We start from the raw sequence: 117,739 nt of genomic DNA, 5'->3' as shown, positions 1-117,739 counted from the left end.
TACAAGCTTGTCCTCCCACAGAAGGGCCTCCCCTGCAGGCAAACTGCCCACCAAGGCTTGAAATCCAGCCTGTCTCGGTGAGAATGTAAAAGATGCAGGAAGCATCCAGTTCTGGCAGAGCTTCAGCCTGCACAAGTTCAGTGCCTTCGCCGTGACACAGCCAACCTTTTACGAGTCAAAAGAAATCATGCTTAAATTAACTCACATGTTAGAAGAAGTAAGATTACTAGGGGTGAAATCACTACCTGTACAGTTAATAAATATAATATTAACATTACTGATCACTGCTAGGAAGGCCAATAGCAGAAGACCTGGAAGCCCCAAATCCCATACCCCATTCCATCACAGACATCTTGAGCAAGACTCGGGCATTTTGCCATCTAAGGCTGATGACAAATTGCATTTAAGCACCCATCTGTATTTCTACAAATGCATGAAAAGAAATTTCATTGTGAACTGGATCTTAGATGGCTTTGATTCAATTATCATTCTGTAAAAAAAAAAAAGATAATAATAGATTAATAGCCTACCGCCACAGCCGATCTCAGAGGGATGCCAGGAACATAGTTAGAGGGAGAGTTGTTTGATACCATGGTCATTGTCTGGAGACCTGTCAGAGCACAATAACTAGCACCCTATTCTCTTTTAACATTTTATTTATTAGGTTTGAAACATTCAGTCATGCGTGCTATGCGATTCAAATAATATACAACATGAAGTTACTACACAGTTACAACAGACCAAAAGCAAACTAAGCAATGTGTTTATCATAAATGTTATCTACATATACCAAACATTTGTTAATCTTGCCTTGTTACAATTCTTCCTTCTTCTCCCAGATCATGAAAAATATGCGTTCCTTGCTCCAATTGTTAGAATGCAAGAGACAAATACAGATTTCTGTACACAAATGGAAGAGCTTACAGGAGGAGACTGAATTTTTCTCCGCTCCTTAACTACTGAAACACCACTAGCTACACAGTTAAAAAAAAAAAAAGAAAAAGGAAAAATTTACACTTTCTAACTGGAGCTGACTTGTGCCCTCAAGCAACCTGTTACAGTACATCCTTACTAGTACAGTACATGTAATACCAAAACAAGATTACACTTTTTTCACTGCATCTAATGGCTATTAGTGATCCCTCCCCGAGAAAATTCAGCTGTGGCTACTTCTTTTCTACTTTGTTCAAGTAGCTTCTTAGCTAGCTTTCTTCCTCTGATTTACATTACTTGTATGCAAATCATTATTCTGGCAGATACAAAATAAGCTTCCCACAGAAAAAGGTTTTATTTAACAGCAGCAACTCTCTGGACCAAGCCAATCATTCAGTCAACAAAGAAAATTGAAATTTTCCTGCCACTGCAAGTAAGCTGAGGGCGCCTTATTCTGCTGATTTCAAGGATGAAGGAAGAAAATGCCTGAAATCTGGTGTTTCTAGTCCCTCTAAACAAATTTTCATCCCTCAAGATCCAAATGTTTTAATATGAAATTTGGGGAATGTAAATGCACTGCCCCCTTCCAAGGAGCAGGGAGGGGAAAGTGTCTAGATGTATGTTCAGGATGCACTATTACATTGTATCAACAAATAATCTGTGAAGGGGAGTTTGTTTCTTTTTTTTTGCCTTTTAAAATCTCCCTGCCTTGTTGGTCTTCGGATCTTCTGCTTGGCAGCTTACTGGACTCTGGCTCCCACTCTGGTGCACATGTTTGCATATCCCCTTTTCCCTGTACCCTGGGGCGCTCCCACGGTGGTGAGGCTTACAAGCACAAGGTCCTTGTAGACTCTTACCTCCTCCCACAGAACTACGCATTCATCCATAATGCTTGCTCCCTCCCAAATCTACACCGTGCCATGCTGCCATGCTGGGCCTCACTTCTGATCTGCGCTGACATGTCTGGCCTCTTCCATCCAACAGTAGCTGGTCACCCTCTTGCAGCAACAGGATTCATCTTTGTGGATGCTTTGTAAAGCTCTTGGTGCTCTGCAGCATGATGCAGCCAACAAAAAGGGATCCCTCAGAAGAATTCACTTCCCTCTGAAGCACCAGACCATTTTTACAGCTTAAGCCCCCGCTTTGATTTGTAAAACTGTAAAATCTCCTTTACAGATGAAAAAAGAGAACAAAGACATTCAAAATCTGAAATGGTAGCTTGGCTTCCACTGCCAGTTTTGGAAAAGGAGTGTAACTGAAGCTGCAAGCTAAGGGGAAAGGATCACAGCTCAGAATGGAAACCTGTGACACTGATATGCCTGCAGCCAGAGAAGCACATTGAGGGCAGGGAGGAGGGAAAGATGAGCAGAGAGCAAGCCACTCATTAACCTGGCTATACCACGTCGTTTTCTTGAGGCTCCAGATCCGCGAGAGATGTGCAGTCTCTCTTCTCTTCTTGAAGACACAGACTTTGGCTCTCTTGTTTCCAGTAGGTTTTCCCATCAGCTCCTAATTGCACTGCTCCACTGGCCACCAGTTGCAGGGCAATGGGAAAAGCCCGACACTCAGCTTCTTTAACCCTTTCTGACAGTGTCTCCTCGGTGTCATCTGCCTTCACAGACACTGGCTCCTGGTGGATCACTGCTTTCGGACTAGATTCCTCCTAAAATGGGGATATTGGCAGTCTTTCAGAAGAGGCTGGTGAACAGTCTCAGGAAGGTTATGGATGATGAGGACGGGGCACAGAAAGTCTCACGAGAGATCTTGGTGAACACATCTGTAGTTGTGTGCAAGAGGCTTAAAGTACATCTGGAGAGGCTTATGACCTCCATTAGGGTGTACATTACATTAGGGGGTACAGAGGGGAGAGGGACATGGGCTAGAAGATTCAGAGGGCAGTTTGCTGAGGATAGGAGAAACTGAAGGAAAAAACATGATATGAAGGAAGAAGACAGGACCTCAAGAAACCACAAATGCAATGTGACCTCCACATCTTCCTGTTTTCACTGGTAACAATCCCAAGATTTCCACACATTCCTGTTACCTCTTCCTGCCTTCAGAAAGAAAAGAAAAAGCAAATTCCTTTTCATAGCTTAATGTTAGGCAAGAGGGTACTTACCAGGACAAAATGCACAGTGCAGCCTGTGACTTTGAATCCACTTTGCAGGGCTTGCTGGTGGGCATTTCCATCCTTGATTGGTGGGAAAAGGGATGGGGAAGCATTCAAAATTTTCCCTGGGCATCAGTGTAAGAGGAGAAAAAAAATTTAAAAAATAAAATCAATTTGAACTGAATTTCCTTTAAAAATAAAAGTGAGATGTCATCACCAGTTCAAAACAACAGCATTGAGCACCACTCAGGAGTTTAAATGGTCTCAACTGCAGTCAGAATGTAAAGAATATGTTCAGATTCAGGTTAAAAAGCAACAAATGTACATGGTGTTACGATCGTTAAGGAAATCTGAGGAAGCACTGCTCTGAGCTGAGGAAATACTGCTCTTCCAGGAACACAGGTGATGGTGTGCAGGCTTTGGCAGTAGCCAGGCAAGCATCTTTCAGTTAAGGCCAAGGAGCTCATTTGCTTTTGCATCTGTGGATGGACAGACAGCGTCATAAGTCTCTCCCCTCCCAGGTGACCAGCCCTCGTGCTGCAGATGAGGGGCTTGGAAGTGGACTTCACACTGCAGCCTCTTGCAGAGCCACTGAAGAGATGGAAGTGATTTTCATAGGAAACATCATTCCCAAAGGAGCCTGTCCAAGTGCTATCTACATAGTGAGTGAGTAACTTCCAAGCCAGGCCTCAGGAGCTGGCACTTGGCGCCCACAGCCATGAGGAAAGAGGAGTGTGTGTTCCCCCCTCCACTGGCCTGGAGCATATCTGAGGAAGTATCTGCCCCACAGCAGAGCCACACTCACTTAGGGGGCTGTAACAGCTGTATTTCCAGCACACAGCACAGAGTAGTGCTACGCTGTGCAGCCCTCAGGGCAGCGCAGGAAGAAGATGAACTGAGAAATCAGTCTCTCTCCAATGTTTTTCTGAGTGACTACCGCAGGGAGTAAGTTCAGCACAACTCCCCAGCAGAGCTCCTTGAGAAACGAAACCGTTACACTACCTGTCCCCTACTGCAGACAGAACCAAACTCCTGCCTGCTCCACAGGCATTTCTCCTTCCCAGCAGGAAGGCAGGCAGACCAACCCCATGACCCTGATTTTCCCCCTCTGTTACTCATTATGCCAGCACAAGGTGTTTCTCTGCCAATGCAGTCAGAATCCCAGCGCAGTCCTGCTGGCTGGAACAAATGAAGATATAGGGCAGCCCCACTGGTTTACGTGCAAACCTCAGTGTCAGCAAAGCTGCGAGAGATTTAACCAAAAGCCAAAGAACTAACTATGACTGTGCAATTCTGGTGAGACCAAGCACTCGCATTTAATTTTCTCTTTTACAGTTACAATTTCTTACCCTTCCATTTTCTGAGAAAAGGGCTAGACAAAATTCTCATAAATCCTGAAAGACATATTAGTTCAACAGCAAATTCTTCAAGAACTTGGTCAATCGTGCTGTCAAATTCAGAGCGACTCCCATATAACTTATGATCAATCACCTAAAAAATTAAAATACATCAAAAGCCATATCAAGGAAATAATTTCATGTCAATGAGAGCAGCTGCTTGGGCAACAAAGAGAAAGGAAAACAGGTTTAATTCCAGGACACTCAAGGACTTGAAAAGTTATAAATTTGTACATTATTCAGGACATTTGTGATCTTTCACATTCATACAAACATTCCTGGGAACACCCCAATCCCTTGCTAGCTAACACTGGCTGTTTCACATGGGATGCTTTCTAGGATGTGTAGAAAATCAGCCCAAAGAGAAGCAAACCCTGTAAAGAGAAACATGTAGGTAATGTGGTGTAGAGGGAAATAAGGGTGAACACATCAGAAGATACTGACCTCTTACTCCAGAACATCTAGCCAAAGACTAAAGTAAAAATAGTAATAACTCATTGACAACATCACCACTAGTTAGTCTATAGTTGTTTACTAAAAATCACAAGCTTATCTAAAAGGACACCAAACTGGCCAGACATTCTGTGTAAGGGGAGGAAGTCAAGCCTTCTACTCCATCTCTCAGCCCCAGCTCCCAAGGTAAGTGTTGATTCCTGACTCTGTTCATGAGAACATTCAAAATAGGGGCTAACAAAGCAGTTGTGCTCTTGACTATGAAAATGTGAATGAATTTTGATGTAACTTTTTTTCCAGAGATATGTCTTTATATTGCCAGAAAAAAAGTAACATGAATCCAACTCAACCATTGAGGAAGCTTGCTGAAAACTTTTTAATGCATAGAGAACATCTAACAGCATTTATTTCCATCTGTGCATAGCTGTAAAAACACGGTAACTGCTCAAAATCATTAAATCTTAGAAGCAGGAGTTCCTGGTGGGCTGTGTTTGAAATACCAAGTTGTTGAATGTTTTCAAAAGCCACATTCCACACTTTGTCAAATATGATGACATGATGTTACTCTCTTTTTAAATCTTTGTTTTATGAAACAAGCCAGTGAAAATTTCGATAGCGTAGTGCTACTTTACTGACCACAGGTAGGAGAAGAGACAGTACGGTGGCAGTGAAAATGACTGAACACAACATGAGACAAAGATCTTTCTAAGAAAGGAGGAGCCAAGGAGAAAACATGCTTATGTGTTTCACAGAGCCTGAAGTCTTACTGATTTCTGTTAAAGCTGGAAGCTGCATGGGCTACGGTCTCAGACTCAAATCATCAAAGCACTGGCAAAAGTAGAATGTAAGCATAATGATTTCAGTGAAACTTAAGACCATCTCTAAATGTAGGTGCATGCTTATTTTAAGTCCCTTCCTAACTCTGGAATGTAGCATTCACTGAAGGGATGGGACAGACACTTACAGCACTGTGTTAAGTCCATACAGCTTTCAGCTCTGTCTCTATTGATAACTTTGACAGCTTTGTGCTGCATCCACAGAAAAGTTTTAAACAAAAGTGAAACACAAATTCTTACCAAGCATTTCATAAAGACCTACAAATTCAGTAGCTGTGCGCTGGTCATAAAAAGGAAAAGAAATGGGTGTCTTTACCCTGGTGGGAATTCCAGCCCGGGCTGCATTTCGTAGTTCTTCCACACCAGACTTGTTGGAGATGACAAGGACAACTTGAGCACAACTGCCTGGCTCTTTTGCATAACTGATGAGCGCAGCAAGGTTTGTGCCTCAAATTAAGAGAAAGCAAACATTCATGAAATAGATGAACTATGTCACTGAGAATTGGCTATCAGTCCTGTTTATCTACCAAAAATCTTGTTTTCATCAACTGCACAAATAGAAGAGGATTAAGGAATCTGTGCACTAACAAAACTCATTTGTTAAGCAGTACAACACACCTTCTTGACTTCCAGTCAAAATGCAACCTTGGTTTTAGAAGGCTCCATAGACTCTGCTGAAAAAAAAAGGCAAGGTGGATGCACTTGTATCAGGGCTGAATTCAGTCTCTCCTTTGTAAGGACATTTCTTTGTGTGATGATGAATGAAAGCTCACCTGTTCCAGAGATGAGAACAGCTACTTTAACTTTGCTCTTTCTGGGCTGGTGTTGACTCTCAACAACAGTGCTATTCAGCAGGTGCTGGGGGCTGCTCAATTGCAGAGCGTCCTGAAGATTCTCAACTTCGATACGAGAACCTCGTCCAAATATGTGAGGAAAGTGTTAAAATACCTTAGATTTTACTTTTCCAGCTAAATTTACTTTGTATAGTTTATTAATCATAAGTTTCAGTTAAGAGAATACCTACCAGCACTGAATTTATGCTAGCGGTAACTGAACTATAAAAACGTGTACTACTTGAACAAAACAACTCACATCAGTTGTGTTGATCTCTTTTGTGTTACTCACTCGCAGCATTGTTTACAAAGGCCTAGGTATGGCATGGTCTTTTCAAGGATTACCCTGATCTTTGATACCTGTCTTCTTCTTTCTCTCATGTTGCAAAATTACACTAAAAATGATGTTGACAGAACTGAGGTTGCATTTCGACTGCCCAAACTTCTCCCCAAGCTGTTTGGTTTCCAGAGGGATTTTGGTTCAAGTCTGTATGTCAAGCAATGGACATACCAGAATGAAGACTTAGCATCACATATGACTGTACACAGCCATAACCTATCCTCAATCTTTACAAAGGATCCTTGTGAGTTGGGAAGGGGTTGGAAAGGAGGTGGGTTGATTACTATGATTGTGGTAAAATATAATCAACTAAATAACATTTGATTCCTTACAGAGAATCATCAGACGGATTTACTCAAGTCTCAAGCAGGTACCTAGGTAAGACACTATTCAAGTACTGTCTCTCTGAAAACAAGTCATTCACTTCTCACCATTCGCTTCTCACTGTATTTAATAATGAAATCTAGATGTGAAGGTGTCAGGTAACCTCCAGCCTAATGAAATGACAGAAAAAATATATGAACTACAGAAATTTTGCACGGAGTCTCCTCAGCGCCTACAAAACTGAGGATAACTGGTACCTCTGAGGAGATGCTCAGTTCTTCACAGAATCACACTCTAAAACAATTTACCCTGTATCAACTTAAAAATTAAATAGCGTATCCTAAAGTGGAAACCCCACTGAAGTGAGACAGATGAACCTATTACACCTTGAATCAAACCATACTCTGTTTAATTTAAAAAAAAATAAAATTAAACATTCATTTCCCATGAGGACACCTGCTAACCTGTGTGACAAGGGGCAACAACTTTCCCAATCAGCCAAGCTTCCTCATGTCTCTGTATGTCCTTGAGAACATGCCGAGCCAGGTCCTTCTGCACAACTAAGACTGCACCAATCCCACAATTAAATGTCTGAGCCATCTCCTCCTCAGAGAGGTTTCCCTCTTTGTAAAGCCAGCAGAAGATTTCAGGAATCTTCCAACTGAGAGCATCTGAAAACAATTGAAATTTGTATATAGTCAGCACAAATGTTTGCTACCCATCTTTTATTATATATGACAGTGGTATATTACAAGGGTTGATCGATACTAATTCTTGATATTTTAAGAATACTGTCCAAGGAAGACACTGACCCAATTTCCAGTGAAGTTTATAGGTGCTGCTTAACTAGAGGTTTCTAGCCATAATTTGTGTGAGCCAAGTCTTCTCCAGGCTTTCTAATGAGAACATGCAGGAAATGATGGCGAATTAAAATGCATCCATCCCTCACCAGCCAGAAAGTCAAAGCTACACATGACTTACATCTCTTCTGTAAGAGCTAAAGGAGCCATGGGAAAAATAATTTTCTGGCTTTTTTGGACTACTTAAGCTGATCCTTTTTTTCTTTTTCAAAGATTCAATAATTAGTAGAAGAGTGTATAATTAGGTGTATTGATGGGCAGACTGGAACAGGGCTGAGTGTTCTACATACAGATGGGAAGCACTGATAGGCTTTCGCAGTGACCCTACTCACACCAGCATGGCCTTAGGTTGTCTGTGAGAAGCTCGGTGCTGCAGGCTTGCCAACTTGATTTTACTTTAGAAAACTAACAATCTCTTGGGCTTGTTATCTTGTCTGTGGTTCCAGGCACTGGCAAGCAAGCTAGGCACCACCTTAGTAAACTGGGTTTATTCTTTTCCTTTCTAATTTCATTCCAGAGAAATACGGACATACGGACACCTTCTCTCCTCCCCCCCCAATATCTTTGGACTCACACAAATATGGTTTTCCTTAATATTTTGGACTTTTGAATACTTTTCCCAATTTCAACTTCAAGAGAAAAAATTCTACCTTGCTTGCAGATGTCAAATGCTAATATATTGTGGAGTTGACCACCTACCATAAAACTGCATCAAATGTGTGTGTGTGTACGTACATGTACTGTGGAGCAAATAATGCAAATTAATTCTCACAACAAGCTTCACTGTTTGGTCAAAATGTTTAGTACGGAAAGGCGTCTCACAGAACATACAATCTCCTCAAACAGTTTTTGTCATAGAGATGAGCTGCCTTCAAACTCTCCTTAAATTGCCCTTCTTTAGTGAGAGTGTGCTTATCAGCTGATGCATACTTGAAATAGGAATGCTTTTGGTAGGCTCTGTGGAAAAGCATTGACTTCAGGTCATTCAGTCTGCAACTATGTAGACACATAAATTTGTGATCATCTCTATAACTTGAAGCTGAAAAGTCAAGTCCATGCCCCACATAAATTTTGTCAAACAGAAACAGTCATCTTTAATGCTTACCTAGGACAGCGCTGACATGTTCTGGCAGGATTCTGGAGACGCCTTCCAGCAAACCCTCCTCAGCAATGAAGGCAAAAGCTTTCACATGCCCTGAGCGAAGGACAGGCAGCAAAGATGGACTGTATATTTTTGCTGGGGTCAGCAATATATCTCCTGCAAACAAAAGTGCCAATTCAATCAATTTGTTTCAAAGGTCATTAGGTGTTTAGTGGGAATGCTTCTCTGAACAGGTTCCCTTCTGCTCTGAGGCAGGCAGCCTTGGGAAGTAGCAAAAAGTGCTGGCCCACTCTTCCAAAACTGTGGAAGCAAGCCCACATACCCACCCAAAGACTGACAAACCCTAACCCATACTGAAAGAAACAACCCTTGGCAGCACCTAGTTGTGAAAATGTCTGAACAGAATTCATTTGCAGGTTTGCTTTTGAAAAGAAAGATATTGTACCTAGAGTTTTGTCACCACAACTACCAGGTGCTGGTGAGGAGTAGTGTAAGGAGGACATTAAGAGAATCTTCCTTATGATGCTAAAGCCACGACCATGAATCCCAGAAGAGGCCAGTCCAATAAGCACATCCTCCTCATCAGCTCTCTGCAGTCCCAGAAGCATTTGCCCTCGCTCCACTGTGCCAACCACAAAGCCAGCCAGGTCATACTCTCCAGAGGAATACATGCCAATCACCTCAGCCATCTCCCTGCCTATGAGAAGAGAGAAAGCAGTCAGCATTAGCTGTAAACATTTTTTATTGTTAACTTTAAACCTATAGCAGCCCCTAAAATAAGCAACGTATTCAGGACAGCTGCAGAGACATCCAGCCTAAACAGTACATTCAGTTATATTTTAAAAATCCTTGTTGGTTCTTACCTCACCTCAAGACTTAAACAAAACAAAATTTCATGAAGTTACTGAAATATGAATATTTTTTATTTCATTTCATGCTACTTATCTGGCACCTCCCTGCTATGACTGAGTATCATAGAGAGAATGAAAACATATTAACACTTCAAGAATGTGAGGCATCCAGTTTTGCTCTCCTTTGTACAAGGATAAATAAGCAAGAATCAGGATCCAAATGCATGAATAGTAAAAAGCATCCCTCTGTGCTGACCCATTTTACAGATAAAGAAGAATTTAGGCCCAAATGTTTGACTGTTTTTTCCACCAAACAGAAACCAACTGCTCTACTACCACATACTCCTTCTGCCTACAAAGTCTATTTCACTAGTAAATGTTTCAACATCTGAACCTTCAAATCTCAAAGGAGAGGAGCATTCATACCCAGGAAAGCACATCCTGCATTTCTGCAAGCTTCAGCTATTCCTTCTTTGATTGTTTCAGTCACTTCAACATCAAGTTTGCCACAGGCAAAATAATTGAGGAAGAAGAGAGGCTCTGCTCCTTGAGCCAGGATGGCATTGAGACACATGGCAACCAGGTCCTGACCTATGGTGTCATGTCTCCTACATACTTGTGCAACCTGCAAAACATGGTGGGAACCAGCAGTGGTGATGAGAAATATGCAAAACTCAGATATGAATCAGTCAAATAAGCAGAAATCTTCTTTTGCCTGAAAAGAACATACATGCAGAAGATACCCTGGTGCATCATCTAGTTTTAATCAAGAGAAAACAGCTTATTTTCTTGCAGAGAAAAGAAAAATCTGTTTTGTTCTTTGAAATGTTAATTCCAATTCTAGCTCCAGCTACCCAGAAATTGTCATTTTGGGTTGTTTGATTGTTTGCTTTTTGGAATATTATGTCAAATCCAGATTAAGAGGTGTCTAAAAGCAATTACAAATTCCCAGGATATTCAACCTACAGAACATCCTGGCAATTTCCCAAAATAAGATTGGGTTGCTCAAACATCACTGTGCATTCTGCTTCACTTTTGCCCATAGATTTCACTGGGCTACACAGCAAAACTGAAACTATTTATTAAGTAGCTTTCTTCTTCTTCTCCAAGTCTACAGGGAAAGAGATTCTTCACTCCCACCCTCCCCAAGGAGTCTTTTGATCCCAGCTATCTCATGTCACAGACAACAATGTGGGCCTGGTCTGTAGGCTCTGTTGAAAGACAGGTCATTCACAAAGCAATAATCTTTCCCTCAGGAAGGCTGCTATTTGGTTTCAAAAATAGTTATTAAGGTGTTTGCATTCTACAAGTAAAGAAACCTGATTCAGACATCATGGCTTCTATAAAGTGGCGACATTTATATGACTTCATAACAAGCAGAGGTTTCCACACTGTCAGGGACACACCAGAGCAGTTCCGTTTGTGCCAGCTGTTGATGTATATGCACAGCACCAGCTCATGCAGTGCAATTCATCTCTGTCAGTTACCACTTTTAGGGTCTGAAATAGGACAAAGATTGCATATATATGGGTAAATTTTTTAACTTTAACTACCTTTTACTGTCACAGCTCTATCAATCTAGTTATACCAGTGTAGAAAAGCTCAGTACAGAAAGACAGGCAAGAGAAAAATGCAGATAAATACTATCACTGGCTTCAAAATGGTAACAGATCAGCACCTAAACAAAGCCTGAGTTTGGATTACAAGCCTGATTTCTTTCACCAGCTGGTGGATTTAGAAGTGCTATGGAAACCAGTCATCCCTTGTCCTTTGTTGCATTATAACATCTCCCTCCCACTGATCTAGTAACAATTCATATAGGCATCGGCCAACTTTTTTTGGCCAAGGAAGAGTCTTGGGAACAGTCTGTGTAAACACAGTTGGGAATGCCTCTCTGCCAAGCAGTTGGAACAAAGACTCACAAGAGCCAGCACCAATCACTTTTTCATGCTCAGAGGTGTCCAAGAATGTAAGACAGCAAGAGACCTTCTGGATTATATTGCTTGGTCCCCTGCTGTTGCAGGAAGCCAAACCATATCATCAACCCATTACTAAAAGTATAAACACCAACTTGAAACAAGTTAAGTTCCTGTGCCTGACCAGTGAAAGGCAGCTTCAGGCCTCCAACTCCTCTGACGGCTGAAAGCCTTCTTCTGATTATATATATATATTTTTTTTTTCCTGGCTCAACTTATCCTATGTGTTCTTGTGTAATTAGCATTCATTACCTATTGGTTTATCTTTCCCCTTAATGTTTATCTCCTCCAACCGTCTTTTCCCTAGTGCCGTGACAAGAGTAATCATGCTATCTCTCTGCATACAATTTATTAAGCTAAGTCTGACAGTTATCATTTCAACACTCCCCTGTACTCCTCTGAACTGATCTTCCTCAAAGCCAATGGACCCTCTATTTCGTAGCAGAAATTCTGGTTCTTAGTTCCTCAAGTTGCTCAGCTAAATGTTTTGGTTTATTATCATTTCATCAAAGAATATCCAGACCCTCCACATTCTTAATAACATATGCTCAGGCCTTGCTCAAATGATCATCTACAAAGTTTGAATGACCGTTGCAGTGGACTTGAGATGTATTTGTAATGCTCAGAAGGGTGCAGATGGTGCAATTGGCTGTGGCATTTAAAACAGTCTTGGGAGATAACATAAGCTTTGCTACAGTCGAGTTGCAAGTTACCTGCAGTTTCGGTCCAAGGCCTTTAGTTTGAGATACCAAGATAGGATCATCATAACCAGATGCTTTCAAGTCAAAGAAACCAGGAAAGCCTTCTACTTCTGAATGACTGCCTGCCAAGTACAAATATGTCAAGGATCATTTTTAAGGGAAATAAAAACACCCAAAACACTCATCAAGGCAAGCACTGCAAATTATCATCTCTTGGACAAGACAGCACTGTGTCTACTGACAGAAACATGCACACCTTTATGAAGCACAGACCCCAAAGTCACATATTTCATGGTGTTGCAAATAGATCTTTATTATTCTGTATTTGTGACCTATGGATTGTGTATCACAAAGGTTAAACATTTTACCAAACTATAAACAGCTCACCTTTTTTCTTTATGTAGCTAATTTTTTTTAAGGGGAAAAAATCAATAAGCAATTTTTCTCAGTAGATTACTGCTAGGAGTAAAGAACATAGTCTGAAGAGCAAATAACAAGTTCTGTGATTGTTAGCCACACCCTAATAACTGTTTGGATGTTGTACTCATATATACAGCTGGTAGGATCACTTCTGCCCAGTGACACACCAAACCATTCCATTAATCCAGGAGTTATTCTGTTCACTAGACTAACCTTGAAAAAGTGCAATCATCCCCATGTTAAGCCAACTGTTTTTTAATTAAGCAAAATAGGAGTGATGAGAAAGAAATTAGACTTTTCTTTATTCGTGGTGACCCCAGCCCAGCTTCTCAAGATCAATTTCAATGCTAAGAATGCATTGCTCACCTCCTGGGGAAAAAAAAAAAGTTGTGTTGCATTCAATATACGGAGGAAATGCAAGGGTTATTCCCAGTCTTACCTGATCTGGTACCACTTACAATTGATGTTTCCGGCTGATGAAATAAAACATCACTGGATACGGCTTCCATTCGTCTCTCTTTGTATATTAGACCCCTGTGGAGAGTAAAGGACATGCTAGCAGCAGTAGTGACATTTTCTGTATAGACCATCATTTGTCACACAAATGGGAACAATAGACATAAAACTTTGAACTAGCATCTATTTCTCCTAGTGCCTTTGCTTACATACAGAGACTGTTTGAGAAGTCGTATACCCCGATGGCCAATGTCCTTCCTGTAAATGGCACCCTTGAAATGTATGGCTGCTACACCTCTGTTGGCTTCTCCCAGTGCTTTCATCAGGTCCTCCTTAACAGCAGTAATGGAGAGGACTCTGCCACCACTTGTCACCACTCTGCCGTCCTTCAGTGTTGTGCCAGCATGGAACACCTCCAGTCCTAACTCTTTGGCTTGCAACAGTCCTACAAAAGCAAAAGGAACTCTGAGTATTTTAAATCACATACTAAGTCAGCAAAGCAGTGAAGATTGAAGTCCTTTCTTCAGGCAAGGGAGAACAACAATAAAGCTTCCCACCTTACTTTTCTTCCAAGAAATAGCATTACTACTGAAAGGTATCCCACTCCACTGGCCCTAAGGCTCCCTTCTGAGACATCCAGTAAGGACAGAGATCACACAGGAACAGAAATAAGCGATCCAGGAGCCACAACAGGACATATAACTAGCCTGTGCCAGGGTAAAACTCTGCCGAATATTGTAATTGTGAATGATTTGTCAGGGGCTTTCCTGTATGAAATCACAATCCGTAGCAGTTTACTGCTTGGATTCTCCTCTCTCTATATTAAACCTTTAATGTTAAAGTTACATCAGCATTTCCCTAGCTATTCTGCTGTGCCTACTCCACACAATTCCCTACCACACCTGGAATCAATGGTCTACAAACAGTTGTAGGTGGCTGTCCAATTGCTTAAACAAATTATATATTTTGTTCTTTTAATTTGTTTCCATGTATGTTCCTGTTAGAGGATGGCAAAATTGCTCAGGGTTTTTTTTTTTTAAGACTCATATTTTGAGGAGAAGATGAGGGTAGAGGAGGAACTGCTGCCATCGCTTGGAAAAAGTGAAACAAAACAGTTTTCCCCTTGCTGTCAGCTAGACAGTTTTTATAAACAAGTAAAAGGGACCTTTATGCTTGCTGAAGGTACACTGTTTTATGTTGCCACAGCACTGTCCTGACAAGGTCAAAGCTGAGCCTCAGCTGGCCTTGCTGTAATGGAAACCTAACTCCTTCCCATCATGTTTTAGCAAATACTCCAGAATAAAATGATTGTTAAAGCCATTAAAATGTGGGAATCAATGTGGAAAATAGGAAAAAATCTAACACAATCCACACAACTCCAGGGGTTGGAGTATAATAATAAAAAGAAAAAAAGAATGAATTGAATTTTGTTGTTTTGTCTGTCTCTTTTGTGATTAACAAGCAGGATGGTCATACAACCTCACTCCCAAAGGTATGAATACCAACTTGAAAAAAGTTAAGTTCCCGAGTCTGACTAGTGGAAGGCAGCTCATTAGCAGAGGGATTAATTCAGTTACGTAGTTTGGATTTTTACAGTTACAGAAATGCAGAGTTTTGCAGAATATCACTGACAAAACAAAATAAATACAGTAAGTCAACTGGAAGAGGAGGGTGGGAAAGGAGAACGTGACAGCAGAAATCTCAACATGGGAAAAAGCAATAGAACATGACCTCCTTCCTGGCTGATGTAGGGTAACTAGAGTTCTGAAAAAAATAAGGTGGCTTTGATATAAGATGAGTTGTCTGGGTTGCTTTACAAAAAGCATAGTGTTGGACTGACAAGGCAGTAGCTGAGAGGGAATTAATTAGTTCTGCAACAGTTCCCTCTGTTTGTAAACATTTTTTTAAATTTTAATCTTAATATTAAACCACAAGAATTTTAACACAGAAAATGAGTATTGACCGAAAGCCCACATGCCCAGCTTCCCAAAAACCCTTTGAGCCCTATGAAGAAGAGGTACTTATTAGTATCACACAGTAATGACCTAGCTGGCCAGTGCCAGCCAGGAAGGAACCAAGCTGATGGCGGAGGCATGAACTGCTGCTATTTCAAAGGCCACAGGTCCTCAAGTCTCACCCTTATCACCTGGTCGGGTGTTAGCTAAGATAACACAATCTCCTGCCAAGGGAGCAAAGCTAGGAAAAGGCAGCCATGTGCTGACAACACTGTAGTCCATCTTTCCAGCACAGTGTGTGGAAGTACTCCACGTGGACACACCAGAGTTGCTCCAGGAGAACATAATTCCCCATCATTTCTTATCTCAGCAACCAGCTACAGACAGAGCTTCATATAATGATGTAACATTAAACACTTGGCACCTGTGCTACTTTGGAGAGGCATACATTCTCGTTAAAAAGATCTTACTGAACAGCTATCCCTTCCACAAGGGCAAGAAGTGATGGATGGAGGCAGACTCTGATAAAGTGTGAGGGATGGGATGGAGGAAAGCTGTACAGATCTCTGGGAGAAGAGGTAAATGCAAACTTGCTGAATTACTACACTGAAATTAAACAACCTCCTGCAGTTACCTGTTACCTCCATGCCTTTGTCACAGTCTCCTGGGTATCCTGGACTTGCCATGACCACGCACACAGCGGTACTATTTTCTGACCAGGCTGGCATGAAGCTGCAGAGTTTGCCATCAATTGTTGCTTGAATCACTTCATAAAAATCATTTTTAAGCAGTGGAAGAATTACCTGCAGAAAATTTTCGTAGTGGTAGAAGTTAGTTTTTCATTTTGCTGACTTGTTGAAATTCAACATAAGGAAAATTCAAGTAATCTGTAAAATCTGTACCTGCCAAACTGAAAATACTGTATTTCCCTATACCAGTAGAATTGGAAACTATAGGTGAGCATTAATTTGCAGCATCTTTTTGCAACAGTCATAAATTTACAAACATGAGATGTGAGATTATGTAGAAGGAACATGAATTTAGGCATCTTCCATTCTGCTTCTATCCAGAAAAATAAAATCTGAGGAACAGCTCTTTACCTTACGTTCTTTAACTAACAATTCACAGAAGCTGACAAGCTAAAATTTTAAGCTACCTCATACAGTGTCTAAGACATTCTTATTGAGATCTGCATATTCAGGGTAAGGAAGACATAAATCCAAATACATCTCATGCATTTCCCTAAAAGTAACAGTCAGAGGTAAAAGAATAAAGCATATTTAAGTTTCCAGTACCTTTCACTCACCTGGCACTGAGGGTCACCAAACTGACATTTAAAGTTTAAAATTTTCACACCATCTTTGGTAAGCATTAAACCTGTTTGCAGCACACCTGAGCAGAAAGAACACAGCTAAGAAAACGAATTTAAATGTTTATTTTTCAAGAACCCCTTTAAATGCAACACAGTATTTTGGAATGTGCGATGCATTTCTGCAAACTGTAAGGAATTAGGAACAGGGATTCTGCAGGCAGTTATACACAAGTCATACTAATTCCTCAGTAACCAACAAAGTGGCTAGCAACAACCTGAGGAACATTGCATCACATTTTAGAGTGACTACAATGGAAAGCAGCCCCTCTGCATCAGAAAGTCAAGTTCCACCTTCTGCTACAGCCCTCTAATTGCAGGCATTTGGAGATGAGAAGGAATTGACAGGTTGAGAAAAACAGTTCCCATAAAACTCCATTATGCAGGTCTCATGACTCTTACCATTAAGTGCACTATTGATATGCATAAATATAGGTGTATAACTCTGTATGTCAGGCAAAAATGTCAAAATTCACTACTACTACTAACAAACAAAACCAAACAGAAACTTATTGAAGTTGGTATTCTGTCATTTCTACTGCAACACACTTATGTGCATGTGGTGATCTAAGGCAGGCCTTTCATTGTATAATCAGAAAATCAATCTCCAGAGAATAACAAGTGTTAAATTTTAAACCTCCAAAAGCATCAGGTCCTCCAGCACCACTCTGAAAATGCTCAACTCCTCCTAAATTCTTACTGCAGGTTTGGTCATTGTAAAAAAAATTACCAAATAGGAGAGAATACATTGCAGGCTGGAACCCAAGTCTTTACATATACGTGATCTTGACAGTCTTCAGTAACAAGAGCAGCTATTGGTGTTAAGTGACAGCTGTATCACCTTCCTTTATCAAAACAGCCTTAAGACAAAGGTCTTAAGAAAACTCACATTGCTGTATATAGGAGTGAACAGTACAACAGAATGTAAGTATATATTATACCTTGAAATACAAAGAGTCTGGTTGCAACTGTTTTAATAAAAAATATTTAATAAAAAATACAGTATGTTTTATGGAGAAAAGATGAAAGTTCTTCTCTCCAAAGGAAGAGCTATAAACCAAAACAGGGACACTTAATACTGTGTGAAAAGTTAACTACTTTTTTTTTTTTTTAAATAAGTATTATTTGGAATTCAAAAGCAATCTCTAACAATGAAACTAATCTTGATATGACTTTACCTCGTTTTTCAGTTGAATGCTTACTTACCTACATATGCTGTTCCTTCTTGTCTCATACTATCAACAACATGTTGAAGGACAGCATCATTGATTTTCTCCAGAAGAACTTCTGGAACCTGACGATCAACATCAAACTGATTGAGACAGTAATGACATTTGCTGGACTAACTCATAGGACCTGAAAGGACTGGGGTAAGTAAATGCTGCACCCATGTTTTCTGCTCTCCCACCCCCAACCAGCGCACTCCTTCTATTTGGGTGCTGCTGCCTGAAGGACAGATAGTCTGATCCTCTGATTCCCAAGACTTTTTGTTTGGTTCTTTCTTTAGAAGGCCAATTTTAAGGAGGTTTGAGACACTGGCAACCTGGGCTGTACACAGTAAGATCATTTACATACTTACAGAAAAACACACTAATAATGTACTTGAGCTGCATCTTTAGAACAATGCAGTCAGCTTTAAGGATCAACAAGAAACCCAAGGTTATGTTCAAGACACAAAGACTCCAGGCATGCAGGGAATTTTGCAGGGACATTTCAAGTGATGCTCACAGGAGCAGAGAAACACCAACTTGAGGAATAATAGAAAAGGTAAAAGAGAGACCATTCCTCAGAACACTGGTGCATTAAATCCTAAAGAATGACTACTGAAGTTTGAGCCCTGTATTGCACTTATACAAGTAAAGCATCAATCAATTCCAGAAGAAATCTGGCCTATGTGACAGAAAAAAGACCGGGCCCTAAAGGAGATATATTAACCACAGACGTGATCAGCCTTATTGCGGGCTGAGGAGGAGGATTGCTATACCTGAGGAACCGGGCAATAGGCTCCCATCCCTCCAGTGTTTGGACCCTGGTCGCCATCCAATAATCGTTTGTGGGCCTGGGCTGGGGGCATTGAGGCAACAGTGACACCATCCGTGAAGCACAAGCACTGTTAAGAAACGCACGCAACACAGAACGAGTGACAATGTCCTGTCCTAAGGGAAGTTAACACTTCTGGTCACAGGCTGAGGCTCAGTTCTGCCAGGAAAATTTATGAATCAAAGACAGAAAGCAATAGGATTCACTTATCCTGCTGCAAGCCCACTTACTTGAAGGATTCATTAAGCTTTCTTTCTCATTTTTAAATAATCAAGAGAAATGGTGGCTGTCATGACAATTAATTTCTGATGAATTAGATCATGACCTATCCGTCACGTGGACATATGCTTACCTTAAGGCATGTGAATAGTCTTCATTGACTTGACAGAATTATTCATACGTTTCAGGTTAAACTTGTGTGATTGCAGATCAGGGGCCTGAATGAGTGTGAGGTATTCTCAATGCAGGACAAACCTTGCACAAAGAACTCATTTTCAGTTTTCATGTGGCATATAATATGCATGCTTAAGTTTTATCCTGCCACTGAGTAATCCATTGTAAAGAAAGTGATAAAATAAGCACTAAATATTAGCACAAAATTATTGATGTAACAAGAATTACCAAGACAAAGTCCATACAAACACATTTTAGGTCACCTTAGGGAAAAAAGATAATTTTCCACCTAAAAAGATCACCGTAATTGCAATTTTATGGCTAATGTAGAAGAAAATTCTACTGACAACATACATTGATTAGTATGTCATCAAATTGCTGAGATTGCATATTTATTTACATAAGGGCAAATAAATCAAAAAACTATTTGAAACAATAAACCTGTGTGTTTATGCATAGAGCATAGCAATAATGCCAAAGAATAAAAGCACATAACCACACCATCAATCACATACAGAAAGTTCTTCCCCTTGAAGAAGTTCTTCAATAACAACCATTTCTCCAAACATGCTGTCCTGTACAAAAAAAAAAAAAAAAATTCCAGTTAGCAAACATGACATCTACTGGCTAAATCCTCTCTTTATTTTCTTTTAACAGAAAAAACAATGCATATGAAAATTACTGGCTTGCTTGAATTCTGTTATGTTGAGCAATGCCAATAGAATCTCATTCGGAGATAAGGAAGACACATTGAAATGCACCTTATCAGATCCAGGATGACAATGAAAAATGAAAAAGTGGGAGGGGCAAGGCAGCAAGACTCAGTGCTGGAACAAGAGTTCTGTCACAAACTCTACAAATCCCTGCTGGCTGTCCTCTGTCTGGGGCAAACACAAGGAATTTGATGATGATACCCAGAGAAATTCCTTACTCAAATGGGCAAGTTTCTCCTGAAAATACTTGCTTCCTGTGGCTAAAATTACAAACTCACAGGCTATAGAACATCAAGAATTGGATTCTCACTGATTAATTAAAGATTTACCCACCTGCATAATCTCTTGGACAGCTCTGCAGGCTTCCTCTTTGCTGGCCGCAATAGTCACTTCTTTTCTAGCAGCAGGGCCCCTTGCCCGTACAACTCGTGCAGGAAAGTCTGTGCTTTAAATGAAAGCAAAAGTGAGATTCAGGCATCCCTACTGCACCCAGTGAAATTATCATTTTTAAGCTGAATGCCTCCCATATTCTTCTTTTTTTTCTGAACGGTTGAAGAATAACACTTCAGAAAAATACAGTCCTTGCTAGCCTGCTAGCCCATCCTGTCATGGAGGTGAACGGGGTCTTACAGCCTTCAGCACAGGACTGTGAACCAGAAATCCATGAATTCTGTTGTTGGTTCTGACACCATCTCAATGTACATCCTTGGAAAAGTCATTGAATTTTGCATTGAAGTGTATGAACCTCATGAAGTTCAACAAGGCCAAATGCAAGTTCCTGCACATGGGCTGGGGCAATCCCAAGCACAAATACAGGCTAGGCCGAGAATGGATCAAGAGCAGGACTGAGGAGAAGGACTTGGGGGTGTTGGTTGATAAGTTCAACATGACCTGGCAATGTGTGCTCGCAGCCCAGAAGGCCAACCGTATCCTGGGTTGCATCAAAAGCAGCGTGGCCAGCAGGTCAAGGGAGGTGATTCTGCCCCTCTACTCCACTCTCATGAGACCACACCTGGAGTGCTGCATCCAGCTCTGGAGTCCCCAACATAAGAAGGACACGGACCTGCTGGAGCATGTCCAGAAGAGGGCCATGAAGATGATCCAAGGGCTGGAGCACCTCTCCTATGAGGACAGGCTGAGAGAATTGGGGTTCTTCAGTCTGGAGAAGAGAAGGCTCCGGGAAGACCCTATAGCAGCTTTCCAGTACTTAAAGGGGGCCTACAGAAAAGGTGGAGAGGGACTCTTTATCAGGGAGTGTAGTAACAGGATGAAGGATAATGGTTTTAAACTGAAAGAGAGTAGATTTAGATTAGATATTAGGAAGGAATTCTTTACTGTGAGGGTGGTGAGACACTGGAAACTGTTGCCCAGAGAAATTGTGCATGCCCCATCCCTGGAAGTGTTCAAGGCCAGGTTGGATGGGACTTTGAGCAACCTGTTCTGGTGGGAGATGTCCCTGCCCTTGGCAGGGGTGTTAGAAACAGATGATCTTTAAGGTCTATTCCAACTCTAACCGTTCTATGATTTTATGATTCTATAACTTTAACACCTCACAGTTTCTCCCTGTTTTCCCTGAGTTGGGTTACTATTTTATTCCCATCATAGGTTTGGAAAGATGAATTCATTGATGGTTTGTAACACCAGATTACAGTACACAATCCTATAAACCACTATAGAAGTTCTGTTTAGGGTTGTAAGGTTAAAGTTGAGTTAGGTCTTGCATGTAAAGGGTATGTTAGACCTAGTGTATTAAAGTAATTGCTCCACTTACTCTTAAACACAAACTAAATCTAGAAGGGAAAAAAGGAACAAACCAGCATAACGTTAACTACACTTTACGCATTCACGTCTCTCCAGCCTGTGGACAGTGAAATAAAATGTCCCTTTTGAAAAGTTAATTCTACACACTACTAGCCTGTTTAGTGAAACAACATCTCATTCCTCCTTTCCACATTAGGATTTATATTAGGATAAATCTCAACCCTAGATTTGTACAAGCAGCCAAAAGCAGGCTCGCACAAAGCTCCCTTTCTCCAGATCTCAGCGTGCTGACCTGAGAAACAGTTTTCCTTTTTGAGTCTGATGCATGCTTACAGACATGCAAATTGTTGGCCTGTTCCTCTGCACAGGAGTAATAGAGACTAAATGCTGCTACAGAGCAAAGTCAGCAAAAAGGTTGTTTTTATTTTAAAAAAAAAGTTCCACTAGATTATACCACATGTACCATGTGACAGCAAAGACAAGAAGTCCGTGAAACTGACACACAGCCTCAGATCAGTGTAGCTGAACACAGCAGCTGCTGTGAGACTGGACCAAAATAGCCACAGCGGTAAGTTACTCTCCCAAAAGATCCCCACTGACTTCAGAGGCATTACCGTTCAAAGCAATTGCAGAGATATGCAGTTACATTTCTCTCTCCATGTAAGAGAGGTGTTGTCTAGCCTTGAAGAAATAAGAGTATCCTCCTTAAGTTATGAGTATTTGACCAATCCCTCCCAAATCACCCCAGAGATAGCATTTTGCTGGTATCTGTCTGTGGAGAAATTATTCCTGCCCTTACAGAAAGATTTCTTGAAATATTTTACTCTGCCACATTTTTTTGCCCTTTAAATAGCTAACTAGCATCCTGAAAAAGCTGATCAAAGGGAAGAAGAGCTGTGATGTGTGAAGAGAAAAATCAATCTGTTTAAGTTCCCTGTACCTTCAGCATCTGTCTCTAATTACAAAACCAATTCATTCAGTAGCTACTTGAAAAGTTACCAAGTTCTAGGCAACTATCATGGGTGGAGGCCAAATGCATAGATAACTTGACAGAGGAGTTTCCAGTATCAAAATATTTACCTGATAATAAACCTACAAGCTTCCTGGGGACTGGTGAAGGCTTTCCATCTTGCTGTTGGGATCCCATGTCGATCCAGAAAGGCTTTGGCAAAACTGGTGTTGGATGCCAGCTGGGCTGCTTTTGCAGATGGTCCAAAACACCTAACTCCTGCTGCTTTCAAGTCATCCACAATCCCTAATTATCAAAAATAGCAAAAGAACCAAGTAATCTCTTTGGAAACATCAAGTCATTTTGACAAAAGGAAAACCACATAACCATTCCAGCAGTTTGTTACACTTTTTCTTGTCTCAGACATCTAATTCATCCTTGAAATAAAGTTCTACATACCCAATGACCTGTTTCACCATTTATTTTTAAGAGGTCTTTAGCTCTTTTCATTACTAAGCACGGTCACAGTTACCACCTCACAACTACTGTTAAGACTGTCTGGTATTTCTGTTCACTATTTAAGACATGGAGATCTTACTGCACATTACTATAAATGCATGTGACGGTCTGGGTACTGTTGCACACAGCAACAATATTAGGGCTATTGCAAGAAAATTGTTTATATAAAGGAAAGCAGAGCAGAAGACACGAGTGCTTGTAACCATTACCAATTCTTGATCCTGCATGATTTCCCCTGCTGATTTCTAATGTACAAAAAGCAACATACAGCTATGAAGCCAAATGTTTTAAGTGACTACAATTTACATTTACAAGATTACCCAAATTTTCTTGCTCTTCAGTTTAATTAAGTCAGCGTGTGTCCTAAGATCCGAAAGACATAATTTTAAAGCAGAATTCAAGGTGCTGATTTTTACTGTCAAGTTAATTTATTTCAGCCTTACCAGCTGCCAAAAGAGCTTCTTGTCCAACTAACACAAGTCCAATGTTATGATCTTTGCAGAACTGGGTAACAATAGTGTGATTGCTCACTAATACAGCTGAAAAGGAAAAGGAAATATAATTAAGTTACCACTGTAATGCCTAAATAAGAGATGGGAGATGAGAATGTCATTGTTCCATCACCCTAAGAAGTATAATTGAAATAATGAAACAGCCCATGAAGGGCAAAGTTAAACAAACAATATAACAGTGATAACAGATACCAGAAGGAACAGTGAATGTCTCCAATTTGCACTACTGTTTTAATGCACATCTGCTAGCTTACTAAATGTATTTTATTTGCTATATGTAATCAATATAAACTTTTAAAAGCTGCTTATCATAACAGAATAAAAACTTGAAAAAATAAACCTGCAATTTCATAGAGAAACTCAATTTCAACACCTGAACAAAGATTTACTCAATGCCAGTGCGTGATGTAGCTAAATTTAGCTGAGCAGCCTGGGCAGACACCAGAGAAGTTTCTATCCAGAAGTGAGTAACTTTGAGACTTCTATTCCTTTGTTACATTTTGCTGAAATTGGTAAGTGAATTCAAGCATAACTGTGGGAGGAAAGAGATGAGGTGTAGAAATACACAGTCTCATATAAGCCTCACTATCTTAAGAAGCTAGGCTAAAAATAGATATAGTATGATGTCTTACTATGCAGTTCTAAAATTCAGAAATAAAACACACAGAAAAAAATAAATATTTGCCTTAAATAATTTGTGGTACCAGTAAAAGAAAAGAATAATTGTTATCTTCTCCTGACTCAACAGGAACATGATCAGTTTTGTTTCAGTTCCGACACCCATATTACTGATTACTTGGCACAATATTCTGTTTTTTCCCCCCTTTTCACCTGAATTTGAAATTTTTCCATTGTCAGCTGTTCCTGCATTCCCTGGAGCAACAAACACGTGTTTTACATGTGGGGACTGAGCCAACTTCCAGGCCAGCGCATGCTCTCTCCCTCCACTGCCAATCACGAGCACCCGATCAGCCATTAACCTGTGCAAACCCAGAATCATCATATAAAGTACCATCCATTTATTTCACAAACCCATGTAAAAATAAACAAAAATATATAAATTATATCTCCCACTTATAATTGGTAAGTAATATCAATCCAGTTTGTATTAGACAGGTATCTAGAAGACATCTGAACAAAGTGACTCTGCCAGTAGTATCACTGGATGGATTCATCATTCACATTCACATTCACATTTGGTTTAAATACTGACCACAGGAAATCACTGAGAATTTTTTCCACTTGTTTCAGCATAGTCAAGCTTTCCTCTCTTAAGTATCTACACTGAAATAACCTAGGTATCATCGGGTCTTTTGCACAACTACTCAGGACAGGACAGAGTTTCATACAAACACTGTAGATAACTTACCAGATAACTATATTTCAAACTGAACACTGTGGTCAATCTAGGAACTCTTATGAGTGTAAACATCTTCAGTAATAAATGGCAAAGACAGTTTTCAGAACAGTTTTTATACTTTGACGATTGCTGAGAGGGGAACTTCAGCAGAATGGCATGCTCAATAAAAAAAACCAACTGTTAATTTCACTAGCACACTGACATTTAAAACAGTTCCTCAATAATATTTCTAGGCAAATTAGTTTTGATTTATTTCAGAAATATTATCATACATAACATAGGTCACATCTACAAACTTAATTTTTCCGCATGTGCTGAATGTGGACAAATGTCAGAAAGAACAAACACCCCAGAACATGACCTTTAATGAAGATGCTAATAGCATAAACTAGTCCATACCCAGGAAACAGATAATAAATTAAAGACACCATAAACCACCAGCTTTGCAAGCAATATGTCAGCAATCTTTTCCCAAGAAACTGTAATCATTGGTTTGAGTTCATTATATAGTTTCTGAAGGCAAACAGAAGCTAAATGGTGACACTGAGGTATAGTACTTCAGAAAAGGTGTTCATAGTACTGTGATAAATCAATAATCATCTTTCAAGTTCCTGAGACAGTATTAAGACGTCTTAATATCAACAAAATAAAGTTAAACTATATATATTTTCATAATTATTAAATTGTCCAAGTACAATGTAAGTACTTCAAGTAGCCTGTCCCTGGGGATTACAGACTGTTGTGAATTATCCAAGAGACTAATTTTAAGTTTTAGGTATTGTGCTCTAGGCATATAAACACAGAGCATATGCTTAATGCTTTATCAATCGCCAGACTGATTTCCTTGCAAAAGACTTATAAGTCTTTATACTGAGTAACTATCCAATATGTCACACTTTGTCTTTCCTTTTGTCACTGCTTGACAAATAATTCTGGAGTCACTAGGAAGTTGTTGTGAACTTAAAAGTAAAAGGCTACAATTGCTCTATCTCTAACAAAGACATCAACATGCTCTCTACAAAACTTCATTAGGCACTATCGTCCAACTGTTATTAATAAAAAGCAAAGTGTGTTTAAAAGCAAAATTAGTTTTTCCTTTAACTATAATTTCACAATTCACTGAAGTTTTCTAAGGCAGAATAAATTAAAGTTCCTGACTGGGAGCACAGTAAAACCAAGCAGTGCCTCCTACCCTGTGGAAAAGATGCACATTTCCATTCCACATCATAGTGATGACACTAAAGACGTTTTTTGCAAAGCAATTCAAAAGTGTGCTGGAAGAAAAGCTGGTAAGACAGATGGTCCTAGAGGAAAGGCTGTAGAGAGGGACATCTCATTTGAATTGTCTTCCTTACCGTGTCAGATCCTGCTGTTTGTCCACACAAAAAGCTGAGGAGTCCTCCAGATCCTTCAGATCCCAATGGTTTCTGATCTCCTAAAGCCAAGGATAAGGGTGAGTAGGTGAAAGAAGCAGACAGACCTGCATGCTGCCCTGTCCCCTTTTATCCTCCTATCTAACGGGAAGATCCCCTGCAGGATCCCCTTAATGCCACCCGCCCTTCAAAACAGACCTCCCCGCAGACTTCAGAGGCATGGACCATTCTCCTTTCTTTCCATTTTGCCTTAGCTAACAACAAAAACAACTCCTCCCCAGCAATCAGTCCTACAATGTTAATAGTACTCAACCCTAGGGGAAAAAAGAAAGAAGCTACAAATATGGTATCAGAAAGCTGAGATCATTGCTCAGTTCTCGTGTTAGGAGAAATTTTGTATCCTCTGACAAGTAAAGAATCTCAAAGACAACTTGTAAAAATAAAACATCGCTTTCATGGTCTACAGCTAAACAGAAGCACTCAGTTAAAACCTGCTCACGTAACTGCCACATAACTATTCTTTGTAATGGAACATATCTTTAGATGTATATATAAAGGTTATTTTAATATCTAGCACACACTGGAATTGTACCCCCCTTAATTACTACCCTTTTTACCTTTTGAAGAAATTTAATGCAAGCAGTGCCAGAGATACAAAGTATATAATAGGTGTTATTTTATCCTCCACTGGTTCCTACACCATCCTCTTCAACAGCCTAATCCTTTCATAACAGTAATTGAAATGCTTTGGTTAACATTTGGCAAGCTTGCAGTGCTACCACTCTTCACTGAAAACAAAATTTATGTATCCCAACATAGCAATGCACAGTATCTGTGTGTCTTAAAATCAGGCAACAAGAAATAAAATAATGCGTTAATAGAAACACAACTCATTCCTTTCACAGCACTAGAACAATTTTTAAAGGAAATCTGCAAAGTTTGCTTAAAAATGCTATGGAATTAACGGCTTGTGTACTGTTGGACAGATGCTGTACTGGAACCTCCCAGTTTAAGGAGACTTGACTGCAACAATAGCCTTAAGCACCACTTACCGAGGATTTGTTGGCTGCCTTGGATTTGCAAACTCACAGTTTCATATTTTCTACCTGTGACTGAACAGTAAACCACTACAAGGAAAGAAGAGTCCTGTTTCTTATAAGACAAAACAAGAATAAAATTTCCTTTCTTTTGCAACAGTTCCTGGAATTTTTTCTTATAGTCAGGAGGCTGTAACAATTTAGGTCAGAAACAGAACTTGTGCAGCCCTGAAATTTCTCTCTGCTACATGACTGGCCGGAAGAAGGTAATTTAAACTTGTATTGATTCCAGCGGGTCAATTTGTATTGCAATTATTTTATTTGAAAATGAAAAGAATATGGTTAAAAAGTTACATAAGTGCTTTGTATAAAATTGTAACAGAATTTTGATTGAACTTGGTCTGAACTCCTGAAATTAAAACTTAATTAAGCCTTTTGCACCTGGATTAGATGTAGAAACAATTAACCAAAACTTAAAACTTAGATCAAAGAAATTGAATTGTTGAAGGATTACCATACCGAGAGCTTACTGAAGGCAAACAAGACCCATGGAGGGACTACACTCCTGGTCTCCGATCTAAGTATAGGATGACAAGACGTATAGTCTTCAGAATGGAGTCTAGGTAAAAGTGTGCTTGTGAGGAGCCTTAGGAGATTATAACACTAAAACATGTGCTCTCTTGTAAATAATGAACAACCTAATTAAGGGGATCTCCCAAAATTTTAAAAACATTATGATGAGAGATGGTAAAGGAATTGTAGCTCACCAATCTGCTCTATCTTATCACTATAAAAATTGGACCATCAGAACTGTGTGGTGTGTAGGCTGTTGTCAAATTCCTGGCACTCGATTCTGCAGAACTGAAATAAAGACGAGTATCTCAACTCAATGTGTTGATTGGTTTTTGCACACCACATGAAGAACCTTTATTTAGGGACAACAACCCCATCAAGTACCATTAATAAAAAACACAAGGGCTTTGGTTGTTTGTTTGTTTTTTAATAATAGATGCTGGTGTTCAGGGAGGAAATGAATTTGCTATTTGTCTTCCATCTGCTGGGCCTGCATCTGGGTCCTCCTTTCAAGGCTGAATATGAGAACCATTTCTCGGCTCAGGGTTTCCTTAGCTGAAGTTGCCATTGCCTGGCAGCCAGCTGATGCCATGCAGGAAGGCCACAGGAAAAACCATCCATCATTAACCTGCCCCGCAGCAGTGCAGCAGAGGCCGGGAGCTCCGGGTCGCAGTTTTTTTGGGTGAGCTCAGCCAAATGCCAGCTTACCCTGCTGCTAGCGCAGCCGCTTGGGAGGCACTCACAGCATTTTGGCAACTGCATTACGGGCAAGGACAACACTGTGAGAGACCAAGCCTTTGTCAGGGCAAGCGCTGCAGGGGAAGCCATATCACAAGCCTGTGAAAAGGCAGGGGAACTTTTCCTCTACTGATACCAAGATGAAGCACATATGGTTCCCTCCCCAGAGTAATACAGCCAAATTTCAGGATGTTTTACAAGCAGATAGGTCGAACAGGTGCTATGCTTGGGTAGATAAAAGGAAGTTTTGAGACACAGTAGCCTTGAAGAGAGTAGATAAGGAGTATATGCTAGAATGAGCTAGTTTTGTGTAATTAAGTGTCATCTAATTAGGCCAAAGGGCAAACTGAGCATGTGCAAAGACAGAGTTCATTCAGCGTACACGGTGAGGAAAACTATTGATGACCACCAGAAAGCCCTGGAAGACCACCAATAGACATAAATGCGCATGTGTCAAGGACATTTGCATATATTAACGAGTTACGGAAATAATATGAATACGTTAATAATTTCTCAGAAATCTAATGAATATGTGTATTTTGATTGCATATAATCTTTGTAGTTGAACAAGTGGGTGCGCACACTATGTGGAGTGATGCCCTGTGCGTCCAGGGCTGCAATAAAGAATACCTGCTTTCTAAAACTCCAAACTGAGTCTTAGTGAGAGTTATCTTTTTGCTGACTTATGGTATTATACTAAGGTGGAATTCACCCAGAGAAGGCTAAAAAGCAGTTAAGGCCTTCATGTATAAGCATATGCATTAAAAAAGAAAAAAAAAAAGAATAATAAGAGTCGTGCCTCCCATACACCCTCACCGAGGGCCGTTGGCACGCTAACCGCCAGCGCCATGTTGGACACCTCCGGGCCTCACACCTCAGACCTCCTCCCCGCTGCACTGCGCATGCGCCAGCCGGCCGGGCCACCGCCTCCACCCGCGCAGGCGCGCTGGCAACACGCCCCTCCCGCTCCCCCCCGCCCGGCGGCAATGCTGGGCAACGGCAGGCCGGGGGCTCCCTCCGCTGGTGAGCGGTCCGGCAGCATGCGCCCCCGCTCGGGCGCGCTCCTCCTGCCGTGAGGAGACGTCCTTGAGCGAAGGGTAAAAGCAGTCGCCCTTCCTCCTCCTCTTCCTCCATTGCTGGCGCTTGCCGCGCCCCCTCGGGCCCGCGTCGCTGTGCGGGAGGGGGAAGGGCGGGCGGCGGCAGGGACCAGGTGAGGCGGGGGTGGTGGGCGGCGGGGCTTTGGGCAAAGAAGAGCGCGTCGCGGTGCGGGACACACACATACACACCCCCCAGCCCCACATAAACAGCTGTTAAACGGGGGGGGGGAGGGGGACGGCGACATGCCGGTAACTCCGTTCCTCAGCCCTCTTGTGGCGTGTCGCCTCAGGGGCGGGAGCCCGCCCTTGTCCCCGCAGGCCGCGCGAGGGCGGCGGTTGGGGGGCAGCCGTTGGGGCTCTGACGGCAGCGGGACGCCGCGGAGGGGAAGGCCTCCTCGTCCCGCTGCCCTCCTCGGCCTTGTTCCCCCCCCCCTTTACCGAGCCCCACCGGGTCCAGCCGAATTGCAACGGCTGGGGAGTAACACCGCCCCCCCCCAGCTGGCACCCTTGGGTGTCGTGGGGTGAGTGCTATACATAGAGCTTGATACAGTTTCTTTTTTTAAGCACAAATATATTAAAGTCAAATCTACAGAACTATGAGAAGGTCTGCCCCCAATCAGTTTGTTGGATTTCGACAGTGTATTTGTTGATCTTTCCATTTAAGTGGAGTTTTATGGCCATATGGAACTAAATTACTACCTTTGCCAACCACCTGGAAGGAAAGAAATCGCTAATCTGTATCATAAACCAAAAAAAGAAAAAAGCTCTAAAAAAAAGTATTGATAAGGTCACAACCACAAGCTGATTTAATACCTTACCTGGATCAAAATCAACTGAAAACATTCAGGATTGATCCAGTCTTTCATCCAGTCCCAAGCACATCTCCTTTCCCTCCTTTTCAGGTGGGTTAGTGCAGAAGGGCTGTTTGGTATATGCAGAACATATAAACACTATTTGTTCCTTAACCTTGATTTAACCTAGTTTTTTGTTTGGAAAGGAAGTCAGCAAAAGGCTGTGTTGCAGTCACTGATGAATCTGCAAAAGGAGACTCTTTAGCACCATGTATGCGGCATTTGTCGTAGAATTTTCATTAATAAAGAGAAGTTAGCTGATGTGTAAATTGTGTGTGCCATTTGTATGATGTTTTTCTACTTTTGATTTTATGGGAAGACTTATGACTATGTTGTCATTTGCTGAAGGTATTCCTTTTGCTGTTTCCCAAAATAATTCAGAGGCACTGGTATTCCTGACAGGATGAGATAGAGCCTGCTATTGATCTGTTCAGAGTTCTAAATTTATAACCTTACCTGGCACAAAAAAGGAGGTTAGGGTACAAGAGTTAATTTAAATGAATCTATAATCTGAATGCTACTTCAGTTGTTGCGGTGAAATACCAGAAGGGTACGGTAATGAAATCCTTCACGAGTGCACCACGTAGTACATCTAGAGGCATTGATATATGTGAATAGAAAATCCAGCTGATGGCTGAATGTCAGTGTATAAAGGAAAAGGGAGAGATTTGTTTCAGTAGTTACTGCTCAATGTAAAACATATTTCCAGTTTACATTGCACTGAGTTTGCGGAAAGGCCATAAAGCTTTGTCCTTTTGGGAATTTTGCAGTGCAAGCCAAACCTATGCTACTGTTGCTATACCAGGAGAAAACTAGATTGTGAATTAATTTTCATTTACATAGTACTACTACTACTTCAATAGTAATTAATAAGAAATGCAGATTTCAATATTGGTCTGTAAAAGAACATTGTATACTGTTCTGAAATTTTTTAGGGATTTCTTTAAATCATATAAGAAGTTAAAGATAAGACTTAAGTCATGATAAGTTCTTTTAAAAAGCGTATTTAACACAATTTTTATAAAAATGTGTTTATAGGTCATTGTTTATAATGTAGCTGCATCTGAAGAAGTATAAAGTGGCTTTGTGTCATGCTGACTAACAACATAGGGCTTCATTTAATGGTACGTCAAGCAATGATTCCAAGAAACCTGAAGCCGTTTCCCTACATTTGTGGCAACAGAATGTTGTCAGGTTACAAACCTAAACGCAACATCAAGGACTCTTACAAAGTTCTTGAGCTTGAGGAAGGTTGTTCCCTTGATGATATCAGAAATTCGTACCGAAATCTTGCCAAAAAATACCATCCAGACAGCGGTTCTGCCACAGCTGATTCTGAAGCATTTATGAAAGTAGAAGAAGCATACAGAGTCGTGCTGAGTGATGTGGCGACCAAAAAGAACTCAAATGAGAATAATGAAGAGGAGGAAGACCAGTTCAAATCACAAGCACCACAGCATAGACACTACTTGAGTTTTGAAGGCGTTGGCTTTGGGACACCAAGCCAAAGAGAAAAGCAATACATGCAATTTCGAGTAGACCGTGCTACTGAACAAGTGTTGGAGTACCGGAAGCAGAGACTTGAAAGCCAGTACGCTGGGACTGACCTAATGAAAGCCAAAGATGTGAGGCAGAGCAAAAAGGTGAAAATAACGCAGGCGGTTGAACGGCTGGTTGAGGACCTCATCCAGGAATCGATGGCGAAAGGAGACTTTGACAACCTCAGTGGCAAAGGAAAACCTTTGCAGAAATTTTCAGACTGTCCACATATCGACCCTATGACTCACAACTTGAACAGGATTCTGATAGACAATGGATACCAGCCAGAGTGGATCCTGATGCAGAAAGAAATACGGGAAACTATTGAGCGGTTACGGAAGAATATAGTGGCATCTCGAAGTCAGGTTGGAGAGCCAATGACAGCGTACAGGCAAAAGCAATGGAATCGTATTTGTGAGCAATTTATAGAAGATATCAAGAAGTTAAACAAAAGGGTTGACAACTTCAATTTAGTCGTTCCTATTCTGAGCAGACAAATGGTGCACTTCAGTGCAGACAAAGAAATTCTTCGAGCACAAAAGGCTTACGAAGCTCTGATGGAAAACAGAGAGACTTCCAATTCAGACACAAAGGAAAATGAAGAGGAAAATGTTAAAAGGTTTGGGTGGAAGTCTTCTCTATTTAAGTGGTTAAACCTTACACTGAAATAAGATAATACTAATTTGTCTGTCTTGCCATAATTTTGAATGCACTTTATTAATGAAAATTGTAGCACTAGAGAAATTTCAGGTACACTGAAAATGTAAAATCCAGCTGTCCACTGTTACACCAGTTAAAAGGAATTGGATTGTCTGATGTGCATTTGCAAGTGCTTAATTGATTTATTTGTGAATATTGTTAAGGAACAAATAAATTCAGTTATCCTCTTGCAGCTCATTTTACTTCTGATTAAATCAAAACTAACGCTTCACTTTAGCAAAGAGTTTAATCACTTACAGTCTGTTATCTCTTCAAAAGGTGAAACAGGCATAAGAAAAACACATTAAGGACAAAAGTGGAAGTAAAAGTCGTGGTGTGCCCTGTTAAGTTTGACCTTTATCCTTTCTTATTTAAATGCTTACAGCTCATAAATTGTTCAGAGGTTTCATGCATTTTTTTAGAATTACATTCATCTCTTCAAGGTTAAATGGGAACGAAGGGAGGGTTCTGGATGTCTGGACTTGGACTGTACATTCTGCAGAGGTCCATTTTTGGATCTGGCTTTTAACACACAAGGAAGTCTCGGAAAGCATCTGAGCAAATACAGAAGACTGGCCAAAACTGTATCCTAGTCACAGAGCATTTTGGAGGTGAGAGGAGAAAGGAATATTGATTTTCAAAAGCAATCTTAGAATATTGGCATCAAAGAACTTACTAGGAAATATTGCTGTACTATTAATGTTTTGCGGCAATGGCTTGGAGAAATCTCCACGATACCAAAGATTTATTTATCTTTAGTAACCTCTCGTCTCCCCACACAATCTGATTTTCCTGGAGGACTTTGCCTTTGAAAAGGTGTCACTGAATATATAGTTTCTGTGTGGGCCCCTTTCCTCCCTCATGCCCCTCTGATTCAGGCTGTCGCTGTCTTTGCCTGTGCAGGAGCTGCGTTGTGCCCTGCCAGTCTGTAGGAAGTTGTCCCACAGGCTCTGGTGTGCTACAGAGGGGGAATTTCCACTCTCAAGAGTTTCAGAAATGGAAGCTAGATGATGATGGCAGCCACTGTCCTTTGGCAGATGCCCCAGCACTGACAGAAGCTGTGTTAATGCGTTTAATTTTGGGCAGGTAACACCGCATGTGCTCCTTCTGGTCTCTGTGCTCTTGCTCATCTAAATGAGATCTTAACATGCAGGCAGAACATTTTTGTTGGCAGAATGGGTTAATTGAAGTATCATTTGTCAGAGGGTATTACATAATCTAGTAATATAGTTGAATATAATTTATGTATTAGTAAACACTCTAGGTCTTTCAAGCCTTTGTGATATGGCAGTAAGTAATAATGGTGAGGCGTTTGTCATGTTTTAGAAAACAGGGCTAATCTCAGATTCCTTTTTGCAGGAATTAAGGTGGTAAAAGTAAAAAGCACGTCATTATGTGCAGACTGATGTGTTGCCCCTAGGTCATGCCGCTGGGATGCTTGTGCTGTGCCCTGCCCAGGTGTTAGCTGAAAGGATTGGATTGTGGTTGTTAGTTCCTTTCTGCTGAGATTTAGTTGGGAGGCAGGGGTACACTAGTGGTGTGTGGATCCTGTTGGGCCAGCCAGTAATTAACGTACTCTTCAGTGGCTCTCCAAGTTAGCAAAGATGGTAAGAAATAATGGGTGTCTTGCAGGCACAGGAGTTAAGTCTTATATAGTGGTGAAGTGGCAACAAAATGTGTGTGTGGTCTTGGTCTGCCATATAAGTAGCCCCAATCTAAATGCTCAGGGAGAAAAATCGGATTCCATGGCAGTCCTCTGTTGCTGGGGTCTTGGTAAGAGCTCAGATTGCTGTCCTTTCCTTTGTGACATTGGTGTGATTCATTGAGATCATGGTGTTAGACCAGGCAATGCCAGAAGGCTTTGTCCTTATAAGCTCCCCACTCATTTTAGCAGCTGTGTGTATGAATGTCTGTTTATTTCAATGATTTATCTATGTGTTCTTGCTTTTAATGAAAACAGTAACTTAAACATACTTTTATGGACGTCCTTTGACATAGTGCTCTTAAAAAGATCAGATTTTGATTCTCTTTATGATCTACAGGAATTGGATCTGAATTGTTGTTTAAATTAATCCAGTGACAGATTTAAAAAGAGCTAATTGCGAATTGAAATCATTGCACAAGAGTAAATAGAAACCAGATTGCAATAAACCCAGCTTTGATGGAATCCACTTTGGCTGACAATGAAGATAAGTATCAGCAGTTTAAATATTTAAGTTGCCGTAATGGATGAGTCAGCACACTGAGTGATTTTTATGTTCCTTTTAAAACTACTTGGTTTTAAATGGAGTAGATGTGACCTGACTCTCAGCACTTTAAATCGGCCTTACACTGTTGTTATTAAAAATTGCCAGGCACAAAAATCCACTTCTTCAACATTTATGGCAATGATGATGAAAAAACTAATTTAGATTTTTATTTTCCCCAGATGTGTGGAGGAGTATAGTTCTGCAAGGCTGGTCTATTTTTTTGTTGTTGTTGCTCTGAGCTCAAAATCTTAAGAGCAGTATTTAGTCAGTACTTCTAGAACAAGTAATACCAAGTACTGCATACAAATTAGAAAAACCCAGGAGAGAATGGCCTTCAGAAGTCATTTTGCTATCTGGCATTAGACTGTTAATGTGAATTTGATAACTGCTATCTTATTACTGACCTCAAAAGGATGAAATCATTGCTGATTCCAGATACAAATACATGTTACTTATTCCCAGAACTCCCTATATGTTGGTCTAATTACCGTACGTCTTGTGGCTTGAGAGGCTTATCTAGATGACGTCTTACTACGAAGACAAAATATTATTGATATTTATTATTAGGATATATTAATATAGGTATCAGTTTTTCTCAGGGTGAGGAATCTGTTCCTTGCCCAACAATCTCTGATGGCTCTTTCAAGTGCTATTAGCAAGCTATACAATTATACATTTTTTTGGTGCTTTCTGATAGAAGAAGTCATACAGCTGTAGGCTGTCTGAAATAATGGCCCAGGCTGTCCTAGAAACTGAAGAGTTTCTGCAGACGCTGTAGATGTTGAGGCTGCTGAATATCTTTCTGTTCCGGAGTAATAATGGCTCTCAGGATGACAGTGGAGTTACGGAGAAGGCTTGGAGGAGAAGGAATAAAAGTCAGGAGAAGCAAGCGCTGTATGGACAAAGACAAGTGGTAAATCTTTATTCTTAGTGGGAGAAACTGCCGCTGCGGGGGAGAAGGGGATGTGTGGCATCTCCCTCGAAGTTGTTTTTCCAGTTGTGTTTCCCTGGATGTGGCAACCACCCAGTTTACCTTCCCACAGCTGGGATGAGCCAGTAAGGGAACAGAAAGGGCTGTGCACATGTGTGGGGGGTGGTACGGGTGATAGGAAGGGCCTGGAAAGGAGGGAAGAGGTTTGGGGGAAAGGAGACAGTGTGTGGTGCTTCCAGATGTGGGTGAGAAGATGATGGCACATGCATTAACAGGAATTGAGGGTTGGCGAGTGGGCACATGTGAATTACTATCAAAAATGGCTGTGATCCTCCTCTTCAATGAGCAGCAAGGCAAGACTTTTGTTACAAACTGTTTCTTTCCGGTACAGTGCTGAGCGTTACGACTGAGAAACCACTGTTGATATTGATCCTCTCCGCAGTGGGTAACCTCTTCCCTGGGCCAGATAAAGTGAGAAAGGAGGAGCTGCTTCAGAAGGCGGCTGTGGCTCAGCTCCAGACCTGGTGGAACTGGCTTGCCGTAGGGTGGAAAGCAGGATGAACAGGAACCATCTTCTGAGTCCTATAGATTTTACTAGACTTCCATGCAGAAATGGGGAATGGCCTGCCCAAGGCTGTGGTGGTCGTGGAGAAAGCAGTGTAGAACACAGTGAGCACATCTAACTGAAGGGAAAAAGGAGGGGAACAAAGAGTAGGTGGCTTTGGGTACAACTTCTAAATTTGAGTAGGATTTCATGGGGTCACAGTTTAACTGCCTTTTAATGAGAAACTTAATATTCTGGTGCCATTCGGTGTCATCTTTGTGGGCCTTTCTCTCAGTGCTCCTTTTCTCACTTGGGGCCCCACATTCCTGTTCATTGTTCTTGAGCAATTTCCTTGAAACGCCTTCCTCTTTTCTTTTTTGCTCATCCTGTTCCACTCTTAAATTTCTACTTCTCCCTTTTCAGCCTGACTCTGGACTTTTTTATGTTATCTGAGGGAGGACTGGGTCAGTTACTAACTCCAGGACTTAAATTAAATTCAACCGCAGCGTTTTGCCATGGTACCTCTAAAATCTCGACAGCCCACCTTGTGTAATTGGCCGCAGTCTGTATTTTCGGAGACGGTGGTTCTTCCCAAAGGTGCCGCTATGGCTCTTTTCCTAACGCCTTGGCAAGAAACAGGCCAGAAAGCCAGAAAAAAAGGAGAAGCGAATCCCGCGCGGGGGAAGTGTGAGCGGAGTTCATTGAGGGGCAGAAAATTGTGGGTCAAGCGCTCTGTTTTGGGCACGTTGCGAGCCGACACGGATTCACATCCGCTCCGCAACCGAAACGTGCAGCAACGCTCCCTCCCGGGTCGACCGGCGCTGGGTGGGGCGGGGGGCGGGGCCAGGCGGACCCCGCCCCCCCGCCCGACGGCGGCCTCCCCTCGCCCGACGGCGGCCCCCCTCGCCCAGGCAGAAAAGAGGCGGGGCTTGCGCCGGTCCCTCCTGCCGCCTGTGGTTGGCGTGGGCTGTCACGTCAGCCAATCGTGGCGCCCCATCCTCACCCATCCTCCGGTGACGCGAAGCGCTCGCTTCCGATTGGTGGATGGCCGCGTCGCTCGCGGGTCTCTGTCCCCCCCCACCCCCCACCCCCCGCCCACCCCTCAGCTCCCGGCAGGCGGAAGAGTCTCGCCCAGGACGGGGGGTACGTGCGGCCGCTGTTTTCCTGCCGTTCCGCTGGCGCCGGTGGGGGCGAGGGGCGGCGGGGCAGAGGGCGGCCGCAGCGCTGAGGGGAGGAGAGGGGTTGGTGAGAGGGTAGCTTAGGGACGCCCGCGTCTGACGGCAGCGCGCGCCCGCTTTGCCTCCAACGGCCCTCGCGCGCCCCGGTGGCCCGGAGCCGCCTTCCCCTCGCCAGGCCGCGAGAGGACCCTGCGCTGCCCCCTCCGCCCCGGGGAGCAGCGGCTCTTCCCTCCGTCTGCCCTCGGAGGCTGGGGCGGCTGCCTCCGGCCCGGCCCGGTGCCCGCAGGCACCCCTCGGTGCTGGTCGGGGGCAGCGCGAAGGGGCTCTGCGGGGGAGGGTGTGGGGGGTGTTCGGCCACCGTTCCCGGCCCGCCGGCCGGAGCCGTGACCTTCTGTCGGAGCGCGGCCGGAGGAAGCGGCGGGGCCTCTCTGTCTCCGGGAGGGGGGGGGGGGGGACGGTGGGGTGGGGGTGAGCGTGGGCGACGTCGCGGGGCCACAGCCAGGTCTGTATCGGGTCCCCGTTATCCGCGGGAAGGACTGAGCGGAAAGTTTGAGGTCCGTAGATGAAATTAAAAAAAAAAAAAAAATTTCCTAAGTAACGCTGCCCTCAGCATAATAATTACCATCAGGACTTTGATTGCTGCTTTGGGATTCTGACTCGTATTGCCCCGTCATGGCTTGAGCCCATTAAATAAATATCGATGCACGTAATATACTCTTATGAGCAAAAATAGGCCCGTGGATAATTGCAGAATTGATTTCTTTTTCTGCCTCTCTCAAGTCGTCAAACTTTAATAGCATGCTCAAAGAATACTCTGTGTAAACAGCAGTCATGTTGCTCTGGGGCTGAGCATCACACAGATTTGTGTAAGGCAATTACCTGTTTAATAATTTTGCCACACAGCCTTATTTTTGTGTAAGTTTATTTAAAAGTTCCTTTCTTTTCTCTTTCTGTCTTTCTGTAATACTTAAAAACTAGACAATAAAGCATAGGGCTATGGTACATGGGAAACTGAAAGTGAAACTGCATGTAGTTACTGAAATGAATGAGTGGTCTAAAGACCCCCCCTTAAAAAAAATTACAGTGGACTTGATAAAAATGTCCACACAAGCTTCTTACAGTGACCTTGTCAAATACCTTTTCATTGCATGTGCATATGAGGAAAGTATGTGGCTTAAAGCATATTCTGATTGGTTACTTGTAGAAGGTGCTGGTGCCTTTGCGGAAAATAAGTTTTTCCTCTTGGCTTTAAATTTCTTTTCTTCCTTTTATCTATCTTTTGCTTTCTTCTTTGGAAATAGGAAGACCCGTTGTTTGCTAACTTGACAGTATTCCGGGGCCCTTGTGCAGCTTAAGACAGTTTTCTCTGTGCAGGATTTTTCTATTTCCTTGAAACTGCTTTAATATTTTGTTCAAGTAATCAATTTGTTTTGGGCGAGAGAAACTGATTTTCAGATTAAAATCCTGAGCTCTGATTCTTGTGGTTTTGTTTCACTTCACTTGTCTGAATAATATACTAGTTGTTTTTATCTGAGCGCTAGTGTCTACCAAGTATTATTTTTACAGTGAGTATGACTGTCCTTGTTAGTTCTTCAGTCACCAGTTTGTTCTTATGAGTGTTCTTGTGTTTCTATTTATTGGACCTGAGTGAGAAATGTTTCCCGAGAACAGTGGGAGAACCTGTCTGCCCTTGGAAAAGGGGAGGAGACAGACTGTAGGAAGGGCGTTGAAGGACAGCTAATGCAAAGGGGTTTACCCGTTTCCTTGGTGTGAAGTATGTGGATGTAAAAGTTTAAACCAAGAGAGTGAGTTTTGTACCTTTATCCAGGTAAGAAAGTCCAGCTGAAAGCATCAGTCTTCATCAGAGTTTTTTTGTCTGTGTAGTAGGGTACATTTGGGCTGAAACCTAGATGTGTATCCATATTAACCTGTATAAGGATAAACTGTAGCCTAGCTCTGGTGGTCTTGGGTGGAGACTCAGCTTCACAAAGTCACTGGTCTTTCACAGTTCAAATATAGCTTATTATTTTCTTCCTTCTTTGCTAGGGTGTTGAGAACTACGTACATGTGGAACACTATCGTAGAATCACAGAATGGGTTGGAAGGGACCTTCAGAAATCATCTGGTCCAATCCTCCTGCCATGAGTGGAGACATCTTTCACTAGATCAGGTTGCTCAAAGCCCTGTCCAACATAACCATGAACACTTAAAGGGATGGGGCATCCACATCTTCTCTGGGCAACCTGTTCCAGTGTCTCACCACCCTCACAGTAAAGAATTTCAGCCTTATGTCCAACCTCTTTTGGTTTAAAACCATTGCTTCTTGTCCTGTCACTATAGACCTTGGTAAAACGTTTCTCTCCGTCTTTCTTACAAACCCACTTTAAGTACTGAAAGGCCACAGTAAGGTGGCCCCAGAGCCTTCTCTTCTCCAGGCTGAACAACCCCAGCTCTCTGTCTGTCTTCAGAGGTGTTCCAGCCTTCCCAAGTGGGAGGCCCCCATTTTTGTGTCCCTCCTCTGGACCCACTCTAACAGGTCCATATCTGCCTCATGCTGGGGATCCCAGAGCGGGAGGCAGTACTGCAAGTGGGGTCTCACGGAGGGGAGCAGAGAAGGAGAATCATCTCCCTCCACCTGCTTCTTGTTATGTAGTCTAGGATATGACTAGCTTTCTGGGCTGCAAGCATACATTGCTGGCTCATGTCCTTTTTTTCCTACAAGGCTGCTCTCATTCCGTTCATTCCCAAGTCTGTATTGATACTGAGGATTGCCCCAACCCAGGTGGAGGACCTTGTACTTCACGAGGTTGGCATGAGCCCACTCCTCAAGCCTGTCAAGGTCCCTCTGAATGGTGTCACTTCCCTCTAGCATGTTGCTGTACCCCTTCCCTCCAGCGTATTAAAACCAATATTATATAATAGCTAGGTGTTTATTTAACAACTTGTGAGTGGGTGGCCAAGCTGTTGCATTTGGATTGGCTGTGTACTGTCCATCCTTCCCCTAAGTCTGATAGGCAATTTGCTTACCTTTTAAATGAGAGCATGTGAAAGTAGTTGGTTGGATTATAGGCTGGATGAATTGTTCTGGCATCCTGCAGTCTGCTTCCTGCTCTCCTTTTTCATGGAAAACCCACAGCCCTTACTTGTCTTGCCTGCTACACGTGAGTGCCCTCAAATGTGCATTTGGTCAAAGATGGCATTGTCTTCTCACAAAGAGAGGAGTATCCACACGTTGGACACAGAACATAGGCACATTCAGTAAATGTTGGAAGAAATGGCATATCGCTGCTTTTTAGTCATGTATCCATGAAGTCTGTACACATATGGAACTATGTCAGTAGTGGGAGAAATGTTTAATTGTTTTTACTGTTAAGTGGGCCTCTCTTGAAATACCTGTATGAAGGACTCCTTTGCAGAATTCTGAATGGCATCAGTTAATGTTTAGATCATCTTAGAAAAAGGGCAGCGGCATTAGCACCTCTGTTTCCTTTTACTGCCTGTTGTATTCTTGCATGCCTGCCCTAGCACTGAGCTTTCTTTGTGAAATCAAAGCTACATTCTGGCATTAGACATGTGTAGAAATAATTCTAGACTTCTTGTCCGTGTTCTGTTGGAAATTCTCTGCACCTTGTTTCTCCATGTTTCTCATCTTATTCCAGTGAAACAGAAGAATTGTGCTGTCAGTAGTCGTTGTTGTAGAAAGACTGCCAGCAGATAGTGTACATCTCACCTGTTCACATTACGTAGGGTGCTTCTCTCCTGAGCACAAAAGTAAGGTTAAAGCAAAGTGCAGGTTTGTGAGCCAGCATCGAGCACCAAAAATACAATTTCTGTTAAAATTATATGCTTTGACAGAAGGTTGCCCTATATCTAAGAAGGTATTTAAAAAAAAAAATCAACTTTTTCTAGCCCCTGTAGCTTCACTCATTTGTTACTAATGCAGTTGTGAAAACTCCATTTGATATCCAATAAAATTAAGTATTGAGAGATATTTTGGCTCGGATTTTTGAAGTGAGCAAAATGCCTCTGTTTTGTCATCTAATGTTTAAAAACCACTTAATTATTAAGACATCTTTGTGCAATGTATGGTATCCATAACATTTATCATTACTGACTGCGAAGTTGAAAGGGTTTTACTGAATAAGTGCTAGTCAGTTTTTGGATTGGAAGCTGGCTTAATTATATTAGCTGGCAAAACAAACTATATATAACCTTTAAATCATAGAAGGGAATGATTTTTTTCATTTTGTTTCAGCCTGTTGAACTAGAGGATTTTTGCAGCAGTAAAAAGATATTAATTCACCCAAGAATTTAGAAGGCTATTTCTTAAGTATCACAGAAGGGTTGAGGTTGGAAGGCACCTCTGGAGGGCATCTGCTCCAACCCCCTATCTCAAGCAGAGCCAGTTGCCCAGATGGCTTTTGATATCTACAAGAATGGAGAGTCCACAACCTCTCTGGGCAACCTGTGCCAGTGCTTGGTCACCCTCACAGCAAAACAATGTTTCCTGATGTTCAGAGAGAACGTCCTGTGTTTCAGTTTGTGCCCATTGCCTCTGATCCTGTCACTGGGCACTGCTGAAAAGAGCCATCTTCATCCTCTTCGCACCCTCCCTGCAGGCATTTGTATACATTGATGAGATCCCCCTGAGCCTTCTCTTCTCCAGGCTGAACAGTCCCAGCCCTCTCAGCCCTTCCTCATAGAAGAGGTTCTCAAGTCTCTTCATCATCTATGTGGCCCTTCACTGGGCTCTCTCCAGTGTGTCCATGTCTCTCTCATACTGGTGATCCCAGACCTGGATACAGTGCTCCAGGTGTGGCCTCACGAGGGCTGAGTAGAGGGGAAAGATCATCTCCCTCAACCTGTTGGCACACTTCTAATGCAGCCTGGGATACCACTCACCTTCTTTGAAGTAAGGGCACATCTCTGCCTCATGCTCAACTTGGTGTCCACCAGGACCCCCAAGTCCTTTTCTGCCAAGCTCCTTGCCAGCTGGGTGTCGGCCCCCAGCACATACTAGTGTGTGGGGTTGTTCCTTGCCAGGTACAAGACTGGGAAATTCCCCTTGTTGAACTTCATGAGGTTCCTGTTAGCACATTTCTCCAGCCTGTTAAGGTACCTCTGGATGGCGTCTGGAAAATTTCTGTTGTTGTTGACATACCTGAAATAATTTTTTCCAGTGGCTTTTCTTGACCCACTTTCTGAATTGCAGTAGGACTTTATGTTATGTTTGAAGGAGGTGATTTTATTTAGATATGTTAATACTATTTCAGTGGTTCATTGTGGGGGAAAAAAATCCAAAGGAAAATAGAGCTCTGAAGAAACACAGCTTCAGTCATTCTGAAAATGGCTGAAAATGTCTTTACAGGCAAGGTAATAACTTTGGTCGGTTTGCCATAACCACCGTTGTGTTCAGCGGGGAGAAGAAATAGCGTAGCATGTTTGTCTATTTACTCCTGCCTGTGGCCAGCCACAGCACGGGCTGAGAACCGTGTCCTCTGTAGTGACACCAGCAATGGGAACTGTGAGCTGTGCTCAGTGTGGGTGGGCAAGGAGCCGGCAGGGGCAGGGAGGGAGAGGAGAGGTGAGGAGGAGACACATTCACGGTTTGAAGAGGAACAAATAAAGTACAGATGGGGCCATTTTAAGAGTGGAAAAGAAGGAGGGGCTGTAGAAGCCGTTGTAAACATGTAAGAGTACAGTGCGGCAATTTTGTGTGAAAGTTTTAGAAAGAATAGAGATCTGAAAATTGCTAAGTAAAAGTGTAATCTAGCAAAATACCTATAGGGTTGAGCCCAGATACTGTACAAAAATAAAATCATTTTGGAACTGAGTGATGGATTTTAATGCTCTAAGGTAGCGTCATAACTATGGATGGATTTTTGGAACTAGATTCAGGAGGACAAAGTTTTATTTTATTCATAGGAGGTGGCCTGTGTTTGTAGCATAGGCAAACCCTGTTTATTTATTTATTTTTAGTTCACTTCTTAGTGTGGACTTCTAATTACAGTTATTAACCAGAAAAATGTTCTACATTAGTCTGTCCTGTAATGTAATCGTAAAGGACGTTTGTCTGTTGTTAGCCTCTAACAAGTATCTGGAAATTATTTATGGCAGGTTGGGAAAATACAGAAGTTGACAGTACTGAATCAAAAAGAGAACAGCGTTAAGAATGGCTGTGAGTCACTGCTAAACAGAAAAACTGTAAATATTCTAACTTCTGATACTCAAACTATATATGCTAATCATCTTACACTGTGAGAATAGAAGCAGTGTAGTGCAGCACCTTTTATAGCTACTGTCTCACCAGATTGAGAACTGTGTTGTTTCAGTAGTCACTTTGTAACACTAATTAACTTTGCTTTCCTCTTCCTGTATTTAACGTTCTGTGTGATCTTCTCACTGTGAAGCGGGACATTCTTTACCCGTGGTATTAGTTGATTCACTGAGTTGATCCCTTTTTCCCTGTGTTAGAAAGGCACTACGTTATCTGTCTTATTTGGAGACTGGAAATATGGGTATCTTATGCAAGGTTCCTTGGCCTGACTCAAAGACCAAGTTCTGGTCTGCGCATGAAGCCCTGCTGTTATGTATCTTTCTTTTTTTTAACTGCTAATGCCAGGGAGAGCATTATGGTTTGAAGATGATATACTCACTTTTTTGCTCCTGTTTTTTGCTTGCTTTTATTTTTGTTTCATACATTTGAACAAAGAATACATTCTATTTCATATCTCTTCTGTTTCAGATACGATGATTTATATATAATGCATATGTTTTTGGGTTGTGTGATGATTTTATTTTATGATTCTGTTTGTAAGTTAGGTGTTTGGGTTTGTTGTGGTTTTTTGTTTTTGTTTTTGTTTTTTTTTTTTTAAAGAGAGTTCAATATAGAATCCATAGAATATATGGAATACTTAATTCCGTAAAAAAACCCGCCACATTGTAAAATTGCTCATTAGTGTTGTCAAACATCTCAAGATTTTGCTACTTTGTATTAAATGCATCTTTGGCTGTGTTTCAGGTATTTCAGACACAGTTGTTAATGGAAAAATTCATGTATAAGTACAAAATAAGAAGGGCAATCTAATCTTAGAGGAAATGGCAGGATTCCTAGACAACTTCCGGTGGCCAGAGTGTGAGTGCATTGACTGGAGTGAAAGAAGAAATGCCATCGCTTCAATAGTTGCGGGTGTATTGGTAAGTTTTGAGAGGATGTGAATCATAACTGTATTGACAAGTTTGGAAGTAGGACAGTTACATTTTTGCTTTAAATTTTGTGAAGTTTCACTTTTAACTGCACCTCAGTCCAGTATATTATTGGTTCAATTTTTTTTTAAGTGTAATTGTTGGACAGCTTTTTTATGAGTCACATAACTTTGCATTTTGTCTGATAATGCTGTACCATTTCTGTTATCTCGTCTTTAAAAAAGATTTAAATTCCTAGTGGATTTTTTTCATAATTAGATATTTTAGAACACCTATGTCATACATAGTTTGTATCTCATATGTGTTTAGAATCTGGATTCTTGTTCTTAAAGCTGTACAGGGAATTTAACCATACACTGATACTTAATTTGAATAGAAAATGTGACTGATTCCCAAATGCTCCTCCTAAAACATCAATGTTAAGGTTTATGCAGAACTTGCATACCAAACAGATTTAAGAGTCCAACTTAAAGCTAATAACTTTCTAGAATGGTTTGTACTTGTTAAAAGACAATTAAACCGATGATATGCATGAACATTTGCCATGTTTCGTCTGCCTGTCTCTGTATGCTTCCAGCCTTGTAATACTGGTCTGTTTTATTTCTAGTTTTTCACAGGTTGGTGGATAATGATAGATGCTGCAGTAGTTTACCCTAAGCCAGAACAAATGAACCATGCATTCCATACCTGTGGGGTGTTTTCAACACTAGCTTTTTTCATGTAAGTATATATAAAGGGAGTTCTTATAAACTAAACATGAGCTGTTAAACATGTTTTTTACTAGTAAATATGGTATACAATAAAACTGTGAATCGCTTGGTTATAAATTACTTACGAGTAATCTTGTCATACCTTTCTGCGTGGCAATGTAACCTTTTTTCTTTTCCTATGGCCTTTGTTTCTGATTGTAGTCTGTTTATTCATTGTTCTGTCTATCCCCTGCCATCTGGTTAGAGTAAGTTTCTTTTCCTGTGCGCTTTGGCTCAATGTAAGAAAGAAGACCTTCCTTTATCTAAGTGGCTTTCTGTAATAAGTGTTTAGTTTCCTATATCAAAATTCATGTAATGCTGCCTAGTTGCTTACCTCTATATTAAATATTTGACTGCATTTTCCCCTGTTTTTAAATAATTTTTACAGATGTCTCTGGCCCAAAACTTCCTCAAATGGGACAGTCAGTGGCATTATAACTACTATATTCTTTTACTGAATTGTACAAAATTGGTGAGAAAAAATTAGGCATTTGGATATGCAAGACCTTAATGCTTGGTATCTGACAGTTTCTGGGTTTTTTTCCTTAGCAATGTGACTCATTCTAAGAAAATGTATTGTCCCTCCTTACAGGGTGTCTCTCACTTGAATACTTAACGGTATTCATTGTGAAGGAAAGCAACTCGTATCATCATCATGAGAACACTGTGTTACTGGCTGTTATTATTCCTGTGAAGTGGCTTTAGATATTTTAAAAACTTAAACAGCCAGAAAGCAACCAGGAATATTTCAATCACTAAGAAGGGCAATTCTTTCATCTTACAGGTCTGTTAATGTAAAAATTTAAGTAAAACTTATGAACAAATATGGGATTTGCTTGAATTCCAGTTAGAATCCTTCCACTAAGGGACATGTAATAATAGTATGTGACTATACAGAATGCCAAGTAATTTTCCCAGAATTTCTTGCATCTTAAAAAAAGCTAGCTTTTTACTTATAACTTTATTAGAAAATCAATTTTATCTGAAGTGTATACACTTTCTTGTTCCTAGGATAAATGCTGTATCAAATGCACAGGTGAGAGGAGACAGCTACAGTGACGGATGTTTAGGAAGAACAGGTAAATTAACAATCAGGTTGAGTTGAAAGACTGATTATTTAGGTGTTGTTTTTTTTTTTTTTTTTCTAAGTGGTGGTTAAACAAATAATAATCAGAAGTTCAGGAGTAGAAGAGAACTTCTGTGAAGTTAATTTCTTTACAAAATTAACACTTGGAGATTAGTACTGTCTGCATTAAAAAGGTGAACTTAGAAAAATTCAACTTCTGTTTATCTTGAATACCTAAACTTTCCTCTGCCAATCCTGTATAGCTGCTGGAAGAAATGAGTTTCTGCCTTGTGGTAGGCTATGGAGCAGACATTCCTTAAGAATGTCTTATTTTAGAATGTGTTGCAAACATTCTGTTTCCTCTGTATGTCACCTACTGTGTGGTGTCTGTGGACCTGGTGTCCTCTCTCTCCTTTCGTTCATAATTCCTGTACTATGAGAGCGTCCCTTGGGAGGCAGTTTTGAAGAGCAAAGGTGCCCAGGAAGGCTGGGCATACTTCAAGCAGGTGGTCTTAAAAGCACAGGAGAAGGCCATCCCCTTGTCTCAAAAAACAAGCAGATGGGGAAGAAGACCAGCCTGGCTAAATAGAGAACTTTGGCTGGACCTCAAGAAAAAAAGGAAAGTTTACATTCTCTGGAAAAGGGGGTTGGCAACTTAAGAGGACTATCAAGATATAACAAAGCTGTGTAGGGGGAAAATGAGAAGGGCCAAAGCTCAATCAGAACTCAGCTTGGCCACTGCAGTTAAAGACAATAAGAAGAGATTCTTTGAGTATATCAATAGAAAAAGGAAGACTAGGGAAAATGTAGGCCCACTGGTGAATGAGATAGGTGCCCTAGTGGTGGAAGACACAGAGAAGGCAGAGTTACTGAATGCCTTCTTTTCTTCGGTCTTCGCTGCTAAAGCTGTCCCTCATGAATCCCATACTCTGAAGGCAAAGGGGAAGGTCTGGAGAGAGGAAGATTTTCCCTCAGTTGAGGAGGACCGGGTCAGAGACCACTTGGCCAAGCTGGACATTCACAAGTCCATGGGCCCTGATGGCATGCATCCGCGAGTGCTGCGAGAGCTGGCGGATGTTATTGCTAGACTACTCTCCATCGTCTTTGAACGGTCATGGAGAACAGGAGAGGTGCCTGAGGACTGGAGGAAGGCTGACATCACTCCGATCTTCAAAAAAGGCAAGAAGGAGGACCCAGGGAACTACAGACCAGTTAGTCTCACCCCTGTCCCTGGGAAGGTAATGGAGCGACTCATTCTGGATGTCATCTCCAAACACGTTGAAGAACAGGAAGTTATTGGAAGTGGTCAACATGGATTTACCAAGGGTAGATCGTGCTTGACCAATCTGATAGCTTTCTATGATGTTATAACTGGTTGGCTGGATGAGGGGAGAGTCGTGGATGTCATCTACCTTCACTTTAGCAAGGCTTTTGACACTGTCTCCCATGACATCCTCATTAGGAAGCTGAGGAAGTATGGGCTAGATAAGGTGACAGTGAGGTGGATTGAGAGTTGGCTGCGGGACAGAACTCAGAGGGTCGTGATCAGCGGCACAGAGTCTAGTTGGAGGCCTGTAACCAGTGGTGTCCCCCAGGGGTCAATATTTGGTCCAATTTTGTTTAATATATTCATTAATGACCTGGATGAGGGGACAGAGTGTATCCTCAGCAAGTTTGCTGATGATACCAAACTGGGTGGGGTGGCTGACACCCCAGAGGGCCGTGCTGCCATCCAGCGTGACCTGGACAGGCTGGAGAGCTGAGCAGAGAAGAACCTAATGAGGTTCAACAAAAGCAAGTGCAAGGTCCTGCACCTGGGGAGGAAGAATGCTAGGCACCAGTATAGATTAGGGGCGGACCTGCTGGGAAGTAGCTCCGAGGAGAAGGATCTGGGGGTCGTGGTAGACAGTAAATTATCCATGGCCCAGCAATGTGCCCTTGTTGCCAAAAAGGCCAATGGAATCCTGGGCTGCATAGGGAAGAGTGTGGCCAGTAGGTCGAGGGAGGTCATTCTCCCCCTCTACTCTGCACTGGTGAGGCCACAACTGGAATACTGTGTCCAGTTTTGGGCTCCCCAGTTCAAGAGGGACAGGGAACTGCTGGAGCGAGTCCAGCGAAGGGCAACTAAGATGATTAAGGGATTGGAGCATCTCCCTTATGAGGAAAGGCTGAGAGAGCTGGGACTCTTTAGCCTGGAGAAGAGAAGGCTGAGGGGAGACCTTATTATGGCGTACAAATATCTAAAGGGTGGGTTGAAGGAGGATGGAGCCAGGCTCTTTTCAGTGGTTCCCAGTGACAGGACGAGGGGCAATGGGCACAAGTTAGAACACAGGAAGTTCCGTTCAAATACACGGAAACACTTCTTTACGGTGAGGGTGACAGAGCACTGGCACAGGCTGCCCAGGGAGGTTGTGGAGTCCCCTTCTCTGGAGATTTTCAAGACCTGCCTGGATGCAGTCCTGAGTAATGTGCTCTGGGCAATCCTGCTTTAGCAGGGGAGTTGGACTAGATGATCTCTAGAGGTCCCTTCCAACTCTGAAAATTCTGTGATTCTGTGATTTCCCATGTGGATCCCAGCATCGTTTTCATGTGATTTGTAGAATGCCTCACAGGAAATCTGGTAGGATTTACTGATTTTTGACCTAGCGTACGATGCTTTTTTCTGTGTCATTCATAAATCAGCTTGAGAGAATCTTTGTATAGAAATATTTTTCCATTCCCATGAGTGAACAGGTTGATATTTTCAATGGCCCTGTCTTCCTTTTTCAGCAGGTAATGTCTACCTATGGGAGATGTTGCCCATCTGAAAATACCTTTCTGAAATAAACATAGGAAGGGTTTGGTTTACGTACTTTATTGGAATGCTGTCTTTACCTCAGAAACACTATAGCTTTGGCAAAGTACCTCATTGTTATTCCACTCCAAGTTGTGTTAAATGATGTTATAGGCATTCCCTATAGGTGAGGGGAAACTTCTGGTAGTTGTTAGCTCACTAAAATGTGAGGAATCCAGCTACTATGTGTTTTACTAGTGAAGGCAGATTTTGGTTTATCTTGTCCTTCATACAGGGTTTAGCCCTTTTCCTTTGTGCCTTCAGCAAGATAACATATTGTATCGCAGTAGCAGCTTGGATCATCTGTCACTGTGGATAATAGTCTACATGGTTCTCAGAGGTTTTAATATTTCCTGCAGGTGCTCGTGTCTGGCTCTTCATTGGCTTTATGTTGATGTTTGGTTCACTTATTGCTTCAATGTGGATTCTTTTTGGAGCATATGTTACACAGAGTAAGTTGTTTTTTTTTTAGTTTTCACATATAGAGAAGTACTTCTGCTGTCAGCCAAAAGGCAGAATGTCCAGAAGAATGGAAGTGTGTGGTCTAGTTCAGGTCTAGTTTTGTAGTCAGAAAATGATACTATGAATAGTGTTTTAAATACACCTTCCAATAGAAAATAACTTAATATTTCCTTTGTTACTTACTTTGCAGACACTAATGTTTACCCTGGATTAGCGGTGTTTTTCCAAAATGCGTTGATATTTTTCAGGTAAGTTATCTGGGCAAATTTCCTTCCTTCCAAAGGAGTATCTGACTTACCCGCTTCAATGCACGCTGATACTCCTGGAAAAAAAGTTCTGAAAGCTGTATGCTGACTCCAGGCTTGACCTTCCAAAATGTGGAATTTGCTCCTCTCAGTGTAGGGCCTTCCATATTTCAATTTATTACCCACCCTGACCTTTACTTGAGGAGGGTGGCATGTAAGCCAAAGGGACCTTTTGGGTCACTGAGTAAACTGGCATCGTACAGAAAACTGATGTGATATTATTCAATGCATAAACTGATCAAACTATTTCTTAAAACCTGATTTTTTTTACTTTGCTGCTTTTTTTTCTACTCCCTTTGCTCCAGTGTTTAGAAACAATGTTTTATTTGCCCCTTCTCAGCCCATGAGAGGCTCTTCATTGCTCTCATATTTCTGTTAGTCCATCTCTTTCTGATGTCACTGAATTTACAGCTGTGGAAGGTGGATGACCAAGGCTATATAGACAGTATTCTGGAGAGATATTGTCAGTGTCATGGTAATAATGCTTTCATCTCTGTACTGCAAGTACCGTGGCATCTATCGAAACAGCACTAGGTGGGAGATCCTATTGCTCTTTTCCTGACTATTTCATACCAATGGCTCGATTATCTGATAATCGATACACCTGGAATTGTTTCTACCGAATGAGCTTTCAGTTAAGAGCGATATTTTATTTATCCTAAGAGCATGGTGGTACATTTTGTAATATTACACTTAGATCAATTTCTCTTAGTTTGCTTAATATCATTAAGTATATTATATGACACTTTGAAACTATCTGCATCTGTAATAACTCTTTTTATGTGTATAATGCATTCTGCAATCCATGAATTTTATTAATTAATAAAAGACAATGAAAGCATTAAATAGTGTAACTTCAAGATCAGTCACTGAAAAAGTCCACATAACCTTCTCTTTTGCAAGTTCTTACCCACTTAATGTGATAACAATTTTCCTTCTAGTACTGAATCAAATGCTTTGCAGTGAGCTGGACCGACTGGCTCAATTATGCTTTCCTGTTTGGAAAATCAGTTACGTTCTTGCAGAAAATAACAGTTCCTAAATCTCTTCTGTAGTCTTGCATGTGATTGAAATGCAATACTGATGAAGGCAGACTTTTGAGAATAGTTTGCCATGCGTGAAATCTTTAGTCTTATTGCAGTAGTTCAAAGAACTAATTTCTGAAGCTGCTTTTTGTTTCTGAAAGTATCTTTCCTTAGTTTCTGTTGTACTGTGTGTAAATGTATTTTAGTTTTTTTTTCTTTTGTCTTCTAAAATTTGTTTGCTAGGTATGAACTGTCAAGACAAATTACAACCTTTTTATTAAAAAAAAAAAAAAGTTTTATCTCACCATGCACTTTAGGCAGTAACTTCTGATAAGTCCACCTGTTGCCATAGACTCCTTTCCTTGGACCAGACCTGGGTCAATCAGCGATGCCCTTCTCAGTGTCCTTATCCAAACCTTTTGTTCTGATTTAATCAGATGCTCTTCCATCAGTGTTGTTCCATAATGTCTGTATTCCCTGAACCATGTGTCTCCTTCAGGACTACTGCTTCAGTCCTGCATGTTACACCACCAGGTTTTTTTTTTTCACTTAGTTTAACATGCTGTATTAGTAGTTCTCTAGTCAATTGCCCAGGTGTCTACCTCGTTTTACTTATAGCTTGTTATGGTTGTTCTCAGTGTCAGTATTTCTCATTTCCCTCCCTCCACATTCTCTTATGATTTAGTATGACTGTGCCCTTCTTTACCACCTGTTTGTTGGCTATAAGAAAAAAATAAAGAAGAAGGAACAATAAGGAAATCATGCTTGGTTTTGTTCCCTCAACATTTTTTTTTTATTCATAACAATATTTAACTGCATCCAACCTTACAAAAGGAATTTTGGAAATCAAATTGCAATTTGGATCTCACTTGTCCACCACAGGATTAATATTCTTTCCGATTTTCTCATAAAAATTTAGTTGCTGAGATTCTATCCTAGTGTGATGCATTATGTTCAGCTGATTGCCAGATGCCAGCATGAGACTTGCTGCTCTGTAACTCTGTGGATCAGTCCTAGAATCTCTTAAATACCAGAATTTTTTTCCTTGGAGAGGGCAGCTGCTTTTACTGTGAGACTGGCTATTTTTTTTATTTGAGCAGTTGCTTCAGCTGGATCTCGCAGTTCTAGCAATGCATAGTAAATTAAATATAGGTATAAAAAACAGGTACTGACTTGAATAAAAGTTAAGGTTACTGGAGGGATGTTGATTTGCAGCGTAGATAGTATAAAATTATAAGGATACTGTTAAAATTACTTTTTCCACCTTATGTATGGTCTGATTTTTTTTTTTTCTCTTCCCCCCCCCCCCCCCCCCCCTTAGTACTCTGATCTACAAGTTTGGAAGAACAGAAGAGTTATGGGGATGAGAGATCACATATAGCATTGTCTGTTCCATAGTTGCTATGTCGTAAGATGTATGTAGATATATTTACGTTTATTCTTGTTTTGCTTTCTAAATTGTATGGACTGAGACAAATTACAGTTTCTGTAATAAGCTCCCTCTTTTCACAGGACGGATTTGTGAATATGTACATACAACTGTATATATATCTTAAAAAGGGAATATCAGGCTTTCTTTCTGAAATAATCTTTGGGCTTATTTCTTCAAATATATGGGTTTCCATCAACTCCTAAGACTTGATCCTCTGAACCTTCACGTGTGTCAGAGACTTCAGGGGAACTGTTAGTGAAAAAGCAGGATAAAGCCCGTCCCCTGTAGTAGGGGTTGTTGCTTTTATGCATAGGTGAGCTAGAGCCGATTTTGCCTGGGCTGCCTGTGTAACCTGACGGAGTAGCCAGCGTGTGGATGTGACCCAGATAAGCCTGTATTTAATGAGGGTAAATTCTATTGTATGCTGAGATAAGAGCTGATTTTAAAAATTTTGTATAACTCTTCAGAAAAATATAAAGTAGCTATTTTTTTGTAAAAGGTTACAAATTTTTAAACAAGGCCCTATATTAAGCAGGTTCTGCGTGGCAAATCAAACTGTTCTGGACTTCTGATTGCTGTAGCACAAATGACACTTGGTAGCACCACAGTCCTTAGAATTAATTTCATGCTGTTCAGTGTAATAGATACCAATTAGTATGTATTATATTTACTCATATTAGAATACCAAAAAAAAGACCAAAACCAATGCCAGTCATACTTAAGAAATATAAAGAATAAACAAGGGTCAGACTAACGTCTTTGAAATTATGCTAGCATAATTTTCTTCAGGCAAAGCTTTTTGCTGATAAGTGAACAGTTATCCTGCTACCTGTTACCTTTTCTATTTAAAAGGCAAGCATTTCAAGTGGGGATATAGTAGATGTATTTATTGCTAACAATCTTACCTTGAAATAATTGCCAGTTTTAGGACTGCCATTCGCCCCAGTTAAAATGTATTTATCTCCGAAATTTCATGGACACTTTATGGGAATGCTTCCATTATTGAAATCCCATTTCTTCTAGCTGGAGTATACAGAAAGGGCAAACAATGACGTTTTATAGCTTTGGGCTGATCTTGTATATTCATCTTGCTATTAGCGACTTCCTTATCTCATGAGGTCTATGTGGTTTTTAAAGCATTTGAATCTACCTTGTGTCTAAAAGCTTTTATAACTCTCCGTGTATTGACATCGCTGACCAAATGGTATTGAACTGCAGAATGTAACTTCTGTGCATGGTTACTGTATACTGTTAGTCATCCACCTGCTCCCTTGTGGGAATCTCTCCAGTGGACAGAATATGAAGCAAATACTGCAGCTGAAATCGTGCTACTGGCTAGACTAACTTCATCCCTATTTCACCATCCTGCAGTGAGTTAGGATCTATTCACCGGTGTTAATCATAGCTCTGTACATAAGTTGTCTGTTTGGTTGTAATTTCAGAAAACTGCAATAAACTTTATCTTATGTTCTCAAAATAGTGAACTTCACAAAGTAATTGTACAGAACTCTACTTAATAGCTCAATTAGTATTGATCTTTAAGTGACTTTTACACCAGCTAATAAGTAAACCCAAGGGTTTTGTTTTCAAGTCTATCAGTTTCTTGCTTAGGAGCTTGGGAATGTTTGTTGGCTTTTTTACTGAGAAACGCGCGTAGCCTAGAACTAATCCCACTTAAGGTATCTTCCATGTTGACACTTGAACAGCACAAGCTAAGCATTTGACTCTGGAAGAACTCTTACAGCGTGCTTTAATGCAAGTACCTAGTTAAAAACCAGTTTTCTTCAGAGACGGGCAAGAGCTTCTTTCTGAGGTTACCTGCGTTTCCTACCAGAAGCTTCCTTGTGAGTATTTCCTGACCATCCCTTCTGGTTTTAGAGAACTGGAATGGTCATGCCATCTATACAGCTGCTAAGAGGAGAAAAGAGACAGCTTTGAGGAGGGCTTTTTAAAGGTTTTTAACTTTGGCCTATTTGTGTAACTGTAAAAATATTTAGTTACAACTATATCTCCAACAGAATTCTGTCTAGTGTGGGGCTGAGTCAGGAAGTCGTATGCTGTATTGCTAAATAATCACAGGAGATGTTTTAACTGCTTTCTTATATGTTCTCTATAACGCATGTAGATTGTTCCTTTGGCGAGCCTGCAGTTCTTCATTTGTTGACAGCGCAGTATATAAAAAGAACATGGATGAACTTAAAAGCAGGTATTATGCAGCTTGTGGCTGACTCGAAAATTCTTACCAGACTTGAAGTATGACTAAGTCTTCAGATAGACAACTACATTGTCTTGGGGTGTTGCCTAATCTCAGGTGATGAGACTAGTTCTATGAGGCAACCACCTCATGAAGCTCTTGGAAAAACTGTTACTGATTTTTCATGCTAGTCTTGCGTATTTCTGGAAGGGGTGCAACAGCATTATCTCAGATGATAATCTACAGCTCTGACAGTACCCCAGTTCATTAACGGTCCAAAGTAACCCAAACAAGTCATTTGCAAATACACAAGCACAGTTGTGGGTTTTATTTTTTTCCCTTAAACTTGTATCAAACCCAAGAAAAAAAAGTCAAACAAATAAACCCAACCTTTTTAGTACAGAAGTGGTTCATTTATTCTTTGTGCTTTATTAGACACCTTCCAGACCCCACAGGATTGTGATGTGAGACTTAACTTGCAGTCTTCTGCTTCCACTTTAAGGGACTCAAAACGCAACCCTTGGTCAACTTTTCATTTGCAGGATTAATCTGATAGTCAACAAGAGATTTTAGTGTCTGATAATTACTGATAATGTTATATAAATTCTGAGCAAAATTACTTTAAAGTTTGTTTTGCTGTGAAGAACGATTCTCACTGCAGGAGCAGATTAATGCTTCTCATGAATGTGTTCGGAGGCAGCTATCAGGAGGCCTTTCTTGGCACAGTTCTTTGCACAGGTTCATGCTGAGGAGAATAAAGTCCTATAAAATGTCTTTTTTCAACTGCCACTTTGATTTGGAGGTAAGAAGGTGCCAGAGAAGACTGCGTGTACTTAAAATGATTCAGAAAAAGGGGTGGATATTACATGTTGAGTGCTAACGCAGAGTTCAATAAGGCAACAAACCAAAAGCCACTATAGAAGTAATTCACAGTACAATTATTCACTTGCTGAAAAATTCCAGGTTGTACTACATCCTACCGTAAAGTGCCACTATTTCTCAAAGCTTTATTTCAATTTGGAATGGGAAATATGATGATGTTAATATAACCATTTTATAACCAACTGTCTGTCTTTAAGCAATTTAGTGTTCATTTCCCTTTCACTTTCCACCTTTAAGTCTCTTTGGTAGAACACAGTTGCTGGTGTAGCACAGCAGAAGCCATTTAAACAAAGGCTCAGGGTCCACACTAGTCTCAGGAAGTAACATCTCACTCAGGATTTGTCAGTGACCACATTTTGTCCAGAGCTACACTGTGCTGCTCGTGGGCGGGAGCCTCTGCAGAGACTTGGTACAGGCACTTTCACTAGGGTGCAGCTTAAGTTACTTCACTTTCACTGGAGATGCTGTGTGAATGAGCTTGACCATCCAAACTGCTGCCACAGGCTTGGCTTCCTTCTCCACAAAACACAACAGATAAGGAATCGTGGGGATCGTCCTCGGCATAATTGTCCAGCATATCTAAACCAGGCATGCTAGGGTCCTTCAAATACTGGAAAAAGCCAGAAACACCAGTTTAGATATCTATCCACAGAACAGATGTATTAGAAATTACAGAGACAGAGCAGGTACCACCATCTGTAGGCTTCAGCCCAGAATTCACAGTGAGAGCTGCCAAATGTATATTCTATTCTAGATTTCCTTGAAACTACATCAAACAAGGAGAAAGTTAAAAATACCTTATATCTGTGGAAAAAAAAAAAATCAGTCATGCAAACATCCATTTAAGTTAAAGAAGCCTGCATTTCCTATATTTTTTTTTTAATAAAACCTGACTTTTCACGTCAGTTCAAACAAATTCCTACTAGTTAAGAACAAGCCACAGAAGCAAACACTTCTTTATTACACTGCTGGGGACATATCCTCCAACGGCAGGAATCTAGCAACCAACAGCTTGTCTAAAGCACTCACGGAGCAAATGAGATACAAGATTCTGCTTTGTTCACTGTCAGACCAGTCAGATCCGCATCTTTTATTGTTACCAGAAAACTCTAGCGGCATTCTTCTCTTGTAGTTACCTTTTGCTTTGACTTCCCCTCTGCCCCATTTTCCTCCAAAAGTTCATCAGCTTTACAATGAATGCATAATCAAAGAAAGGAGCATTAGAAAAAAAAAGTAGGCCAGAGAAAATGCTTTCTGTTCCTCCTGCCACCACCATATACTCTCCTCATCACTAAGCTGATCTTGTGTTTCATGGGGAATTGGAGCCATCTACCACTTCATGTACTGAAACAAAAGAAAAAAAAAATCTGCCATTGAACACATTTTCCCCGATTTAAAAAAAAAAAAAAAAAAAAATCTAAAAAAGTGCCTGGAACACACACCTTCACATTGTTAAAAAGCTGACGTAGCTTGCAGTTTTACCCAAAAGCTTGTTCTGTACTGTAGGAGGTGCCATAATTTGGCTGAGATGGGACTGCAGCTCAAATCACGTCTGTTGTGGGACAAAATTAACCTTAGTTTCCACTAAGGCACCACTTTCCCTGTAATGATAGCAAGGCTAATGAGCAACAGGATTTTGATACACTTGAAAAAAAAAAATAAAAATCAAGTGTTTCATAAAGGAAGCTCAAATACATCCACTTTAGGACATTCAAGACATAAATGAACCTCAATTTGGCTTTGCTATGTAAAGGATTTCTGTGGTCAAACCGCTCCCTATAACTCAGATGCTGAAAGCTCAGATCCTTCTGTAAAAGAAGGAAGCATGTGATTTTTCTGAAAACCTGAAAAAGTACATTTAATTGCCTTAAAATAATTGGTATTTCGTACTCATGTGTTTTAAGAGCAGAAGCCCCAGGCTGGTTGATCCCTTTTAGAAACACACATTTTAAGAATTCTGCATATTTACTAGTTTTCCTTCATTTTTTATCAGTGTTTTGCCCAAAATTAGGCTCACCGTTGTTCAGGGTGCACTTGTGCTGCACATTTTCCTGATTAATACAATTACTCCAGAAAACATGATCACGGAATTTTCAAAGTTGGAAGGGACCTCTAGAGATCATCTAGTCCAACTCCCCTGCTAAAGCAGGATTGCCAGAGCACATTACTCAGGACTGCATCCAGGCGGGTCTTGAAAATCTCCAGAGAAGGGGACTCCACAACCCCCCTGGGCAGCCTGTGCCAGTGCTCTGTCACCCTCACCGTAAAGAAATGTTTCCGTGTATTTGAACGGAACTTCCTGTGTTCTAACTTGTGCCCATTGCCCCTCGTCCTGTCACTGGGAACCATTGAAAAGAGCCTGGCTCCATCCTCCTTCAACCCACCCTTTAGATATTTGTACGCCATAATAAGGTCTCCCCTCAGCCTTCTCTTCTCCAGGCTAAAGAGTCCCAGCTCTCTCAGCCTTTCCTCATAAGGGAGATGCTCCAAGCCCTTAATCATCATAGTTGCCCTTCGCTGGACTCACCCCAGCAGTTCCCTGTCCCTCTTGAACTGGGGAGCCCAAAACTGGACACAGTATTCCAGTTGTGGCCTCACCAGTGCAGAGTAGAGGGGGAGAATGACCTCCCTCGACCTACTGGCCACACTCTTCCCTATGCAGCCCAGGATTCCACTGGCCTTTTTGGCAACAAGGGCACATTGCTGGGCCATGGATAATTTACTGTCTACCATGACCCCCAGATCCTTCTCCTCAGAGCTCCTGATAGATGATAGACTCTATTCCTGCAAGTGCTTTGCATTAAATGCTGCACTATTTTAGTACACTGTACAAGGATTTTCCTTCCTACGTGAGACATACTTCGCTTGATATGTGATACAGCTGTCTCCACTGAGCTCCCATGGAATGGTAGCTGAGGTAACAAAACCAGAAAAAACGACGTATTCAGGACTCTGCAGGAAGTCTGGGTTCATTTACCCAAACTTCTATTAAAATCTGGAAAAATAGCTCCACAATCGCAGAATTACCATAGTACAACAGACTACTCTGACACGCAGATACATACTAAGAATACACCTCAAAGAACTGCAAACAAATACAAACTTTAAAAAATATGGAATGTATGCTGAACAAGAACTTTTAAATCAAGAACTTCGCATAAAGACTACTTCCTGTTTAAATACTAAAAAGAGGAAGATGAACAGGACTGAAACTATTGTTTAGTACAGAAATGTGTGAGCTACAAGGAGAAAAAAAGTCCCAGGATGATCTTTTCATCCAAATATTGCTAAAACTATAGGGAAAAAAAAAAAAAAGAAAAAGCCCAAGAACATTCCCCTAGGTAGTCTTTAGTCTTCAGTCAGTCGTTGCTCTTAAAATGATCAGTGTTCACTTTTCCATATTTGATTTCTAATCAGAGACCTAGGTCCCAAGTACATGTTCTGCAGCACACAAAAGCTTTTTGCTTCAAGTGAGCAACTGTTTCAGGCCTGAGGGCTTAGATAAGCAAAGAAAGGGGCAGTCAAGGAACAGAGAATCTTATTCCAATTTTTTAACAGGACTACAGCAGCATTTGTATCTTAGTGCAGAGAAAAAAATAATTCAGTTGAGTAAGAGGAATAAAGTGGGAGATCATATATGAGAAAAGTAACAGTTTACACTAAGTCAACAATTATTTATATCTATTTCTGTTACAGAACAAATAGCTTCATTCATATTCACTCCAAGATCATCACTGGGGGGGGGGGGGGAGGGGAGGGGGGAGAAACAGGCGAGGAGAAATATAAAATGTCTACACATACCTCTTCAAAGTGTGATGGGATTTCTAAAGGTGGCTGAGACCAATATTTAAGAGCTTTGTGGTGTTTCCACAGAAGAAACAAACCAACTGTTACCAGAATTACAACAGGTAGCAATGACACAAATATTATTATAACATATCGATCTCTAGTTGCCTCTGAAAAAAAAAAAAAAAAAAAAAACCAAAAACCATATACATATGGTAGGTTCATATTTAAACATCACCAGATGTAAAACAACATACAGCAAGCTGAAATTTACTATACTTGGTAATCAAAGTATAATTTCCAAGGCTAAGACCACAACCCTGCTACAGATGCACTCTCAACACCTGTGTTCAGAAGTAGCTTGTTTAGTGATTCCACGTGAAAGTCACCAGCCCCCTCGAGCTTCTGCCCCTTAATCATGCAGCCTAAGGCCAGCTCCTACTTGACACACTAGCAGGGCAAACGCAGAGCTGGAGGAATCACTGCTGGTGGGCAGAGCGCAGGCAGGGAATGCAATCTGCCCTTCCACCCTCGAGTTGCCAGCAAGGGCCATTAATGCCAGGAACTTCTCTTTCAGAACATGCATCTCCCTTCAGCAAAGAGAGCATCACAGGATCCAATGTCACAGCTCAGGGGCTTGCGATCAAGCACTTTAACTAGGTCTATACTACCCAGGAGGTCAGCTCCTCAAGGGCCTCAGAAACTACACAAGCAGGTTTCATCTACACGTCTTCCAGTGAGATTAAAGCATGCTAAAGATCGGCTGTGCCTGTGTGTTGGTGGTCACACGGAGAGATTCGAGGGAGGGACAAACCCCATTATCTTGCACATGCCCTCTCCTCCCCTCCCCCTCTCTCTTATCTTGTACAAAAATACGGAGCTCAAAATGTCAGAGAAGGAAGTAGGTCAAGAAGGAGAACAACGTTCCATTCCTGCAGGAGGCAGTGGCTGAGGGAGAAGATTTGCAAGAGTAACACTATCTCCTTTTTCAATGACTTCCTCTAAAGACCAAGTATTTGTATTTTCTCTCTAGAAGGTAATACCCATAGCAGTATTTATTATGAAGGAAAAGGAAAAGTATACAACACAGTTGTACTTCAACTACTGACTGAAGAATTCCATATTACTTTGCTGTTAATGACAATTGTGAACTACTATTGGTGGTGCTCTCTTAGCAATCCTGACAAATACAGGTATGTAACTGGTCAGCTACACGATCTCACACTCATGTTCTACTCTCACCCCATTATATAAAAAAAAAAAAAAAAACAAACAACAACACACAACACCAAAACAAACAACAACAAGAAAACAAACAAACAAAAATCAGATTTATACCACTGATTGTAGTTCTGTGACACTCTGGGACACTTTGCAGTCCAAGCAATGGAAGATCTAAACGTGGCATCAATTCTACTTGAATTCTAAAACAATAGAGTGTTGATTCCTTTAGATTTTCGATTTTGAATAGTGTATTGCTCGTCTTTTTCTCCTGTTTAAAAGACATACAAAAAAAGTATTACTGTAAAAAAAACCAAACAAAAAAACCAAACAGACCTCTCTAACACAAATCCCCTCCCCACATTTAAGTTTCTCCTTTAACAAGTGCGGATTTTATTTTTTGTAATTCAGCTTTTCCAAACAACAGAAGCAGTGAAATATATTTCAACTTTCCTACTTGAATGCATTTATCTCTAAATGAAATTAAGCCTGACCATTTAAAACCCTCTATAAGGGCAGGGGCAGCAGAGGCATGAAAACTGATACAAGGTCTCATTTTATCCACAATATGCTGCTGGATACTTTGACACAGCTTCTGTAAGAGCTCAGGCAGTGAGCACAATATAGGATGGGGGAGAGAAAAACAAGCCATGAGAAGTGCCTCCACCATCAGAGGAGGCTGACGGAAGCTCTGGTCAGTGAAGAGTTTCCACCATCTCAGCTCCTTCTACTGAAGAGGAAAACAGCTGATGGGCAGTGCAAAACCTCCACAGTCTCTACATGGCCACCACAGTCTTTTGGGAATTTTTAACTTGTAAGGGGCTAGGATAAGGGCCTTGGTGAAGCCTACAGAAGCATGCAAGAGTGACTTGTCTGAATCCTAAACATAAGGTATTTTATGCGTGTCAGAAAAATACACATTGGTGCAAGCCAGGAAGGAAGTGGAGGTGTTTCAGATTTAACAAGGTCTTTGAAAAAAGTTTTTTTAAAAATAAATTAATATTTTTCTGCTTCTGTTTTTTAGACATTTGACTTCTGAATTACATTCTTTGGAATTACATTCTTTTGAATCTTCTTCCTTTTAAATTTTTTTTTAAAGTGTAACTTAATCCCTCCCCTACAATGCCAGCCTGTCACGAACACAATTACCGAGGCCCCAGACCGCAGCATAAGCGCACAATGAGACTAACACCTCTAAGTCTCAATATGAACAGGGACAGCTCATCGCAGCTGTGTCCAGCATGTTTCTAGTAACTGCCTTTCTATGCCCTAGGAACAGGTGGCATCAGGCCAGAGCAGCCTGTTACTGAAGCTGCTAGCACAAACAAGCCTAGCACAGGAAAGAAAGTGGGATATTTCAGAGTTCTCCACATTGCCTAAGCAAACTTTGGAATCTAGATGCCACTTTAAAGCCACCTTTGAAACTTCGTGGATTCTCTCCCTTGATCTGCAATGTGATTTAACCTTTGTTTCATATGGAGGAAAAAAAGATGTTTTTGAAAGTTTCATAATACATGCAATACTTGCGCTAAGACGAAATTAACTTTTTTTCAAGTCACCAAATGTTGACCATCATCGCCACAGAAAAAAATTGACATTCATTTTCTTCCTCCATTTCTGCTGTTTTGCCAAGAGATGCTGACTCATATCTCTTAGTCACAAGGACATTATGAAGAAAATAAATCAGAGAGAATTCTTACTTTTTTAGTAGTACTTGTTGCATTCTCCCAGTAGGACACATGATACTGAAGAAAGTCACCTACTCCAGATCCAAAGGGGGGTGTGACACTAATGAGAAGTGAATCAGAGCTTACATTCACGCTGTTCACTTTAGGGGGCCCTATAATAGCTGAAAATAAACACAGAAAGAGCAGTGAACCTCTGGACTGCAGAACAGCTCATCATACTGTCTCCAGCTTTACTTAGATACTGCCAGCAAACATGCTAAATATCAACAGCTTTCTCTCAAGAAAGGGAATACATTATTTTCTCATCTACTTACTGCATTTAAGATATCTACTTTGCTACAAACCTAAGTAAAAAGACTTGAAAGCCTAAGCGAAATTAGATAATTTAAAAAAGTTTCCTGTTAACTTTCCCTGGAAGTTCAGTAAATATTCACTAGAATGTATCTGAATTTATCTGCAGTTAATGGTGATACAATTTTGTTCTATCTTTTTTTCTTCAACTAGCCTGCCAGATATTCCATGTTCTCTAAAAACCACACTGTTTGGGTCAATAGATTGGAAAAGGAATAACTAGTTTCCCCCTCCTTGCTTTGATGTCTCCATCTGTCCTATAGGGTAAAGATTATGACTTCCTTTTGAGAAGTACTCCGAGGTCTAAATCGTGCAAAATATTATATGAAGTATAGTCAGAGACTCATGTGATCACAGGTCATGTATGGTCGTTAGTCATTTATCTGTCTTGACTTCTTTCACCAGTTAAGCTTATCAGCATTTGTAAAGCACTCCAGGATGGCAAAAAAACCCACTCATGCAAATATTTGAGTAGTTAACGTCTGCTTGCATACTAAATACGGGTAACTATTAACAGTAAAAATCAATCCTGACGTGCAATCATTGCTTACTGTACCTCAAAAAACCCAGCTGAACCTGCCCTGTCCACTCTTACTTTAGAGAAAATGGACTCTCATGATCTTTATATTGGTGGAGAAATTTCTATTTATTTCTATTTCCTGATGCTGTACAACTCCAAAGGCCTTGTTGTGTGTCCTCACAAATTCCTGAAGCTCCCCTCTTGAGTGGGACTGATTCTTCCCTTAAAGGAAGAGAAGAGCCTGACTGAGTAGCCCACAGTCTTAGTGTCTAGGAATTGGTCTCGAGGACGGTCACACAAGAATGATCGCATAATGTCCCTCTTGCTCCTCTAAGGTACAGACACAGAAACATCTCTCCCTCACAGAGCCTCTCCTTTGTCTTGTATTCCTGTTAGCCCAGTGCTTTCCTAATCTCCAAATGATCCCACTCCCAAACAATCCTGCATCACAAGCTATGGATACGTCAGTTGTAAACTTGAATGTGGGAATTGGGCAAATCTTCACCCTCACACTCTTTATTACTAGAGCAAATCCAAGATTTAGAACTGAAGTCATCAGGGAAAAGTAGGATACTTTTTGTAGCATGGACCACCACTGCTCCTCACAAGGTATGGGAAAATTTGAACTAATAAGTTAATAAATCCATTCCTTTGCTGCATTATAATTTCAGAGGTATTTTTAGACTCAACATTTACTTTCTTCTAATCTTGAAACCAATCACAGCAAGGCAAAGAGCAGATCTTACAAAGAACAGATCTTACAAAGAACAACAATACGCTTGTTCACACATTTAACAGGATTTACAGTGTGCCCCTGACCCTTCTACACTGTAGTTAGGACAGTTTATACTTATCAGAAAAGGGATCTGTTCAATAGAAACAGGTAGTTTGTACTCAGACTACCACAAATCAAGGGGGTGAACGTGTGCATGGGGCAGTGCTAAGTGGCAAAATAAGAAAATGTAAAGCTCTAACAAAATATATATTGTAACTCTTACAAGGCTCAACCACCCAAGGAAACTCATCTGTTTCTCTTTCGATACTTGTTGAAAGAGCCCACTGCTAACCCCACTACAGAGGGACTAAGTAGTACCAAATTCCTAGTGACGCACCGAGGCCTTGTGGTCTTTGTTAACCAAACACATACAATTCTCTCTTTTGGACATAATAGAGTCAAAAAAATCAGAACAGACAGCAAACATATCTTTCAAAGAAATCTCATTTGAGAGAGAGACACTGAAATCATAAGTAGCACTTACTGTTTCTCTCTGCCACAAACGGAAGTGTTTCCACCCATTCAGAAGTCACTTGCCCCAGCTCAGCCCTCACGCGCAAAACAACAGTCCAGCGCCGCTCCTTCAGCGACCAGGGGAAACTGCATTCAGTCTGGGCGATACGGGTGCAGTTCATCTCATCCCACTCGTTAAAGGCCCCTCTGCAATGCAAAACAAATGACAAATAAAGCACCAGCAGAACAGTGCAACTACCTAAAAATATAACCCCTCCAACCTAGACAATTTTTGTAACAAAAGAGAGAATTTGGTTATGCTAAAATTATATGGGAAACCATGCAACATTTCTAGTGCTCTTCAGGTCTTCAATCTTTTCTCAATTTAGTGGACATATCACAGGCTAAGAGATTGTCAGTCTTCAGAAGCTGCTTTCAGATATACATAAAAGCATCTGTAATAGACAACTAATTATATTATTTCTATGCTTATTTATTTTTAGTTTGTTGTTTTGGTTGTCTTTTAAGCCAATTGTGTTACTGGATTAGAACAAAATCAGTTTCTTTGATTTTAGAACTATTTACTTACGTTCTAAAATGGACTGTATATAACACCAAGCCTCTATCCACTTTAACAGGAGACCATCTCAGCAAACTACGAAAGTTATAGGAATAAACCATCACATCCTTTGGTGCCGGTAAATGGGCAGAAGATTCTAAAGTAAAAAGAGGAATAAAAATAATTATTGAAACATTCAAGTACACAGTAACTAACTTTTGGTCTCCAGATTCCATCACTGTTTATTACATTTTCACTTCTTTGCAGGCAAAACCATTCCTCCTCCTTATTCCATTTCCAGGTGCACTAATAGCAGTACATTTAAGTCCCTGCTATCCACAAAGCACTGAATTGCAACTTATTACTTTTAGTCATCCCATACAGAACATAACACTGAAAGTACAGAGTCCAGCACAAAACAATAAACACCACCCAGCTCCGCTATGAAGCTTCAAATAGAGGTCCACAGCCACCTGTCATTACAAAAGCTCAGCTATTTCAATTGTCTGCATCTCATGTTTTATTGTGTTAACAACTCAGAACACACTTTTCCTGACTTTCTGCCTCCTGCTAACTTGTTTGAAAGCGCTGAGGTCACTTCACCAAAACTTTCCAGGAAACAGGTGGGAGGAAAAAAAAGCCTTTTCATACTTAAACATTCACTAACACATAGTCTGCCATTCCACTTGTAAGCCTGAAGTTTTGTCAATTTTGAAACTGATTTCACAATGTGGAAAAGGACAGAAACCTCTGTTACAGGTGGGTTTTTTTTTTTAGGCCTTCTGCTAGTAGGAATATCCACCCAAATTCAGTCATGTCATAAACCCCTGGGGCTGAACGAAGACCTGCAAGTGCTCTTGAGCAGCTTGTCAGGAGGCGAGCAACACAGAAGCAGAGAGCAAAGAGTTGTGTCTGTAGTACAGAGGAACCACCACTTTCCTGTTAGCCCAAGCAGTACGGAGCAGGAAGCTGTCTATTGGGACTGGAGCATGGCTGAAGGCCAGGCACCAGGCTGGGGGCAGAGGGGTAGAAAAGCCAAGTGGAAGGAAGGAGGGAGGAAAGCTGAGCAAAAGGCAGAGAACCAAGAGCTGGGGAAATGGCGATGGGTGAAGTAATGACAGCTAGATGACAACTTAAGTGGAGTAGCAACTGGAGGGAAATGTTAGCTGGCAAGCAAGGCCAAACAGCAGTCTGGAGAACCAGAAAACACTGAAAGACAAGGAGATCAATGGCAAGGAATTGGAATAGCTAAAAGAAAGAGACTAAGATTACTACAAGTGGGCTGAGGCAAAGAAGACGGGAAAACGCACTTATCAAACACTTTTAAAACCAGAAAAGCCTCACACTTTTGACCACAGCACTGCAGTCACTCAGGCAGGAAGGGCCCTCGGGAAGTTTCCTCCAACACCCTGCCCCGAGCAGGGCCAGCTCTGATGTCAGACCAGGCCACTCAGGGCTTTCTCCAGGCAGGTCCCAGAACCTCCAAGGATGGAGCCTGCACAGCCTTGCCAGGCAATGGCTTCACTGCCTGCCTGTCCAAAGAGGGAGAAAGGTTTTCCTTCTACACTTGACTTGTATTTGCCTGTGTAGTGATCCACTTACACCATTAAAAATACTGGGTCAACAGGTCCTAAGCTCAAAGATAACCATGACATGACATGATATGATATCCCATGTGATAAGATTTCCATCTTTTGTTCTTAAGACAATAGTCTCCTAAGATACAGTTTGCTCATTTTTACACAAATAAGATCAGAAGATCAAGAATGTAAGCTAAATTCTGGCACCAACCTTCTTTGGAAATATAGGGATAATGTTAAAAAGTTTTTTATTTTTACATTTGATTTTGTTACACAGCACCAGACAGCACACTGATGCTGACAGTGCTATCTTTCAGAAGAGATGTCATGCAAAGATCTTAACATCCTCCATGTACAGGAACATGAATCTTCAGAAAGTTGCATTAAACCTTAAGTCCAAAATACAAAAGAACTAACTAAGGTTTCAAAGTTTTAATTAGGTAAATTACTAGTTTCTTAGCCTTAACTTTTGAGTAGTGCTCTTGAGTAAACACACATTGCCTTAGACTACAGATGGATCATTCAGCATTGCAAACCTGTTTGAGATTCCTTACAGTTACAAATGCTACCTAAACTATTAATCTCTCGTGTATTTTAAAGGCCACTAAGTAACCTCTTCTTCAATCAAGAAAAGTTTTCACTTTCCAGTCACGCAGATTCTTTCTTGTGCTGCTGGTCTGGCATGTGGCAAAGTATCTCACACCATCAGTAACCTGTGCACTCAGACATCCGATACAAACTAATTCTACAAAATTCAAAAAAGCTGTGAGAACAAAACACAAGCACTAGAATTTTTTTTCTTCTCTCCTCTCCCCCTTAAAAAAAAAAAAAAAAGAAGAAAAAAGAAAAGGAAAAAGCAATGAAGGACGCGAGCAGTCAGCTCATCTTCTCAGTCAAGAGTGCACACTGATTATTTTGCCTTATGTTAGCACTCAGAAATAGATCGTTTCCCCTACCAGCTTCAAAAACACTGAAAAAATTATCAAACCTATGGCTCTGTACTTGAACATCAAGGTGCCGTGCACACACAAGGCACTTACTACTGCATTGAGGAGCTGTTTTCATAGCACACGGATTGAGCCCATTCGCATTTCAGTTAGATATCTCAACTTGACAAGGGAAGTTACATAAATTTCTGAAATCACACACTGAACTTCATAATGATCATTAGTTTGTAGGACCCAAAGTAACAAAATGAACACTTCAGAAAGAAGCGCCTACATATGCAAGTATCCTAGAAAAACCCAAACTACCTCAGCCAGGGAAAGGCAGAAGTGCCCCACCCTTTCTCTGTCTGGAAGGTGGTCTGGCTGAATCAGTTCTTTTAAAGCCAAACAATGCTCAGATTGTTTTTTCCTGATGCAGAGACTTCCTGACTCTTCAAGCCGCAAGTCAAAGCTTTCATACAGCAGAGTGTGAAGCCACAAGTTACAGTAAGTGAAAGCAGCTCAGCTTGGCCTACCCATTGGTTTCACAGCGTCCATTCCTGCTCCTGAATGATTTCTGATCCCTTCTCCTGCATCAGACTTAAAATACATAATTTTGCTAAATGGCACCAAAAAGAAGCTGGGGGAGGTGTGGGGTCTGTTGGATGGGCTTTTGCTGTTCTAGTGTACTGAACTGGCTTCTCATATTGTCAGACAAGCATCAAAGCCTGCAAAAGGCGAATAGCAGAAGTGAGTGGCCAGGTGGGGACATGTGACAACAGCTGGCTATTATTTTGACTCAGGTTTTAACATTTGCAGCAGAAGAAACAAAGCACACACTGCCTATGAGAGAGAGTGGGAGGAGGCCCTATGCACTTGCTGAACACCAGAACACCTCCCTGGGAAATCTGGCTGCTGCTGATGGGATGGGACTGAGCAATGCTGACTGCAGCAGGTCCCCCCAGCTTGTCTCAACCCACTCATGGGCATTTGGACTCATGAGTCTGGTCACGGACTGGAATGGCAGCTGCTCCCAAAGAGCCCCATGGAGCTCATCACTCACAGGCTAGCCAGCCAGGCTTTGACAAACACAAGGAAACGTGACAGCAGACATGCTGAACTCACGGCAGTACCCGCGCACCTGAATAAGGACCATGCTGTACACATACCTCATTCAAGACATGTCACCGCAGCTCTTCCACATTTGCTGGGAGACATACTGAAGCCAGGGGTTATACTCGTGAGCTATAGCTCAGACCTGACTTGAACAACCCCCCCCCCCGTTATGGCAAAGCATTCACATCAAAGTCTAAATCCAATCCTACCTAAACCATTAATTCACATAACTAAAAAGAGGAGGCTCAAGCACCGTTCATGAAGGGGTGCCACATCACAAACTACAGCCACACAAACGACTTAACGCCATATCCCTCCCCCTTTTAAAGGCTGACCCCGTGCAGGTTTTAGCTGCTCTCTCACAGAGGCAGCAGGTTTGGGGCCAGGCTGCCCGGCAGCCTCCCGCAGAGCCGGGGGCAGCCCAGAGGACGGTAGATTTTCTAGGAGCAGCGACCCCGGGGTCGGCAGGAGAAAGCAGAGGGAGGGAGGGAGGGAGACGTACTGAAGCCGGAGTGAGGAACGGGTGAAAACCCGCGACGGCCCCGCTTTCCCCACTGCCGCTACTCCGCCCCCTCTCCCCCCCCCCCCGAGGCTCCGGCACCCGCCGGGGCCGCTTCAAGGGACGGGCACGGCCGCGGCTCTCCGCCGCCAGTCCCTTCCAAGGCCTCCCCAGCCCGGGCCCTCGCCCCACAGGCTTCCGCCGCCTCCCGGGCCGGAAGCCCGGCGGGGAGGAGGCGCAGAGAGAGTCGCAGGCCGGCCGGCAGCCTCCAGCCCCGCTCCACCGGCGACGACCGCAGCGAGCCCCGCGCCCCCCGCTGCACCCACCTGCGCCCGAGGCCCGGACCGAGCCGAGGAGGAGGAGGAGGAAGAGGACAAGGAGGAGGGAGAGGAGCGGCGCCCGACACGGCATGGCCCGGCTGGCAGCGCCACGCCGGCCGGCCCCGCTCCCCTCCAGAGGCTGCTCGCCGATCCCTGGGGAGCGGGGCCGGCGGTGGGCAGGCCTGGCGGGGGCCGCCTCACACCCGCCAGCCGGCTCCGCCTGCGGCTGCTTGCGGGAAAACCCGAGGCAGCCGCTGCCTGCCGGCCCCGCTCCGCCTCCACCCCCGCCTCGCCTCCACCCCCGCCTCGCCTCCACCCCCGCCTCGCCTCCACCCCCGCCTCGCCTCCACCCCCGCCTCGCCTCCACCCCCGCCTCGCCTCCACCCCCGCCTCGCCTCCACCCCCGCCTACGGGGAGGCAGAGCCCGCCCCTCAGCCCCGCCTGCAGCCGCGCGGGCGGGCATGGAGGGGGGGCGCTGGGAGGCCCAACGGCCCCAACGGCCCCAACAGCCGGTGGCGCGGGGGGAAACCCCTGGAGGCGGCCATCTTCACAGGGCTGCCCCTCTCTAGGGCGGGCTGTGGCGTGACCCCGCGGTCAGCACGGCATGCGGTGCGGAGGGGCTGGGGCTGGGGTTGGGGTTGGGGCTGGGGCTGGGGCTGGCAGGCGCGGAGGGCTGCTTGTGCATGTATGGCGTGTGTGGTCAATGTGAGAAAATCTTGCCACGAAGTGGTTAAAGTTCTCCCTAAATTTCCCCCCCCTGCCCTTCCCCCCCTCAGCTTTCTCTGGCTGCACCTAACTGTAACACCAGCCCGTGGTTAAGCCTAACCACATACTTTTAACTGAGGCTATTGATTACACAGTGTTGTGATTAAAAAAATCTGGAGGTGATGCCGGCGGGCAGCATTCCACCTCAAACGAGCATGATTTTAATAGGAAAGTGGTTTAAAATAATTAGCCAGGCAGGGATCTGTTGTTTTTTAAGAGCTTCGATGCCACTTTGGTTTAAAAGCACCGTAAAGTGGAGGAGCGTTTCGTAAATCTCCTGAAGAAAGTCAAAATTCTCCCAAACGCTTCAGAGAGAAAACAAGATTGGGAAGTCAGCAGAACTATGACGGCAGGACTGCCAACAGAAGAAACCATGCAGAGTTAGGGTAATGAAAACATCTTTAATTAACATAAATAAAGGTGAAGTTTGGCTACCTGAAGACTCCCTGGGCAAAGTTTACAGCACTGCCATCTGATTTCCAGCAAAAGGAAAGCAGGCAAGTACAGCATTCAGAGCGCTAGGTAAGGGCTGGGCAGCTTTGATTTCCAGGTAAGCTTGGATGAATCACTTGATTTCGCTGTAGTTCAGCTTTTCCTCAATCGAAAGAGAGATTCCTCCCTTTCTCTTAGCCCTCTCTGGCCTGCTCTTACTGATGGCAAGCTTTCAGGTCAAAGATCCTCCCTTTGCAGGGAGGTACAGTAATAAAACAGGCCAGAATCTCAGTCAAAGCCTTTTAACACTGACACAAATTATAATAGCTTGAAAGGAGTGTAAACAAAGGAGGAAAAGAAAAGCAAATGCTGAAAAGCCAACTGGTTGGTTGGTCGATTGTGCAAAAATATGTGCTAGAAGGGGATGGTAGGGATTGAAGTCATTCAGTTACAGCTCTAGCCTGTTTTCTCTGCACTTAATGTACCTGACCTCTTTTTGAACCCTTCTGGGAAGAGTGACTCAACTCTGTCAGTCTAGCAGCACTGTTCTACTGAAACCCTCTGCTCCCCAAACTTCACTTTGGGATTTCCCCGATGCCAGGCCTGTGCTGAGACACAGATTCTTTAATAATGATGTCTGAAGCCGACGGAGGAATTTCAGTCATGCACTGTTAGCGTGACTTGTGGAGCGTTTCTAGTGGCAGGTAGCCGAGCAGGTAGCTGGGAAAGCCATTGGCAATTTCTAACTATGAAAATTAAATAGCAAAACAGCATGTCCAGAAGGCATGTTAATTTTGGTGGCATCTCTAATTCATGCATTAATAAGATTTTGATTCACAGAGGAAACTAAGGTATATTAAAGAGCAACTCAAAACATGAATTGGGAAGCGGGGTTTCCATCTACCCTTGCACTGAAAGACACGTATTTACTGTAATTGTTAGAGAAATCCCATAACTGATCATGTATTTTTTCCCTGTGCCAAACCAGACAGGAAACTTTTGCAGGCTTTTGGTTTTAGTCCAGCTGATCTCTCTTCTACCCTGAGCTTCCTATTAAATCAAAGCCCAATAAATTACTGTCTTACAGTCTAGCAGGCTGTTAGGAGGGAAGTCAAAATGACTGGTTGTGCTTTCATGAACAAAAGGTTAATGAAAAATATGATTTTCACCATCAGTGGACGAGGGATGACTTCTTAAAACTGGTAGCCTAGGGAAAGCTCAAGAGAGAACTGAAAATAAATAGTGATTTAATGAAAACTGAGAGAAGAGATAACTAGAGTCAGTGCAACATCCGATCCTATCAATGAGCTCCAAAAGAAAAATAATATTAATTAACTTAGGAAGTCTCTAGAACCTACAGGAGTTCGGAGATAATTATGTATATTTCTGTCTTTTCTTTGAGCTTAGGTAGCAAAAAGCAAAGTTAGTGTCAAATCTGAAAGTAAGGGATAAATTAATTTTTCTTGCTGGTCCCTTTCACTCACTAAAAGCTATTAACATGAAAAAGTGAAAGGTAGCAAAGGAAGGTAGAAGGAAATACATTTCAGAGGAAAAATAGCTCCATCTATCACTGCAAGTTACACGCTCTTGAAATCACTGAGAAGTCTTACATGTAGGAAAAAAGAAAATTCGTCACGGCACATAACTGCATTATGATTGACATAGTAAGTAGTTATGGGTGTATTTCACAATGCAAACGATTTACTACTCTAAAATCCCAGCCTTGCCAGTTCTTATATGTGGATGCTTGGGTTCACCCTTGTAAAACTGAAACCAGCTCACCCATAAGAAGACAGCTAATCAATATCAAGCCATTCATTTTCCTGCTGCCAAATTTCTGGCACAGAATCTTGAAAAAAATTTGAATCCCCCAAAGGGAAGGAATTTATCCAAAAATAACACATAGATAGAGGTGAGATGCATCCATTGTAAGATTCAGGGACACCTCATGCATCAGGTAGTGATTGGTAGGGAAACAATTTTGGGACCACAGTGGTCTAAGAGGGAAATCAACCACCTTCCTTGTGTTCCTCCCTTACCCCTCTTCTAGAAATCTCATGTAAAGAACCACGACTTAAAAAAGGAAGAAGATAAAAAAGAAGAATCCCCCCCCTCTGCCCTCAATTTGTAAATGAGCAAAAATTTTTAACAGGCACGAGAATTCATCTATGGTATTTACTCTGCCGATGTTTTGAGTAGTGTTATGTCGCTAATGTGCAAGAAACAACACAAATATACTGAGAATGGGAAACAAAAGTAAACACACGCAAGAAAGCCCACTCCTATTCAAACTAGACTTAAGCAAGCCTTAAACAAATTAAAGACTTATTTTGACAAAAGCTAGCTCTTCAAATATTTACCTCTCTACTTCCAACTCATGGTGTTTGCTGCGATGATTTTTAATCTTCTTCCTGGAAGAGAAATGTAATTCGAGTTGTTTGATATTGGCCTAACATGCAAGAAAAAAAAAAGATTGTATAGGAAAACTGTCCTGGTCTGTTCATACACAACACCTTCCCCTGCAAAATTTGCTGTGATAACTCTACTAACTGCGGGAGAAAGTTGGAAACATCTGGACCTTCATCCGCAAACTGGGCCCTTTTGGAGGTAGATGGAAGGGTGTTTAGGCACATAAAGGTGCATCTCCAGTTCAGCAAAACATCTTGGTTCTATTAAAAGTTCCACTCCCACTGGGACTTTCAGTAACCAGAATATTCTGGTCTGAGCACCTGACAGACTAAGCCTTCTGCAGCTCTCTTCTGTTCACAAGGCATTTGTGATGGTAAACATCATTGCATAGCAGATGGCTGAAGACATCAAGCTCTTTATCTTCCCATGCTCTTATTCCCAACCTGCAAAGGCAGGGGTGCTACCATTAAATAGTTCTAAAGTTAAAAACAAATCACAAGATTAAAAAAAGATGGTCTTAATATCTTGCTGTTGGAGATAAAGATTATATTGCATTTTTGCATTCAGACATCCCATATATACCACCCTCTGTCTTTGAATGTATGAGAGAGTGAACAAATACTCTATCTACTCACAAATGCATGGAAAGAGGTGATTTGGGGTGGTGCTAAAGGGCTGATAAACATCTGTTTATTCTCTTTCTATTGTCCCCTGACACAGCCACCTAAGTCTTGGTTCCCCATTCAACAGCTCTCTTCCCTGTCTGTCATTCTGACCTGGTGAGGCCACATCTGGAGTATTGTGTCCAGTTCTGGGCTCCCCAGTTCAAGAAAGGCAGGGAACTACTTGAGAGAGTCCAGCAAAGGGCTACAAAGATGATCAAGGGAACAGAGCATCTCTCTTGTAAGGAAAGGCTGAGAGACCTGGGTCTGTTTAGCCTGGAGAAGACTGAGAGGGGATCTTATCAATGCTTATAAATATCCAAAGGACAGGTGTCAAGAGGATGGGGCCAGACTCTTTTCATTGGTGCCCGACAGGACAAGGGGCAACAGGCACAAACCGGAACACAACAAATTCCATCTCAAAATGAGGAAAGACTTCTTTACTTGAGGGTGACCGAGCACTGGAACAGGCTGCCCAGAGAGGTCCTGGAGTCTCCTTCTCTGGAGATACTCAAAACCTGTCTGGATGTGTTCCAACCTGCTCTAGGTGAACCTGCCTTGGCAGGGGGGTTGGACTAGATGATCTCTGAAGGTCCCTTCCCACCCAAACTATTCTGTGATTCTGTGTGATCCTTTAGCACCTATATCTGTTCTGCTCTCCCAAGTGCATTTATGCTCCTCCAGCTGCTGCAGGACCTGTTTCTGACATTTCTTCTTGAAAAAGGTGAGGGAGGACAAAGGAGGAAAGAATCCAAAACTGAGAAAGAGGAGCCAGGAAAGCAACTGGGAGAAAAAGTGTGCACAAATTGCTGCACAGCCAGTGGGCATCATGGTGGTTGGGCTGCAGCAATGCCTGCACTCAGAAGGAAATGTTGGGTAGAACGGCCTCCACCCTGCAAGGACACGTGAGCACCTGCAGCTCCCAGCAGTGCCTGACCCTTCTCCGACCTCAGGGAGTGTCAGAAATACTTGGGTTTGCATGTGGCCCTGCAAACTTCGTATTCTGGCGATTCTGGCAGTGGGGGCTCAATGAGACCCAAGGTAAGGTAGGCATGTGGGCACAGGTTTTCCAGGCCACTGCCTTGAGGAGTCGGACTTCTCACCAGCTCTTTGCTATGCCTGATATTCTTCATCATCTCTCAGAAATTAGCAACTCAGGCAGTGAGATAGATGCACGCTGGTTTGGGAATTCATTAGTTGAGTGCCACCATGGAGAAAGGCTGGGCTGCTGACTGAAGGGGATTCCCACAGGGTTACACAACCAGAAAATGCCTGAGTCATGTGAGGTAAGGTTTTAAAGATCAGCTCTCTCCACAGGGGAAAAACGTTACTTTATTTCTCTGAGCTGTTCTGAGGTACATTTATAAAGTGAAAAAGAGAGTTAAGGAAGTTATGTCACACCGTGAAAGAGATTTGCTTTGTGCTTTGGCTAGTTTCTGAGTTTTAATTGGAAAGTTGGTGCTGTTCTGCTTTGCATTTTGATCTTGTCGCACAGGGCAACGTTTTTAATCACAGGACATATCAGCGGTTAATATGCAGACAAAAAGTAGGAAACATTTTTATTTCTTTAGTATTTAACACAAGTGTATTACAGCGGGAGCTTGGCCTCGCTAAACTCTCTGTAGGTTGTCTTCTCCCACTCACAGACACAACAGCAACCTGTACTCCTATGAGGTTTGGGTTATGCTGTTTCTGCTTGTCAAAAGGAGAGAAGACGGAGAGATCAGGAAGGAAAAAAGAAACATCTCCCTCCATTGATCTTGTTTGCATATTCTGAATTGGAGAATTATTTAGGATGTTTTCTAGTGAAGTGAGCGACTAGAATAGGCTTTCCTAGAGGCCAATGCATTTGAGCCCATTGTGGTATGTGCCTTTCAGCATGCTGTGGTGCTTAAATTTAAGAAAAAAAAAAGTTCTTGTGATTCATTTACAGTAACTGTCTGATGAAATAAAGTCTCCAAGAAACAGGAAGTATAATCAGTTAGTCATGGCATGCCTACTTACAGCAGTTTACATAAGCAGCAGAAACAGAGATGTGCTTATGTGGATAGATAAACACCCTGTATCTGCGGTAGATAAACTTGTCTCCCAGATCATTATTTCTAAGATAAGACATGTCTTAATGTCTGAAACTGATCATTAATTTAAGATGCCTGGGCATGTTGTTGATAGTTGTAAATAGTTGTATTAACAAAAAGATCACAGTGACAGAAAAAAACCAAGTTCCTCAAATATTGACATTTAGAAGCAGAATTGTTTGGAAGATACAGTTTTTGGTGTGGGGATTTTCAAGGGGATGGGGTAGGAGGTTAAAACAGATTAATTCCATAAGTCATTCTTCTTTGAAGAGCGTACCCTAAGGCACATTACCTAATCAAATATTATTTCTGGTAATGGAAGGCTTGCAGCACTGGGACACGACTATAGAAACCGCTAGAAAACATGAGTATCCCGCAACAGCTACATGTAAGTAACTCATCTTTCTCCTTTGAGTTCTCACCTAACATATACGTTTATATTGTGAGCAAATACAGGACGTGACCACATTAAAATGCCTGGGAGAGAGTCCCCCAGCTTCATACCTGAACAAAAGCCAGCCTGGCTGCACAGTCGGGTGCACTGCAGAGAGGAGGCTGTGTCCCCTCTCTGGCTCATGGCACCCGTCCAGCCCACTGGCCTGGCTGATTTGACACAACTCTGGTTGGGGTTAGTTGAACCGATGCATCCTGGCACTGTGTAGTTACTAGGTCCAACACAAGGGAGCGAGGAAGGAGTTGTGAAGTGATGAAGGTTTGAGGCTGGGGTAGAAGAGAGGAAACACTCATCCAGGCTGACAGCTGTAAAATCAGCTCTTCTGTAAAGTCAAATGTCAACCTGCAGGACTGCCTTACCCTTAGTAACTTCCCTCTGATGCTTGAATGCAGATGCTTACTGAAAAGCATGAGTGGAGATCTATGACACAACCTTCTGAATCTCACCTATTACTGGAATTTCAAATGGATGTTGCAAACACCACTCAGTCCCTTGATGAACAAAATCCTAATCAGACTTTGAGATGCTGTCTTGGCTCCCTCAAAAGTTTTCGTAAGCAGATTTTCACAGGACATCCTCTGGGCACAGATGAGGATGGTTAATTCCCCTTGTCTTCAGGTGATGACAAAGCATGCCTAAAGTAAGAGAAGGGTCAGAAGTAGGGCTTTGAATTTTGTAAGACTTCAGAAGAAAACATGTGGATTCACTCAAACCAGATGATTAAATTCTGATCAATGAAGATGATCAAACATTAGGATCCATTTGAAATTTGATCTCAGATAATTAGCTCTAAAAAAAAAAAAAGGAAGAAGGGAAAAAAAAAAGACTAACAGGGTTTGTCCTCGGAGCCTGAATCTCTCCCACCCAACTAATGGAAATAAGTGCTACCAAAAAGGCAGACATCATAAATAAACAAACGTGGAAACAAGCTGCTCAAAGTGTTTTCTCATGCAGGATGACTTAGGCCATGCAGCTGCTGGCTGCCATAGCATAGCTTCTCTTTCCTTATGTATTTTGATCCTTTTTGGCCTGCATTAAGTAACAGGAAACTAGTTGCTTTTCTCAGGGGTTTTGGCTGTTGTTTGGTCGTGGTTTTTTTATTGTTTTGTTTTGTTTTGTTTTGTTTTGTTTTGTTTCCCCTGCCGGTTTACTGAGCTGTAAAGGTTCTGGTGAAACTACCACTGACACAAGAGAAAGAGTGCAACTGCAGGCTGGGGAACTGTGAGAGCCAGCAAGTAGGTTGGCTTAGGGTGCTGTGAAATGATAGCCTGTGCTTAAATCCTGGAAAGAAACCGGGTCCTTCACAGGAAGAGTCTAGATAGGCCTTGCAAAAACCACCTCATAGTTGAACAGAGCTAAACAGAATGGGGAATGAAAAGTCAACAAAGCTGTCAAAGGACTTCTGTTTACTTCATACAGAAAAATGAGAGTTTTTCCAGATTTCAAATTGCAGCCCAAAGGGAAGAGAAACAAGCATCATAGGTAGGGACATAACTGAACCTCAGTCTGTGAATATCAGCTATTTTGCTTTATAGGCTTTTCTGGGGCACTGTTGCTTGCTGTTAAGCAAATTTTTTTTGAGGAGAGGAAGAGAATTGCATGATTATATTTGTCCAAGTGATGAGGTACAAGCTAAGATTCAGGTGAAGAATTTGGCCTGGCAAATTGACAGAAGATCTGGAAGCAAAGACAGACCTAGTTTTTCACATGGAGAGCCTTATGACATCCCGATACCAAAACTCTGTGGGCCCTATGGGTCCTGTCCTGACTTAACCATATTTGGTCACAAAAGACCTGGGGAGAATTCACATCTCAGCTTTTCCAAATCAGAATGGCTGAACACAGTCAGAGACCAATTTGCAATTTTTATTGACCTCTGAGGCAAAGATCTTGGTCTTTAGTTGGCCATAGCTGCAAAATGTGCTTTAAAACAAGTGAACATTTTCTGAATGCCCAGTTTGACAGGGGAAAGCTCTCACAAAGTCCATCAAAGTCTCACAAAGTCCATCAGTGAAACTCAGTCTCTGGGCGCTAAATAGATCTAAAAGTTGACTACTGCTATACTACTTTGCCTGGTTAAGGGGATCACGCCCCACTTTGCTGTCTGTGTAACAGGGTGATATTACGTACCGTTCCCTGAATATGATGTCCTGTGACATGGGGAAGAAATATTTGGCAGGCTTTAACTGCAGGCACACAGGTTGCAGCATAAGTGTCTTCTAAAGCATAGAGGGCTCAAGTGCTCAGTCTCGCAAGGTGTATTCCCAAGGAAACAAGGCAGCTATGCAAGTGGCAAACTAAGAGATAGAAGGGGAGCGAAACAGAGACCAGGACTTTCAAGGTAACATTGAGTTTATCATTTTCTGAGGTGAGGAATCTCTGAGAGCCGGTCGTCCCGTTCAGCTGTTCACTTTTGCTTGAACTGAGCAGTTCTCCCAAAGACTATGCATTCGTGGAAAGACAAAGAGAGGGATGCGACTCTAAATTAGGAAAGGTTTGGTACCACTATGAAGCAAAGATACTTCTGATACAAGAGTTAGATAAATACACAGCTTGCAGACTGAGAGATGTGAATTAATCCCTTTACTGAAAGGGATTACAGATGCTAGAATAACTGTACCAAATTTTAAAATATGTAGATAAAAGCACTTAGGTTCCTGAGATCTAAAATAAGTCTTGAACCACAATTCTTTCAGGAAGTAATCAGGAAATACTGGCTGTTACACCTCTTTCTTCGAAGGTGAATAGGAACTGAAGCTGTCACTCAGGCTGAGCAATATTGCTTATGAGAATCTCCTCCAATAGGAGATTGAGTAAGGTCCCTGAGAAAGAACTAGGCAAGATCAGTTTGGAAGTAGTAATGCTTTAAGTTAGTTCTAGACATCATAACCAAATGCCGTCTATTTGTCCAATATTATAGTCTGCCAAGTGTGATTAGATATTTTCTGCAACATCCTTTGAGGATGGTTACTTTGGGGACTCTACAGGGGAACTGGTGACTAAAGCTGGGAAAACTATATCGATTTGTGTCCTTTTGGTTACTCCCAAAAGTTCTTTAGATTCAAGGGCTGCAGTGCAAATATGGCTGAACTAATTTGATGCATTAATGCAAACTGTACTTACATCTCAGAGCCTTCTCTATGGGAAAGAAGTTTTCACAAAAGAGCGAAACACAGTATGGGCAGAAACTGGTTTTCCTCCTGGAGGTAGGATTCAAGATCTTAAAAGTTTTCTGGAAAAACCTTGTTTGAACAAAGCACTTAATTCCATTTGCTAGATATTTTCTGCAAATAGTAAGTCCTCAGCATTTAAAACCAGAAATTTGTGGCCAAGAATGTCTCTGAAGGACAACTGATATCGCAGTTGGTCTAGCAGGGAAGCTGAAGGCACTGGGAGAACCCAACTTTCTGCCAAAGATGCATCCAGACATCTAGTATCTGATAGAGACTTTGTAGAGTTTCTCTGCAATGTAAACAGATTGATCCTATGACTAGAGAAAGGACACTGCTTTAAGTATAGGCAGTGGCATTCCTTTACGGCCTCTGACAGAGGGACATGGAGCATTACTTGAGCCATTTGCCTTTGCCTCCAATCATGCATGAGCAGATAGGAAATGACAGCTGTTGATATAACACAAAAGGACCCAGAGCTCCAGTGACCCTCACCTGTAGTCACTGTAGGCAGAGAGATAACGGAGCAAAGGTGAGGGAACTATCAGAGATCTCATGCTGCTTCTGGGGTAGGTGAGATGTAGTTTTCTGATGAAGAATACTCTGAGGCGACCCCAGAGAATGAAGAAAGTCTTCTTGCTGTTTTGTGGAGAGAGCGCCACAGAAACCTTAGTCTCAACTGCTAGTGGCTACCATCATCGCTTGCATGCTCAGCCTTTAAAAGTTGAAAAGCCAGGCTGGTGATACCAACACATGCTTTATGTTCTTTGTCAAAGCAGTAAAGCAAATGGCAGTGGCTCTGCGGGAGAGGAGAGCCTTTGCCTACAAGAGATGTGTCTACAGGCAGCCAGAGTTTCAGACCAGTATACAGAACCCGTGCAGAAGAATCAGTATGAAGAGAAAGTGGGGTATGAGGGAAGACTGGTCATACCAGAGAAGTGAATAAGCTTTTAGGAGGTCAACGAGGGCCTTACCAAAAAAATGAGGCAGTTTGCTAGGAAGGCACAAAGGGAAATTTGCTATGACTCAGTAAGAAGTTCAGAAGAACTGAGAGGAGGTGCATGCTACTCCTTTTATAAACATATAAGGCATGTACAGACAGGAATGATTGATGCAGCCCGGGTAGAGAATATTCTAGCCAGTACCACATGTATGTAGAGGTTGCTTGGTGTGACTGCAAACCTAGGTGTGTATTTGAAGGAGAATTTAGATTGTATCCCATTTATACATTTATAACCTTGATGCTAGCACAAGTTAGAAAAAAGGAGCAGGGCCCCAGTCCTGCAGACTGGGCTGCGGTGAAAAATCACAGACATTTTCTGAGGCTTCATTTGCAGGAATAGGGCCCGTAAACTCAAAGGAGGAAATGAACTCCTAAAAACTTTCAGTGGAAAACAATGCTCAAGAGGAAGGCAGACGCACCAGTATATGTATGCATGTATGTACGCCACCCACGTTTATTGAGAAGTGATGCTATAAGAAAAATCTTTCTGAGCCTCTCATGGAAAGATTTACAATTTTTGAGGTACGACACTCCCATAGGGGAAAGATACAAAACTGCTAACATCTTTTAAGATTTTTCAGCTTTCCAACTATGAACTTTCTTGTGTGTATTTTACTTCAACGCAAAGATTAAAAACTGTGTGCTCACAATGATCTTTATCACATGCAGGAAGGAAGAGATATGCTATCATACAGAGCTATGAAATCCCCATTCCCCCTCCCCTTTTATTTCCCCTTCTGGCCTTTCAAAAAAACTCAAGTTGCATAAGAGCACAGGGCCAGGGACGACAGGTTTGACAGCAGGGATGACTGGAGGGTAGCGCTTTAGACTCTACCAGGGCACAAACAAAAAGAGTTCACCTAGCAGGAATTTTTCTGCCAAGTTTACGTATACATTTTACATGCACTGTAAAAGACCTTTTGGCTCAAAATGCCACCAGGTTCCTTTCTTGGGATATCAAGCAAGGTCTTGCGGCTAGACCTTTTCCAGGATTGCTTATATGATAGCCTCCCTCAAACATCTAGACATTTGGGAGCTGAGTATGTGTTTGTTTTGTATTTTATGAAATGAATCATCTTCTCAGTGTAAGGGTAAGTAGAAGGAGAGTGTCTGCTCCTTTGAGGGTATCTGGAACTATTTCAGCAAAGTTGTCTGATGAGGGACCTTGTCACTTAGGAAACTAGGGGAAAAAGAGAAAAGCCAGAAACAAAGTACACAGAGACACAGACCTGACAAAACCAACCTCGCCACTCACCCTGATACTCTCCAGAAACTACAGGCACCTCTACCAGGACTGGGAAGTCCCAACCTGGAATTTGTAACCGATCAGGATTGTGAACCAGGGGTATCCCAGACACCCGGCTGGGAGGTGTTCAGGAATCAACAGAGCCGTACAAACCCAGAAGAGGACGTGCAGAGGGAAGGGGAAGCAGGAAGGAACAAAGAAGGGGTCAGACAGAAAAGGGTATAAAAGGGGCTGGTTGCATGTAAAACAGGGTCAGTCTGTACGCTTGCCTGGCTGAGCCCTGTGCCTAGTCACTGCAGGCTGTCCTGTCTACTTGTATCTTCTTATTAAATCTTTTCTTAACTATTTATTTCTCACTGTAATCACATTCTCTATCCTGGGTGTATGTGTACAGCAAGGACTAAGTGCCAGCTACTGATGAGAGCTGTGTGTGTGTGAGTGGATTTGACACCAGCTCCTGGAGTCAGCCGGGGTGTGTGGTGTCAGCTACTGGAGTAGTGGTCTTTAACCTCCAGCCACTGGGGCAGGAATGGTGTGTGTCCTCAAAAATCAGCTCCTTGAAGGGAACTAGCAAGTGAGGGGCTCAGTGCTGGCAGCTGGAGCAGGACTGTGGGTCACAGCCTGTGTGACTGGTGCTGGCTGTTGGCACTGGCGGGGAGGGGGCAATGACACATGTCTCTATCTTCCCTAATCCTGGAGCGGGAAATGACACATCTGTATCTTCTCTAATCCTGGCGGTGCACGGGCTGTACGTGTGTGTTTGCTAGCAAACTCTAAGCTGGACTAGCCAGCAAGATGAGGGGCCTCGGGTAGCAGGCAGGCAACAGTTCGTGCTGGTATCCAGGGGAACTTGCAAATGTGGAGTGCCAGTGGGATGGGAGTGTGTGAGTGCGTGTATTTGATAGTGATCATCAAGCGGGAGTAGCCAGGGAGCTAGTAAGAAGCAGGTACGAGGGCCTGTGAGCAGGGCAGGGATGTACCAAGAAGACAGAGAGGCTGTGCTGATACTTCCGGGACTGATGAATGTGTGTGCTCTTTCACGAGTGAGATTTTATCTCTACCAGCTGAGGAGGAGGAAGAGGACTTGGCTATCCATGCTTTATGATAGTCCTGTATGTAGGAGTATCTTGTCTGTGGCAGCCTGTGTAACCAGTCATGTCGGTGTCCTCTGTGTGTGTGCCCTTGGAACACGTGCTCAGCTTTGCTACTGGCTGAACCTGCAAACAGGAGAGCAGTAGCCACGTCCCTCAGCCTGGGCAGAGACCCCAGGTCCCTGGGCTGGGCTCCAGTGGCCCGGCAGAAGGGAGTCCTTAGACAGAGCACCTGGAAAAGGGTAAAAAAAAAATACAAAAGTTCGCAAAGCTAACAATAAACTATACACATGAAACCTATTACAGTATTAATGAATACAGAAATATTGTTTCCTTTGTCATACACCTTGTGGCACACTGCAAATCATTTCACAAACAGTAACTGAACAGGTTAACTTCTTTCTGAAGTTTTACTGCATTACTAGAACATGCTACCTTGGCTTTTCTGTAGAAATGTTAATCAAACCCCTCTCTCACACACCCACACCCTCCAACCCAAGGAAATGGCAATGCTGAAACAGAAGGGCTGAGAAGAGTTTATAAGTATCAGCTAATATGGATGTACATATCTACCAGTCTAACCTAGTTTAAAAGTGCAAGACTTTGGGATTCTGTGCTAGAGGGAATGGAATTTGGACATTTACTTCAAGATGAGTAAATATCAGAGTCCTCAGTGGGTATCCTCAAAGAAACAATGCTGGAGGGTCCATTAATGAGGCAAAAATCTTACGAGTCAGTATAAAAACTGGCAACACGTGCCTAAACAGCCACATGATGTTCAAATAATTGACAAACAGCTGTGGCCTTCTCTCCATTTGGTATAATGGACTAATAATAACCTTTTTGTTGTTGATACTTATGTGCGGAACACAGAGACAATTGCCATACATAAAGTAGGGGTTTCTTTTCAGAAGTCATTAGCTAAAATGTTTTTAAAAAAAGTTTAAAAGTGGTTTTAAACTGAGTTATACATTTATAAACTGACCTTGAATCTCATTTGAAAATAGAGGACAGAAAAAAAAAATCAGTATTCTGATATACTTTAAAACAGCTTTACATGACTACACAGTCAGTCATTTACAAATATATACATGGATTACGGGCAAGGATCTAAGGATAAGGTCACTGTGGCAGAAAATTACTGGCTAAATAGTTTGGATATTTTAATTTGAAATCAGTCTCCTTTTAAGAGTTTCTTTAATTAATCTGAAAGAAAAAAAAAATTATTTTACAAGGCTGTTAGAATATTGCCCCTGTCCTTGTTCCATCATAACTCTTGGGTGAGGATTTTTAATTTGCTGTTACAAGACCAGCAGAGGGAGCGCAAAACATTAGGTACCAACACTGCTTCTAGAAAGGTATGCCAGGAAAAAACAATCATTTTTCATGTGAATGGTTAACAATAGCTGGCAGGTTTGGTAAATAAATGACACTCAGTGAAGAAAAGGGAATATAGTTACTGGAAGCTAAGCAAAGCTGCCACTGATACCATTTTCTTTTTGAATATGCTTTGGCCTTTGCTGATGCCTTTTTCCCAAGACAGCAAGGCAACAGAATTGCATCTGGTGTTAATTACAAGATTATTTCTTTTATTGTCACAAGCTGATCCATCAGAAATTTTCCAGGCTTACCTGCAACTCTAACAAACTGATTGTCAGGAGGACTATGCCATGTCTGGTATTCCTCTAGCTTAAGTTTAATTGCTCAGCACTGGGATTGATTATTTTCAGGTGACTGTTTATCAACAACCTCATGGTTTGAAGTTTGCTGCAATTATACTTTTAATGGGGCCTCAACACAACATCTAAAAAAAAAAAAAAGGAACAGAACAAAAAGTGGCTTAGTTAACTTCTTGAATGTTTTGCAATATTGTCCAAAAGGAGAGAATCACACAAGTGTTGAGGTTGGAAGGCACCTCTGGAGGACATCTGCTCCAATGCCCCTGCTCAAGCAGGGCCTATGCAGGTTGCCCAGGACCATGTCCAGATGGCTTCTGAATATCTCCAGGGATGGAGATTCCACAACTTCTCTGGGCAACCTGTGCCCGTGCTTAGTCACCCTCACAGCAAAACAGTGTTTCCTGATGTTCAGAGAGAACCTCCTGTGTTTCAGTTTGTGCCCATTGCCTCTGGTCCAGTCACTGGGCACCACTGAGAAAAGTCCGGCTCTGACCTCTTTGCACTACCCCTGCAGGCATTTATATGCATTGGTAAGATCCCCCTGAGCCTTCTCTTCTCCAGGCTGAACAGTCCCAGCTCTCTCAGCCCTTCCTCATAGAAGAGGTGCTCCAGTCCCTTCATCATCTCTGTGGCCCTTTACTAGGCTCTCTCCAGTGTGTCCATGTCTCTCTTGTACTGAGGAGCCCTGACCTGGACACAGTGCTCCAGGTGTGGCCTCACCAGGCCTGAGTAAATGTAGATCATTAAAAGTCATCAGTCCCTAAGAAAAGCATATATGCCCCAAGACTTACCTCTGTTTCTTCATTTACATCAAATGCTCCATTACGAGCTACTACTGTGCATATGAATTTCATCTTAACAGAAAATCACCACTGGCATGCATTCAAAAAAATACTTGTACTGATAGGGAGAATAGAACATAGCCATCTACCGCAATTCCTCCTCTGCAGATCTCCTCTGCTTCCCATTGCCCAAAAGATACTGAACTCCTAGTAAAGTGAGAAATAATCCTACTGTCATGCATCTTCAGATTTTTTCTTTGAAATAAAAGTCCCAATGTCAAACAGCAATACAGAACATTTATAAATATGCCAGGTACCTCAGTACAGAGTATGGTCAAGTGCTAATGGCACCGCACAATTATCATTCAGTAAAGCATCCTTACAAAACCAATCCAATATCCCATAAAGGTTTACCACTGAAGGGGTTCACTGACTGTATTTTTATATGTACGTTCTTACCCAGGTTTCAAGATCAAGCATATGATTTTGAAATGTTATATACAAGAACAATCCTAGTAACAGAATCCATTCCAAAAGCAGAAGTCATGGGAAAGTCACAGCATGTATGACCCAATATGCAAAACCATTACCAGATGCTGGTTTCCTTTCAACTGACAATCCCATGACAGGAAACTTCTGCTTCATTGTCCCTCCCCACACTGACTCTTAAAGCTGATTATATTGCATGTATTCCACAGTATCAACATTGGTTAAGTGCCTCTAGTTTCAAAAACAATGGGATTGATTAACTTGCTTGTTATTTTTACCATCAATACTGACAAATCCAACTCTACCTTGTCTAGCTGAAAATACTCCATTATTAACAGGGCTGTGTCTCATCCCACTGAATAATTTCAGTGAAGAGAGTCAAGTGCAGATCCTCCTCAGACTTCTCCCAAATAACGAAGATTAGCTTTCTATTGTTAGAAATACTTTGAACAAGGAAAAAGAAAAACACTTCAGGGGCTTATTCATTAGAAAGACTTTGGAAATGGAAAAAAAGACATTTAAACAGAGTTCCTTTATGCACTGTAATAAACTGCTCTCAGAAAGTGAACTGTAAAAGTTCTGTCAAATTATTCTTCTAGCATTTCTGGATACATCTGAAATGTATCAGAATGAGATTGCCGCAGGTATTTAGGAACTTAATTTTCCAGTTTAAGTATTAGATATTATATAAATAGAACGAGTATTTCCATCTTACAGTATTGGCGTTGCTTCTTCTGGCAACATTGAAAAGAACTGAAACAAAATTTTCTGTAACCCATCTTATAATCAAACTTCAAGCATACATATATATTCATTACCACTCATTTGGTTTTACACTCTGAATTAAAATGTGGATTGCTTGCGAATTATGAATTTAGAAACATTCACTGTAGACTGCTTTGCCATCATTTGAAATCTGACAGTGAGAGCCTTCACATTAAACAGCTTTCTTCCAGAGTGCTGAAACTCTGGAAGGCAAACAAAATCTTGTCACGGGAAACAATTATCAAAATAATTGCCCACAGTTAGCTGCTGATATATCAGATGAAACATTTTCCCTAGATTAGCTGGGAAAACCAAACCAAAACCCTAAACCCCACCACACCGTACTTCAGAAAACATGTTTAGAATAGCTTCACTTTTGAAAATCCCCCAAATGAAAATATGTCCCCAAACCCTACTGTAGGTCACAAATAAGAAAAACAGACTGAAATGGAAGTTGTCCAGGAGAAAAAACATCCAGGGACGGATGAAGAGACCACACAAATACAGACAACTTCATACTGTTTTTCATTTAATTTCTCTTGCAACAATTCACAGACGGAAGCTGTTTACCAAAGACCACAATGACTGGAACACTCACATTCAGTGTTTTCATTTTAAACCCCAATTCAGAAAATAAATTAGCACTTTCTTTGATTTGTCTAAATCATGCAGCACTCCCATGTAAATCCTAATTAAATTTATATATGATATGCTTCACATTGGGTTTTTTAGGAAGGACAGTAACTGAAGACTCGTGGGATACGCTCTACAGTATAGCTTCAATGTCACTATGTCAGAAATACATGGAATCAAGAAAGGAATAAAGGAGTAAATGTGCAAAATTTATTATGTTCTTCAATGAACACAAGGACATAAAAATTATAAAATTAGATCACATCTTCAAAATTAAAAAGTTACATATAAACGCCAACAGTTGCTTGTTACAATAAACAACAGCCCACATGAAGCTCAAAAGCAGTTTACTCTAAATCAATTTCTTCATAAAAAATAAGCTACTTTAAAAAATTATGTCAGAAGAAGAAAGTGGTATACAAATTGAAACATTATTGTAGCATATGCTCAGAATTTGTACATAGAAAAGTCTGTTGGCAAAATGAGACTAAGCTGAAAAAGCCTTGAATGACAAGCAGCCTCACCATTTGTTAAAAGGCATGTTCTAAATTCAACTTGGGTCCTTCTAATTACTGAAATAAGTTTCTTCCTTGTCATTAGAGATTCACATTTCTAAATACAATTCAATTAGAAGTAAATATTTTACACTTCTGGTTATCTAGCCATGGGGGGGAAAAAGTAATCAAGAATATGCCTCTTATCATGCCCTGTCATTAAAGAAACAGTATTATTTAATTTCTTCTTGCAGTGTACATTTGGCTTGGTCACTTGTTTCTTTTTATCCTAAACACAGTGCAAAACAATCTGACCCAACCTCTATTTACAAAGAGCTCCTACGATGATTTTTTTCTTTATAGTAAAATGAAGTGAACCTCCTTCCTGCCTTTTCGCCTCCCTACACTTGCCCAGATGACCAAGTGCTGTGGCAGAAGAGCACCCTGATGCAGGGACACAGACACATGAACAAGCAAGTGAGCACTGGGAGCATCCGGCAGCCGTGGCGTGGCCACAAGGAATTCTACAAGGAGGCTCAGAGGAGCCTCACTGAGGCTACTGTTAGTCTCTTTGCATCTTTTGCTCTGGACCTGCTGAGTCAAAAAGCGCTGCCCCTGAGGAGGCTGGAAGAGAATGTTAGAAAAGTATTTAAAATTGTATCTGGCATCAATTTCCTTCTGCCTGTGTAAACATTGTAAGATTCAATACTGGAATGTAAGGCTTCCTGTCACAGTACAAACTTCAAAACAAACTTCTAAGATAGCAAGAAGCTCTTCTTGTGCAACAGAGTGAGCTTTCGCTGAGGTTATCAGGTTCAAGTATACAAAGTATACAGATTCTGCTCCTCTTTACGTAGATGGTGTTCTTTTTATCATACGATGAAAAGTTAGTCAAAATGGTGTAAAGTACGAGGAGTCAATTGTGTTTTAAACTTCATGCAGCTTGCAGCAGAGAGGATGTGTAACTTTCCAGTAACAAAGTGCAGATTTGGAAACCTGAAGAAAAAGATCCTAAAGTCACACTGTCTTCCATAGGCTGCAACTTTCATAACAAAAAAAAAGTTTTAAGTGTTTATTACACTGCCAGTTCCATATATGAATTTTGTTTTCTTAAGTTATACTATTTCCTTTTCTAGCGTTTCTTCCGACGCTTTGCTCCCTGAAGTATCATCATCATTAGAGTAATTCCCTGAATCTCGACTGCTCTGTTTAGAATGTTTGTAGTCTTTAAAATCAATTTGATTTGCTTCTTCTGTGATGATAGTCTCAATTATAAAACAATTTTCTATTGGTTCTTCTGTAGTTGACAGAAAAGGACTGTTAAAGAACTGTCCTCCAAAACCCTGCAAACAGAGAAGCAAAAGAGGAGGAGATTAACATTCATACATAATATCTAAATAATTATTCCATTTAACACCACTGCTGTACAAATTTGGGTTATTGTATTCAGTAGTATCGTGAGCTTTTCTACCTATACTATGCCATTTGCTTCTCTACGTTCATAAATTCAAAGTTAGGATGAAGTTTAGTTGCATTCATATAATTGAACACTAAAGAACGAAACTAACATTAGGCTTAACTCTTGCTATGCTCATAGTTGTCAGCCATCTATATAATGACAATATTTCATTGATTATAGCCTTATAAGGCCATACAAGAACACTTCCAAAGATCATATGGTAGCACAGGAATGACAGGTACGTGTTTGCAAAGCCTACAAATCATCATCAGTTATAAAGCAATGTTAGAAAGAAGAAAGAGAAAGCGAGCTGTGGCAGCAGGATACCAAGCCTTATACAGCTCTCAATAGTGCACTGCCGCCTATCCTATATGTTTGAAATCTGTTCTCTGAAGTGGTCATTTATATCAAATTCATCACAAAATGTTCTAAATATGCATTGCGTTAATTACATTACCAGTATTCTACTGAACAAACCAGCCAAAATGCTGTTGTACAAATAAATTAAATTCAGATTAGCCCTTGTAAACTATGAGACTGGTTTTAAATTACAACTTTACTCAGAAAGCTTTGTATACTACATATCCTTCAGTGAGAAGATGACACGTTAGGAAGGCCATACACTGCTCAACATCAATGTTCTGAGACACAGAAGAAAGCACAGTGAAAGGCAGTTCTTGCTACATTTCAAAATATACCTACGTGATGCCCTGTTCATTCCGGAACAGGATCCCTACTAAGTACTACCTGTGCCAAGCTGAGCTGGAAATTGGATAACGTGCCCTTTTTGAGGCCATCCAGGCCACTAGATCAGGAGATAGTAGAAGCATTTGCTGCCTGCTAAAGACTGGGCTTGCATTTTTGCCTTATCTGAGTTTTAAAGGATGGCAAAAAGGCTAAAGCATGCTCTTCCAGGTAACACAATGGGAAAACATTTCTTGTCTCACATAGCAGGGCAAAAGTACATTATCACATTGGATAGACATGCACACTTGCTGGAACGAAGGATCATTAGCAACAGTTTTGCACAGATAGAAGAAAAAATCATAAAAGTTAAAATATTTGCTAATTGCAGAATTCTAGAAATTGACACTACCTAATTTTTCCATAGGAAGTCCTGCACTTCGTTAAAACCTATACAATTAATCTTGGCATACCTGTAAAACCACAGGATAACAGAGAAACACTTTTTCATTATATTTTCCGTTCATTTTTCTAAAAATACATCTGCTTAATGAATAAGAAAAATACATCTCGTCTTACCTCAATGTTCAAAGGAGGCTGGCATGATGGAAAGAACACGTATTTGATTTTATTGTAGGCTTGATACAGGGCAAAAACAAGTGGTGTAGCCACAAGCAAGACCGCAAACAGAGCGGTTACAAATGTTGCTAAAATGATCAGAGGTAAAGTTTTATCTAAAAAGTGAATAAAAAACATTCATTCTAGGTATTCATAAACTACAAAGATTAAAGAACAGATTTATCTCCAAATCTGCTACAGTACTTATCATAAAATTTCACATTTCTACAGTACTATATCCAGCCATGATGATCATTACAAAAATAACGACATTCCAATATCCTAGATAATTTTATTAAAAACACAGCACAAAATATTTATCCAATATAAGAACATGAGCATTTGTAGACAAGATCAGAACCAAGATCCAGTTATTCCCAGTTATATTCTAGTTATATGTCACAATTTGACAGCAGGACAAAAAGGCTGCATATAGACAGCTACCATGAACCACTTGATGCATGTAAATCTATTGCACTGTTGCTTGTGTACAGCGTCTAACCCCAAGGAACATAACAGGTAAATCGACAGAGCTCTCTCCTTTAAAACGGCAGAGATACAGAAGAATTCCCATGGACTATGGAGTAAGAATGGGCAATTACTACAGTGAAGGTGGCCCATGGTTATTTAACCAGGAAATTATTTGAGTGCCTAGACTTGCAGGGTCTTCAGGGGCCCAAAAGCATCCAAATGGTTTCTTGGACAGAAGAGGAACTCCAATTGTAAGCTTCAGATGACTACAACACAGCCAACAGAGATAAAGAATCTGCCAGTGAGCATCTATATCTAAGAAGAAATCAATCTTAAGGCTATTCCAGTTATTTTCTACACTGGTAGTCTAGACACTCGCTCAGCACAAGATTTTACTTTGTCAGTATAGAAAGGCAAGATGAATTTCACTTCAATGCTCAAACACGGTGTAATCAACTTGATGATGTTGAGCTCAGCAGTGCAGTTGATTATCTTGAGGGAAAGGACACCATCCAAAGGGACCCTGACAGGCTTGAGGAGTGGGCCCACGTGAACCTCATGAAGTTTGACAAGGCCAAGTGCAAGGTCCTGCACTTGGGCTGGAGCAATCCTCAGCATCAATACAGGCTGGGGGATGAAGGGATTGAGAGTAGCCCTGCCGAGAAGGACTTATGAGTATTGGTGGATGAAAAACTGGACATGAGCTGCCAATGTGTGCATGCAACCCAGAAAGCCAATTGTATCCATGGCTGCATAAAAAGAAGTGGCCAGCAGTTGGAGGAAGGTGATTCTTCCCCTCTACTCCACTCTCATAAGACCCCAGCTGGAGTACGGCATCCAGCTGTGGGGCCGCCAGCACAAGACAGACATGGACCTGTTACAGCAGGTCCAGAGGAGGGCCACAGAAATGGTCAGATTGAAACACCTCTCCTAGGAAGACAGGCTGAGAGAGTTGGGGTTGTTCAGCCTGGAGAAGAGAAAGCTCTGGGGAGACCTTACTGCAGACTTTCAGTACTTAGAGTGGGCCTATAAGACAGACAGACTTTTTACCAAAGCCTGGAGTGACAGGATAAGGGACAACAGTTTTAAAGTTAGAGGGTAGGTTTAGATTGGACATAAGGAAGAAATTCTTTATGATGAGGGTGGTGAGACACTGAATGGGTTGCCCAGAGAAGATGTGGATGCCCCATCCCTGGAAGCGTTGAGGCTAGGTTGGACAGGGCTTTGAGCAACCTGAACTAGTGAAAGATGTCCCTGCCCATGGCAGGGGGATTGGACTAGATGATCTTTGAAGGTCCCTTCCAACCCAAACCATTCTAGAAGTCTATGGACCTGCACTCCTGTATTAACCCAGGAACTGTGGAAAATCTAACAGGCCAGGCTCAGTTCCAGGACTTAAGGTTGCGACCTTACGGTAGAAAGAGTTTACATGACAGAATTCAGCTTTTGATACTAAAATATTGTAGTCAAAGAAACCTTTTATCTGTACAGTCATAAGCTATTCAGTGCTTAAGTTCAAGAGTCTCGCAAGCTTCCTTCTCCCCTCCTCTCTTCTCCTTTGCAACATATTCTCTAGCATGATCTCTAACAAACGAACAAACTGAAGGGAGTTTGAACATGCTAAAAATAATACATAACAGGAGACACTTTAAAAATAATCAAGATGAGACAATAGGGTCTTTTTAGCTTTATTTTGAGTTAGTACAAAAGATCAAAGAACGGAAGATTTCCACACTGGGATATAAGAACGTATGGGAAGTACAGGGAAGTCATCTGTATGACTGCATGTCTCTCAATATAGAGTCTTGAATGTAATGCTTGGTCTTAAATAAGCTTATTATAATAGAATGATATGGAAATGACTAATAACTAACTAGTAAAATAGATGAAAGAATTTCTCTTACAAAGGTAAAGAAGTAGCATCTGTTTCTTTTTAGACTTGATAAAGACAAAGCAGTGAGGACTACAATATAAATGAAACCTAAAAGCTTAAGATGTGAGAAAGTAGCATTACTATTATTACATTTTCTTAGCTTTAAGTCAGTTTGGATATTTAGTAATTTTTCTAGTGTTACAGCCTGTTAATAGAAGACAATTGGCCAAAATAAATTCAACAGATAACTTGCTCTTATGTTCTGAGCATAATCCATCTATAAATGTATTCTCCTTTTGCATAAAGGTGAGCTTTCAGCTATAATGAGTCTGATGATTTGTCTCCTCACACTTTAGCACAGGATTTTTTAAAATTTAATTTACACACAGAAGAATTAAGACAATTTCAAGAATAAAGTATTCTTGAAAACATAACATTTAGTGATTCCTTGCACCCTCCTAAAAATACCTTAAAAGTACTGGAAATTAAAGCTTGCCTATTAACAAGTCATTGTACAGAACTAAATTCAATTCACAACCGTTACAGTTAGCAAGCTGAGATAATTTCTAAACTGAGTTGTGTCATGGAATAACCAGAATGTAATTTTGACCAGGTCACAACAGAAGCAGTTTATTAGTTTAGCTACACAAGAGAACACGGAGCAGCAACGTGACACCGCTGATACGGATCTCTGCTCAACTAAGTGCTAACTCTGCGAGACCATTAAGTCATGCTGCAAGTATTTTTTTAGCTAGTGAGACCTGCAAAGGCCTATGAAGGGTTAACAATTTTACTCCCAGTGTTGTAACAATTCCCAAGCTTTTCCTACCTCCAGGTGTTTTGATGCATTCCTCTTTGCTGAAAGGACTGCTTTTGTTGTAAGCTTTTGAGAAAGCTTGCACTTTTACACAGTACAAAGTTGAGGGTGCTAGATCAGAGATTGTCCCTATTGTCTGTTTTATCTCTTTCATTTTGATTTCCTCCTGAAAAAGAAAAATTGGAAGAATAAGATGCACATAAATAGATGAAGAAATAATTCTGTAAGAAGTTAGACGCCATTCTACACTTGAATTAAATAAAAATAAAAGACACCACACAACTCTCTCCTAAGTAAGCACCTTCAGGAAACACTTATCGGCAAGAATGAACTGCTTTCACCACACGGAAATCTGTGCACAAAACGAAACTTCTTCCTGTTGCAGTTTGTTTACTTCTCTTCTTCCATGCATTTAGACATCCACATTTGCCGATTACTGTAAAATGTTTTACTATAAGAAGCATCTAAACAATATGGAAAGATACGTTAAAATGTATGCTAAAAGCATGCAAGACTGCATTGTTTTCTGATACATACAGCCATAAAACTGCAAATACAGAAAGTAAAGAATGTGAGGGGCTGGAAGCTACATTAATTAAGACAGTGCACAGAGACATACTGTAAGAAAGAGGACATACGAACCCTCCAAACTTCAAAAGTGAGCCATTTAGCAGCTTGTACAAAACTCAGTGCAATTCTGCAAATCATTACATACAGCCACATCAATGGAAAAAGATTAAAATCTCAATTACTTTGTGATAAAAGTAATCTTGACCAGTTTTTCAAAAGAATCTTAAAAAAAAACCCAAAACAACAAACTGATTGCATGACTGATACACCATATACGTACCTCTTTTAAAAATAAGCTCCTTGAGAACTCAAACTCAGTACTTAAATCATAACAAATTTTATATACTGTTTTAAGTATTTAACTAGTTCATACCTCATTATTCGATGAATTCTTCCAATACAGAACCCAGTAAGACAAGTCATAATGGTCCCTCATGACTTCATTTTCAGATCCTCCTGGGGGAGAAATCTGGATATGGAGCAAAACATCACTGATGTCCAACTTTACATCAGGAGGGCCAATTTCATCTTAAGAAATTAAAAAAAAAAAAAAGGTTAAAAATAAGACTGAAAGAATACAAATAAGAATATTGCATGAAATACTGTAATTTACATCTATGGCAATTTTTAAGAAACATATACTTAAAAGTCTGACTTGACTAATAGCTTTATTCAGAATCTCAAGTCTTGCGAAATATTTCAATTATTTTTCCACATTCATATGTTGTTGCTGCAAGTTTCAGTGACATGAAATACACAGATGGTGGGATTAACTTTGTGCAAGTCAAAGTGAAACTACTAAACGCTTTTTAATCTCATCAGGATATGGGCCATCTTTTTCACATAAACCCTCTTTCACAGTTATAGTGTAGCTGGAAAAGTGAGAAGCATTACTTTTTTTTTCCCCCTCTTGTTGAATTATTAACCTAGGTCACTGTTATCTTATTAAAGAATTATCTAATTAACAAGATCTTGGACACGGGAAAGCTGACATATAGAATAGCTATTGATTCCATCTTCAATATGCAAGGCAATGGAATATTACCCTACTTATTAGATAAACATTTCTTGAGGCTTATGAGTGATAACTTTTTTGAAGTCAAACATTTTAGTAAGGTCACATTTCTCACAAAATCAAAAACGTGCAACAAAGATAAAAATTACTATAATTTAACTCTGGAGAGTGTTACATATTTTTGACTTAGATGTCACTATGATTTACATGAAAATCTTCAGGCTGTATGTCAATGTAATACTGTTTCAGCACAAAATTCAGGGTGCACTGTGCAGGGGTAGAGAGAAGGAGGAGATGAAGAGTAGAAGCACAAGAACATAGAGGCAGTGGATTCCGAAATTATTTTACTTTGGCATCGTTTTTCTGAGGTATCAAGAAGTGCTTCCTATCAGTGGCAAAAGTCAGACTAGGGATATTTCTAGTACAATATCACACAGTGATTAATGTAGTATACAGTGAGATTAGAAAATGCCATATAATGCTTTTGTAAAGCAAATGATAGGATTTAAATACAGTGAAATACTGGCTATGCTGAATAGAGAAGACCATGGAAAAACTCTTGTTTAACTTGATGAGGCCAGGATTCCCAACACAGTTTCTGTAGAGGAACTATGCATGCAGTTTCATTAATCTAGCAAGTTTCTTCTGGTAAATAAAAGCATTAGGCACAAGTTTGTTGAGAAATGAAAATTTAAGAAAACACATATGCTTACTTGTTACCAGAGGATCTACTTTTACTTCATTAGACAAACATGATTTATTATATTCACTCATGGCCTGCACACGGAGGTAAAAAAATCCAGAAGTAGCTGTGATGATAGATGAGAAATTGCATTGTGTATCAGTGATGTTTTCACATCCAGGTACATTGAGCCACTTCATTGAGCGATCATCATAAAGTTTCTTTAGATACCCACTGCAAGAGATATTTTAATAGTTTTTGATGTGAGGTCCTTGAACTATAAAAAAAAAAAAGTGCAATCACTTGTGCTACATATTTTTTTGGAAGAATGGGTGTCTTGGAAGTTTCTCATAAATGAAAAAACAGTATTCTGAATATAACTGAAACGATGAAGTTAACTGGATCAGGAAATACAAATTAGTGCTTTAATCAAGCCTCAACAGAAAAATTATATGTCCGTTTTAGAAATTTTTAAAATCCAAATTAAGATTTTTCATATAGTTCTATGAGGTCAATTACCTTTCTGTCATGCCAAAGGAATTAAAAAGAATGCTAGAGGTATCTTTTCTCTTCATTTAGATGCTGGCCACAATATTGGTGCAATAACTAGATATTAAGATACAGGTTTATAGACCTGATGGGTTTTTTCCATGTTGGGATCTGACCAGAAGTAATCAAGTATGTTAACAGTTGAAACCTTGAACACCTGTACTTTTGCTCACTTCTAGTCCTCTAATTTATTCATATTCAAAAAGATATGAAACAATGCAAACTTCACATCTTTAAATATATGTTAAGTAACATTTTTTAACAGTCCATTCCATCAGGTATTTAACACTCCTAAAAGAAGCCTAGTATCCTGAAATTCTAGCATATGATGGTACATGAAAAACTTTTAAAAGCCACACTGTGTCCAGATAAAGTACCCCATGTTTCAATGAATACATTAAGCCACTTTTGCTAAGTATTTGACTTTAACTTCTAATAACTATTTGCAAAATACAACGGATGGCATTTATAATGACATAACCTGTTTAAACAGAGATATAGAATTGTTTAACTCACATGAGATACTGTACATTGTAGCTCACGTGTTGTTTATACTTATTATTCCAATGCAGATGAAATTTCATATTCAAAGCAAGAACGCTCACGTTTGTTGCACAAAATAGAAGATTCACTGCTCAAAATGAAAAGGAAATCCACAGTTACTGAACAGCTTTATATTATGTACAGTAATTTCTTACTGAATGGGCATTTCTCATGTAAACTGTCATGGTACACTTTCAATAATTAAAAAAATAATTGTCTGTTTTCATTATAAAGATGGCAAATTAAAGTATGTGATATATGCAGCATATTAAGCCTTTAGTAAAAATAAAACTGTTAAAAATTGATTTAGAAAAAATTAAGTACAGAAGAGTTGAGATTAGTAGAAATAAACTGGCAGTAACTCCATAGGGAAAAAAGAAGTGTAAAAAATACACATGTAAACATAAAGTTTGACTTTCTACATTCCCACACAGTTACTTTTTTCCTGAAATAAACATTTAAATGTACTTAAACTGACACCTGAACAGCATAAGAGTTTAAATTCAGACATGAAAAACAAACAACGGGTGGCAAACTGCCATGAGATCATTCTTCAGAATCTGTAATAATAAATTCACCAAGGCTTGCATAAAAACAATATTTTTTTAAGTTTAGCTCAATTTGATATGCATTCATTTAGTGCCAAATATACAAAAGGCTTTTGTTTTGCCTACATACACATCCCTTTCCTCCTGATTCAAAGTCACAAGTTCAAAAATATCCAGTTTTCCAAAATACAGAAAGTAGTTTTTGCAATCCAAATTAATGGACAGAAGTTGCCTCAGAGCAAAAACCTTGATGCACTATTAAAACTCCAATATTGATAGGTGGCATATTTTATATTGATTTAAAATAGAAAATGGACATAACTGTCAAGATTGCTGTTATACCAAAATAAGTAGGAACTTGGCAATTCTGCATATTTCTGTTGCTTTAGAATAATTTACTTTCCAACACTTTAAACTTGAGTAATTGTTTTAAGATAAAATGTTTTTACTCTGTACCTTTACGGGTAGTTTTTACACAATGAATGGGACTGAATAAGCCTTCTTTAAAGTCCATAGGATAAGTTGCTTGAACTTTCAAACAATAGGTAGTGTCTGGTGCAAGATCATCAATTACATCAACAGGAAAAATACTTCGATTTCTGAACTGTAAGAAACAATTGCAACAGCTTATGAAGATAACTGTTCTTCCTGATGAGCTGATTTTTTTAAAGTATCTTTTTTCTTCCCCAGGTTTTAGCGCATTTATATAATATGCCATCAAAAATGCTAAAATAGGGAATGAAGTACAATATATGAGTTGAATAAATGCTAAAGGGAAGCTTCCATCTTATCCACATGATTGAGAGGAAGGAACATGTACTCCTTTTAGACATGAAAGTGGGGAAGGATTGCAGCACTGTTCTACATGACACAACTCATCACGCAAATATGCAGCCATATACTCAGAAGAGAAATAGTATGCTTACATCCCTCAATTCATTGAATAAACAGTCACCCCTCCCCCTCCTGCTTTTGCTTCACCAGACTTTATAGTGACTGAGCTTTGCACGTAGCTTGTACTTGACTAAAAGCTTTTTTTCCCCTTTGATGTGTAATGATTATGACTATGTCTGCCAAATGAACACAGGTATCTCTTCAATTCCTACTCTAATCTAGAAGGCACTCATTTCCCTAAAAGGATAAAAAAAGAAAGACTGTTTCTACCTTGGTCTTTGCAGAATAGCTATAGCTGCTGTGCAATATGCACGTAGAATCACAGAATGGTTTAGGTTGGAAGGGACCTTAAAGATCATCTATTTCCAACCCCCTGCCATGGGCAGGGACACTTTCCATTAGACCAGGTTGCTCAACGCTCCATCCAGCCTGGCCTTGAACACTTCCAGGGATGGGGCAGCCACAACTTCCCTGGGCAACCTGTTCCAGTGTCTCATCACCCTCATAGTGAAAAATTTCTTCCTAAAATTTATTCTAAATCTCCCTTCTTCCAGTTTAAAGCCGTTACCCCTCATCCTCTCACTACATGCCCTTGTAAAAAGTCTCCGGCTTTCTTGTAGGTGCCCTTCAGATACTGGAAAGCTGCTGTAATGTCTCCCTGAAGCCTTCTCTTCTCCAGGTTGAACAACCCCAACTCTCTCAGCCTGTCTTCACAGGAGAGGTGCTCCATCCCCCTGATCATCTTTGTGGTCTTCCTCTGGACCCGCTCTAACAGGTCCATGTTGTTCTTATATCGAGGGCTCCAAAGCTGGACACAATATTCCAGGTGTAGTCTCATTATGGCTTAGAAACTAGTTCACAATTAAGACCTCAAAAGAATCCCTAAAAAAACCCCAACCTACAGTATAAAAACAGAGAACTTAGTTAATGACACAGGACAGTGTACTGACAGCTGCAGTCAAGCTATATGGCTTCAGCAAGATCAAGTTAACCTCTTACCTCTCCCGCTCCCTATGCCTACACCTCACTGTAAAGACTTCTTCCCACTGCCTTGAACTCTTCCCCCTCCCTGTTCCTGCTGGCAGAGGGTGGCTCCTGCTTCAACACATCTGAGAGGGTTTCACCTTCTTCCTCATGCATCAGAAAGTAGCTCCAGCACTTAACAGAAACACAAACCCTTACTACAAAATATCTAATACAATCCTCTAATAAAAACAAACCCAAAAAACCTCAAGAAAACGCCCTCTCCCAACTATTGAATCGCATAGCAAGTTATACACTATTTCATTAAACACACAAACAATTCCATTTTAGAGCATGAAGCAATCAAAGTACATCTCTGACCGTTAGGTTAATGTTAAAAAGTGAAAAAAAAGTAATCATACCTCTGCATTTGACGAATTTTCCCAGATCATTAGATTATATTTAAAACTTAGATCATTTAGCCACATTTTTTTGACCTGATTTGCTTCTGGAGGAGAAACCTTAATTTTTATGACTCCATTTATGGACTGCAACTCTATTCCTGGGGGACTGATCTGAGCTGCAAATATTAAAAGAAAAAAAAGTCAAGCATGACTACTTAAGAAAACACACCAAAAAAGTAATTCACATTAATAAAACCACAGTAACTGCCTATAGTATATTATTTTAAATTCTTTTGAGGCAGTAACAAGATCACAGTAATTGCCTATAGGATCTTAGTTTTCATGAATCTCAGCCAGTATCTAATAGAAATCTAACCTAACAACCAACCACTGTTACCTGGTTCTAAAAACAGTGGAGTTAAAATGCAATATTACTAGCGAATGTTTTCCAGAATCTGCAGAGAAAAATACGTATAAATTATTCTAGAACACGCAAGATGAAACCTAGCTCAAACAAATAAATCTACCGTTGAGGGAACACTTCAGTACGATACTATATTGTAACTACTGAAAAGTCACAAAGTCAGAAGAAAACTTCCAGAAACGTCCACTGTCGAAAAGGACTTTTCTGAAATCTAGAAAAATACAGAGCAACAGAAAATTTTGTTAGAAAACCAGCATCACTTAGAATACTTTCCCCTTTCCAGAAAGGAGAGAATCATTAGGTTCTGTGACCTGTAAGTACCTTATATTACGTTAAGGTTGAGAAAACTACTAGCTCATGTTGTTACGAGCAAAGGAAACCACATGCATTTTTTCCCACAATAATGTGCTGAAGGACATTTTACTAAAAATGTTACAGTATATATGGAGCTCATACCTATATCATACGGAATCATTTCAACAATGCTGGACCACAGAGACACTTCTTCCCTTCTTTCAGCCCTTATACGCACATGATGTTTATCATAGTATTCGGTTATTGCTGAGGAAAAGTCGCATTCTGTGTGAGTAACATTTTGACACCCAGGTAACTCCTTCCATTCTGTTTCACCTGTGTCAAAATCTTCAAACCTGTAAGAAAGAAAATGCCCCTCAAATAAAGCCAATACACGATTTAAGTCTTGAGATTATTTTTCCTTTTTTTCTTAATGCTAGTAAACGGCACACCATTTAATGCTGTTTTATCATCAGCACCAGTGTAATCAGTGTTATATACTTAGTTACCCTGGAATTCATATTGTCATTTAATTCATTAATTTAATCTATTTATTTATCAGTTTAGCCTTATTACCAAAAGTTACCTATCAGTCTGCAAAGTCTGATGCCAGTTTGCTTTATTCACCATGTAAACACGCAGTGTCAGAAAACAGCATCAAAGAACTGCCAAAATCCAGAATTATATCCTTAATACACAATCCCAGTCTGGCAATGATTTGTAATTCATTGGAAGAAATTTAAAAGTCTTGATGGCAAGAAGTGCTTAAAAGAGCATAAAACCAACAAGTAACCCCAGTTATAACATTAGCAAGGAATGTAGATTAGGAAAAGAAAAACACAAAGAAGAAAACTGGAGTTCAGCAATAAATGTTGGAATCATCATCTTTATAGAAGCTATTTTTCTTGTGAGTTATCAGACAACCGTACCTTATTTAAGAGACATTTCATATAGAGATTAAAAATGTCCTCACCAAAAAAGAGGCACAGACTTGAAGCAGTAATTGTTTATCCTCAACTCCTATCTTTCAGACCAGTATTACATTCTTAAAATAAAACTATTTTCAAAGCAGCTGTTTCTCATCTGCATATTGAAGAAGATGAGCTATTTTTTAAATCCAAAAGCGTACACCAGGAAATCCTAAAATCAAGAACTTCTTAAGTGATTTTATCTTAGAAGTATTTTCTAATATTTACTTGTCAGGAAAGTGCCACAAAATACCAAATGTGTATGTATATGCATGCATAAATATTGGTATATGAAACAATTAACAAAAACCAGGCAAACATTTAAGAACAAAAATTACATTGTTTCATCTGGTGATTAAAATTTGCAGATGAGAAGTCTGGATTCATAAACACTGACAAATTATTCAAAAGCTACACTCAAAATTATCTCAAATTCTGTGTGTGTGTGTGGCCACAATGTAGCTTAATTAAAAAAACAAAACAGAGAATAAAAAAATCTAAATACTAGTGGTATTGTACTGGTTAATCTTCTCAAAGAACCATTCTAGTACTAAGCATTACTACCAAGCATATTCTGCATTTATAAGATGTCGCTATCAGTGAACAATCTAATTTTACGTATGAATTAAACAAACAAAGGACAATACTAGGATTCCACTTCATTTCAAGACTTAATCTTCCCAGCCTCTACTTTGGGGATTTCAAGAAGTCTCTAGAAGTTTTACATGGTAGTATCAAGAAGCATAGTAATTAATGCTCTTCTACACAAATAAGCATCAGACATTTATGGCTCAGAATCAAGTTACTACTTACCACCGGTATTCTGCTGAAAATGTCACATTGGTATCGTTCCCAACATAGTTCCACCTTAGAGTGAAATTTGTATTTAAAACATAGATCTGAATATCCTGTGGACTCTTCAGATTAGTTTGGCCTACAAGAAAGTAACATAAAGGTATATAAAGACTGGGATAAATAACTTGTACATAACTTAAGAATAACTTACCTTTTTTTTTTTTTTTAAACAAAAGTAGAGAGCTATAGTGAAATGAAATAAGAATAAACATAAGAGTTAAGAAAACCCCACACTACTCAAATGGCACTTCAAGATATAGCTCAGGAGCTGTGCATCAAGTAGTGCCTTTGCCTATTTGCCTCCACAGGTCATTCCTCTGTGCTTAAAGTCTTCCTCCTGACACTCCTTTAAAAAAAGTATACACAGTTGTTACATTCAAGGCCTGTGTTCACCGTCATGGCTTGATTATAAGCAGTTTGAATGCTCTTAAACCAGTATTTTATTAGTTGGATCCAACATGTGGGTATTGGCTGCAAAGTGCTAGGGATTGACGTAATGCTGTTATTTCACAGTTGCAGAACAGATTGATATGTCATGTCTTGCTGCCATAAATTCAACTCATTGAACATAAATCCCTTTCAGCAAGGCTTCATCATACAGCAGATCTTGCATCTTGCTCATGGTAATCCTGTGTTTTCTTTTACACAAAAAACAGTGCATAAAATGACTTATGGAGGGCAAAGGCTAAGTCTCAGAACACATGTAAGAATGTCTATAACACCAAGGGAGGGACCAAACCATGAGAAGAGAAGGCTTAAGAGGCAGATTGCCAACAGGAGGGAAGCACGCACGCTAGAATCATCTGCAGGATAGCACTCACTCTTTATTTTCCACCTTTCAAAAAGCATTATTAAAAAAACCCAACCACCTCATAATCACCTTCTATTCCACTTCCTAAATAAGACTTCTTTACCATTAATTTTGATATATGCAGAATCCTGGGCATCCCGTTTGGTATACAATTCAGGTATCAGAGGACAGATGAGAGTAACAATGTCGTGGGAAAAGGAATTATTCTGATAGGAAAACTGAAATTTATCTAGCTATTTTATAAGGTACATTTGGCTTTGAATTATTTCACACCAGTCTATGGCACTGTTTCAAAGCAGTGAGGCTAAAAAGTTACAATCAGGGCTGAAAGTCTGGACTGAAGGTTTTCTAGTACTAGAAACTAAACCAGACTATAGCTTACAGAGCTAAGGGAAATAGTGCGAAGGCACAGGGAAAATGCGTGAAGAGAGGAAACCTCAAGCAGAAGCCACCAAAATTATACCAAAACCACCAACTAAGCAGCCATATCCAGATTTACAGAGCTTAAACTTTATTTAAGTCCTTCTGCCTGGTATCTCACACTAGGTATCTTTGACAACCCAGGTTATGTAGAATTTAGGCAGTGCACACCTCTGTCAGCTGACTAAGAATGCACTTTCAACTTCTAACACGCCAGTGGAATAAAAAATAAAAATCAACAAAATAATAATAATAAAAAAATCACCACACACCTCTCTGTCTTGACCTTCTATTTTAACTAGTTGTGTGTTACACTGTTGATCACTTCCCAATGGCTACAACTTCTAAAAATATATGTTTGTGACCATCACTCTGAAATTGCTTTTTGATGTCAGTCTAATATTTAATTATATTAGGAAGAAATCAGAACAAATACATCCTATTTCACCTGGGCAATAGGTGCAGGGCAACAGATCTGCAAAAATCTGTTTGCACATCTGAAGGGTTATCCTGAATTTGATTTTAAGAGTGGCTCTTCATTGCAAAAACTATTTCATATTTTACATGATGACCAAGTTCTCTTTATAAAAAGGAAATGTGTGTGGAAAAGCAAGCTATAAACTGAAGTCTGCAAAACCCTTTTGGAGAACAGAGTTAAAGTGGTATCTATAGACTACTGACTTTTGGCAATAATTCCTGAAAGCAAAAACTTGAAAGGAAAATAATTCAATAAAACCTCGTGGAACCCACTACAGAATTTATTTCCACAATGCATGAATTTGTTACTCTTCTAAGCTGACAGACTAAGATAAGCCTAGAGAATACCAAACTACATTTGATCATCAGAAGAAAGCAAAGGAAATAACAATTTTTTTTTTTTTCAGATATTTATCCAACAGATGGCTACAGTTCAGCCAAAAAGCTTATGATAACAAAGGCAGCTATTTCAGATTTTGGCAAACAATAGCAATTTTGAATATTTACATCCCTTCACAAAGAAAATACTCATTTCATGGGAAAACATTATTTTCACTTTATTTGAGAATGTTTGCATTAAATTTAAGATCAAAAAGCCTGGAACTAGCTAGTTCCACTAGCTAGTTCCACTAGCTTTTAATATTTTTTTTTTTTTAAAAAAGCACAACTCTGCTATTATCATAGAAAGTATAAGCCTGTCAGAGCCCCCAGAGAAAAAAAAAAAAAGTAATGATTTGTTTGAAGAATACCACCACCTATGGTAATTGCTAGATTAAACGTCATAGTCTTGCTTTGTAAAATTCATTACTTTATGACCCAGTGGAAGATTACCTAAGTGTTGTGATACTGCATAACACTTTCAATTTCAGTTCTAAAGAAACATCAACAGATTGACATCTTTCATATCTAAAGTGAAGTGTAGTGTTTTTCCAGTAAATACGCATATTCACATATTTGCAGAGACTTAAAAAAAATATCATTCATACACTTAATCTCTGTTTAAGTATATATTTGTAGAAGATCTTAATAAACAGTATGACAGAAAACTTGTTTCAAACCATCTTTTTTGAATATAATTAAACTGTTGACATTTTAATGCCCTCCTAAAGCAGAGAGAGAGATGGTTTCCTCAGCTCTCTAGCAGCACACATGGCAGGTTTAAAATCCTGCCATGGTAGTACTAAACAGAAGTCTTTACAACAGGAGATTACCCGGGTAGATTTTTTACCCTGAACAATACAGAACCTTGGAGTAAACACTAAGAAGGTACGATTAGATAACATAGTATTAGCTGAGAAACACATTGTACCTACAAAGCTCCAACACTGATAAAAAATGCTACTGTATGTTAAGACTTATTTTTGTTTGCCTCAGGTAGAAAATGAAATATTCACTGTGCTCCCAGAGTATCTTTCCCACATTTTCAAATAGTTATTATATGTAGCATGAAGCTTTACAATAATTTTTATTAGACCTTTTCCACTTAAGGTCAGATAGGAAAAAGGAAATCTGGAAGCAAACACAAAATCATTTCAATATTCATGTTCTAACCAGAAAAAAAACATGCTGATGTAAGAAAGACATCCAACTAAAGTTTTAAGCTAGGCCAGCTTTTTCTAAAGCTGGTAAATACCACAGCAAATAATCATAACCTCCCTCCGGATACAAACAATATTATAAAAATACAGATCTGGATTCTGACATTTTGAAGAAGTATTCCAGTCTTGGAGTAAGAGCACACACAGTGAATTAGAAGGGAATTATTTCAGAACAGCTTTGGTTAAAGGTCCAGAAGATGACTGTCACGTTTCAGATTTGACTGCCTCTTAGAGAACTTCCTTGTGCAAGTTTGAACAAAGCTGTACTCCATCTTGATATTTACCCTTTTTTAATCCTCCTTACAAACTGCTGAAACTAGGCGTTAAAAGCTGTTTTCAGCAGCAGGTGATATCCTTTACAGAACTTTATTAAACAGAGACATGCTATTCAGAGACATCACCTGTAAAATTAACTTAAAATCCACTACAGGGTTAAAAGTAATGTACCAATTACTCAGGGAAGACCCTATAGTTTTCAGGGAATTTTCAGAAATTCTTCAGTGTTACGTTCAACAGGAATGTACAAGTGTGAGCACTTGCAGTCAGTGCTCAGCAATAGTCAAAAAGGGGAAAAGGTTAGAAATTAATACATAATTAAGGGACTAAAATAGAAAGCTTAATGTCATCATATACATTCATTATAGGTTTATATTCAATGCAGCTCTAGAGTACAGCTCTAGAGTATCCACTCTTATAAGCAGATAGCAGAACAGAATAAGGCAGAGAAGGGTGAAAAGGACAATCCAAGGTATGGAACAGCTTCTGCCCTGGAAGGAATCAGGGAAGAATATGATTCTTCAGCCTGAGGAGGAGACCGAGGGGAGGATATGACAGATCTACACAGACCTAATGAGTGGCATGGGCAATGCAAGCAGCAAAAAATTGTTTGCTGTCTTCTTAACACAACACTGGAAGCAACAAAACAAGCACCACTCTGCTCTAAGCAAACAAATGAGACTGCTGCTTCATTGAATGCTTAGTCAATCTGTGGAATTCCTGCCCCTAGGACTCAGTGAATGCTCACCTCTTACCTGGCTGATGAACTCAGAGTCAAATACAAAGCCTAGATGCTATAGATTGCTGTAACACAAAGTGTCATACATACTTCCTTTTTTATTCTTTCCTACTCCCCTACTAACCACTGCTGTAGATGAACACTGGACTAGACAGACTTTTGGCTTTATCTGGTATAAAACATAACAGAAAAAAAAAAAAAAAAAAAAAAAACTGAAAAAACCCACAACCCTCTTTGCAGATGTAACTCAAGCTTGATTAGATACTTAACTCCTTGACCTGGTCAGAAAACCAGATTATTGCTTCAGAAAGATCTCCCAGTCCTGACAGCCAACCCTGATAATTCAAACTATCTTCACCAGGAAATCAAATTTCTTATCCAAATTCAAATACGTATTTATTGAGGGTTCCAGGTCACAATTATGCACTTTCATCTGTTCATCTCCTGTTGCAGGTAAAAAGAGGGATATAATCAGAGAGCCACCTATAATTTTATACTCCGAGAAGCGTCTTAGAAATTTATTAAAAGTTAATGATCACCAATTCGTATTTTAACGCTTCCTAATCACCCATTCAAATACTGGAAGCAGAGAAACTGAGCTGGAAGAAACCTTGCAAGATCACCTATATTTCACATTGGAGAAAGCAGGTGGCCAGTTCTATGTACATCATCAGATGGTTTGCATAGAGAAGTCCTGTGGCTTCCACCACTGCATAATCTATTTTTACAGGCCTCCAATCTCCTGAAACATTTCACTATCCTTATCATTAGAGATAGAGAAAGCTTTCCGTGAATCAAAAGCAAAGAACTCCCAAAACAGATTTCCTAGCAGATTCTGTTGGAAGTCTGGATCTTTGCAGAACAGATCTGAGTTTCCTTACAGCAAAGATGCTTGCTTAGTTATTGTTCATAGTCCATGGACAACAAAGAATCTCCAGACTGCAAAACCTAAGGTCTAACCTACATCTCCTCTAAGCACATTTAGCCCATGTACTTTTTGTCTATGGATACTAAAGCACATTATTCTTTACGTCAGACACACTGGAAAACTATGTTAAAGTATACTAACAACGAGGAGAAAAATGAATGGCAGCAACAATTCTTTTAGTGTTCTTTTTAAGCCAAATTTTCTAGCTTTCTGAATGACTTCTATTGTTCTCTTTGGTATTCCCTCCAAAGGGCTGAACTTGCTTGAAACGGTATACTTCAGAAAATCACAATATTCCAGCTGAGATTAATAAATGGAAGTCTACCTTACACGACACAGGACCTAACCATTTCATTCTAATTAGCACTGCTGTGCTACTCTTGGGGTTTTCTGTCACGTAGCACTTAAACTTCAACACATAAATTACAAGGTGTTGTAATGTTGCATCTTTTTTTTTTTTTCCAGAACTGATATTTAGACCATCCTTTGTCATCCTCTATTTGCATAAGTACACAGCCCTGCATACGTCTTTTTTCAATACCACTATACTTTTTTCCAGAGTATCTCTCCAGTTTGTCAGGATACTTCTCAGTTCTACACCTGCTTTTCAAAACAACTGTGAACTCCTCCCACTTAGTTATATGTGGATTTAATAAGCCTATACTGCTCTATCACACAGATTATTAGCAGGTCCCCACTTGATACATCCTTCCCTCTTGACAGCGAACTGTAAAAAATTTGATGAGCTGGAAAAAAAATCATACTGAAGCAGTTCAACAGAGATTATTTTTTCCAGTACACCTAAGAGGTTAGTATACAATATAGATTCAAAAAGCAATACTAAGCCAAAATACATGCAATTGGAGGTCCTCTATCCTCTAGCCTTTTACTTTAGAATAGCAGAAATTCAGGTTGATTTAACGTGACATTTGTTCTCAGTACTATAGACATGCATAGGTAATCCACCCATCCATCCTTTCACATAATACTCCCTATTCCCAGTAAGTGTTTTGTGTTTGCTTCCCTAAGTGAATTTCTTAAATCCCAAAGAACAGCAATCCAGGAATGAAGGGGTAAACTCAGTAATGTTTAATTACCAGAAAAAAATTGTGATTTAGCTAGAAAGCAGCTATGCAAAGTAGTACCAAAAAATCTTCCTCTTTTATTTTACTGACGATTAAAAGCCAGACATTTAAAATTAATTCATGTTTCTTCACTTAAAGCATGATGACACTTTGGTACTGAGGACAACATTATAAGAGATTAGGCTTTTACAGAAAGAAGAGATTGAAGACAAGAAAAGCTTTTAGCACAATTGGCTATCTCCCCTCCTCTGTCAAATTTTAATAAACTAAAATAAATACAAAACTGTTCTAATAAATAAACATTACTACTTAATTTATAAATTTTTAATTAATATTTTCAATAAATTATGGTTGAAAATAATAACCATTATAGAACATTACGGAATAACAAAAGCCATTCAACAACAAAACAAAGTAGTCTTAGCAAGCCAGAAATATACTGCCTCATGAGACAGAGAAGGGGAAATCCTGTTAAGAGTACATAATGGCTCGCTGCTTATCACATGTCTGTGGGAGAACCAATGGAAACTTTACTTCAACCTTTCAGCTTAAGAAAGAAAGAAGGCTTGTTATATGTGATATTGAAAAAAAAAAAAAAAAGCCACAACCAAACACACACCAAAAATGACCCCACTGGTATTGCTTCTGTAGGCAGAAAGATGCTCTAGAGAACCAGGGAGAACTCTTCCTGCAAGAACTTTCATACAGGAGCAGAGATGAACTGCTGATTTTGACAAGGCAGAAGGTGACAGGTCACTGTAGCAGAGCAATTACTTCTAACTCTAGAAGTAGCATGTGGTGTGTTAGTAATTTGCTATAATATGTGTGGGTTGATCAAAGTAGCTGCATTTATCACAGTGCTTCCAGTTTTGGGATGGAATTTGGGGCTGATGCACAAAGAATACACCAACAAACCAAATGGCTGAAAGAAAACAAAGAAAGAGAAGAGGTTCCAGAGCTGCTTCTCTGCCTGAATCCATGAATGCAAAGTGTGGACACCTAAAAACAACCTCTCTCTAGTCTTCTTTTGGGTATGCCAAACTAGAACAATACCATCTTATGCAGAATTCAACAGTTTAGGTGGCATCAGAAGCAACATGCACGTACTAGCCCATGGCTATAATATTCCCATTATCCAAACTAGCTTAGCCCATATACTCTCTGTTGCATGTCACAATGTCCTATAAATATGCAGGATGGTAACTTACAGCTTATCTAGGCTGCACAATACTTTCCCCTTGCAAAAGGCTTTCTGCAATAGTTGTTTCTTGCTGCATAAGAATGTAAGAAGAGGCATGCATTACTATCCTGCGAGATAAAATCCTCATCCTGCAATTTTACTTCTCTCTTTTCCTTTTTTATACTTTATACTCTGTCAGGCTAGACTGAGATGCCTTTCAAGCAGATCAATACGATTCAAAACCTGTTTGCCCCACACTTAAGCTACAGCTGCTACAATTCACAGATAGCAAGTAAGCCTGAAGCAGATGAGATCAGGACAGCTACTTTAGAATAAAACCCAGAGCACTTGACAGAAACCAAGCCCCGCTTATCCATAGAGACACCTATCCAGACCCAAGGCCTGGATGCCTTTGCAAGCCCGCAGTGGTCTCTGAGACCATGTTCCCCCTCACTCTGCCACAGCCTGAGGCACTGGGCGGTCATTGCAGGACCAACGCAAGGGTGCCCACAGCCGCACACCTCAGCTGGAGGCTGCTGGGGGCACAGGCCACAACCTGCTTCCCACGCTCTCCCTTGAAGCCAACAGCATCCAGTGCTGCATCAAAAGAAGCATGGCCAGCAGGTCGAGGGAGGTGATTCTGCCCCTCTGCTCTGGTGATATCCCACCTGGAGTACTGTATCCAGCTTTGGAACCCTCAACATAAGGACTTGTTGGAGCGGGTCCACAGAAGGGCCATGAAGATGATCAGAGGGCTGGAGCACCTCTCCCGTGAAGACAGACTGAGAGAGTTGGGGTTGTGCAGCCTGGAGAAGAGAAGGCTCTGGGGAGACCTTATAGCGGCCTTCGAGGACCTAAAGGGGCCTACAGAAAAGATGGGGAGGGACTCTTCATCAGGGAGTGTAGCGATAGGATGAGGGGTAACGTTTTTAAACTGGAAGAGGGTAGATTTAGATTAGATATTGGGAAGAAATTCTTTACTGTAAGGGTGGTGAGATGCTAGAACAGGCTGCCCAGAGAAGCTGTGGCTGCCCCATCCCTAGAAGTGTTCAAGGCCAGGCTGGATGGGGCCTTGTATAACCTGATCTAGTGGGAGGTGTCCCTGCCTATAGCATGAACCAGGTGATCTTTAAGGTCCCTTCCAACCCAAACCATTCTGTGATTCTATAATGGGCACCGCAACCAGCCCCCAGCCGCCGCCCGCGTGCCGTGCCGTGCCGCGCCCTGCCCTGCCCTGCCCGCTCACCAGGACCCACCTGCGCAGCGCAGGGGCAGCGCGACCAGAAGGCAGGGCACCAACGCCGTCGCGACCGCGCGCCGCACACCAACCGCCACCATCGCCGCTCCGCCGTCTATCCGTCTCTCCACAAGACGAGCTCCCGCACCGTTACCGGAAACCCCGCGCGGCTGCGCATGAGCAGGCAGCCCGCCCCTCCCCCAGCGCCGCGCTGCCGGCGGTAGGGATGGGGCTGGCGGGCGGGGCACAAAATGTCGGCGGACTGTTAATGGGGGGCGCGAAGTTCGTCTGTCCTTGGGGGGCACAGGGAGCGGGTTAGTGCGGGGGACTGCCGCCGCCCCCTCAGGCGCTTATTCTCTTGTGGCGACAACGGGAGGTGTCGCTTAAGAGGGGGGACGACGACGGATATTGGGGTGTCGCTCAGCGGTGGCGGTAAACCCCCGATAATTGCGCGTGTTCCTGGGTTCTGTCACCTCTTTCCCTCCACACACACCCCGGTCTGTGGCAGGGCGGCGCGGGGCGCGGCGCGCGCGGCCAACGGCGCTTCTGGGCGCTGCTGTCAGTCGTTAGGCCGGTTGCTGCTCGCGGCGGGCGACCGTTCTCCCAGCGCGCGGGCCTGTCCCTCCGACCAAGTTGAAGCAGCAGCAGCAGCAGTGGGGAGGCCGAGCCCCGGTGGCCGGTCAGGAGCGGCAAGCGGCGCTTGACCTGCCTGCGCCGCCGAGGTGGGTGTGGGGAACCTCCCCGGGAGGGTGGTTTTATCTGCTGTAAGCGTAATCCTGTGCTTTTTATCCGCACGCAGCAGCCCTTGTGTTGCTGGATGTGGACCAAGTAACGCAAACTAACTGTTGTCAGTGTGGGCTGGTGGCCTGGTACTGGCAGGGCAGATGTTTGGTGCTCTGGTTCTTGTAAGCCCAACAGGGCTGCTGTCCTGCAGGGCAGGGGTTAGCAGTTGTGCAGCTCCCACGCACCGTCTTCACAGTACTGGCCCTTCCTGTTTTTGTTCTGCTCTTGCTGTTGGGTCACTGTTACTCCATCCCAGCCTACAAATGTCAATGGAGTCCATTCGCGTAGCTCACACACAAAATCATAGAATCACGGAATGGTTTAGGTTGGAAGAGATCTTAAAGATCACAGAATCACACAGAATTATCAGAGTTGGAAGGGACCTCTAGAGATCATCTAGTCCAACTCTCCTGCTAAAGCAGGATTGCCTAGAGCACATTACTCAGGACTGCATCCAGGCGGGTCTTGAAAATCTCCAGGGAAGGGGACTCCACAACCTCCCTGGGCAGCCTGTTCCAGTGCTCTGTCACCCTCACCGTAAAGAACTGTTTCCGTGTATTTGAACGGAACTTCCTGTGTTCTAACTTGTGCCCATTGCCCCTCGTCCTGTCACTTGGAACCAATGAAAAGAGCCTGGCTCCATCCTCCTTCAACCCACCCTTTAGATACTTGTATGCCATAATAAGGTCTCCCCTCAGCCTTCTCTTCTCCAGGCTAAAGAGTCCCAGCTCTCTCAGCCTTTCCTCATAAGGGAGGTGCTCCAAGCCCTTAATCATCTTAGTTGCCCTTCGCTGGACTCACTCCAGCAGTTCCCTGTCCCTCTTGAACTGGGGAGCCCAAAACTGGACACAGTATTCCAGTTGTGGCCTCACCAGTGCCAAGTAGAGGGGGAGAATGACCTCCCTCGACCTACTGGCCACACTCTTCCCTATGCAGCCCAGGATTCCATTGGCCTTTTTGGCGACAAGGGCACATTGCTGGGCCATGGATAATTTACTGTCTACCACAACCCCCAGATCCTTCTCCTCCAAGCTATCTCCCAGCAGGTCAGCCCCTAACCTGTACTGGTGCCTAGCATTCTTCCTCCCCAGGTGCAGGACCTTGCACTTGGTTTTGTTGAACCTCATTAGGTTCTTCTCTGCCCAGCTCTCCAGCCTGTCCAGGTCACGCTGGATGGCAGCACAGCCCTCTGGGGTGTCAGCCACCCCACCCAGTTTGGTATCATCAGCAAACTTGCTGAGGATACACTCTGTCCCCTCATCCAGGTCATTAATGAATATATTAAACAAAATAGGACCAAGTATTGACCCCTGGGGGACACCACTGGTTACAGGCCTCCAACTAGACTCTGTGCCGCTGATCACAACCCTCTGAGTCCTGTCCCGCAGCCAACTCTCAATCCACCTCACTGTCACCTCATCTAGCCCATAAGATCACCTGTATCTATCACCATCCGCTAGACCAGGCTGCTCAAAGCCCCATCCAACCTGTCCTTGAACACTTCCAGGGATGGGGTAGCCACAACTTGCCTGGGCAACCTGTTCCAGTGTCTCACCACCCTCACAGTAAAGAATTTCTTCCTAGTATCTATTGTAAATCTACCCTCTTTCAATTTGAAGTCACTACACCTCATCCTGTCACTACATGCCCTTGTAAAAAGTCCTTCTCCAGCTTTCTTGTAAGCACCCTTCAGATACCAGAAAGCTGCTGTAATGTCTCCCCGGAGTCTTCTCTTCTCCAGGCTGAACAATCCCAACTGTCTGTTCGGTCAAATCCACGTCTCTCCCATCTAAATGGGACTAGGATGTCATGGAACAGTGTCAAATGCTTTGCGCAAGTCCAGGTAGATGACATCTGTTGCTCTCCCCTTATCCAATGCTCCAGTCAGTTTAATCAAAAATAAAATTAAAAATCAGGAAATTGCAAGATGCATTGAGTCACAGAGAGGGAACGTAATTCCTCTCATTCGGCAGTTAGGGCACTTGTGTGGGGAGGTGGAAATGTATTCTCGTGCAGTCTGCCTTGATTGTCAAATGTTTGAACAATTGCTACAGTGAGTATTGCGTGCAGCATGCACACTACAGTCCCTGAAGTGGGGCTTCGACCCAGCTCACTTTTTGCAGGCAGAAGTTCTGATTTTATGACTAAAGAGCTTATCTTCTCTTTTTCTGTTTCATATTTTTCGTGAGATTGCCCAGCTGCAGTGGTTGGGAGGGTAGAAGTCAGTGTTTACCTTTCACTTCCTGCCCCTTCAGAGCAACAGACTCCTAAGTGGTCATAACAATGTATCAAAGATGAGGATTTGAAACTCTGGTAGGCAAAGGTCTATGCCCTCTAGATCCTAGGTGTTACAAAAATAACATTTTTTTGTTGCTTAAGGAGATGACAATCCTTCCAGCCATACTTCTGGATAAAAGTGTTCCTAGCTGCTGTTGATGCCTCTTTTGCTCTGAGGTGCTACACATACTCTGAGCGTGTCTACTACTCTCCTGGGACACCAATGAAGATATGCATAACTGGAGCTTTAATTCTTTTGGCCTGCAGGTTTGAGGATTGCTAAAGGGTGAGATACAAAAGGCCACAAAATTAACTTTATCTTGGGTCATAAGTGCAAGCGTCTTCCTCAAGTCCATGGGGCAGTCTTGTACCGTCTAAGATGGCAAAATTTGATTCAGACAGAATATTTCTATGGTTTACATCATCTTCTTTTATGTGATAACCTTTCAACGATTTTCTTTTGGGGTCTGGTCATCAACAGGTAACCACAATGTCAATTTTGCTTGTTAAAAGCCAGTACCATTAGTATCTAAATGTGCTTATGAAATGCAGATGCTATTAAATTGTAAATGAATGAAGTATACACAGCATTAGCCAACTCAGGGATGCAAAAGCTGCAAACCTGTCCTATCAAAAAGACTGATGATTGAGAAGAGACTGATACCATTACAGTGGAGGCTGTGGAAAAGAGTTTGTATATAACCGTGTCCTTTGAAACACATGGTGTCTAATGTTATCTAGGATGCTACAGGTGCCTGTACCTAGCACAGTTTTTTTTTAAAAAAAGGTAGATTATGGATTGTTTAAACAATCAATATAATTTTAGTTTGTGGTTTCTATTAATTTATTTGGATCAATAAATATGCAATTAATATATAATGCAGAAGTGTATTTATTGTGTAACAGAACTGAGTGAATAATAGGCTATTAAGTACCACTTGGTGTGGGCCTTCATATCTATCAAGATCATCATATGACAATGGGGAGATGACTGGGGAGAAAGCATGTTGTGTTGAAAGTAACAAAGTAGGACATAATCTGTGAAATATTGTCTGCTTCACCACAACTTCCTGTGTGATTTTGTGTAAACTGATTGCTCTTTAAGACAAAGGCTGTTTTTTATCCTTTTTCTGAAGCTCTGAAAAAAGGAAACCAGCATATTAGTATTGCTGAGGTACCTTTGAAATCTCGAGAAGAGGGTTTCAAAACAACATTCAGCATAGCTATTGTACTGTCAGTGCTCTTTGATAAATGGAGTGAAATGACAACTTCTTATTAGCTCATAAATATTAGGAATGCCGTTTTCAGGAGACAAGCCTTTCCAGTGGCAGTCATGTTCCTCTTAGTCTGCTGCGAACAATTCTTCAGTAATTTTCTGATACTGATCTTGACTGGCCACACTTCTAACAGCAACTTGGGCTCTCCAGGTTGGCGTTCTCGTTGAGAAGGAACCCGAATGACATATTGTTATGTCCCCAGTGTTAATTGCTGACACCAAACAGACCTTCACTTTGTGCATCACTGATTCTGTGCTTCTCCAGCTGAGGTGACATCCACCGTCTTATGGGGTCAAACGGAACCAATACTGACAGCTCTTTCCCATCATAAAGTGGGCATTATTGCATAAAAGCAGCAGACTTGTCCCACAAGGGTCTCTCCACCCTATCTCAGAGGTGCTGGATTTCCTGTTCAGGTGCAGATGATGTGTGCAACATGTGCACACAAGGTTCATTGTTTCCTGGAAGCGTCATATTTTGTGACACTCATGGACTTTCAGAACAGTTACACAGACACCTATAAGAAGCGTGCTGCTTCTGTGCCTGCAGCCTGTTGCTGCAGAGATCCAAGCAGCACCTGGAAGAAGGGTGAGTAGGAGCAGGCTGCTGCTATCAGAGTGGTGCATATGGCCTCTCAGCTTCCCATGCACTCTTGAAACCAAGGTAGAAAGCCCAAGGCTGTGGGCTGTGGCAGCAGCACTTGCTATGTGATGAGAGAGAGGCTTTGGACAACTGAAAATTTTGGTGGCTGAGATATGTGACTGCCAGCTCTTGGGTAGCATGGTCATGAAGTGCTAAAAGCTGAGATGTACTTAGTACATTTTTTTCAATCTTAGTGGGAGGAAAACTCTGCCCTTTAAAATTAGGAATTGACCACAGGAATTATGCAAAATGCGTCCTTGCAAGATACAGGGTATTGTGATACGAAAATGATGAGTTTGGTTAAAAACATCTATAAGGGAGAGATGATCATGGTAAAGTCTGCTCAGCTATGAAAGCCTTGCTAGGAAAAAAAAAAACCAACAACAAAACCAAACAAACAAAAAATGCCAAAAAAACCAAACATAATTCCATTCCGCACATGAAGAGTGCGCTATTACTGAAATAAGTGATGCATTATGGTTGAGCCTGTAGAAGATAAATGCATGGATGTAGCACGATGCTTAGGGGGATATAGTGTTATAGGGCATTTCTGTCCTTGACTCAGATTTATTCTATGATAATTTGTTACCTTGTGCTCAGACAGTTTAGAGGCAAATGTTTTTGTGGCGAGTTATTTATGCAAACCACACTTCACTGTAACAATTTTGTGGTCTAGAGCATGAACTACAACTAGCTACTAGTTTATTACTGGTAGAAATATTTAGTAACCTACTGAATAGATCATAATATTTACAGTTTATATTCTGGTAAATTTGAATGCAACTTCCTCCCTGATATTATAGAAGAAAGAAACAGAAATTGATGTTGATACAATCTGTTAGAAGAGGTCTATCTCCAATACACAGGCAACCAAACAGAAGGGAAGACAATGTATGCTCCTGTGGTCATCAATGTCAGTACTAAAACATACGTGTGATGGAGGAAGTTAAGCCATGCAGCCTCCACTGAAGTTATTTGAGTTGGCTGACAGACAAAGGAGAAATCATTTGCTTGTTTCTTCTCATGTCAACTCTGGAACAGGATAAAAGAAGCAAATACAGGATTTCTTCTTGTTTGAAAAGCGTAGAAACAGATTCAGGAAGGAACACCAGTGGTTCATCTCACAGCCCCAAGGCAGGATCAGTTGTATCTACATTCTTCCTAATGGACATTTAATTGTAGTTGTTGGTTTTGTTGTTGTTGGTTTGTCTGGGGTTTTTATTTGTTTGTGGGTGTGGTTGGGGTTTGTTTATTTGTTTGGTTTTTTGTATGCCACTTCTCAGGTAGTATCTCCGGTACTTCTTCT

At 41.1% G+C, this 117,739-nt stretch overlaps 5 protein-coding genes across 5 annotated transcripts; 2 read left to right on the top strand and 3 right to left on the bottom strand.

Annotated features, from left to right (window-relative positions):
* Positions 1-2,326: 2,326 nt before the first annotated feature.
* LOC309669250 (trifunctional purine biosynthetic protein adenosine-3-like) lies at positions 2,327-24,779 on the bottom strand (the record flags this gene model as incomplete). The annotated part of the gene is made up of 21 exons (XM_082479859.1): positions 2,327-2,596; positions 3,053-3,168; positions 4,393-4,534; positions 6,046-6,176; positions 6,503-6,646; positions 7,691-7,897; positions 9,192-9,344; positions 9,634-9,885; positions 10,466-10,664; positions 12,729-12,838; positions 13,576-13,670; positions 13,806-14,037; positions 16,182-16,350; positions 16,854-16,939; positions 18,123-18,210; positions 18,901-19,026; positions 19,865-19,924; positions 20,396-20,507; positions 22,904-23,078; positions 23,735-23,830; positions 24,635-24,779. 21 exons carry the CDS (start codon positions 24,777-24,779, stop codon positions 2,327-2,329), a joined length of 3,108 nt encoding a protein of 1,035 aa, XP_082335985.1.
* Positions 24,780-29,749: 4,970 nt separating this feature from the next.
* On the top strand, positions 29,750-33,232 carry DNAJC28 (DnaJ heat shock protein family (Hsp40) member C28). Its single transcript, XM_082497712.1, has 2 exons — positions 29,750-30,094; positions 31,871-33,232. The coding sequence occupies exon 2, from the start codon at positions 31,924-31,926 to the stop codon at positions 33,040-33,042; it is 1,119 nt and encodes a 372-aa protein (XP_082353838.1). The 5' UTR covers positions 29,750-30,094; positions 31,871-31,923; the 3' UTR covers positions 33,043-33,232.
* Positions 33,233-37,913: 4,681 nt separating this feature from the next.
* TMEM50B (transmembrane protein 50B) lies at positions 37,914-54,602 on the top strand. The gene is made up of 7 exons (XM_082496056.1): positions 37,914-37,937; positions 44,994-45,169; positions 45,786-45,898; positions 46,939-47,006; positions 50,186-50,278; positions 50,479-50,536; positions 52,940-54,602. The coding sequence occupies exons 2-7, from the start codon at positions 45,071-45,073 to the stop codon at positions 52,983-52,985; spliced, it is 477 nt and encodes a 158-aa protein (XP_082352182.1). The 5' UTR covers positions 37,914-37,937; positions 44,994-45,070; the 3' UTR covers positions 52,986-54,602.
* Positions 54,603-55,454: 852 nt separating this feature from the next.
* Positions 55,455-70,172, bottom strand: IFNGR2 (interferon gamma receptor 2). The gene is made up of 7 exons (XM_082497643.1): positions 69,927-70,172; positions 65,510-65,636; positions 64,952-65,127; positions 62,834-62,982; positions 61,251-61,404; positions 59,928-60,082; positions 55,455-56,736 (listed from the first exon to the last, which is right to left on the bottom strand). Exons 1-7 carry the CDS (start codon positions 70,009-70,011, stop codon positions 56,563-56,565), a joined length of 1,020 nt encoding a protein of 339 aa, XP_082353769.1. The 5' UTR covers positions 70,012-70,172; the 3' UTR covers positions 55,455-56,562.
* A 17,594-nt stretch (positions 70,173-87,766) lies between these two features.
* On the bottom strand, positions 87,767-111,680 carry IFNAR1 (interferon alpha and beta receptor subunit 1; the record flags this gene model as incomplete). Its single annotated transcript, XM_082489355.1, is given in 12 exon segments — positions 87,767-89,415; positions 90,795-90,949; positions 94,007-94,160; positions 94,938-95,092; positions 96,293-96,495; positions 97,327-97,441; positions 98,358-98,505; positions 100,181-100,338; positions 101,043-101,236; positions 102,662-102,782; positions 111,464-111,569; positions 111,573-111,680. Coding segments are annotated over 12 exon segments (1,845 nt in total), but the record flags the coding sequence as incomplete, so codon positions are not given.
* Between the last annotated feature and the right edge of the window lie 6,059 nt (positions 111,681-117,739).

This window comes from Vanellus vanellus (assembly GCF_965231255.1).
Source record: "Vanellus vanellus genome assembly, chromosome: 1".
NCBI lineage: Eukaryota > Metazoa > Chordata > Aves > Charadriiformes > Charadriidae > Vanellus > Vanellus vanellus.
This window is presented reverse-complemented; position numbering and strand designations above follow the sequence as displayed.

Bases quoted from the DNA above. Each gene is read 5' to 3' on its own strand.
- DNAJC28 (XM_082497712.1), top strand. From the start codon at position 31,924: ATGCTGACTAACAACATAGGGCTTCATTTAATGGTACGTCAAGCAATG.
- IFNGR2 (XM_082497643.1), bottom strand. From the start codon at position 70,011: ATGCCGTGTCGGGCGCCGCTCCTCTCCCTCCTCCTTGTCCTCTTCCTC. The intron at 65,637-69,926 runs GTGGGTGCAGCG...TTTTTACTTTAG, and splicing joins GGTCCGGGCCTCGGGCGCAG to AATCTTCTGCCCATTTACCG. The intron at 60,083-61,250 runs GTATAAATCTGA...TTTTTTTTTCAG, and splicing joins TCACAGAACTACAATCAGTG to AGGCAACTAGAGATCGATAT.
- TMEM50B (XM_082496056.1), top strand. From the start codon at position 45,071: ATGGCAGGATTCCTAGACAACTTCCGGTGGCCAGAGTGTGAGTGCATT. The intron at 45,170-45,785 runs GTAAGTTTTGAG...TTTTATTTCTAG, and splicing joins CAATAGTTGCGGGTGTATTG to TTTTTCACAGGTTGGTGGAT. The intron at 47,007-50,185 runs GTAAATTAACAA...TATTTCCTGCAG, and splicing joins CGGATGTTTAGGAAGAACAG to GTGCTCGTGTCTGGCTCTTC.